At 39.4% G+C, this 132,500-nt stretch overlaps 4 protein-coding genes across 6 annotated transcripts in view; 1 reads left to right on the forward strand and 3 right to left on the reverse strand.

Moving 5' to 3' along the window:
• Positions 1 to 4,140, reverse strand: part of dele1 (DAP3 binding cell death enhancer 1) — a 29,367-nt gene extending 25,227 nt beyond the window's left edge. The window contains exons 1-2 of the mRNA XM_061930177.1: positions 3,973 to 4,140; positions 93 to 210 (exon numbers count right to left, since the gene is read on the reverse strand). Of these exons, the coding sequence (XP_061786161.1) occupies positions 93 to 210; positions 3,973 to 4,003 (149 nt within the window). The 5' untranslated portion in view covers positions 4,004 to 4,140. The remainder of the gene's footprint in view (positions 1 to 92; positions 211 to 3,972) is intronic.
• A 13,292-nt stretch (positions 4,141 to 17,432) lies between these two features.
• Positions 17,433 to 94,954, forward strand: bicc2 (bicaudal C homolog 2). Its single transcript, XM_061930230.1, has 19 exons — positions 17,433 to 17,722; positions 42,147 to 42,193; positions 42,457 to 42,526; positions 42,613 to 42,692; positions 48,945 to 49,106; positions 50,722 to 50,775; positions 51,015 to 51,230; positions 51,290 to 51,541; positions 58,225 to 58,356; positions 58,443 to 58,632; positions 62,409 to 62,542; positions 62,639 to 62,844; positions 67,071 to 67,176; positions 69,402 to 69,441; positions 82,966 to 83,123; positions 84,615 to 84,795; positions 84,875 to 85,041; positions 94,464 to 94,563; positions 94,665 to 94,954. The coding sequence occupies exons 1-19, from the start codon at positions 17,458 to 17,460 to the stop codon at positions 94,793 to 94,795; spliced, it is 2,691 nt and encodes an 896-aa protein (XP_061786214.1). The 5' UTR covers positions 17,433 to 17,457; the 3' UTR covers positions 94,796 to 94,954.
• Positions 25,237 to 26,753, reverse strand: LOC133577047 (uncharacterized). The gene is made up of 2 exons (XM_061930560.2): positions 26,433 to 26,753; positions 25,237 to 26,365 (listed from the first exon to the last, which is right to left on the reverse strand). Exons 1-2 carry the CDS (start codon positions 26,452 to 26,454, stop codon positions 25,719 to 25,721), a joined length of 669 nt encoding a protein of 222 aa, XP_061786544.1. The 5' UTR covers positions 26,455 to 26,753; the 3' UTR covers positions 25,237 to 25,718.
• A 26,713-nt stretch (positions 94,955 to 121,667) lies between the features above and the next one.
• The window catches only part of spock1 (SPARC (osteonectin), cwcv and kazal like domains proteoglycan 1), a 314,102-nt gene continuing 303,269 nt past the window's right edge, over positions 121,668 to 132,500 (reverse strand). For all 3 annotated transcript variants that reach the window (XM_072912464.1, XM_061930578.1, XM_061930579.2), the window contains one exon: positions 121,668 to 122,768. In XM_072912464.1, coding sequence (XP_072768565.1) covers positions 122,578 to 122,768 — 191 coding nt within the window. In that variant the 3' untranslated portion in view covers positions 121,668 to 122,577. The remainder of the gene's footprint in view (positions 122,769 to 132,500) is intronic.

A 132,500-nucleotide genomic window follows, 5' to 3' on the forward strand; every position in this document is an offset into this window, starting at 1 on the left:
CTGCTGATTTGGCCCAAGAGCGAAAGACAAACCATCATGGCGTCTCATTTGGCGTACGTGCTTTCTGCAAGATAACCGAAGTATGACGCTACCTGCTGTCTGAGGAGTTAAGAGACGTGGAGAGCACGGTGGAGGTGTTGATGACCTCATCTTCGAATTGGTGGTTCTGAGGCAGACGTAGTGGCGTGCTGGTGTGGTACCGATGCAGCACTGCAAGGGCGAAAACAATCAGAAAAAATACTCACAATTCTTTGCTAAGCAACATACAGGTTTTTTTTATTTATTCCAATACAATTACAGCTGCCTTCAGAAGGCCGAATGTAACTGCAAAACATGTATAATACAACCATTTACATGTAGACCAGAGCTATTCAACTGGTGGCACAAATAATACCAGTACCAGCTCCCTGAGTTCAGTTCAAAACTTGAAAGAATTATATTTTTGCAGCAAATTCCTAAAAACACTCCTGGTGGCCTGTGAGTAGGGATGATGTTCGAAACCGATTCTCCCGGTTGTTCGATAAGAAAAGAACCGATTCCATGGACTCGAATCCCTTTTTGAGAACCGGTTCCCGTTATCGAGGCCACTATAGTAAAGAAAAAGAGTTGGTTCTTTATTCGAATCCCTGGGAACGAATCCCAAATGGGCAATGTTATGCCCATTTGATTGTAGACTCTTACTGACACCTTGTGGCGATATGAAAATACTACGCGTCAATAGTTTGGGCACTTCCGGGTTGACGACGTCAGTTCAGTTCATGAGACAATTGAGAAGTAGACAAGTTGTGTTAGCTCTTACAAGCCTTGGAAAAGATACGTCTGTAAGTAAACTGTTTAACTTGTTTATGTAACTCAATATTAAGGTGGAAAGTGGTTAAATTTGATAGTAAGATGTTTACTGAAAAACAATTTTTGTGCACTGTTTCAATGGATGTTTTGAGGACTTAAAATGGCTTTCCACCATTGAAATAGTTTCAACATTCAGAAGTATTTGTTTGATGATAGTACTGTATATTTGTGTGAAGCTAATTTTTACATATTGTGTATTACATTTCAGTATGTTAATTGAATCACATAGCTTATACATTTGTCATTGTGTGTATTTCAGTTAAAAAAAATAAAAAATAACAGTCCAGTGCAAGACAAAAGTATAGATAGGAAAAGACAAAGCAAGATCAACAACAATAAAGAGCCTAAATGGATTAATCTGTTTTGGAACTTTATTAGACGTCTTGGATTGTTTGTTAGCTGTCTGCCTGTGTGTGTAGTTAGTATGTTCCAATAGCAGCAGAAGTGCACTTTTTGGAGAGCTGTATTATTTTCAGTTTTGTGCCCAAGGGACTGATTTTATTTAACACTATATTATTATTTATACACCTATAGTGATCACAGAGACAGGTTGTTTTTGTGTTACTGTATGTATTTATTTTTCTGAAAAATCCCACTTAATATACAACAGTCAATATTCATTTTTTTAATTTTTTTAGGGGGGTAACAGTCAATATGTATTTATTTATTTTATTTTAGTTTTTTCTTATAAAATAAAAGTGAGCTTTTGTTAAACCAAATATTGTGTGTTTTTTCCATATACAACAACCCAATAATATGTAGTGTATTGTACATAATATGTAGTGTATTGTAAATATGTAGTGTATTGTACATAATTTGTACTGTATTGTACATAATATGCAGTGTATTGTACATAATATGTACTGTATTGTACATAATGTAGTGTATTGTACATAATATGTAGTGTATAGTACATACTATGTACTGTATTGTACATAATATATAGTGTATTGTACCTAATATGTAGTGTATTGTACATAATATGTAGTGTATTGTACATAGGTACTTGTACATATGTAGTGTATTGTACATACTATGTATTGTATTGTACATAATATGTAGTGTATTGTACATATGTACTTTATTGTACATATTTACAATACACTACATATTATGTACAATGTACTTTATTGTACATAATATGTAGTGTATTGTACATAATATGTAGTGTATTGTACATATGTACTTTATTGTACATAATATGTACTGTATTGTACATAATATGTAGTGTATTGTACATAATATGTAGTGTATTGTACATAATTTGTAGTGTATTGTACATAATATGTACTGCATTGTACATATGTAGTGTATTGTACACAATATGTACTGTATTGTACATATGTAGCGTATTGTACATATGTACTTTATTGTACATAATATGTAGTGTATTGTACATAATATGTATTGTACATAATATGTACTGTATTGTACATATGTAGTGTATTGTACATAATATGTATTGTATATATGTAGTGTATTGTACATAATATGTATTGTATTGTACATAATATGTACTGTATTGTACATATGTAGTGTATTGTACATAATATGTATTGTATTGTACATATGTAGTGTATTGTACATGATATGTATTGTATTGTACATATGTAGTGTATTGTACATATGTACTTTATTGTACATATGTACAATACACTACATATTATGTACAATGTACTTAATTGTACATAATATGTAGTGTATTGTACATAATTTGTAGTGTATTGTACATAATATGTACTGCATTGTACATATGTAGTGTATTGTACACAATATGTACTGTATTGTACATATGTAGCGTATTGTACATATGTACTTTATTGTACATAATATGTAGTGTATTGTACATAATATGTATTGTACATAATATGTACTGTATTGTACATATGTAGTGTATTGTACATAATATGTATTGTATATATGTAGTGTATTGTACATAATATGTATTGTATTGTACATAATATGTACTGTATTGTACATATGTAGTGTATTGTACATAATATGTATTGTATTGTACATATGTAGTGTATTGTACATAATATGTATTGTATTGTACATATGTAGTGTATTGTACATATGTACTTTATTGTACATATGTACAATACACTACATATTATGTACAATGTACTTAATTGTACATAATATGTAGTGTATTGTACATATGTACTTTATTGTACATAATATGTAGTGTATTGTACATATGCACTTTATTGTACATAATATGTAGTGTATTGTACATAATATGTAGTGTATTGTACATATGTACTTTATTGTACATAATATGTACTGTATTGTACATAATATGTAGTGTATTGTACATAATTTGTAGTGTATTGTACATAATATGTACTGCATTGTACATAATATGTAGTGTATTGTACACAATATGTACTGTATTGTACATATGTAGCGTATTGTACATATGTACTTTATTGTACATAATATGTAGTGTATTGTACATAATATGTACTGTATTGTACATATGTAGTGTATTGTACATAATATGTATTGTATATATGTAGTGTATTGTACATACTATGTATTGTATTGTACATATGTACTGTATTGTACATAATATGTATTGTATTGTACATATGTACTGTATTGTACATAATATGTATTGTATTGTACATATGTAGTGTATTGTACATAATATGTATTGTATTGTACATATGTAGTGTATTGTACATATGTACTTTATTGTACATATGTACAATACACTACATATTATGTACAATGTACTTAATTGTACATAATATGTAGTGTATTGTACATAATATGTAGTGTATTGTACATAATATGTAGCGTATTGTACATAATATGTAGTGTATTGTACATAATATGTAGTGTATTGTACATAATGTGTACTGTATTGTACATAATATGTAGTGTATTGTACATAATATGTAGTGTATTGTACATAATATGTAGTGTATTGTACATAATGTGTACTGTATTGTACATAATATGTAGTGTATTGTACATAATGTGTACTGTATTGTACATAATATGTAGTGTATTGTACATAATATGTAGTGCATTGTACATAATATGTACTTTATTGTACATAATGAGAGGAGTTAGTTGTCGGTGTCAGTCAGCTCTGACTTTGTTCGCCCTTACCTCGCCACACGAGTCCTTTAGCTCTCCACATGCTTCTTGTCCTCCCTCACAGGACGAATTATGTCCACTTGGAAGACATTCTAGTAGACATTTGTAAGTTTCCACGGCGGTTATGAGGTATTAGTATTCATTCGTTATACACGCGAAGGAACGACTTGTCTTCAAAAGCGACAGCGACCCGGAAGTGATTCAGGAATTCACATGACTCAATCGCACTTTTTCTTCAAGCGGGGCAGCAGCGCCATCATGTGGCCAAAAAAAGTAACGGAAGAAGAAGTGACATATCAAGTACATCTGTGTTTTTCAACCTTTTTTTAAGCCAAGGCACTTTTTTTTTCATTGGAAAAAAAACCAGTGGCACACCACTAGCAGAAAATGTTAAAATCGAAACTCAATAGCCTAGATCAGTGTTTTTCAACCACTGTGCCGCGGCCGTGAGATACAGTCTGGTGTGCCGTAGGAGATTATCTAATTTCACCTATTTGGGTTAAAAATATTGTTTGCAAACCAGTAATTATAGTCTGCAAATGATGTGTTGTTGTTGAGTGTCGGTGCTGTCTCGAGCTCGGAAGACTAACCGTGTAATACTCTTCCATATCAGTAGGTGGCAGCCGGTAGCTAATTGCTTTGTAGATGTCGGAAACAGCGGGAGGCAGGGTGCAGGTAAACAGGTGTCTAATGCTTAAACCAAAAATAAACAAAAGGTGAGTATGTAGTGGAATTTCTGCCCTTTTCACCTTTTCTATTTTGTTCTTTGATTGATGCATAAGCTAGAAGAAGATTGCCAAGCATAGAGTTGAGCATATGGTCAACCCTGACATTGTACAAGATATCTCGATTGGTTGTTATGGCGAAGGGATCCAAGAATGTTGCAGACACAGCTGGCCCTTGACCCACCAGGGAAACATATAAATAACCAAGTTAGACCAAGTCTAGGAGCTTTTTCTTTTTCTCCGGAGAAACTGTCTGTATTTATGGCAATTCAATCCAACCTTGTACCATTTGATTATGGGCACATAAAACTATTGTGATAAATTCACTTTTGTTCCTGTTTAAGATTTGGACTTTCTACAAACCCCGTTTCCATATGAGTTGGGAAATTGTGTTAGATGTAAATATAAACGGAATACAATGATTTGCAAATTATTTTCAACCCATATTCAGTTGAATATGCTACAAAGACAACATATTTGATGTTCAAACTGATAAACATTTTTTTTTTTGCAAATAATCATTAACTTTAGAATTTGATGCCAGCAACACGTGACAAAGAAGTTGGGAAAGGTGGCAATAAATACTAATAAAGTTGAGGAATGCTCATCAAACACTTATTTGGAACATCCCACAGGTGAACAGGCAAATTGGGAACATGTGGGTGCCATGATTGGGTATAAAAGTAGATTCCATGAAATGCTCAGTCATTCACAAACAAGGATGGGGCGTATGTCACCACTTTGTCAACAAATGCGTGAGCAAATTGTTGAACAGTTTAAGAAAAACCTTTCTCAACCAGCTATTGCAAGGAATTTAGGGATTTCACCATCTACGGTCCGTAATATCATCAAAGGGTTCAGAGAATCTGGAGAAATCACTGCACGTAAGCAGCTAAGCCCGTGACCTTCGATCCCTCAGGCTGTACTGCATCAACAAGCGACATCAGTGTGTAAAGGATATCATCACATGGGCTCAGGAACACTTCAGAAACCCACTGTCAGTAACTACAGTTGGTCGCTACATCTGTAAGTGTAAGTTAAAACTCTCCTATGCAAGGCGAAAACCGTTTATCAACAACACCCAGAAACGCCGTCGGCTTCGCTGGGCCTGAGCTCATCTAAGATGGACTGATACAAAGTGGAAAAGTGTTCTGTGGTCTGACGAGTCCACATTTCAAATTGTTTTTGGAAACTTTGGACGTTGTGTCCTCCGGACCAAAGAGGAAAAGAACCATCCGGATTGTTATAGGCGCAAAGTTGAAAAGCCAGCATCTGTGATGGTATGGGGGTGTATTAGTGCCCAAGACATGGGTAACTTACACATCTGTGAAGGCGCCATTAATGCTGAAAGGTACATACAGGTTTTGGAGCAACATATGTTGCCATCCAAGCAACGTTACCATGGACGCCCCTGCTTATTTCAGCAAGACAATGCCAAGCCACGTGTTACATCAACGTGGCTTCATAGTAAAAGAGTGCGGGTACTAGACTGGCCTGCCTGTAGTCCAGACCTGTCTCCCATTGAAAATGTGTGGCGCATTATGAAGCCTAAAATACCACAACGGAGACCCCCGGACTGTTGAACAACTTAAGCTGTACATCAAGCAAGAATGGGAAATAATTCCACCTGAGAAGCTTAAAAAATGTGTCTCCTCAGTTCCCAAACGTTTACTGAGTGTTGTTAAAAGAAAAGGCCATGCAACACAGTGGTGAACATGCCCTTTCCCAACTACTTTGGCACGTGTTGCAGCCATGAAATTCTAAGTTAATTATTATTTGTAAAAAATAAATAAAGTTTATGAGTTTGAACATCAAATATCTTGTCTTTGTAGTGCATTCAATTGAATATGGGTTGAAAAGGATTTGCAAATCATTGTATTCCGTTTATATTTACATCTAACACAATTTCCCAACTCATATGGAAACGGGGTTTGCACTACAGTGCCCATAAGAAAAGGCATTGAAGCTTAGGGAAGGCTATGCGGAACGAAACTAAAACTGAACTGGCTACAAAGTAAACAAAAACAGAATGCTGGACGACAGCAAAGACTTACTGTGGAGCGAAGACGGCGTCCACAATGTACATCCGAACATGACATGACAATTAACAATGTCCCCGCAAAGAAGGATAAGAACAACTGAAATATTCTTGATTGCTAAAACAAAGTAAATGCGGGAAATATCGCTCAAAGGAAGACATGAAACTGCTACAGGAAAATACCAAAAAAAGTTGCAAGACAAGCAATAAAACAGTACACAGGAAAACAGCAAAAAAGTCCAAATAAGTCAGGGTGTGATGTGACAGGTCGGGACAGTACACCTACTTTGAGACAAGAGCTATAGTGATGCATGCTTGGTTATGCTTTAAAGTCAGATCCAACAATTGCGACAACGACTTTTTACTTTCAACTGATTTTTGCTTTTTAATGATTTCTGCTGGTGGTGGGCCTCAGCATTTTTTCAACGCAAAAAATGTGCCTTGGCTCAAAAAAGGTTGAAAAACACTGGCCTAGATCACAGTTGTCGAACTCAAAGCCCTCGAAAGCCTGGAAATAATATGTAAAAAAAAAACATTATTAACATTAACTGTCAGTCTTCTGCAGAAATCCTCTTGTATGGCTGCTAATCATTTTTTAGGTGTCAAACTCAAGGCCGGTGAGCCACTTTTGGCCCGCCACATCATTTTATGTGGCCCACAACACTTAGAAAAAAATTGTACTGCATGCAGCTCAAGTTATTCTTAACTGAATATTGTTTTGTTATTTAATGCAACATGCCATTCAAATGTTTTTGGTCATTGTAACACACAAACGTTTAACTCAAGGCCCGGGGGCCAGATGTGGCCCGCCACGTCATTTTATTTGGCCCTCGAAAGCCTGGAAATAATATATATAAATAAAGTATCATAACTTTTCTTACCAAATGTATTATTTTTTTCTATTTTGGAAGAAAAAAAAAAAAAGTACTCCATGTAATCGCAAATTATGTTTACTTAAATATTGTCTAATTATGGAAAAATATATGATCAAACATTTAAACCATTTTTTAAATATAAATAAATACTAATAGTAATGAATAAACTGTGGCGCCGTTTTGGCATGTACAGTAATACACCCAAAAATAAACAGTTGTTGATTTGCGGTAAAAAACAACAACAAACAAACAAACTGGCAGCTCAGGTGCCAAAATTTTACTGTAAAATTGCATTTCTTTTTATTCATAGTATAGCATTTTTTTTTTTTTACATTTTACAGACCGTAGATGGTGAAATCCCTAAATTTCTTGCAATAGCTGCTTGAGAAATGTTCGCCCCATCCTTGTTTGTGAATGACTGAGCATTTTCATGGCACCCACCTGTTCCCAATTAGCCTGTTCACCTGTGGGATGTTCCAAATACATGTTTGATGAGCATTCCTCAACTTTCTCAGTCTTTTTTGCCACTTGTGCCAGCTTTTTTGAAACACGTTGCAGGCATCAAATTCCAAATGAGCCAATATTTGCAAAAAATAACAACGTTTTCCAGAACACTTTTCCACTTTGCATGAGTCCATCTTAGACGAGCTCCGGCCCAGCGAAGCCGGCGGCGTTTCTGGGTGTTGTTGATAAATGGCTTTAGCTTTGCATAGTAGAGTTTTAACTTGCACTTACAGATGCAGCGACAAACTGTAGTTACTGACAGTGGTTTTCTGAAGTGTGTCTGAGCCCATGTGGTGATATCCTTTACACACTGATCAATCAATCAATCAATCAATCAACTTTATTTATAAAGCACATTTAAAATTTACCACAGGGGTAACCAAAGTGCTGTACAATGGGCAGGTTAAAAGATAATACGAGTACCGAGCAAACACAACACAACACAAACAGAACACGCTAAAAAAAATAAAAATAAAATAGAATAAATAAAAACATAAAAACATAAAAACAGGTGATGTCCCTTTTTGATGCAGTACCGCCTGAGGGATTGAAAGTCACGAGCATTGAATGTTGGTTTTCTCCAGATTCTCTGAACCTTTTCATGATATTACAAACCGGAGATGGTGAAATGCCTAAATTCCTTGCAATAGCTGGTTGAGAAATGTTGTTCTTAAACTGTTTGACATTTTGCTCGCCCCATCCTTGTTTGTGAATGACTGAGCATTTCATGGAAGCTGTTTTTATACCCAATCATGGCACCCACCTGTTCCCAATTAGCCTGTTCACCCGTGGGATGTTCCAAATACGTGTTTGATGAGCGTTCCTCAACTTTCTCAGTCTTTTTTGCCACTTGTGCCAGCTTTTTTGAAACATGTTGCAGGCATCAAATTCCAAATGAGCCAATATTTGCAAAAAAAATAACAACATTTTCCAGTTCGAACGTCAGACCACAGAACACTTTTCCACTTTGCATCAGTCCATCTTAGACGAGCTCGGGTCCAGCGAAGCCGGCGGCGTTTCTGGGTGTTGTTGATAAATGGCTTTGGCTTTGCATAGTAGAGTTTTAACTTGCACTTACAGATGTAGCGACGAACTGTAGTTACTGACAGTGGTTTTCTGAAGTGTGTCTGAGCCCATGTGGTGATATCCTTTACACACTGATGTCCCTTTTTGATGCAGTACCGCCTGAGGGATTGAAAGTCACGAGCATTCTATGTTGGTTTTTTCCAGATTCTCTGAACCTTTTCATGATATTACAAAATCCCTAAATTCCTTGCAATAGCTGGTTGAGAAATGTTGTTCTTAAACTGTTAGACATTTTGCTCGCCCCATCCTTGTTTGTGAATGACTGAGCATTTCATGGAAGCTGTTTTTATACCCAATCATGGCACCCACCTGTTCCCAATTAGCCTGTTCACCTGTGGGATGTTCCAAATACATGTTTGATGAGCATTCCTCAACTTTCTCAGTCTTTTTTGCCACTTGTGCCAGCTTTTTTGAAACACATTGCAGGCATCAAATTCCAAATGAGCCAACATTTGCCAAAAAATCACAACGTTTTCCAGTTCGAACGTCAGACCACAGAACACTTTTCCACTTTGCATCAGTCCATCTTAGACGAGCTCGGGCCCAGCAAAGTCGGCGGCGTTTCTGGGTGTTGTTGATAAATGGCTTTGGCTTTGCATATTAGAGTTTTAACTTGCACTTTACAGATGTAGCGACAAACTGTAGTTACTGACAGTGGTTTTCTGAAGTGTGTCTGAGACCATGTGGTGATATCCTTTACACACTGATGTCCCTTTTTGATGCAGTGCCGCCTGAGGGATTGAAAGTCACGAGCATTCAATGTTGGTTTTCTCCAGATTCTCTGAACCTTTTCATGATATTACAAAATGCCTAAATTCCTTGCAATAGCTGGTTGAGAAACGTTGTTCTTAAACTGTTTGACATTTTGCTCGCCCCATCCTTGTTTGTGAATGACTGAGCATTTCATGGAAGCTGTTTTTATACCCAATCATGGCACCTACCTGTTCCCAATTAGCCTGTTCACCTGTGGGATGTTCCAAATACGTGTTTGATGAGCATTCCTCAAATTTCTCAGTCTTTTTTGCCACTTGTGCCAGCTTTTTTGAAACACGTTGCAGGCATCAAATTCCAAATGAGCCAATATTTGCAAAAAAAATAACAATGTTTTCCAGTTCGAACGTCAGACCACAGAACACTTTTCCACTTTGCATGAATCCATCTTAGACGAGCTCGGGCCCAGCGAAGCCGGCGGCGTTTCTGGGTGTTGTTGATAAATGGCTTTGGCTTTGCATAGTAGAGTTTTAACTTGCACTTACAGACAGGCCCAGCCCTAACCAATCTGGCGCCCTAGGCAAGATTTTAGGTGGCGCCCCCCCACATCGGCAGTGAAGTGTATATACTCACAAGAACCCGAAGAGCTTTGTCTTTGACCTTTAATATATAAAGGGGTGGAAAAGTGACGATTACCTGCAGGGCAAACATTAGCTAACCAGAAGGCAATAACAATGTAAACAAAAAACACCTGCTTAAAAGATCTAATACAAACATTTATATGCACGTACAACACTTAGAACTTTTAGCATATCAGTATGTGGAATTAAATTATGGAATGGATTAAGTAAAGAAGTTAAAAATTGTACTGATATGATCCAGTTTAAGAGGTTGTTCAAAATAATAGTGCTTACAGAGTACAAAGAAGAAGAATTATGAGAAATACTTTCAACCTTATTGAAAATAAGATATTCTTCATCTCAGTATGTTAATAATGACTGAATTAATTAATTAATTACATATTACAAAACTGTTGTATACTAATTCATAGATGTTATTTTATTATATAAAAAGGTCAGTAAATGATTCTATGTATTTGTAAACGCTTTGAAGTGGGAAAGGGGTAGGATTAAATAAGCTTTGCTTCTTCCTACTCCTTTTCGGGCATGATGTCAAATGAAATGATATGAAATTGTGTGATGTATTATGATGTAAGTGTGTTCATGTTCCAAATAAACTAAAGAAAGAAAGAAATGTCCCTGAGGAATGTAAGGTGGGAGTACTGTAATTACCTAACGTTACATTATTATTTTCCATAACAACTTAGCCCCCTCCACAATATTAACCCGACGTTAAAACAGAACTAGCTATTTATTGATTAGCAATTGCCGAATCATGTAACATTAGCTTAATGCTAAAAAGCCAGGTTACTATCACATTCTGTAACAGACAAATAATTTCATGTAGGTTAACGTTACCTACCTGCTACCTCTGTCTTTTCTCGTTTCTCCTCTTCTTTTCTCTTTTTTCTTCCCTGGGCACCTGACAGTTCTGGCATCTTGTGTTGATTTTTTGATGTGGTGACGTCCAAAAAGAGTCATGATACGGGAAGGGAGGGGGCGCACCGTGCGGGGGGAGGAGGGGGGGGGGGGGGGCGTAATGTTGTAACAAATAATATTTCTATTAAATAGGCTTTACTTTGCATTTTAATTAACGTGGGATTATTTTTTGTATTTAGAAATAATAGTACCAACTTTTTTTTCTTTTTTTTTTTTCTCCAACATTTGTGGCACTGGCGTGGCGCCCCCTGATGGACGGCGCCCTTAGCATTTGCCTATACGGCCTATGCCACGGGCCGGCCCTGCTTACAGATGTAGCGACAAACTGTAGTTACTGACAGTGGTTTTCTGAAGTGGGTCTGAGCCCATGTGGTGATATCCTTTACACACTGATGTCCCTTTTTGATGCAGTACCGCCTGAGGGATTGAAAGTCACGAGCATTCAATGTTGGTTTTTTCCAGATTCTCTGAACCTTTTCATGATATTACAAAATCCCTAAATTCCTTGCAATAGCTGGTTGAGAAATGTTGTTCTTAAACTGTTTGACATTTTGCTCGCCCCATCCTTGTTTGTGAATGACTGAGCATTTCATGGAAGCTGTTTTTATACCCAATCATGGCACCCACCTGTTCCCAATTAGCCTGTTCACCCGTGGGATGTTCCAAATACGTGTTTGATGAGCGTTCCTCAACTTTCTCAGTCTTTTTTGCCACTTGTGCCAGCTTTTTTGAAACATGTTGCAGGCATCAAATTCCAAATGAGCCAATATTTGCAAAAAAAATAACAACGTTTTCCAGTTCGAACGTCAGACCACAGAACACTTTTCCACTTTGCATCAGTCCATCTTAGACGAGCTCGGGCCCAGCGAAGCCGGCGGCGTTTCAGGGTGTTGTTGATAAATGGCTTTGGCTTTGCATAGTAGAGTTTTAACTTGCACTTACAGATGTAGCGACAAACTGTAGTTACTGACAGTGGTTTTCTGAAGTGTGTCTGAGCCCATGTGGTGATATCCTTTACACACCGATGTTCCTTTTTGATGCAGTACCGCCTGAGGGATTGAAAGTCACGAGCATTGAATGTTGGTTTTCTCCAGATTCTCTGAACCTTTTCATGATATTACAAACCGCAGATGGTGAAATGCCTAAATTCCTTGCAATAGCTGGTTGATAAATGTTGTTCTTAAACTGTTTGACATTTTGCTCGCCCCATCCTTGTTTGTGAATGACTGAGCATTTCATGGAAGCTGTTTTTATACCCAATCATGGCACCCACCTGTTCCCAATTAGCCTGTTCACCTGTAGGATGTTCCAAATACACGTTTGATGAGCATTCCTCAACTTTCTCAGTCTTTTTTGCCGCTTGTGCCAGCTTTTTTGAAACATGTTGCGGGCATCAAATTCCAAATGAGCCAATATTTGCAAAAAAAATAACAAAGTTTTCCAGTTCGAACGTCAGACCACAGAACACTTTTCCTCTTTGCATCAGTCCATCTTAGACGAGCTCGGGCCCAGCGAAGCCGGCGGCGTTTCTGGGTGTTGTTGACAAATGGCTTTGGCTTTGCATAGTAGAGTTTTAACTTGCACTTACAGATGTAGCGACAAACTGTAGTCACTGACAGTGGTTTTCTGAAGCGTACTTGAGTCCATGTGGTGATATCCTTTACACACTGATGTCGCTTTTTAATGCGGTACCGCCTGAGGGATTGAAAGTCACGAGCATTCAATGTTGGTTTTCTCCAGATTCTCTGAATCTTTTCATGATATTACAAACCGGAGATGGTGAAATCCCTAAATTCCTTGCAATAGCTGGTTGAGAAATGTTGTTCTTAAACTGTTTGAGATTTTGCTCACCCCATCCTTGTTTGTGAATGACTGAGCATTTCATGGGAGCTGTTTTTATACCCAATCATGGCACCCACCTGTTCCCAATTAGCCTGTTCACCTGTGGGATGTTCCAAATATGTGTTTGATGAGCGTTCCTCAACTTTTTCAGTCTTTTTTGCCACTTGTGCCAGCTTTTTTGAAACATGTTGCGGGCATCAAATTCCAAATGAGCCAATATTTGCAAAAAAATAACAACGTTTTCCAGTTCGAACGTCAGACCACAGAACACTTTTCCACTTTGCATCAGTCCATCTTAGACGAGCTCGGGCCCAGCGAAGCCGGCGGCGTTTCTGGGTGTTGTTGATAAATGGCTTTGGCTTTGCATATTAGAGTTTTAACTTGCACTTTACAGATGTAGCGACGAACTGTAGTTACTGACAGTGGTTTTCTGAAGTGTGTCTGAGCCCATGTGGTGATATCCTTTACACACTGATGTCCCTTTTTGATGCAGTGCCGCCTGAGGGATTGAAAGTCACGAGCATTCAAAGTTGGTTTTCTCCAGATTCTCTGAACCTTTTCATGATATTACAAACCGGAGATGGTGAAATCCCTAAATTCCTTGCAATAGCTGGTTGAGAAATGTTGTTCTTAAACTGTTTGACATTTTGCTCGCCCCATCCTTGTTTGTGAATGACTGAGCATTTCATGGAAGCTGTGTTTTTATACCCAATCATGGCACCCACCTGTTCCCAATTAGCCTGTTCACCTGTGGAATGTTCCAAATGAGCGCTCCTCAACTTTCTCAGTCTTTTTTGCCACTTGTGCCAGCTTTTTTGAAACATGCTGCAGGCATCAAATTCCAAATGAGCTAATGTTTGCAAAAAATAACAACGTTTTCCAGTTCTAACGTTAAATATCTTGTCTTTGCAGTCTATTCAACTGAATATAAGTTGAAAAGGATTTGCAAATCATTGTATTCTGTTTTTATTTACCATTTCCACAACGTGCCAACTTCACTGGTTTTGGGTTTTTGTACATGAAAAATGTAGAATAAAATAGCCATTATTTATATTATTGTCTATTTTCTCAATTTCCTTTTTCTTTGTCTAATCTAAGTGTGATGTCGTTTGAACCTGGCACCCTGCAGGACAAGCACCACCTTTCTTTGCAGAGTCTGAGGGTCAAAGAAGTGACGCAGGCACTGACACTTTTAGTGGAAACAAACACTTTTCCAGTCAGGCGAATCTAAATTGGGGTGCAGGGCTCACTGTGTCTGTGGCTCTGAATTCAGAGTCAACTGTGAATAGTGGACTTCTCGAGCCGTTGCCATGGCGAGACACCATCATTGAGTCTATTCACCACTTTTTTTAGGCAAAAAGTAATTAATTCCGGCCTAAATAACACTTTTTAGACTTTGTTTGTGCTTCTGACCTGCAAATCCATAATAACAAAAATGCACAAACAAGTATAAGATGGGTGCTTTTTTTATTTTTATTTTACCAGTCCTATTTGATAACTAACAAATATGTCTATAAGGGTAATATAATTTAAAAAACAAAGTGTGTGATTAATGCAATGATTAACTACTTAAATGAGAAAATATACAAGTATTTGTTTTGATAAATGTATTGCTTTTTAATATGGGAAATAACACTGCTAACAAAAACATAAACAAAGAAAACGTGCTTATCGAAATAAATGAAAATGACATCTGGAAACTATTTGGAAAGCAAATCTTGAAAAAGATGAGTCAAAAAGAAAATAAAACTGATCTGACAAAATGGGAAAAGTTTGAGGAAAAAAATGGTGTCGCAAAAAAAGTATAGTAATAGTAGTATCAGTAGTTTTTTTTCCCAAATTTGTTGAAAACAAAAACAAAACAAAAGGAATAATAATAAAACAATAAATACTTATTTAAATAATACAGTTAAGTACATATATAGAAACAAATGCTGTACCATGATAAGGTTTTTCATATCCAAAAAGGAATGGAAGGAAGTGAAAAGTATTTACTCTCGCTCCTTATACATAAACGAACTACCTGGCTGTGATTAATTTACTGGTCTTATTCTAATACATCATCAATAATCTTTGTCTCACATACAAACAGTTTTTTTTTGGGACAAACATATAAAAGTGTACACATAGGCACATACATATTCAAGTACGAAGTGACGGTAACGCCAACAAATAATTAGTAAATAAATACCCAAATAATATAATAATAATAATAATAATAATAACGTAAAAACCTTGTGATTGTTAGAAACTTGCATTCTTGTATGTATTGAAAATTATGACAAAGTATCTTTTTTTTCTCAACTAAACAATATTAGGACATTCGTTTAATTGCACATACAAACAGTTACATACTTTGAATCCTTGTATAGAAACACAAAAGCTTCTTTGTGTCATGCGTGTATTCCAGATTTAAAAAAATACATAATAGTAATAACAATAATAATAATGATAATGATAGTAATACAAATAATAACAATAATACCAATAATAATAATAATGTTACTATATATATATGGATCCAACATAATAGTAAGAGTCCAGTCCATAGTGGGGTCAGCAGGAAACCAATCCCGAGCGGAGACGGGTCAGCGGCGCAGAGATGTTCCCAACCGATGCACAGGCGAGCGGTCCACCCTGGGTCCCGACTCTGGACAGCCAGCACTTCATCCATGGCCACCATGTATGTATATTTATATATATGTATATATATATGTATGTGTGGGGAAAAAAATCACAAGACTATTTCATCTCTTATGAAATAGTCTTGTGATTTTTTTTTTTCCCCACACATACATATATTGCGCTCTACTACGGTATCGAGCACTATTTTTTGGATAACCTTATTAAGACATGTGTATATATATATATATATATATATATATATATATATATATATATATATATATATATATATATATATATATATATATATATATATATATATATATATATATACATACATTTACATATATATATAAATATATATATATATATATATATATATATATATATATACATACTGTATATACATCTACATATATGTATATATACACACACATATATATATATATATATATATATATATATATACATATATATATATATATGTATATATAAATACATATATATACATATATATATCTATATATTTATATATATATATATATATATATATATATATATATATATATATACATACTGTATATACATCTACATATATGTATATATACACACATATATATATATATATATATATATATATACATATATATATATATATGTATATATAAATACATATATATACATATATATATCTATATATTTATATATATATATATATATATATATATATATATATATACATACACATATATAGCTTATACATGTGTGTGTATATATATATATATATATATATATATATATATATACACACACACACATGTATAAGCTATATATGTGTATGTGTATATATATATATAAATATATATATATATAGTTACTTTACATGTAGTCGGCTTTAGGCCCCTGGCCAATTTTTTTCCCCCAAATGCGGCCCCCAAGCCAAAATTTTGGACATCCTTGGTTTAATATCATAATTGAAAAAAATATTTTTCTTATTTTATGTGACTTAAGTGGCATGAATGTTTAAAAAAACAAAAAAACATTAAAACTGCACTGACTGTCACAACATTCCACTCAGTGTGAGGAGACCATGGGCAGATGTTGCGGAACCTCCACAGGACACCCCGATTATTTTGTTAGCTGTGAGCTCCGGCGTGGGGACGGTTTTGTGTGTGTGTGTGTGTGTGTGTGTGTGTGTGTGTGTGTGTGTGTGTGTGTGTTATGGCAGACTATTACTAAGGATTTGTTGTGGATTGTTGTTGAGCCCCTGGGCTGGAGAAGACGTGACCTGAGCTGAGTGACTGCCTCCTTTTAACACTGCTGAACTCACACTACTCAGGAGAAGAGAGAGGTTAGATCTTTGAACTAAATAACGGGAAAGGGGTGGAGGATCCAAAATGGGGGTGTTTCCAGCTCCCCCTCCGTCTCTTTTCACCCCTTGCTTGTCTCCTTGGTCACACACATCCTCTCACACACATACACACACACACACACACACACACACACACACTGACGAGGGCTTCAGTCCTGCTATGGCCAACACCACCAGCACCGAGGAGAGCTCTCCCGGCCCGGCCGCCGTAGCACTCCCGGAGCCTGACCCGGAAACTAGCATAGAACCCGGCTCAGCGGCGAAGCCTGAGCCCAGCGAGGCCCGTTTTGACAGAGAGGATGAGGAGGAGGAGGAAGACACAGCAGGGCAGAGGCAGGACGGCGAGGAAGGCCAGAGTTTGGACCCCGAGTGGGTGGAGGAGAGGTTCAGGATCAATAGGAAGAAGTTGGAGGCCATGTTGTACGGTGAGTCCACAACACACCATTGTCATGCCTGTTTGTGGTTGTTATTTAGGCTGATGTTTCCCTGTTACCATGGAGACTCATTGTGTAACGATATTGTCCCTGGGGGCCAAATCCGTAAAGATTTCAGAATTTTGGGGACAAATATAATTGAAGCCTATTCCTAAAACCATTAGAGTGCCCCTGATTTTTAACCTTTTTCTACCTCAAGGCCCAACTTTTCCACTACAGAGTTTGATTGATTGATTGATTGATTGAAACTTTTATTAGTTGATTGCACAGTACAGTACATCCATCCATCCATACATCTTCTTCCGCTTATCCGAGGTCGGGTCGCGGGGGCAGCAGCCTAAGCAGGGAAGCCCAGACTTCCCTCTCCCCAGCCACTTCGTCCAGCTCTTCCTGTGGGACCCCGAGGCAGTTCCCAGGCCAGCCGGGAGACATAGTCTTCCCAACGTGTCCTGGGTCTTCCCCGCGGCCTCCTACCGGTCGGACGTGCCCTAAACACCTCCCTAGGGAGGCGTTCGGGTGGCATCCTGACCAGATGCCCGAACCACCTCACAGCGGCTTTACTTTGAGCTCCCCCCGGATGGCAGAGCTTCTCACCCTATCTCTAAGGGAGAGCCCCGCCACCCGGCGGAGGAAACTCATTTCGGCCGCTTGTACCCGTGATCTTGTCCTTTCGGTCATAACCCAAAGCTCATGACCATAGGTGAGGATGGGAACGTAGATCGACCGGTAAATTGAGAGCTTTGCCTTCCGGCTCAGCTCCTTCTTCACCACAACGGATCGATACAACGTCCGCATTACTGAAGACACCGCACCGATCCGCCTGTCGATCTCACGATCCACTCTTCCCTCACTCGTGAACAAGACTCCGAGGTACTTGAACTCCTCCACTTGGGGCAAGATCTCCTCCCCAACCCGGAGATGGCACTCCACCCTTTTCCGGGCGAAAACCATGGACTCGGACTTGGAGGTGCTGATTCTCATCCCAGTCGTTTCACACTGGGCTGCGAACCGATCCAGTGAGAGCTGAAGATCCTGGCCAGATGAAGCCATCAGGACCACATCATCTGCAAAAAGCAGAGACCTAATCCTGCAGCCACCAAACCAGATACCCTCAACGCCTTGACTGCGCCTAGAAATTCTGTCCATAAAAGTTATGAACAGAATCGGTGACAAAGGGCAGCCTTGGCGGAGTCCAACCCTCACTGGAAACGTGTCCGACTTACTGCCGGCAATGCGGACCAAGCTCTGGCACTGAGCATACAGGGAGCGGACTGCCACAATCAGACAGTCCGATACCCCATACTCTCTGAGCATTCCCCACAGGACTTCCCGAGGGACACGGTCGAATGCCTTCTCCAAGTCCACAAAACACATGTAGACTGGTTGGGCAAACTCCCATGCACCCTCAAGGACCCTGCCGAGAGTATAGAGCTGGTCCACAGTTCCACGACCAGGACGAAAACCACACTGTTCCTCCTGAATCCGAGGTTCGACTATCCGGCGTAGCCTCCTCTCCAGTACACCTGAATAGACCTTACCGGGAAGGCTGAGGAGTGTGATCCTAGTACAGTACATATTCCGTACAATTGACCACTAAATGGTAACACCCGAATACGTTTTTCAACTTGTTTAAGTCGGGGTCCACGTAAATCAATTCATGGTAATAGAGGGGACCGGAACCCCACTCGGATATTAACACTGAATTAGTAATGTCATGTCTGTGTTGATCATGTTTTTGTTTGTTTGGTTTTGGACTCTTTTTAGTTCCTGCTTTTCACTCCCTTGTCTTGTTTCCATGGTTACCCATTAGTTTCACCTGTTCCACGTTTGGACTCATTGTGCACTCTTGTTTGTCACCATAGCAACCCATTAGTTTTCACCTGCCCTCACGACTCACGCACCTGTCTTTAATCATGTCACTATTATTTAAACCGATTGTTGCCAGGAAGTCTCCCTGGCGACATCATACCCCTGACACACTCTTTATCGTCACTCTGCATAATGCCATGTTCACAGTCCCATGCCAAGTAAGTTTTTGTTTCATTGTTCACAGTTTCTGCCTTTGTGCTATAGTCTTTTTGGTTTCATAGTTTGTTCTCCGCCACTGTGCGCGCTTTTCGTTTGTACTTTTTTGATAGTAATAAATCATGTATTTACATTCTCGTCTCGCCCGAGCCAACTTCCGTTGCCTTCCGGAAAAACCAACCCCAAGGACCAAGTCATGACAAGTAATCTTACTCTTGATTTTAATCGTAATAATTACAGTACAAGCCAAAAGTTTGAACACACCTTCTCATTCAATGTGTTTTCTTTATTTTCATGACTATTTACATTGTAGATTGTCACTGAAAGCATCAAAACTATGAATGAACACATGTGGAGTTATGTACTTAACAAGGTGAAATAACTGAAAACGTGTTTTATATTCTAGTTCCTTCAAAATAACCACCCTTTGCTCTGATTACGGCTTTGCACACTCTTGGCATTCTCTCCATGAGCTTCAAGCACACCTGTGAAGTGAAAACCATTTCAGGTGACTACCTCTTGAAGCTCATCAAGAGAATGCCAAGAGTGTGCAAAGCAGTAATCGAGGCAAAGGGTGGCTATTTTGAAGAAACTAGAATATAAAATATGTTTTCAGTTATTTCACCTTTTTTTTTGTTAAGTACATAACTCCACATGTGTTCATTCATAGTGTTGATGCCTTCAGTGACAATCTACAATGTAAATAGTCATGAAAATAAAGAAAACGCAGTGAAGGAGAAGGTGTGTCCAAACTTTTGGCCTGTACTGTATAGAATAGAATAGAATAGAATAGAATAGAATATACAGTACTTTATTGATCCCTGGGGGAAATTCAGCACCACAGTCCGCTCACAATAGACAATAAACACTTAGGTATTTTTTTTACCTGTGAATAATATAAATACAGTCTATTATACAGCATTATTCACATGTGAATAACATAAATACAGTCTATTATACAGCATTATTCACATGTGAATAATATAAATACAGTCTATTATACAGCATTATTCACATGTGAATAATATAAATACAGTCTATTATACAGCATTATTCACATGTGAATAACATAAATACAGTCTATTATACAGCATTATTCACATGTGAATAACATACATACAGTCTATTATACAGCATTATTCACATGTGAATAATATAAATACAGTCTATTATACAGCATTATTCACATGTGAATAATATAAATACAGTCTATTATACAGCATTATTCACATGTGAATAACATACATACAGTCTATTATACAGCATTATTCACATGTGAATAATATAAATACAGTCTATTATACAGCATTATTCACATGTGAATAATATAAATACAGTCTATTATACAGCATTATTCACATGTGAATAATATAAATACAGTCTATTATACAGCATTATTCACATGTGAATAATATAAATACAGTCTATTATACAGCATTATTCACATGTGAATAATATAAATACAGTCTATTATACAGCATTATTCACATGTGAATAATATAGTCTATTATACAGCATTATTCACATATGAATAATATAAATACAGTCTATTATACAGCATTATTCACATGTGAATAATATAAATACAGTCTATTATACAGTATTATTCACATGTGAATAATATAAATACAGTCTATTATACAGCATTATTCGCATGTGAATAATATAAATACACAATATTTAACCTACTTACAGTTGAACAGGATAAAACGTGTCACATGTTATAAAAACATGTGTCAATCAGAAAGATTATTATCAAAGACTAGGTCAGGCAAAAATAAATACGGTCAGCATTTCTACTGACAGTTTGGTTATGTTTGTGTTTTCATTCCTTCTAGTTTCTACTTCCTGTGTTTTTGAATCACTTCCTGTCCTGGTGCGCTTGTTTTGTCGGTATTTCCGGTTTGGTCTCTGTGTTTTGAAAAACCTTTGCTTACTGTTCCATGTCCAGCCAGCACACCTGATTCTCATTAATAAGTGTTATGTTGATCCACCTGAGTCCCTCCTTCTGTGCTGGATCATTCTACTTGTTAGTCGGCTTCCTGTTGCCAATAAATGTACTTCCGCCTGCTATTTCTCTGATTACTTTTTCGCACACTCTTGGCATTCTCTCGATGAGCTTCAAGAGGTAGTCACCTGAAAGGGTTTTCACTTCACATGTGTGCTTGAAGCTCATCGAGAGAATGCCAAGAGTGTGCAAAGTGTGCATTCATAGTTTTGATGCCTTCAGCGACAATCTACAATGTAAATACCGTAGTCATGAAAATAAAGAAAACACATTGAATGAGAAGGTGTGTCCAAACATTTGGCCTGTACTGTATATATATATATATATATATATATATATATATATATATATATATATATATATATATATGTGTGTGTGTGTGTATCTATATAACGGTTAACAGTATAATGATAAACCGCGGTAAAATTCCAGACGGTTAGTAATACAGTTAAAATTTGTATCTACCGAAAATGTATTAATGCATTTTAGGCAACACTGCTTACTTCCTGAAAACTGAAGCGCCTCAGCGCATGCGCACCGGAGCCGTTCGGCTCGGGGAAACACGGCGGCAACTACACGGACTTTGCTTTGAAAATGTTCCCTCCGAGTAAACAGGGCCGATCGCTTTGTTCCACCTCATTTCACTTGCTTCTACTTCTGTGGAGTCTCGGTGTGCGTTTAAGAGCGCAATGCTGTCGGAGGAGAAAAATATTTGATGTTCCAGTTTCATTTTGAACAGGCAACTCGCGTCCGTCCGTTACCTGCTGGAGCTGGCGATGTGTCGGGAACGTTGTTTATAAAGTCTTAAGTTTGTTTACTGGGATGCTCACTCATTCTTGAATTTAAGTGATAACTTTGTTATTGTTCAGTTATTTCACCTTTTTTTGTTAAGTACATAACTCCACATGTGTTCATTCATAGTTTTGATGCCTTCAGTGACAATCTACAATGTAAATAGTCATGAAAATAAAGAAAACGCATTGAATGATGAGAAGGTGTGTCCAAACTTTTGGCCTGTACTGTGTGATTCTTAAATAGACTGTCAATAAAATGAAAGTGCAAATGAAAATACCGCTTCACCGTTTTAGTTGTAATTTTTTTACGCTAATGAAACTTCTCGATGACTTTAGCGCCAGACTTCTTCTGTTTGTTTAAAATGTCATTACTGCCACAAGTGGTGGAAAAGGGTATTACAACCAATACGGCTGAAAAACAAATATAGTAAACAGTGTGAGGAAACACTGGTATAGAGGAACTTGGACCACTGTAAACACATTGGCAGATCCTTGCATTGACATTGTTAGCAAACATAGAATACTGGGGTCCAAACTTAAATAAACGAAGCGTTCCTCAGGGCACCCCTTTAAGTCCTCTCCTTCCTGGCAGTTACATATTGTTTCATAATGTGATTTATGCATACTTGCCAACCTTGAGACCTCCAATTTCGGGAGGTGGGGGGGTGGTGGGTGGGGGCGTGGTCAGGGGTGGGTGGGGCGTGGTTGGGGGCGTGGTTAAGAGGGGAGGAGTATATTGACAGCTAGAATTCACCAAGTCAAGTATTTTATACATATACAGGTAAAAGCCAGTAAATTAGAATATTTTGAAAAACTTGATTTATTTCAGTAATTGCATTCAAAAGGTGTAACTTGTACATTATATTTATTTATTGCACACAGACTGATGCATTCAAATGTTTATTTCATTTAATTTTGATGATTTGAAGTGGCAACAAATGAAAATCCAAAATTCCGTGTGTCACAAAATTAGAATATTACTTAAGGCTAATACAAAAAAGGGATTTTTAGAAATGTTGGCCAACTGAAAAGTATGAAAAAGAAAAATATGAGCATGTACAATACTCAATACTTGGTTGGAGCTCCTTTTGCCTCAATTACTGCGTTAATGCGGCGTGGCATGGAGTCGATGAGTTTCTGGCACTGCTCAGGTGTTATGAGAGCCCAGGTTGCTCTGATAGTGGCCTTAAACTCTTCTGCGTTTTTGGGTCTGGCATTCTGCATCTTCCTTTTCACAATACCCCACAGATTTTCTATGGGGCTAAGGTCAGGGGAGTTGGCGGGCCAATTTAGAACAGAAATACCATGGTCCGTAAACCAGGCACGGGTAGATTTTGCGCTGTGTGCAGGCGCCAAGTCCTGTTGGAACTTGAAATCTCCATCTCCATAGAGCAGGTCAGCAGCAGGAAGCATGAAGTGCTCTAAAACTTGCTGGTAGACGGCTGCGTTGACCCTGGATCTCAGGAAACAGAGTGGACCGACACCAGCAGATGACATGGCACCCCAAACCATCACCCAACCATGCAAATTTTGCATTTCCTTTGGAAATCGAGGTCCCAGAGTCTGGAGGAAGACAGGAGAGGCACAGGATCCACGTTGCCTGAAGTCTAGTGTAAAGTTTCCACCATCAGTGATGGTTTGGGGTGCCATGTCATCTGCTGGTGTCGGTCCACTCTGTTTCCTGAGATCCAGGGTCAACGCAGCCGTCTACCAGCAAGTTTTAGAGCACTTCATGCTTCCTGCTGCTGACCTGCTCTATGGAGATGGAGATTTCAAGTTCCAACAGGACTTGGCGCCTGCACACAGCGCAAAATCTACCCGTGCCTGGTTTACGGACCATGGTATTTCTGTTCTAAATTGGCCCGCCAACTCCCCTGACCTTAGCCCCATAGAAAATCTGTGGGGTATTGTGAAAAGGAAGATGCAGAATGCCAGACCCAAAAACGCAGAAGAGTTGAAGGCCACTATCAGAGCAACCTGGGCTCTCATAACACCTGAGCAGTGCCAGAAACTCATGGACTCCATGCCACGCCGCATTAACGCAGTAATTGAGGCAAAAGGAGCTCCAACCAAGTATTGAGTATTGTACATGCTCATATTTTTCATTTTCATACTTTTCAGTTGGCCAACATTTCTAAAAATCCCTTTTTTGTATGAGCCTTAAGTAATATTCTAATTTTGTGACACACGGAATTTTGGATTTTCATTTGTTGCCACTTCAAATCATCAAAATTAAATGAAATAAACATTTGAATGCATCAGTCTGTGTGCAATGAATAAATATAATGTACAAGTTACACCTTTTGAATGCAATTACTGAAATAAATCAAGTTTTTCAAAATATTCTAATTTACTGGCTTTTACCTGTATATATATATATATATATATATACATATATATATATATATATATGTTACGACTTGGCGAGAATGAGGACTCAGGTGCAGAAGGGGAACAATTGACACAGGCTTTATTTAAACAGTTTTCTTTGAAATCTCTTTGAACAGAGTGATTAAAACAAAGCGGCTACAGAACCTAGCTTTGATACATTAGAGAAACAAAAGACATATAGGCATAAGGCCATAAACAGAAAGTCACTCCATAGGGAGGAAAAAGGCAACAGCAAAATTACACACGAATCTAATAACAAAAAAAATCTATGATTAGCTACAAAAAGGTAAAAAAATCATGCAGAGGAGACTAGAAACTATAAACAGAAAGTACGCTACAAAGAGCTGATATAACTACAAACTAAAGCGCTCCAAGAGGAGGAAAAAAGGAAGGCAAGGCACTATGAAATAACACACAAAAAACTTGATCAAAAAACTTTAGCAAACGAAAATCACTCTTTCTCAGAGGAAACAAAGAAATCAATAAATAAGGCGAGGCAATACTTAACAACTTGGTTTGATGCTGTGGACAAAGGCTGGAGGTACGTGACGAGACGATATACTCTGGCACAAGACAAGAGGAGGAAGAGACATTTATACACATGAGGGAGGGTGACACAGGTGGGCACAATCAGGCAATCAGGAGAGACATCAGACCAGTGAAACGGGAGGAAGGGCAAGTGACCTGAAATGAGAGGGAGAGTTAACCTTTCAAAATAAAACAGGAAATGACAAGACAACATGAAACCAGACGAAACCCAGACAAGACTTCACCCAGGTGTGACAGAACCCCCCCCTCTAAGGCCGACTCCTGACGGCCCAGGAACCTCAGGGTGGAGTCTATAGAAGTCCCTGATGAGAGTGGGGTCGACAATGTGGCGGGACGGAACCCACTGTCTCTCTTCGGGTCCATATCCTTCCCAATCCACCAGGAATTGTCTGCCCCGGCCCCGGTTCCGTACTGCCAACAAGCGTTTAACCTTGTATACTGGTCCGCCTTCGATCATTTCGGGTGGTGGAGGGGACGTGGTGGCTGGGACCATGGTGCTTACTTTGGCTGGTTTGATCTGACTGACGTGGAAGGTGGGATGGACGCGGAGGGATCGGGGAAGACGAAGCCGCACTGCTGCAGGTCCGACGAGTTTATTGATTGGGAATGGGCCTACAAAACGTGGTGCCAGTTTCTTTGATGGAACCTTGAGGCGTAGGTCCTTGGCTGATAGCCAGACTTTCTGACCAGGCTGGTAGGCGGGCGCAGGCCGTCTCTTGCGGTCTGCCGCCCGCTTCATCCGATCTCCTTGTTTGTTCAATACCTGGCGGGCGGCTGCCCAAATACGGCGACAACGTTTGACCATGGCATGGGCGGAGGGGACCGACACTTCCAACTCATTCTCGGGAAAGAGAGGGGGCTGGTACCCTAAGGCACAATGAAAGGGAGAGAGGCCGGTGGCTGATGTAGGCAATGAATTGTGCGCATACTCTACCCAGACCAGGTGCTTGCTCCATGTGGAGGGGTTCTGGCAGACCAAGCACCGGAGGCCGGTTTCCAGCTGCTGGTTTAGTCGTTCGGTCTGGCCATTGGCTTCAGGATGATATCCAGATGTTAGGCTGGCCTTGGCTCCAATTAGTCGGCAGAACTCCCTCCAGAACCGTGATACAAATTGGGGCCCCCGGTCTGAAACAATGTCTTTGGGGAATCCATGAACTCTGAACACATTAGTCATCATAATCTCCGCCATCTCCTTGGCGGATGGTAATTTAGGCAAAGCGATGAATCTGACCATCTTGGAGAATCTGTCGACCACAGTGAGGACGGTGGTGTTTCCTTGTGAGACCGGGAGCCCTGTAACGAAGTCCATCGCGATGTCTGACCATGGTCTGGAGGGGATGGGGAGCGGGTGGAGAAGTCCCATGCGAGACCTGGAAGATGTCTTGTTCCTGGCACAGACCGAACACGCCTCTACGTACTCCCGGACCTCCGTCTCCATGGCTGGCCACCAGAACCGCCGGGAGATCACAAACATTGTTCTTTTAACTCCCGGATGACATGAAAGCAGCGAGGTGTGGGCCCAATGAATCACCCGGGGACGCAGCTCAATGGGGACAAACAATCGATTATCAGGACATCCCCTAGGTGGCGGGGCCACACCGTTAGCTTGCTTTACCTCAGTTTCTATTGGCCAAGTTACCGCTCCTACCACACAGTTCAGTGGAAGGATGGTCTCAGGTTGCTTGGCCTCAAGCTCGGGGTCGAATAGTCGTGACAGGGCGTCTGGCTTGACGTTGCGGGACCCCGGCCTGTAGGAGAGCGAAAAGGAAAAGCGATTAAAGAAAAGTGCCCACCTGGCCTGGCGAGAGTTAAGTCTCTTAGCCTTCTTGATGTATTCCAGATTCTTGTGATCAGTCCAGACGATGAATGGGTGTTCGGCCCCCTCAAGCCAATGCCTCCATTCCTCCAAGGCGAGCTTCACCGCCAGCAACTCACGATTGCCAACATCATAGTTTCTTTCAGCTTTGGACAGCCGCCGCGACAGAAAGGCACAGGGATGCATCTTGCTATCCTGTTGGGAACGTTGAGACAGGACCGCTCCTACTCCTTCATTAGAAGCGTCCACTTCCACGACGAACTGGCGCTGCGGGTCCGGAATGGTGAGGATGGGCGCTGAGGTGAAACGGTGTTTGAGTGTCTGGAAGGCCCTCTCTGCCTCTGGAGACCAGTGGAACCGCACCTGGGGAGAGGTAAGAGCATGGAGAGGAGCAGCTATTGCGCTGAAGCTTCTGACAAACCGCCTGTAAAAGTTAGCAAAACCCAAGAATTGCTGAACCTTCTTGCGGTTGTCAGGTGTAGGCCAATCGGCCACAGCGCTAACTTTAGCCGGATCCATCTGCACTCTTCCAGGAGCTACAATGAAGCCCAGGAAGGAGACAGTGTCGGCATGAAAAACACTCTTTTCAGCTTTAACATACAAGTCATTGTCCAAGAGTCTCTTTAAAACCTGAGTTACGTGGACTTGGTGAGTATCACTGTCAGGAGAATAAATCAATATATCGTCAAGGTAGACGTACACAAAATGGTCCAGGAAGTCTCTTAGAACATCATTGATCATTGCTTGGAACACGGCGGGAGCATTGGTGAGTCCGAAGGGCATGACCCTGTATTCATAGTGGCCGCTGGGTGTGTTGAATCCAGTCTTCCACTCGTCTCCCTCTCTAATTCGGACCAGATGGTAAGCGTTGCGTAGATCCAGTTTGGTGAATATTTTGGCCTGTTGGAGTTGGTCGAAGACAGAAGACATGAGGGGGAGAGGGTAACGGTTCTTGATGGTAATGTCATTGAGTGGGCTGTAATCAATGCAGGGTCTTAATGACCCGTCTTTCTTTTTCACAAAGAAGAACCCTGCTCCTGCTGGCGATGACGACGGGCGGATCAAGCCAGCTTTCAGTGATGCAGAGATGTAATCAGTCATGGCTGCCTTTTCTGGACCAGAGACAGAGTACAGGCGACCCTTGGGAATAGTGACCCCGGGCAGTAAATCAATGGTACAGTCGTAGGAACGGTGGGGTGGAAGTGACAGAGCCTTAGTCTTGCTGAAGACTTGTCGTAGGTGGTGATAACAGGAGGGAACAGAATTCAGGTCCGGAAATTCTGAGTCTGTGGCAGGATTGGCAGAAAAAAGATTAATTTCCTTGACATTTTTCTTTTGGACAGTAGAAAAACTACATTTCTGGGTACATTCCCTTCCCCATACACTGATCTTTCCCGTTCTCCAGTCAACACGAGGGTTATGCTGGTACAGCCACGGATACCCCAAGATTAGCGAATGAGAGGGTGAAATAATCAGGTATGGACAAATTTGTTCCTGATGACCGTCTATGTTCATTTGGAAAGGTTCACTGATGTGTGTGATGGTGAAAAGCTCCTTACCATTTAGAGACCTGGCCCTAATGGGTTTAGCTAGTGGTTCTGACTTGAGTCCTAGTCTCCTAGCTAAACCCCAGTCCATCAGACTCTCATCTGCCCCAGAGTCTATTAGCGCCTCTAGAATTGTGGTTGTGTGATGGGTTATCGTGATCTTGGTAAGAATACGGGGCATCTGAGGAACAGCCGGAACGTGACTCACCGCCTGGGATCCCTTGGTTGGACACGAAACGACAAGATGGCCGCCCTCTCCACAGTAAAAACATCTTCCCTCCATCAGCCGCTTGCGTCGTTCTTCTGGGGTCAGTCGGGCTCTTCCCAGCTGCATGGGTTCCTCCTCCCGATTTGTATGTAGGTGAGGAAGTAGCTCCGGAGGTGGACGCCGAGTTGTTGAGCAGCTCGGTGCAAAAGGACGGGTAGTTCTCACTGCAGCTTCCGATCCTCCACCTCGCTGTCGTTTGAGCTGGGCTAGTCGGTTGTCCGTCCTGATAGCGAGCGCGATGAGGGCATCTAGGTTATCGGGCAGGTCCAGGGGAATGAAGAGGTCCTGTATGGAAGCTCCAAGCCCCTTAAGGAAAACATCATAGAGCGCCATGTCGTTCCACCCACTTTCAGCTGCCAGCGTGCGGTAGCGGATGGCGTAGTCGCACACGGAACCGCTGCCCTGCTTTAAGCTGCTTAGCTCTTGTGCCTTTTCTCTGCTGGAGGACACCGGGTCAAAAGTTCTTGTTAGAGCAGCTTGAAAGTCTGTAAATGAGTGGCAGAGTGACGAGTTCCGCCCCCATTCAGCAGAAGCCCACGCCTTGGCTCTATCCGTAAGATGGGAAATCATGAAAGCAATCTTAGAGCGGTCAGTGGGAAATGCATGGGGCATCAGTTCATAGTGAATAGCACAGTCAATCAAAAAGGTTTTGCACAAACCGGGAACGCCAGCGTATGGCGCCGGAGGGGCCAGCTTGCATCCAGCTCCGGTAGGGGGTGACGACAGAGTGGGAGCGGCGGTTGGCGTGGGGGGCGGAGACGCTGGTTCTGGTCGAGTAAACTGCCCGAGTAGTCCTTGCAGCTGGGAGGAAAGGTGACCCATGTTCGCTGCCATCGCCGTCTGAAAATCCTCCTGTTGGGCGAGCCGTGATTCCTGGGCGCGCAGGATTTCCGTCAGTTGTTTAGCCTCTGCTGAGTCCATACTGGCCAGAGTATAATGTTACGACTTGGCGAGAATGAGGACTCAGGTGCAGAAGGGGAACAATTGACACAGGCTTTATTTAAACAGTTTTCTTTGAAATCTCTTTGAACAGAGTGATTAAAACAAAGCGGCTACAGAACCTAGCTTTGATACATTAGAGAAACAAAAGACATATAGGCATAAGGCCATAAACAGAAAGTCACTCCATAGGGAGGAAAAAGGCAACAGCAAAATTACACACGAATCTAATAACAAAAAAAATCTATGATTAGCTACAAAAAGGTAAAAAAATCATGCAGAGGAGACTAGAAACTATAAACAGAAAGTACGCTACAAAGAGCTGATATAACTACAAACTAAAGCGCTCCAAGAGGAGGAAAAAAGGAAGGCAAGGCACTATGAAATAACACACAAAAAACTTGATCAAAAAACTTTAGCAAACGAAAATCACTCTTTCTCAGAGGAAACAAAGAAATCAATAAATAAGGCGAGGCAATACTTAACAACTTGGTTTGATGCTGTGGACAAAGGCTGGAGGTACGTGACGAGACGATATACTCTGGCACAAGACAAGAGGAGGAAGAGACATTTATACACATGAGGGAGGGTGACACAGGTGGGCACAATCAGGCAATCAGGAGAGACATCAGACCAGTGAAACGGGAGGAAGGGCAAGTGACCTGAAATGAGAGGGAGAGTTAACCTTTCAAAATAAAACAGGAAATGACAAGACAACATGAAACCAGACGAAACCCAGACAAGACTTCACCCAGGTGTGACATATATATATATATATATATATATATATATATATATACATATATATATATATATATATATATATATATATACACACATATATTTATATATATATATATATATATATATATATATATATATATATATATATATATATATATATATATATATATATATATATATATATCCTGAAAATATGCAAACAAAACTGTGTTTAGATAATTGATACTTCAAACTAAAATATAATAAATATTAAGGAATATAACATAACTTGGCTTCGGAGAGCTTCAAAATGTAATGAATAAAATGCTAAAGTTGTTGATAAACAAGCAATTATTTTAATAATTAAATATGGTCATTTTTAATGAATTATTATGATAATTTAAAATTAATTATTTCAAATATGTTTATTTTAATGTATAATTCTATGGCTGGATGTAATAATAATAAAGATAATTCATTCATTCATTCATTCATTCATTCATTCATTCAATAAGGAGTCAGAAAAAATACAAATAAAAATACAATTAATTTTGATGTTTTTAGCAAATTATAGTAAACATTTATTTCGTTTTTTATTTTTTATTTAATACATTTATTTATTTTTAGGTAAGATAAACATAATAATACAATTTATCTCTAGTCTGGATGATTTACTTCTTGTCACCCTGTTGTCCCCCCGTCTTGAAAAAAGGCTGTCCTCACTCAGGTCCGCATGGAGCTGGAGGGGGCGTGGCCTCCAGCTCCGGCTGAAAATCAGGAGATTTTCGGGAGAATATTTGTCCCGGGAGGTTTTCGGGAGAGGTGCTGAATTTCGGGAGTCTCCCGGAAAATTTGGGAGGGTTGGCAAGTATGGATTTATGTAACTAAGGTGTTGTTTACCTCAGATAATGCTGCAGGTGATGTGTCGAGAACGTTGTCACAACTTGTTTATAAAGTCTTTACTTTGTTTACTGGGATTTGTTCACTCCTTTATTTAACTGCAAACTATCAGTAATAATAATAATAATAGTAATAATAATAATTTTAGATTTTATTTGTAAAAAAAGTACTTTACATTGAGTAAACAACCTCAAAGTGCTACAGTGTATTAAAAACAATTAAAATAAAAAGATAATAAAAATTAAAAATAAATAAAAACTAGAACAGCCAAATAGCTAAAACGAGTATCTAAAAAAAACTTAAAAAAAAAAAAAGCCTTTTTAAAAGCATCCACAGTCTGTGGTACCCCCAGGTGGTCAGGGAGAGCGTTCCACAGACTGGGAGCGGCGGAGCAGAAAGCCCGGTCTCCCATTGTTATAATAAATAAATGATAAATGGGTTACACTTGTATAGCGCTTTTCTACCTTCAAGGTACTCAAAGCGCTTTTGACAGTATTTCCATATTCACCCATTCACACACACATTCACACACTGATGGCGGGAGCTGCCATGCAAGGCGCTATCCAGCACCCATCAGGAGCAGGGGTGAAGTGTCTTGCCCAAGGACACAACGGACGTGACTAGGATGGTAGAGGGTGGGGATTGAACCCCAGTAACCAGCAACCCTCCGATTGCTGGCATGGCCACTCTACCAACTTCGCCACGTTTGTAGCTTTGTCCTCGGAGGTTGGAGGAGGTTAGCCTCTCTGGAGCGTAGGTGTCGTGTGGAGGATTTGGGGGTGAGTAGTTCTTTGAGGTAGAGGGGGGCATTTCCATGGAGGCACTGGCATCAGTGTTCAAATAACGTCAGTACTCGCTAAAATGTTTTGTCATCTCGTCGAATTTTAACACTGGCTGTGAAGATTGTGTATTCGATGTGCGAGGTGTCACCCCCGTTTTATTTTGTTGTTGGCCAAACTGTTGTACTGTTGGAGAAGATCACATCGTATTTATTAGACTTTACCTTCATTTGCCAAACTGCTTTGTGGTTTATTTTGATATCAAAAATTAAACGCCATGTGTTTTTTTTTTACATTACCGGTGTTTTTTTCATGTCACAAAGGTATTAATTTTGTTAACGTGTTATTGTGTATAGTTCATTCCAGTGACGTACGGTGAGGTTGATGACTGGTGAGGCACTGACTTCATCACAGTCAGATTTACAAACATATGAACCCTAAAGAGTATCTTATTCACCATTTGATTGGCAGCAGTTAACGGGTTATGTTTAAAAGCTCATACCAGCATTCTTCCCTGCTTGGCACTCAGCATCAAGGGTTGGAATTGGGGGTTAAATCACCAAAATTGATTCCCTAGCGCGGCGCCGCTGCTGCCCACTGCTCCCCTCACCTCCCAGGGGGTGAACAAGGGGATGGGTCAAATGCAGAGGACAAATTTCATTACACCTAGTGTGTGTGTGACAATCATTGGTACTTTAACTTAACTTTAACTTTACACATACAAACTGTAGCACACAAAAAAGCACATTTAATAAAAAAAACGTTATTATGGTCTTACCTTTACTTATAAATTAAGTCCATGCGCCGCAACTAAAGCCCTCACTTAAACTTTCCACGTTCAAGATTGAATCTATTTAAAAAAGTGTAACCGAGGGTTTATAAATGTCGCCTATACTGTATGAAACTACAAAATAACAAACACGGAGGCTCCAGTTTATTTACCTTCTTTTAAAAACTTCCGCTCCACCCCATGTCATCACTTCCTTCAAAATAAGAGCTCGAGGCATATACTGTATAACAGCGCATAACAGGAACTTAACATCACAAAGAGGAAAGCCCATGAAAATAGGTTACAAAAGTTATTTAATAAGAAGCCAAAAAGTGCAAAAACAATAATGTTCGTGTTGGAGGAGTTGTGAATTCGATACACCTGCAGTCTGCAGGTGTACCTAATGTTGTGGACCTGCAGTTATTCACAACTCCTCCAACACGAACATTATTGTTTTTGCACTTTTTGGCTTCTTATGAAATAACTTTTTTAAGTAGATTCAATCTTGCACGTGGAAAGTTTAATTGTGGGCTTTAGTTGATACAACAATTCTACGGCGGGGGTGCAGGAGGCGGGATTACTGGAGCCTCAGCCAGTGCGTCTTTTGCAGCCGTTTTATGATCGCACAGCACAAGAAATACGTTACACACATATAGTTGTTGACAAAATACACTGTACATTATATACCTCAGCTAACTAAACTATGGAAATGTATAATATAATTCATATAGCAATACAGTCTCACTGCACAGCAGGCCAGCAGTTAGCCGAGTCCGGAATCCATGTTGAGGCACTGAGTGACGTGCCTCAACTGGCTGCTGTTCACCGCACCGTCTCTTCTCAGTATTTGAACGGCAAATGTGAAAATTCAGCGATTTTGAATAAAAATAATCTAAAACTGGTGAAGTTAAATGGAAAATAACTTTATAGTATAATCACTGGATACATATAACAATTTAATTAATTTGTTTTCTTTTTACATTTTTTTTCTTTCCATGATGGCAGGTGAGGCCCCGCCTCACCTGCCTCTAGTGACTGCACGTCACTGGTTCATTCCTATACGACATATTTCTGCTCAAACTCTTAATGGATCTGTCCCGATACAGCATCTGCATGTACATATAAATGTACGTAACTTAAAATATGAGCCCTTCTTAAAGGCAACACTTGCTTTGACCTTAAAAAAGTTACAATTTGAGGTTAGGGGACAGCTGTTGCTCTTTTGTGGCCAGTAATGTAAAAGTGCTTCATTTGATTTGCATCAGAGCTTGCTTTTAAAATGTAAATATCGTCGAAAATCACCCTCATTTTTAATCGTAGCAGCTGTGATCGTGATTAAAACTTGGTTAGTCGAGCAGCCTTACTTTCTGCCGAGTACGGTACTTGCTGGTCGTGGTGCTGTACTTCCAAGTGAAGGCTAGAGAGACGTACATTTTAAGCATACCAGTGGCACACGGTTGCGTTCCAAGGGTTGTCTGAAGCTCAGCAGCACACGTCTTTAGTGGTGTTCCTCAAGGTTCCGTTTTAGGTCCTCTATTTTTCATCATTTGGACTATTCAACTGGTGGCCTGCGAGTTCAGTTCAAAATAAACTTTTGCAGCAAAAAAACAAAGAGTGATGTCCTAAGGTCCTTAAAAACTGACGATATAAATAGACCACGATCAAACGTCTACTGTAGAGGACGCTGGTTCTCCGAAATATACAAAACAAGACTAGTAGTGAAGGGTGAATCCCAGCCCCCCCCTTGTCCTTAGCTTTTTGGAAACGTGGCCCCTAAGATAGTTGAGTTGAATATCACTGCTGCAGGTAATACTTGCCAACCCTCCCGAATTTTCCGGGAGACTCCCGAATTTCAGTGCCTCTCCCGAAAATCTCCCGGGACAACCATTCTCCCGAATTTCTCCCGATTTACAGCCGGGTCCGTGCGGACCTGAGTGAGGACAGCCTGTCGTCACGTCCGCTTTTCCTTCATATGAACAGCGTGCCGGCCCAGTCACGTCATAACATCTACGGCTTTTGGAGAGTGCACCAACTGCACACACAACAAGAAGGAGACGAAGCAGAAGAACGAAGAAGAGACAGGCATGGCGACGACGAGTGACAAAGAATAGAACGAGGATGGACAATTCAACCCTAAACCCACTCCTTTCCTGCAAATTAAATTTCACAGATGCTGCCCATACCTATGCTTCTTCAGAGGCTGTGCTACTGGCTGCAAAGCATTGCACTGTCAAATACAACAATGAGTAGAGGAGTGTTATGTGTGTGTATATGTGTAAATAAATGAATACTAAAATATCTTATATATATATATATATATATGTATAATAAAATAAAATAAAAATATATATAGCTAGAATTCACTGAAAGTCAAGTATTTATTTTATATATATGTATATATATATATATATATATATATATATATATATATATAAACCCCGTTTCCATGTGAGTTGAGAAATTGTGCTAGATGTAAATATAAACGGAATACAATGATTTGCAAATCCTTTTCAACCCATATTCAATTGAATGCACTACAAAGACAAGATATTTGATGTTCAAACTCATAAACTTTATTTTTTTTTGCAAATAATAATCAACTTAGAATTTCATAGCTGCAACACGTGCCAAAGTAGTTGGGAAAGGGCATGTTCACCACTGTGTTACATCGCCTTTTCTTTTAACAACACTCAATAAACGATTGGGAACTGAGGAAACTAATTGTTGAAGCTTTGAAAGTGGAATTCTTTCCCATTCTTGTTTTATGTAGAGCTTCAGTCGTTCAACAGTCCGGGGTCTCCACTCTCGTATTTTAATGCGGCACACATTCTCGATGGGAGACAGGTCTGGACTGCAGGCGGACCAGGAAAGTACCCGCACTCTTTTTTTACAAAGCCACGCTGTTGTAACACGTGCTGAATGTGGCTTGGCATTGTCTTGCTGAAATAAGCAGGGGCGTCCATGAAAAAGACGGCGCTTATATGGCAGCATATGTTGTTCCAAAACCTGTATGTACCTTTCAGCATTAATGGTTCCTTCACAGATGTGTAAGTTACCCATGTCTTGGGCACTAATGCAACCCCATACCATTTGGTCCGGATGACACGATGTCGAATATTTCCAAAAACAATTTGAAATGTGAACTCGTCAGACCACAGAACACTTTTCCACTTTGCATGAGTCCATCTTAGATGATCTCGGGCCCAGAGAAGCCGGCGGCGTTTCTGGATGTTGTTGATAAATGGCTTTCGCTTTGCATAGTAGAGCTTTAACTTGCACTTACAGATGTAGCGACCAACTGTATTTAGTGACAGTGGTTTTCTGAAGTGTTCCTGAGCCCATGTGGTGATATCCTTTAGAGATTGATGTCGGTTTTTGATACCGTGCCGTCTGAGGGATCGAAGGTCACGGTTATTCAATGTTGGTTTCCGGCCATGCCACTTACGTGGAGTGATTTCTCCAGATTCTCTGAACCTTTTGATGATATTATGGACCGTAGATGTTGAAATCCCTAAATTTCTTGCAATTGCACTTTAAGAAAGGTTGTTCTTAAACTGTTTGACTATTTGCTCACGCAGTTGTGGACAAAGGGGTGTACCTCGCCCCATCCTTGCTTGTGAAAGACTGAGCATTTTTTTGGGAAGCTGTTTTTATACCCAATCATGGCACCCACCTGTTCCCAATCAGCCTGCACACCTGTGGGATGTTCCAAATAAGTGTTTGATGAGCATTCCTCAACTTTATCAGTATTTATTGCCACCTTTCCCAACTTCTTTGTCACGTGTTGCCGGCATCAAATTCTAAAGTTAATGATTATTTGCAAAAAAAAAAGAAAAGTTTATCAGTTTGAACATCAAATATGTTGTCTTTGAAACATATTCAACTGAATATGGGTTGAAAATGATTTGCAAATCATTGTATTCCGTTTATATTTACATCTAACACAATTTCCCAACTCATAAGAAATACTCAAATTCCAGTGAATTCTAGCTATAAATATACTCCTCCCCCCTTAACCGCCCCCCAATCTCCCGAATTCGGAGGTCTCAAGGTTGGCAAGTATGGCTGCAGGTAATAATCTTTATCTAACACTTTTCATTTAGCTGTCTTTGGCTAAGAAGTGTCTAGTTTTGCAGCTGTGGCCTACTTTTTCAGGGTCGAGTGGGAGGTCTCTGCGTCACTAAATGCCATCGACGTGATAAGCCGTCTCCGGACTAATTTGTGGCGGCCCCCACCTACACCACCTTCTCTCCCCACTCTATACTATTCTCTTGCCATTCCTCGGCCGGGGCCAGGGTTACCCGTAGTGATGAGCGGGGGTGAGGGCGGTCCACCCCCCCCCTCCTCCCCCCAGACTCTCAACCCTGTAAATGTCACACTGAAGCCGTGGCCTTTTAAAAATTGTTTATGTTCCGAGCAAATTCTCCTTTCCTTTTGTTCCGGTTGCTAAGCTAACGTCAACATTTTAAAAGCTGACATTGCAACGTCAACGTTGTTTCACGAGGATCTCTTTTGTCAAAGGCAAGATGTTTGAGTTCTATTTGTGGCCCCTAACAATATTTGTGGCCCCATTTTTGATATTTAATAGTAGTACTATGCATACTTGCCAACCCTCCCGGATTTTCCGGGAGACTCCCGAAATTCAGCGCCTCTCCTGAAAACCTCCCGGGACAAATTTTCTCCCGAAAATCTCCCGAAATTCAGGCGGAGCTGTAGGCCACGCCCCCTCCAGCTCCATGCGGACCTGAGTCCGCTTTCCCACAATATAAACAGCGTGCCCGCCCAATCACGTTATAACTGTAGAATGATCGAGGGCGAGTTCTTGGTTTCTTATGTGGGTTTATTGTTAGGCAGTTTCATTAACGTCCTCCCAGCGCGGCAACAACACACAACAACAGCAGTCACGTTTTCGTCTACCGTAAAGCAGTTCGTCTGCCGTAAACAGCAATGTTGTGACACTCTTAAACAGGACAATACTGCCATCTAGTGCATTTGATGAAAGCGCTTTTGTGCGTGCCACACAGCAATGTATCATCAGAGAGGGTGTTCAGCATGGTTAGAAAAATAGTGACAGAGAATAGAACAAGGATGGACAATTCAACCCTTAACTCAACAATGAGTAGATGAGTGTTATGTGTGTGTATATGTGTAAATACATGAAGACTGAAATTCAAGTATTTCTTATATATATATATATATAAAATAAAATAAATATATGTTTATAGCTAGAATTCACTGAAAGTCAAGTATTTATATATATATATATATATATATATATTTATATATATATATATATATATATATATATATATATATATATATATATATATATATATATATATATATATATATATGAAATACTTGACTTGGTGAATTCTAGCTGTAAATATACTCCTCCCCTCTTAACCACGCCCCCCGCTCCCACCCCCACCCCCCACCTCCCGAAATCGGAGGTCTCAAGGTTGGCAAGTATGACTTTCATAAGTTGCTACTACAATCGAATTTTCCAAAGATCCAAATTAGGGGTGTCACGATACAACCTTTTCACTCCCGATATTGGAGCCTTGAGTATAGGCCGATATCCATATTAACCCGATACGATACTTGTATTATTTTGTAAGGTGGAATGTTGCAAAAATGTCGGATCAAGTGAAATTACCCAGAGAACATTGGTAGGTATGAAAACACTAACATTACGACAGATTTTTGATGTTGAGTGACAGTTGGTGTTTTGGCGACACCCAGTGGTCACAATAATTCATTACATTAACTGCATCAGGCAGGAAATTCAATGATGCAGACGCATTTGTTACTGGACACTAATGCTCTTCCATCTTCCGATATGCAAATATAATTACTTGATACTTGTTTGTATTGGCACACTTTTAATAACATTCAGACTTTACTTAAATCAATAACAGAGCATCATCTTCTCACTAGTGCAACAACAGTTCCGACCGGAACTCTCTAATAAATAAAGTTCCTTGAGTGAATAATATAAACTCACTACACCAGTATGTTTTAGCGCTTTCATGGCAAGTTTACTGACAGATATAAGTAAGAACTTTAAACTACTTTATATTAGAAATGGCAACATTGCGGATGAATGTGTCCCATAACGAGAAGATAGAGGATGCATGCAAATTTTCAGGACTTATGCAGATCCCGAATACAGATCAGCAGGTACCAGAAGGTAAGAAAAGTTGCTTTTGCATAATATTGTGAAACAAAATGCCAGATAATATGTCTTACCTTATACACACACCATAATAATACTCTGTAAAGGTTGCCCTCGAGTGGGTTCTTCGGACCACCACACACTGCCAGGAGAGCCAGGAATTTCAGGGTATAACACGTTTTTTTTTTCATAAAAGATGCTTTTCAGCAAAGTGTCTTTTGTCTGCTGCGTCCGCTCAGCAGCACCTAAAACTCCAACTACTTCTTGATTAGATAACAAGGCCCACCTGGGCCATCTACGCACCTGTCGCTGTCTTCGAGGCCGGTCCTGACACACCCCGTTCCGCGGCAGACCCGCAGGCCACGCCCCCCTCCACATACTCGTATGTTGAAGCACAGTACAATCCATCATAGCTTCATAGCTTACCAAAGTCGTACAAAAACATTTTTGATAGATTTTTGAGCGCCGTGTGTAATGTTCTATATTTTCAATGGAACATATACAATGTTGGTGTTGTTTACTTAAGTCATATTGCAGTCTACACCTATCTCTTATGTGTGACTGCCATCACACTTATCATTACACCATGCACTGAATAAAATAGCTTCCAAGTCGGTAAACACAACCAAAATTATTCCGTACATTAGGCGCAGTTTTGAGAAAATTAAAGGATTTTAAGTGCGTCCGTTACTTCCTGTTTTTGTACATCCTTGTTTGTTTTAGTTTCCATGGCAACTGATATAGTTTCACCTGCCTCATGTGTTCGGGACACACACCTGCTCTAATCAAGAGACTATTATTTAAGCCTGTCTTTGCCTGTTAGTCGTCCTGGCGTCATTGCTCTTTTCATGCCACAGTTTCATCCTCTGTTCATGCCACAGTTTGTTTCTTGCTATGCCATAGCTTATGCTAGTTGATTACTTTCACTCCAAGTGCGATCAGCCGTGTTTTCCGTTTTTTGTACCTTTTTGAGAGAATATAATGAAATATGTTCCTACCTTCACGCTTTGTCCGGAATAGTCCGATTGCTTCCCGGGAGAACAAACCTCGCAGTAAGCTGCGACACCCCCCCCCCCGTTATGACAACAAGGGTTTTAATTAAAGTGTATATTTTATTGCATGCAATAATACGCTATATTACTGCGGCTAAAATACAAACCCCGTTTCCATATGAGTTGGGAAATTGTGTTAGATGTAAATATAAACGGAATACAATGATTTGCAAATCATTTTCAACCCATATTCAATTGAATGCACTACAAAGACAACATATTTGATGTTCAAACTCATAAACTTTTGCAAATAATAATTAACTTAGAATTTCATGGCTGCAACACGTGCCAAAGTAGTTGGGAAAGGGCATGTTCACCACTGTGTTACATGGCCTTTCCTTTTAACAACACTCAGTAAACGTTTGGGAACTGAGGAGACACATTTTTTAAGCTTCTCAGGTGAAATTCTTTCCCATTCTTGCTTGATGTACAGCTTAAGTTGTTCAACAGTCCGGGGGTCTCCGTTGTGCTATTTTAGGCTTCATAATGCGCCACACATTTTCAATGGGAGACGGGTCTGGACTACAGGCAGGCCAGTCTAGTACCCGCACTCTTTTACTATGAAGCCACGTTGATGTAACACGTGGCTTGGCTATGTCTTGCTGAAATAAGCATGGTAACGTTGCTTGGATGGCAACATATGTTGCTCCAAAACCTGTATGTATCTTTCAGCATTAATAGTGCCTTCACAGATGTGTAAGTTACCCATGTCTTGGGCACTAATACACCCCCATACCATCACACATACTGGCTTTTCAACTTTGCGCCTATAACAATCCGGATGGTTCTTTTCCTCTTTGGTCCGGAGGACACGACGTCCACAGTTTCCAAAAACAATTTGAAATGTGGACTCGTCAGACCACAGAACACTTTTCCACTTTGTATCAGTCCATCTTAGATGAGCTCAGGCCCAGCGGAGCCGACGGCGTTTCTGGGTGTTGTTGATAAACGGTTTTCGCCTTGCATAGGAGAGTTTTAACTTGCACTTACAGATGTAGCGACCAACTGTAGTTACTGACAGTGGGTTTCTGAAGTGTTCCATGTGGTGATATCCTTTACACACTGATGTCGCTTGTTGATGCAGTACAGCCTGAGGGATGGAAGGTCACGGGCTTAGCTGCTTACGTGCAGTGATTTCTCCAGATTCTCTGAACCCTTTGATGATATTACGGACCGTAGATGGGGAAATCCCTAAATTCCTTGCAATAGCTGGTTGAGAAAGGTTTTTCTTAAACTGTTCAACAATTTGCTCACGCATTTGTTGACACAGTGGTGACCCTCGCCCCATCCTTGTTTGTGAATGACTGAGCATTTCATGGAATCTACTTTTATACCCAATCATGGCACCCACCTGTTCCCAATTTGCCTGTTCACCTGTGGGATGTTCCAAATAAGTGTTTGATGAACATTCCTCAACTTTATCAGTATTTATTGCCATCTTTCCCAACTTCTTTGTCACGTGTGGCTGGCATCAAATTCTAAAGTTAATGATTATTTGCAAAAAAAAACCCCGTCTTTGTTGAAAAGGATTTGCAAATCATTGTATTCCATTTATATTTACATCTAACACAATTTCTCAACTCATATGGAAACGGGGTTTGTAGAGAGAGGGCTGCATTGATAAAAAAAAATAAAAATACAAATAAAAACATTCTCTATCTTATTTGTCTGTTGCAGCTCCAAAGACCGGCGATGGTGTGACAGGCGAGGAGTTTTTCGAGAAAGTAAGTCAAACGCCAAACATTTGTTTGCGAAAGTTTTCAGCTCAGTCGACGCCAATGTTCAGCCTCAGTGCACGAGAGCTCGCAGGTAATTAAGGCTGACGGATGAGAGCGCCGCGTCCTGTGATTACAGGTTTCACGGACACCATGATTACAGACTTTGAAATGCAAATGAGCCTTTGTGTTGTTACACTCGGCACGTGTCGCGTCCTCGCCACAGACAAAGACAGCTCTGTTTCACTCGCCATTGTTTTTGCCCGCCGCAGGTGATGAGAGAAACCGACACTCAGGTAAAATGGCCGTCCAAGTTGAAGATTGGAGCCAAGTCAAAGAAAGGTGAGGGATTGCAATAAACCTCTCACACGTGATGAGGATCCCGGTGTTGTGTTGCACCTTTTCAAAACTGAGCTGTTATCTTTCAGATCCACACGTGAAGGTGGAAGGCAAACGAGCCAACGTCTTGAAAGCCAAAAAGAAGATTCTAGAAGTTCTAGAAACCCGGGTGAGGCTTCTGAGCCGTTGTTTGTACATTCAGCACTGCACACGTTCTACACTTTCACTATAGCCAGTAAGTAAGTACCGTATTTTCCGGACCATAGGGCGCACCGGATTATAAGGCGCATTAATGGAGTCATATTATCATTATTTGTTTCTAAATATAAAATACTTCCTTGTGGTCTACATAACATGTAATGGTGGTTCTTTGGTCAAAATGTTGCATGGATTATAGAATAAAATAGAAAGCACTTTATTGATCCCTGGGAGATATTCAGCACCACAGTTCGCTCACAATAGACAATAAATACTTAGCTATTTTTACATATGAATAATATAAATACAGTCTATTATACAGCATTATTCACGTGTGAATAATATAAAAACAGTCTATTATACAGCATTATTCACGTGTGAATAATATAAAAACAGTCTATTATACAGCATTATTCACGTGTAAATAAAATAAATACAGTCTATTATACAGCATTATTCACGTGTGAAAAATATAAATACAGTCTATTATATAGCATTATTCACATGTGAATAATATAAATACAGTCTATTATACAGCATTACTCACATGTGAATAATATAAATACAGTCTATTGTAGCTGAGATAGGCTCCAGCGCCCCCCGCGACCCCAAAAGGGAATAAGCGGTAGAAAATGGATGGATGGATGTACAGCATTATTCACGTGTGAATAAAATAAATACAGTGTATTATACAGCATTATTCAAGTGTGAATAATATAAATACAGTCTATTATACAGCATTATTCACATGTGAAATATATAAATAGTCTATTATACGGCATTATTCACATATGAATAATATAAATACAGTCTATTATACAGCGTTATTCACATGTGAATAATATAAATACAGTCTATTGTACAGCATTATTCACATGTGAATAATATAAATACAGTCTATTATACAGCATTATTCACATGTGAATAATATAAATACAGTCTATTGTACAGCATTATTCACGTGTGAATAATATAAATACAGTGTATTATACAGCATTATTCACGTGTGAAAAATATAAATACAGTCTATTATACAGCATTATTCACATGTGAATAATATAAATACAGTTTATTGTACAGCATTATTCACGTGTGAATAATATAAATACAGTGTATTATACAGCATTATTCACGTGTGAAAAATATAAATACAGTCTATTATACAGCATTATTCACATGTGAATAATATAAATACAGTCTATTATACAGCATTATTCACATGTGAATAATATAAATACAGTCTATTGTACAGCATTATTCACGTTTGAATAATATAAATACAGTGTATTATACAGCATTATTCAAGTGTGAATAATATAAATACAGTCTATTATACAGCATTATTCACATGTGAATAATATAAATAGTCTATTATACGGCATTATTCACATGTGAATAATATAAATACAGTCTATTATACAGCATTATTCACATGTGAATAATATAAATACAGTCTATTGTACAGCATTATTCACGTGTGAATAATATAAATACAGTGTATTATACAGCATTATTCACGTGTGAAAAATATAAATACAGTCTATTATACAGCATTATTCACATGTGAATAATATAAATACAGTCTATTATACAGCATTATTCACATGTGAATAATATAAATACAGTCTATTGTACAGCATTATTCACGTGTGAATAATATAAATACAGTGTATTATACAGCATTATTCAAGTGTGAATAATATAAATAGTCTATTATACAGCATTATTCACATGTGAATAATATAAACAGTCTATCATACAGCATTATTCACATGTGAATAATATAAATATAGTCTATTATACAGCATTATTCACATGTGAATAATATAAATACAGTCTATTATACAGCATTATTCACATGTGAATAATATAAACACAGTCTATTATACAGCATTATTCACGTGTGAATAATACAAATACAGTTTATTATACGGCATTATTTACGTGTGAATAATATAAATACAGTCTATTATACAGCATTGTTCACGTGTGAATAATATAAATACAGTCTATTATACATCATTATTCACGTGTGAATAATATAAATACAGTCTATTATACAGCATTATTCACATGTGAATAATATAAATGCAGTCTATTATACAGCATTATTCACGTGTGAATAATATATATATACAGTCTATTATAAAGCATTATTCACATGTGAATAGTATAAATGCAGTCTATTATACAGCATTATTCACATGTGAATAATATAAATAAAGTCTATTATACAGCATTATTCACGTGTGAATAAGATAAATACAGTCTATTTTTTACAGCATTATTCACGCGTGAATAGTATAAATACAGTCTATTATACAGCATTATTAACGTGTAAATAATATAAATACTGTCTATTATACAGTTTATTCACATGTGAACAATATAAATACAGTCTATTATACAGCATTATTCACATGAGAATAATATAAATACAGTCTATTTTTTACAGCATTATTCACGCGTGAATAGTATAAATACAGTCTATTATACAGCATTATTCACATGTGAATAATATAAATACAGTCTATTATACAGCATTATTCACATGTGAACAATATAAATACAGTCTATTATACAGCATTATTCACATGAGAATAATATAAATACAGTCTATTATACAGCATTATTCACATGTGAATAATATAAATACAGTCTATTATACAGCATTATTCACATGTGAATAATATAAATACAGTCTATTAAACAGCATTATTCACATGTGAATAATATAAATATAGTCTATTATACAGCATTATTCACATGTGAATAATATAAATACAGCCTATTATACAGCATTATTCACGTGTGAATAATATAAATACAGTCTATTATACAACATTATTCACGTGTAAATAATATACATACAGTCTATTATACAGTATTATTCAGGTGTGAATAATATAAATACAGTCTATTATACAGCATTATTCACATGTGAATAATATAAATACAGTCTATTATACAGCATTATTCACATGTGAATAATATAAATACAGTCTATTATAAAGCATTATTCACATGTGAATAGTATAAATGCAGTCTATTATACAGCATTATTCACATGTGAATAATATAAATACAGTCTATTATACAGCATTATTCAGGTGTGAATAATATAAATACAGTCTATTATACAGCATTATTCACATGTGAATAATATAAATACAGTCTATTACACATCATTATTCACGTGTGAATAATATTAATACAATCTATTATACAGCATTATTCACATGTGAATAATATAAATACAGTCTATTATACAGCATTATTCACATGTGAATAATATAAATAGTCTATTATACAGCATTATTCACATGTGAAGAATATAAATACAGTTTATTATACAGCATTATTCACATGTGAATAATATAAATACAGTCTATGATACAGCATTATTTACGCGTGAATAATATAAATACAGTCTATTATACAGCATTATTCACATGTGAATAATATAGTCTATTATACAGCATTATTCACGTGTGAATAATATAAATACAGTCTTTTATACAGCATTATTCACGTGTGAATAATATAAATACAGTCTATTATACAGCATTATTCACGGGTGAATAATATAAATACAGTCTATTATACAGCATTATTCACATGTGAATAATATAAATACTGTCTATTATACAGCATTATTCACATGTGAATAATATAAATACAGTCTATTATACAGCATTATTCAGGTGTGAATAATATAAATACAGTCTATTATACAGCATTATTCAAGTGTGAATTATATAAATACAGTCTATTATACAGCATTATTCACATGTGAATAATATAAATACAGTCTATTATACAGCATTATTCACATGTGAATAATATAGATAGAGTCTATTATACAGCATTATTCACGTGTGAATAATATAAATACAGTCTATTATACAGCATTACTCACGTGTGAATAATATAAATACTGTCTATTATTCAGCATTATTCACATGTGAATAATATAAATGCAGTCTATTACAGAGCATTATTCACATGTGAATAATTCTAATACAATTTATTATACAGCATTATTCACATGTGAATAATATAAATACAGTCTATTATACAGCATTATTCACATGTGAATAATATAAATACAGTCTATTATACAGCATTATTCACGTGTGAATAAAATAAATACAGTCTATTATACAGCATTATTCACATGTGAATAATATAAATACAGTCTATTATACAGCATTATTCAGGTGTGAATAAAATAAATACAGTCTATTTTTTACAGCATTATTCACGTGTGAATAGTATAAATACAGTCTTTTATACAGCATTGTTTATATTATTCACGTGTGAATAATATAAATACAGTCTATTATACAGCATTATTCACGTGTGAATAATATAAATACAGTCTATTATACAGCATTATTCACATGTGAATAATATAAATGCAGTCTATTATACAGCATTATTCACGTGTGAATAATATAAATACAGTCTATTATACAGCAGTATTCACATGTGAATAATATAAATACAGTCTATTATACAGCATTATTCAGGTGTGAATAAAATAAATACAGTCTATTTTTTACAGCATTATTCACGTGTGAATAGTATAAATACAGTCTTATATACAGCATTGTTCATATTATTCACGTGTGAATAATATAAATACAGTCTATTATACAGCATTATTCACGTGTGAATAATATAAATACAGTCTATTATACAGCATTATACACATGTGAATAATATAAATGCAGTCTATTATACAGCATTATTCACGTGTGAATAATATAAATACAGTCTATTATACAGAAGTATTCACATGTGAATAATATAAATACAGTCTTTTATACATCATAATTCACGTGTGAGTTTCATTTTTTAATGATTTCTGTGCCTCCGCATTTTTTCAATGAAAAAACTGTGCCTTGGCTCAAAAAAGGTTGAAAAACACTGACATAAATGATGGTATTTTGAGAGGTAATCATTGAAGTCGGACATCACTGAAGGCCTAGGTGGGAAACCCTGTTTTTAGTTACGATTAACACAACGTGCCAACTTCACTGACCCTTCCTGTTTTGTTGGTGTTCTCCTGTAGCAGCGTCACGCCTTCCTTTGAGTTCTATTCCCCACACCTGCTTTGTTTTCGCAATCAAGACTATTTAAGTTGTGCGTACGCTATCCTTCTTTGTGTGGACATTGTTGATTGTCATGTCATGTACGGATGTACTTTGTGGACGCCGTCTCTGCTCCACACGCTGTAAGTTTTTGCTGTCGTCCAGCATTCTGTTTTTGTTTACTTTGTAGCCAGTTCAGTTTTACTTTTGTTTTGCATAGCTTTCCCTATGCTTCAGTGCATTTTCCTAGCGGGACTTGCCTTTTGTTAATTTTTTGGTTTAAGCGTTACATACCTTTTACATACCAAAAAAGGTTGAAAAACACTGCACTAGACCACGGCACATTATTATAATTATTGAGTTGCAAAAAATATTTTTTGGAGCAATTAGGTGAAGTTGCATGATTTCCCACGGCACACCAGACAATATCTGATCTAGATAACAACAGAACTTATTTTATTAGCACGCCGAGATGCGCTGCGGTGTTACGATGGTGTGCCTGGAATGATCCAGCCGCGAGAAAATGCATATCGCAAGACATTTTTTCATATAGGAGATTTATCAGAGTAACATGTTTCCTGTATTAAAAAAATAAAATAAAAATCAAACACCAATATACAGAGTCCCTAAAGGGACATGGGGGAAATGTTTTATTTTTATTTTTTTTATTTTTTTATTTATTTATTTTTAGACATGTATCTCGTGCACATGTCTAAAAAAAAAAAAAAAAAAATTATAATTTTAAAAACATTTTTCAAACACCAATATACAGAGCCCCTAAAGAGACATGGGGGAAATGTTTTTTTTATTTTATTTATTTTTTTTTAGACATGTATCTCGTGCACAAGAGATACATGTCTAAAAAAAAAAATATATATATATATATATATATATATATAATTTTAAAAACTTTTTTTTTTTATAACTTGTTAAAAAAAAAGTTGCTTGTGCGCACAGGATACATGTCTAAAAAAAAAAAAAAAAAAAAAAAAATATATTAAAAAAAATATTTCCCCCATGTCCCTTTAGGGGCTCCGTACAGGAGCGACTGGTTTTGGGTTATGTACAAACAAACATGCGTGACAATACCAAGAACGGGATCTGTGCTGTGTGCTGAATAACCCCAGGTAAACAAAGTCACCCTCAAGATGGACGTGGCCTACACGGAGCACTCCCACGTCATCGGCAAGGGCGGCGGCAACATCAAGAAGGTGATGGAGGTCACTTCCTGTCACATCCATTTCCCGGACTCCAACCGCCACAATGCTGCGGGGGAGAAAAGCAACCAGGTGTGCTTAATGACCAAAAAGGTTTATCCAGACAATAACAGGACCTTTAATACAAACCCCGTTTCCATAAGAGTTGGGAAATTGTGTTAGATGTAAATATAAACGGAATACAATGATTTGCAAATCATTTTCAACCCATATTCAGTTGAATATGCTACAAAGACAACATATTTGATGTTCAAACTGATAAACATTTTTTTTTTTTTTGCAAATAATCATTAACTTTAGAATTTGATGCCAGCAACACATGACAAAGAAGTTGGGAAAGGTGGCAATAAATACTGATAAAGTTGAGGAATGCTCATCAAACACTAATTTTGAACATCCCACAGGTGAACAGGCAAATTGGGAACAGGTGGGTGCCATGATTGGGTATAAAAGTAGATTCACAAACAAGGATGGGGCGAGGGTCACCACTTTGTCAACAAATGCGTGAGCAAATTGTTGAACAGTTTAAGAAAAACCTTTCTCAACCAGCTATTGCAAGGAATTTAGGGATTTCACCATCTACGGTCCGTAATATCATCAAAGGGTTCAGAGAATCTGGAGAAATCACTGCACGTAAGCAGCTAAGCCCGTGACCTTCGATCCCTCAGGCTGTACTGCATCAACAAGCGACATCAGTGTGTAAAGGATATAACCACATGGGCTCAGGAACACTTCAGAAACCTACTGTCAGTAACTACAGTTGGTTGCTACATCTGTAATTGCAAGTTAAAACTCTCCTATGCAAGGCGAAAACTGTTTATCAACAACACCCAGAAACGCCGTCGGCTTCGCTGGGCCTGAGCTCATCTAAGATGGACTGATACAAAGTGGAAAAGTGTTCTGTGGTCTGACGAGTCCACATTTCAAATTGTTTTTGGAAACTGTGGACGCCGTGTCCTCTGGACCAAAGAGGAAGAGAACCATCCGGATTGTTATAGGCGCAAAGTGTAAAAGCCAGCATCTGTGATGGTATGGGGGTGCATTAGTGCCCAAGGCATGGGTAACTTACACATCTGTGAAGGCGCCATTAATGCTGAAAGGTACATACAGGTTTTGGAACAACATATACTGCCATCTAATCTTTTTCATGGACGCCCCTGCTTATTTCAGCAAGACAATGACAAGCCACGTTCAGCACGTGTTACAACAGCGTGGCTTTATAAAAAAAGAGTGCGGTTACTTTCCTGGTCCGCCTGCAGTCCAGACCTGTCTCCCATCGAAAATGTGTGGCGCATTATGAAGCGTAAAATACGACAGTTGAACGACTGAAGCTCTACATAAAACAAGAATGGGAAAGAATTCCACTTTCAAAGCTTCAACAATTAGTTTCCTCAGTTCCCAATCGTTTATTGAGTGTTGTTAAAAGAAAAGGGGATGTAACAAAGTGGTGAACATGCCCATGAAATTCTAAGTTAATTATTATTTGCAAAGAAAAAATAAAGTTTATGAGTTTGAACATCAAATATGTTGTCTTTGTAGTGCATTCAGTTGAATATGGGTTGAAAATTATTTGCAAATCATTGTATTCCGTTTATATTTACATTTAACACAATTTCCCATTTCATATGGAAACGGGGTTTGTACATAAACAATAAGATGACGTTTTATTTGTTCTCACCATCACCAGGTGTCAATAGCTGGACCCATGGAGGGAGTGGAGGAGGCCAGGAGGAGGATCAGAGTGAGTGGTCTATTTATAATCTCAGCAGAGCCTACCTGGGGATTGATTTTTATTTGTCTCAAAACTCAATTTCTTCACACCAGTCTGGACTCAGAGATCAATAGAATGATCAATAGAGCATCTGACACCCAATCAGACAGGTATATTTGTCAAAAAGGTTTAGTGTGTCTTTGTCCGGCGTCGCCTCGTTCGCCCCGTTCCTCTCACTTTGCCTCCGTCTTTTGTACTTTATGTGGCAGGATCTGCAGCCCCTGGCGTTGACCTTTGACCTCCCCGTCAGCCTGGCCCCTCAGGCTCTGCCGGACGCCGGCTCCCCGCTCGTCCAGCAGGTCGTGCAGACCCTGGGGGTCAGCGTGAGCTTCAGGGCGGTGCCACCCCAGCCTCAGGCGCAGCCCGCCTTCTTCGGGAGCTGCTGCACCGTGTGGGGCCTGCAGGGCAACGCGACAGCGGTGAAGGTCAGCGTCCGCACGTCGACCGCGCTCGCAAACCGTAACCACCACCGTGTGACCGGCAGAAGGCGACCTGCGTCTTGATGGAGCTGCTCCTGGGGTCGGAGGTGACGGGCGGCGCCGTGACCAGCCAGCTGGACGTCACCTCGCAGCAGCACCTCTTCCTGGTGGGGCAGAACGGCGCTCAATTCCTGAGCGTCATGCACCACACGCAGACCCAGATCGTTCTGCCGGACCTCAGCGCGCCTCAGAACTCGCCCTCGCTGCTCATCCAGGGCAGCCCGGATGGAGTGTGCCTGGCCCGGCAGCAGCTCATGGTACCTTGTACAACACTCCACACGCTAAACTACAGTACAAAGATCCTAATAACGTGCTAAAAAGTGTGTGCAAACTATACAATTGCATCTACTGTTAGTGGGCGTGTTGTGGGTGATCTACTAAGGTTTGCTAAAGGTTTGCGTATACTAACCCTGATCAACACTCCCGATTTTCCCGGGAGACTCCCGAATTTCATTGCAATCTCCCGGGGTAACCATTCTCCCGAATTTCTCCTAACAATATCGGGGGCGTGCCTTAAAGGCACTGTCTTTAGCGTCCTCTACAACCTGTCGTCGCGTCCGCTTTTCCTCCATACAAACAGCGTGCCGGCCCAGTCACATAATATATACGGCTTTTACACACACACAAGTGAATGCAACTCACTTGGTCAAAAGCCATACAGGTCACACTGAGGGTGGGTGTATAAACAACTTTAACACTGTTACAAATATGTGCCACACTGTGAACCCACACCAAACAAGAATGACAAACACATTTCGGGAGAACATCCGCACCGTAACACAACACAATCACAACAGAACAAATAACCAGAATCCCTTGCAGCACTAACTCTTCCGGGACGCTACAATATACACCCCCCCCAACCCTGCCCACCTCAACCAGCAATGCATCAACGGAGAGGGTGCTCAGCATGGTTAGAAAGATAGTGACAGAGAATAGAACGAGGATGGACAATTCAACCCTAAACTCACTCCTTTCCTGCAAATTAAATTTCACAGATGCTGCCCATACCTATGCTCCTTTAAAGGCTGTGCTACTGGCTGCAAAGCATTGCACTTTCAAATACAACAATGAGTGGAGAAGAGTTATGTGTGTGTATAGTTGTAAATAAATGAACACTGAAATTCAAGTATTTTATATATATATATATATAATCAGAATCAGAATCAGAATCAGCTTTATTGTCATTACGCAAGGTAACGAGATTGAGGCCATTCCATACAGTGCGATGTGTGCATGCTAGAAAAACAATGTGCAAATACATAAAAATATAAAAAATGTAGAAGTGCAATGAATATGGTGTGAAATGAATATATACATGAAAAAAAACAAAAACAAAACAAAAACAGGGTGGTTGGTGGAATGGGTTATTGCACCGAAGAGAAGGCAGTTATGAGGGACAATGGGGCAGTCCGTTCAGGATGGTTATGGCCCTGGGGAAGAAGCTGTTCTTTAGCCTGTTTGTTTTGGTTTTAAAGCACCTGTAGCGCTTCCCAGAGGGCAGCAGGTGGAACAGGTCAGAGCCAGGGTGGGTGCTGTCCTTGATGATGGCACTGGCTCTGTTGAGGCAGCGGGAGGTGTAGATGTCCGTCAGAGAGGGGAGAGGGCGGCCGATGATCTTCTGAGCCGTCTTGACCACTCTTTGCAGCCTCTCCCTGTCTGCTGCAGTGCAGCTGCCGTACCATACCGTAATACAGTAGGTCAGCAGGCTCTCGATGGACGAGCGGTAGAAGGTCAGCAGCAGGTCAGGCTTCAGGTTGTACTTCCCGAGGACTCTAAGGAAGTGTAGCCGCTGCTGAGCCTTCTTGATGATTGATGTGGTGTTGACTGTCCAGGAGAAGTCATTAGAGATGTGGACTCCAAGGTACCTGAAGGTGTGGACCCTCTCTACACGCTCGCCGTTGATGTAGAGGGGGGCAGGGTCGGTGCTGCTCCTCCTGAAGTCGACGATGATCTCTCTGGTCTTGCTGGTGTTGAGAGCGAGGTTGTTCTCCGAAGACCAGGCCGTCAGCTTCAGGACCTCCTCTCTGTAGGCAGCCTCGTCACCCCTGGAGATGAGCCCGACCACTGTGGTATCGTCGGCGAACTTGACGGTAAGGTTGTCACTGTGGGCCGGACTGCAGTCATGGGTGTAAAGGCAGTAGAGGAGGGGGCTCAGCACACAGCCCTGTGGGGAGCCGATGCTCAGCGTGCGGGAGGATGAGAGGTGCGGGCCAAGTCTCACATTCTGGGGTCGGTCCATTAGGAAGTCCCTTATCCATGCGTTTGTGAGAGGGGGGAGGCCAAGAGTGTCCAGTTTATTGCAGAGTCTGTCCGGGATTATTGTATTGAAGGCAGAGCTATAGTCCACAGAGAGCATCCGGACGTAGCTCTGCTGCTGCTCCAGGTGGTTCAGAGCAGAGTGGAGAGCAACAGCAATGGCGTCCTCTGTGGACCTGTTCGCCCGGTATGCGAACTGGTGGGGGTCGAAGTCTGGAGGGATATGGTCCTTGATGTGCTGGAGAACAAGTCGCTCGAAGCACTTCATGATTACCGGAGTGAGGGCCACTGGTCGGTAATCATTCAGGCTGGTGATGGGAGACTTCTTCGGCACCGGGATTATTGTAGATGACTTCAGGCAGGATGGGATGACTGCCTGAGCCAGGGAGAGGTTGAAGATCCTGGTGAGGGGGGGAGCGAGCTGGTGGGCGCACGTCCTGAGCACCTTTCCAGGTACTCCGTCTGGTCCGGTAGCCTTCCTGGGGTTCACAGCCAGGAGCACTCGTCTGACACTGTGCTCCTGTACAGTGAGTGGAGTGGCGCCGGAGCCCGGTGGGGGCGGGGGCAGGGCTGGAGCAGATGAGTGTCGCTGGGGGGTTTCGAAACGGGCAAAGAAACAGTTAAGCTCCTCTGCCAGTGTCGCACTCTGATCCGCAGTTGTCATATTGCAGCCTCTGAAGTTCGTGATGTCATGAATGCCCCGCCACACCTCCCGTGAGTTTTTGCTGGACAGATGGGACTCTATGCACCTCCTGTGGTCCGCCTTTGCTTTTTTAATCCCTCTCTTCAGGTCGGCTCTAGCAACACTGTACAGTGCCCTGTCCCCTGACCTGAAGGCTGCGTCGCGGGCCCTGAGGAGTGTGCGGACCTGGCTGGTCATCCAGGGTTTCTTGTTGGGGTAAACCCGGATGGTTTTTTCCACAGTCACATTCCCGATGCAGAACTTTATGTAGTCCAGCACCGTTCCTGTGGCTGTCTCCAGCTCCTGTTGTTGGAAGAGGTCCCAGTCTGTGTGTTGGAAGCAGTCCTGAAGTTTAGGGAGTGCATCGTCAGGTCAGCTCATAACAGTCTTTGTGATAGGCCTGGCCTGGCGTCTGATGGGGGTGTAGGTAGGAGAGAGCAGGAGGGAAAGATGGTCTGACTGTCCAAGCTGGGGGAGGGGTGTAGCTCTGTACGCGTGCTTTATGTTGGTATATACGTGGTCCAGGGTGTTCTTGCCCCTTGTAGAACACTTCACGTGCTGGTAGAACTTAGGGAGTACAGTCTTCAGATTGGCCTTATTAAAATCCCCTGCTATGATATGAACACCGTCGGGGTGGGCCCGCTGCTGTTCGTTGACGGTGTTCAGCAGAAGAGAGAGCGCTGTGTTTACTTTGGCGTCCGGTGGAATATACACAGCCGTGATGATAACAACAGACAGCTCTCTCGGGAGAAAAAAAGGCCGACATCTAACAGACATGTACTCCACGTCCGGGCAACAGTGCTGTTCAGTGATTGTCCCGTTGTTGCACCAGTTCTCATGCACGTAGATACAGAGCCCCCCTCCTCTGCTCTTACCGGAGTCCTTAGTTCTGTCCCGGCGGAGCAGAGTGCGTCCGGCTAGCTGCATGCTAGCATCGGGTATTTCCGGGTGAAGCCAGGTTTCGGTGATAATCATAGCACAACAGTCCCGAACATAGCGGTTCCCAGCAAGTTGTAACTCCAGGTCGTCCATCTTCTGTACAAGGGATCTGGCATTAGAGAGGAACAGGCTCGGTAGAGGTGGCTTGTGGGGTTGTTTCCTAAGCCTGAGCAAGACGCCGGACCTGCGGCCACGCTTCTGCTTCCTCTCCCTCCTCCGTCTAGGCCGTCTCCCAGACCCGACAACAAACCACGGAGAGCCCTGTGCTCTCGCTATGTCATCTGGGATGTTGTGCTCGTGGTGAAAGTCGCTCGAAACAGATATCTGGTGCGAGTTACCGATATCCAAGAGTGACTGGCGGGTGTACCGGGTGTTTGCAGTACAGGTGGTGCACAAAAGGAAAAAAAACATGAAGAAAAGAAGGAAGAAAGAGCACTGAAATGGAGAGCCGTAAGCCGCTGCGTCTGTGCGCGCCGCCATCTTGGATTTTTTATATATATATATATATATAAAATAAAATAAATATATATATAGCTAGAATTCACTGAAAGTCAAGTATTTCTTTTATTTATAAATATAAATTTATATATATATATATATATATATATATATATATATATATAAAAAAGAAATACTTGAATGTCAGTGATTTCTAGCTATAAATATACTCCTTAACCCCGCCCCCCGGCCCCATCCACCCCGATACCGCCCACCTCAACCCGATGCGATGGTGTGCCTGGAATGATCCAGCCGCAAGAAATTGCACATCGCAAGACATTTTTTCATATAGGAGATTTATTAGAGTTTCTTATATTTAAAAAAAATGAAAAAACAAACACCAATAAAAAACGAAAGCCAACGGACATCAAAACTAATCAATCGAATTTGTTTTAATCAGCCCCTGAACTCACCCAGGAGCGACAAAATTATAAAATGATATTGCGGAATAGACGACATATTTTTATTTCTGACATTCTGACACAGACAGAATATTCTCTCTCAAATGTCTGTTTTTGCCGAGCATTCGCCTCCTTTTTCACAGCCATTTGTGCTTAACTGTGCCAGTTTGCATGCACAATTGAAACGATAGACGTATAGACATTCTGCGATGTTGCGATGGTGTGCCTGGAACGATCCAGCCGCAAGAAAATGCATATCACAAGACATTTTTTCATATAGTAGATTTATCAGTGTTTCCTATATTTAAAAAAATGAAAAAACAAACATAAATAAAAAACAAAAGCCAACAGATATCAAAACTAATCAATTAAATTTGTTTTAATGAGCCCCAGAACAAAATTATAAAATGATTTTGCTGAATAGGCAATATATTTTTGTTTCTGACATTCTGACAGACAGAATATTCTCTCTCAATCGTCTGTTTTTGCCGAGCTTTCACCTCCTTTTTTCACCGCCGTTTTTGCTTAGCTGTGCCAGTTTGCATGCACAATTAAAACGATAGACGTATAGACATTCTGCGGTGTTGCGATGGTGTGCCTGGAATGATCCAGCCGCAAGAAAATGCATATCACAAGACATTTTTTCATATAGGAGATTTATTAGAGTTTCCTATATTAAAAACAAAAAACAAAAACAACACCAAAAAAACCCGAAAGCCAATGGACATCAAAATTAATCAATCAAATTTGTTTTAATCAGCCCCTGAACTCACCCAGGAGTGACAAAATTATAAAATGATATTGCTGAATAGGCGATATATTTTTGTTTCTGACACTCTGACACAGACAGAATATTCTCCCTCAATCGTCTGTTTTTTGCCGAGCATTCGCCTCCTTTTTCAAAACCGTTTGTGCTTAACTGTGCCAGTTTGCATGCACAATTCAAACGATAGACGTATAGACATTCTGCGGTGTTGCGATGGTGTGCCTGGAATGATCCAGGCGCAAGAAAATGCACGTCGCAAGACATTTTTTCATAAAAGAGATTTATTAGAGTTTCTTATATTTACAAAAATGAAAAAACAAACACCAATAAAAACGAAAGCCAACGGACATCAAAACTAATCAATCAAATTTGTTTTAATCAGCCCCTGAACACAATTATAAAATGATATTGCTGAATAGGCGATATATTTTTGTTTCTGACATTCTGACACAGACAGAATATTCTCTCTCAATCGTCTGTTTTTGCCGAGCATTCGCCTCCTTTTTCACAGCCGTTTGTGCTTATCTGTGCCAGTTTGCATGCACAATTCAAACGATAGACGTATAGACATTCTGCGGTGTTGCGATGGTGTGCCTGGAATGATCCAGCCGCAAGAAAATGCATATCACAAGACATTTTTTCATATAGGAGATTTATCAGAGTTTCCTATATTTAAAAAAATTAAAAAACAAACACCAAAAAAAACCCGAAAGCCAACGGACATCAAAACTAATCAATCAAATTTGTTTTAATCAGCCCGTGAACAAAATTATAAAATGATATTGCTGAATAGGCGATATATTTTTGTTTCTGACATTCTGACACAGACAGAATATTCTCTCTCAATCGTCTGTTTTTGCCGAGCATTCGCCTCCTTTTTCACAGCCGTTTGTGCTTAACTGTGCCAGTTTGCATGCACAATAGAAACGATAGACGTATAGACATTCTGCGGTGTTGCGATGGTGTGCCTGGAATGATCCAGCCGCAAGAAAATGCGTATCGCAAGACATTTTTTCATATAGGAGATTTATTAGAGTTTCCTATATTAAAACAAATGAAAAAACAAACACCAATAAAAACAAAAAGACATCAAAACTAATCAATCAAATGTGTTTTGATCAGCCCCTGAACTCACCCAGGAGCGACAAAATTATAAAATGATATTGCTGAATAGGCGATATATTTTTGTTTCTGACATTCTGACACAGACAGAATATTCTCTCTCAATCGCCTGTTTTTGCAGAGCATTCAACTCCTTTTTCACAACCATTTGTGCTTAACTGTGCCAGTTTATAAGAAACAATCCTCTGCAACCAGCACCAACTGACATTTTGCCGCTGTAATAACAGAATTCTGCAGAGGTTTAATTAGATGTTTGTGTCTGTTTTGATCCAGGACTGTCTGCCTGTGTGTTTGATGTTTGACATGCGTGAAGACATGGAGGCAGACCCCTGCACGCTGGCTCAGATGATGCAAAACCTGGGAGTCTTCATTAGTGTCAAGCCCAAAGTGAAGCAGACCAACAAGGTAGCACGACGTGATCCGTGTCTTCTACGTCCACGGGTGACGAGTTTTTATCTGACCTACTTCCTCTGTGCATGTAAACGTGGCAGTCAGTGGTGGTGAAAGGTCTGGAGAGGAACATCCAGTGTCTTTACGAAGCTCGTCGTCTGTTGCTGGGCTTGGACTCCTGTGACTCCGCCAAGGTGACCAAGGTGACCCCTGACCCTGCTCTGGCCGGCAATGAGCTGACCAGCTACTGGCTGAACATGTTGCTGCAGCAGCTGCGCCTCGCCGAACACGGTGAGCTTGCACATACTGTAAATAGTATCTAAGCAGCACATACTGTACATAGTATCTAAGCAGCACATACTGTAAAAAGTATCTATTGCTCATACTATAAATAGTATCTATTGCACATACTGTAAATAGTATCTATTGCACATACTGTAAATAGTGTCTAAGCAGCACATACTGTAAATAGTATCTAAGCAGCACATACTGTACATTTTATCTATTGCACATACTGTAAATAGTATCTAAGCAGCACATACTGTACATAGTATCTAAGCAGCACATACTGTAAAAAGTATCTATTGCTCATACTATAAATAGTATCTATTGCACATACTGTAAATAGTATCTATTGCACATACTGTAAATAGTGTCTAAGCAGCACATACTGTAAATAGTATCTAAGCAGCACATACTGTACATTTTATCTATTGCACATACTGTAAATAGTATCTATTGCACATACTGTAAATGTTATCTATTGCACATACTGTAAATACTAGTATCTACTGCACATACTGTAAATAGCATCTAAGCAGCACATACTGTAAATAGTATCTATTGCACATACTGTAAATGGTATCTATTGCACATACTGTAAATAGTATCTATGCAGCACATACTGTAAATAGTATCTATTGCACATACTGTACATTTTATCTATTGCACATACTGTACATTTTATCTATTGCACATACTGTAAATACTAGTATCTATTGCACATACTGTACATAGTATATATTGCACATACTGTAAATAGTATCTAAGCAGCACATACTGTAAATAGTATCTATTGCACATACTGTAAATAGTATCTATTGCACATACTGTAAATAGTATCTATTGCACATACTGTAAATAGTGTCTAAGCAGCATATACTGTAAATAGTATCTATTGCACATACTGTAAATAGTATATATTGCACATGCAGTAAATAGCATCTATTGCACATACTGTAAATAGTATATATTGCACATACTGTAAATAGTATCTAATTTACATACTGTAAATAGTATCTAAGCAGCACATACTGTAAATAGTATATATTGCACATACTGTAAATAGTATCTATTGCACATACTGTAAATAGTATCTAAGCAGCACATACTGTAAATAGCATCTATTGCACATACTGTAAATAGTATCTATTGCACATACTGTAAATAGTATCTATTGCACATACTGTAAATAGTATATATTGCACATACTGTAAATAGTATCTAATTTACATACTGTAAATAGTATCTAAGCAGCACATACTGTAAATAGTATATATTGCACATACTGTAAATAGTATCTATTGCACATACTGTAAATAGTATCTAAGCAGCACATACTGTAAATAGCATCTATTGCACATACTGTAAATAGTATCTATTGCACATACTGTAAATAGTATCTAAGCAGCACATACTGTAAATAGCATCTATTGCACATACTGTGAATAGTATATTTTGCACATACTATAAATAGTATATATTGCACATACTGTAAATAGTATCTAAGCAGCACATACTGTAAATAGTATCTATTGCACATACTGTAAATAGTATCTAATTTACATACTGTAAATAGTATCTAAGCAGCACATACTGTAAATAGTATATATTGCACATACTGTAAATAGTATCTAAGCAGCACATACTGTAAATAGTACATATTGCACATACTTTAAATAGTATCTAAGCAGCACATACTGTAAATAGTACAGTATCTATTACACATATTGTAAATAGTATCTAAGCAGCACATACTGTAAATAGTATATATTGCACATACTGTAAGTATTATCTATTTCACATACTGTAAATAGTATCTATTGCACATACTGTAAATAGTATCTAAGCAGCACATACTGTAAATAGTATCTAAGCAGCACATACTGTAAGTAGCATCTATTGCAGATACTGTAAATAGTATCTATTGCACATACTGTAAATAGTATCTAAGCAGCACATACTGTAAATAGTATCTATTGCACACACTGTAAATAGTATCTATTGCACATACCGTAAATAGTATCCAAGCAGCACATACTGTAAATAGCATCCAAGCAGCACTTACTGTAAAAATAGTATCTATTGCACATACTGTAAATAGTATCTATTGCACATACTGTAAATAGTATCTAAGCAGCACATACTGTAAATAGTATCTAAGCAGCACATACTGTAAATAGTATCTATTGCACATACTGTAAATAGTATCTATTGCACATACTGTAAATAGTATCTATTGCACATACTGTAAATAGTATCTAAGCAGCACCTACAGCAAATAGTATCTATTGCACATACTGTAAATAGTATCTAAGCAGCACATACTGTGAATAGTATCTATTGCACATACTGTAAATAGTATCTATTGCACATACTGTAAATAGTATCTAAGCAGCACATACTGTAAATAGTATCTATTGCACATACTGTAAATAGTATCTAAGCAGCACATACTGTAAATAGTATCTATTGCACATACTGTAAATAGTGTCTAAGCAGCACATACTATAAATAGTATCCAAGCAGCACATACTGTAAATAGCATCCAAGCAGCACTTACTGTAAAAATAGTATCTATTGCACATACTGTAAATAGTATCTATTGCACATACTGTAAATAAGATATATATAGCACATACTGTAAATAGTATCTAAGCAGCACATACTGTAAATAGTATCTAAGCAGCACTTACTGTAAATAGTATCTATTGCACATACTGTAAATAGTATCTATTGCACATACTGTAAATAGTATCTATTGCACATACTGTAAATAGTATCTAAGCAGCACATACTGTAAATAGTATCTAGTGCACATACTGTAAATAGTATCTATTGCACATACTGTAAATAGTATCTATTGCACATAAATAGCTTTAGACAATAGACAAATTACTGGTCAATAATTGCATTACTTTCACATTAACATTGACTGTAATTTACTGTGAAATTTATCTTTACAGCAATTTACTGTAACTGCCGAGTTGTCTTTTTACGGTTAATTACAAAAATGTTAAAATCCTGTGACTTTGCAATTGTAATTTTATAATTACAGTAAAAACTCTCTCGGTTAACAGCCTACCGCTACTTACAGTACAGTACACGAGTGTGCAGCATAGTTTATCACCTATCAGTTTGAATTCACAGTAATTTGTTGTGCTGTCACACAGAACTACGGTTACAGCATTTTACTGTGAAATAACAGTGAAATATAAGGATATCATCATTTTTTACAGTCATATGATGTAATTTTACAGTCCATTTTTATTACAGTAAAAATGCTGTGTTTACAGTATAGCCATTGTCATGACCCGAGGTCCGGATCATGTTTTGTTTAGTTATGTTCTGCTAGTTTTGGACTCCCCTAGTTCCTGTTTTGTGCACTTCTGGGTTTGTTTTGGTTACCATGGGTACTAATTGGTTTCACCTGCCTCTGATTAGTGTTCGGCACTAATCAGAGAGCTATTTAATTTATTCACGTTGCTCGCCACAGTCGGTCTGGCTTCATGCAACAGTCACGCTTGTAGTTCTTGTCTCCGAGTTCATGCTTCCTGTGCTAAGAGGTAACCTTGGCTTCCCACGTTTTCCTTCTGCTTGTTTTTGTGTTTTTGGTACGTGTTTAATTTTGAAGATTAAACCATGTTCCTACCTGCAAGTCCTGTCCGGAGTGATCCGTTTGCATCCCGGGGGTACAAACCTTGTGGCATAATCTTGTGCCTGCAGTAGTTGACAGACATTCCGATTAAAGTTGCAATACTTCTGTGTGTTCTTGGTATGTTAAAAAGGCCCTCTATCAGGTCCCGCGCTCGAAGTTATGAGTGGTACAAAGCCCCGCCCGTCACCCCCACCCGGGCTCCCAGCCCCTACTGAGGAAGTCAGGGCCGGACTGAAGGGAACAGACTGCCGCCCCCTGGAGAAGGTATTGTGCTAACATAGACTTGCAGAAACTAAACGACTCTAGCTCACAGATGACACGTATAGAATACTCACAGTACATTTGCTCCTATTTTTGTAGATTCTAGAAAACGACGACCTGTCGGGACAATCTGAGGACGAGAGCCCTCAGGACAGGGTGATGTTGATGTCATCGGAGGATGCGTTGAACTTCCCCACCAGCAGGATGGCACTGATGGGCCGTAGGGGGAGTCTGCAAGGTCCGGAGTTGAGCAAGGTTTTCAGCCAGGCCAGGCGTCACTCCACTGGGCAGGCGTTAACATGCAGGTGAGGCCGGGTCACGTGCAAACACACATCCATACAGTGTTTGCCACACAAATAAAAGAACACTGAATAAAAGAAAGCTAAACAAAACCACTCGCCCTCTGAAGACCCCAGACAGATAGGCAATGGAGAAGGAACACAGAGGTGTGTGCAGAGTGCTTGTGGAACTTGTACTGGAAGTACTGTGTTTTTCTGGAGACTGGAGGAGATTCGGATCATACTTGCCAATCCTCCCGAATTTTCCGGGAGACTCCCGAATTTCAGTGCCTCTCCCGAAAATCTCCCGGGACAACCATTCTCCCGAATTTCTCCCGATTTCCAGCCGGACTCAAGGCACGCCCTCTCCAGGTCCGTGCGGACCTGAGTGAGGACAGCCTGTCAAACCCCACCCCTCACACACATCCCAATCTCCCGAATTTGGAGGTCTCAAGGTTGGCAAGTATGATTCGGATGGGAGACGAAAAAGCTTCACAGTGTCTTGGCTGAATGAGCAGGTATCGGGCACCTCGGTCTCCTTACACGTATCCTCGCTCATCCATGCAGACCGGACACTGGCCGAGAGTTAGTGGGCGGATGAGGGTGGAGTCGGCTCTCTTGGTTGCTTTGTTGAGTCTGCTCCTGTCTCTGGCCATGCTCCCCCCCACCCCCTCATCCCAATCTCCCGAATTTCGAGGTCTCAAGGTTGGCGAGTATGATTCGGATGGAGAGAAAGGGCTGCGGAGACAAAAAAGCTTCACAGTGTCTTGGCTGAATGAGCAGGTATCGGGCACCTCGGTCTCCTTACACGTATCCTCGCTCATCCATGCAGACCGGACACTGGCCGAGAGTTAGTGAGCGGATGAGGGTGGAGTCGGCTCTCTTGGTTGCTTTGTTGAGTCTGCTCCTGTCTCTGGCCATGCTCCCCCCACCCCCTCATCCCAATCTCCCGAATTTCGAGGTCTCAAGGTTGGCGAGTATGATTCGGATGGAGAGAAAGGGCTGCGGAGACAAAAAAGCCTCACAGTGTCTTGGCTGAATGAGCAGGTATCGGGTACTTCGGTCTCCTTACACGTATCCTCGCTCATCCATGCAGACCGGACACTGGCCGAGAGTTAGTGGGCGGCCGAGGGTGGAGTCGGCTCTCTTGGTTGCTTTGTTGGGTCTGCTCCTGTCTCTGGCCATGCTCCCCCAACCCCCCCATACCAATCTCCCGAATTTCGAGGTCTCAAGGTTGGCGAGTATGATTCGGATGGAGAGAAAGGGCTGCGGAGACGAAAAAGCCTCACAGTGTCTTGGCTGAATGAGCAGGTATCGGGTACTTCGGTCTCCTTACACGTATCCTCGCTCATCCATGCAGACCGGACACTGGCCGAGAGTTAGTGGGCGGCCGAGGGTGGAGTCGGCTCTCTTGGTTGCTTTGTTGGGTCTGCTCCTGTCTCTGGCCATGCTCCCCCCACCCCCCCATCCCAATCTCCCGAATTTCGAGGTCTCAAGGTTGGCGAGTACGATTCGGATGGAGAGAAAGGGCTGCGGAGACGAAAAAGCTTCACAGTGTCTTGGCTGAATGAGCAGGTATTGGGTACTTCGGTCTCCTTACACGTATCCTCGCTCATCCATGCAGACCGGACACTGGCCGAGAGTTAGTGGGCGGCCGAGGGTGGAGTCGGCTCTCTTGGTTGCTTTGTTGGGTCTACTCCTGTCTCTGGCCATGCTCCCCCAACCCCCCCATACCAATCTCCCGAATTTCGAGGTCTCAAGGTTGGCGAGTATGATTCGGATGGAGAGAAAGGGCTGCGGAGACGAAAAAGCCTCACAGTGTCTTGGCTGAATGAGCAGGTATCGGGTACTTCGGTCTCCTTACACGTATCCTCGCTCATCCATGCAGACCGGACACTGGCCGAGAGTTAGTGGGCGGCCGAGGGTGGAGTCGGCTCTCTTGGTTGCTTTGTTGGGTCTGCTCCTGTCTCTGGCCATGCTCCCCCCACCCCCCCATCCCAATCTCCCGAATTTCGAGGTCTCAAGGTTGGCGAGTACGATTCGGATGGAGAGAAAGGGCTGCGGGGACGAAAAAGCTTCACAGTGTCTTGGCTGAATGAGCAGGTATCGGGCACCTCGGTCTCCTTACACGTATCCTCGCTCATCCATGCAGACCGGACACTGGCCGAGAGTTAGTGGGCGGCCGAGGGTGGAGTCGGCTCTCTTGGTTGCTTTGTTGAGTCTGCTCCTGTCTCTGGCCATGCTCCCCCCAACCCTCCATCCCAATCTCCCGAATTTCGAGGTCTCAAGGTTGGCGAGTATGATTCGGATGGAGAGAAAGGGCTGCGGAGACGAAAAAGCTTCACAGTGTCTTGGCTGAATGGGTATATATCGGGCACCTCGGTCTCCTTACACGTATCCTCGCTCATCTATGCAGACCGGACACTGGCCGAGAGTTAGTGGGCGGCCGTGGGTGGAGTCAGCTCCTTTGGTTGCAATGTTGGGTCTAATCCTGTCTCTGGCCATGCTCCCCCCCACCCCTTCAGAGGCCACCACAGTGTGTGTGGGTGTTGAAATTATGTTTTTGATGAGAAAAAAACAGATATTCAGTCTAAGCCTGGGCCCCTGGAGAGTGGGTCAAGACTGAGGCCAAGGGAAAACAAAAATTCATAGCCATAGCACACATAAACGTGTGTAAGAGGGAAACAACAAAGGACAATAAAGACAATAAAAGGGCAGAGCTGATGCAACCATCCACTTCTACACACAGCCTCAAAAGTAAAACAACAACAAAAAACAAAAAAAAACAGAGACAGGAGCAGACCCAACAAAGCAACCAAGAGAGCCGACTCCACCCTCGGCCGCCCACTAACTCTCGGGCAGTGTCCAGTCCGCATGGATGAGCAAGGATTCAGCCAAGACACTGTGAAGCTTGTCCGTCCCGGCGCTCAGTGCCAGCTCCGCAGCCCTGTCTCTTCATACGCATCTCCTCCAGTCTCTCCAAACGGACTCTGGCGTGGCAGAGACCCAGCAGCTATTCTCCGTGGCCAAAAGGCTCCCAGGAGGCAGATCCAGAAGTTCACAAAAAAGCACCGCAGAAGCCACCCCTTGTCACACAGTCCCAAAGGGGTCCCGGACCAAAGGCAAAAAAAACCCACATGAGGGAAACATCAGGAACACAAAAGGATGACACAAGAGCACAGAGCTCCCGCCAACAGCAGCCACTACAGTCTCGTCATCTTGGGGGGAAAAAAGTGTGTGCTATGGCTATGAGGTTTTTTCTCTTCCTTGGCCTGTCATGATCCGTGGTCCGGTTCGGGATTTGTGTTTTCGGTTAGTTTTGGACTCCTTCAGTTCCTGTTTGTGCACCTCCTGAGTTTGTTACCATGGCTACTTATGATTTTCACCTGCCTCTGGTGTTTGGGACGCTCACCTGGTTCTAATCAAGAGACATTATTTAAGCCTGCCTTTGCCGGTAACTCGTCCTGGCTTCTTTGTTTGCTTCACGCTACTGTTACGAAAGTTTTGCTTGCCTCCTAGCTCATGCTGAGTCCAGCTTCAAGTGCTATCGGCACCTTGTTCCGTCGGTTGTTTTCTGTTTTGTACCTCTTCGATTCTTGTTTCAAGATTAAATCATGTTCCTACCTGCAAGTCCTGTCCGGAGTCGTCCGTTTGCATCCCGGGAGAACGAACCTCGCATAAAGATGCGACCCCAACGTAACATGGCCTCCGTCTGGACCCCCTTTCCAGGCCCCCAGGCTTAGACTGAATAGCGATCCTGTTCTGTCTCCCTGTAATGTTTGATCTTGTTCTGTCTCCATGTAATGTTTGTCTGATCTTGAATGGGATTGTGCTGAAAATCTTAATTTCCCCTCTGGGATTAATAAAGTACTTCTGACTCCGATTCTGATTCAAGAACCCTTCTGAGAGTACAGAGCTGTCCACAGTCCCACGGCCAGGACAAAACCACTCTACTCCTCCTGAATCCGAGGCTCAAATATCTGGCAAAGCCTTCTCTCCAGTACACATGAACAGACCTATCTAATCTTTTTCTTCTCCAATCGCTAGCCTGCCGACTGGTCCTTTCATTGTCTAACTTTTATCTTCTTCCTGTGTAAGAAACAGTTCACACCACACAGCTGTGTTCGACTGTTACGCAGCTCATAATTATACACAATATAAATGCTGGCTTTGCAGTCTTCCGGTTGCCGCGGTGTTTGTCTTTTAATTGCTACTTGTGTGTGTGTGTGTGTGTTATCTCTTCAATGCACAAGGATGCTGAATGCAGAAATTGAGCGTGGGAGGAGCGAGCAGAGGAACAGCCTGAGGAGAGATGCGATGCAGTCCCGGGATGTTTGCGTAAGCTCTTCGGAATCTGAGGTGAGGATGCAAAGAATAAAATAAAACACAGTCTTTATATTCGACACAGAGCACACAATTTTTCTAAATACACAAATACAACAGCCACCAAGCCGCACAAAATAAGACTTATCCTTTGTGCTGCTTCCGATCGATTTCTTTTGTCCTGGGGATCATACTTGCCAAACCTCTCGAATTTTCCGGGAGACTCCCGAATTTCAGTGCCTCTCCCGGAAATCTCCCGGGACAACCATTCTCCGGAATTTCTCCCGATTTCCAGCCGGACAACAAGGCACGCCCCCTCCTGGTCCGTGCGGACCTGAGTGAGGACAGCCTGTCGTCATGTCCGCTTTTCCTCCATACAAACAGCGTGCCGGCCCAGTCACGTTATAACATCTACGGCTTTTGGAGAGTGCACAACTGCACACACAACAAGAAGGAGACGAAGAAGAGACAGTCGTGGCGACGACGAGTAAGAAGAAGAAGTACGCTTGCAAGTCATCAGAGAGGGTGTTGAGCATGGTTAGAAAGATAGTGACAGAGAATAGAACGAGGATGCTCCTTCAAAGGCTGTGCTACTGGCTGCAAAGCATTGCACTTTCAAATACAACAATGAGTAGAGGAGTGTTATGTGTGTGTATATGTGTAATAAATATATATATATATATATATAGCTAGAATTCACTGAAAGCATACTTGCCAACCCTCACGAATTTTCCGGGAGACTCCCAAATTTCAGTGCCTCTCCCGAAAATCTCCCGGGACAACCATTCTCCCGAAAATCTCCCGATTTCCAGCCGGACAACTATATTGGGGGCGTGCCTTAAAGGCACTGCCTTTAACGTTGTCTCTCACCTGAAAAGGAGACTATTATATATGTCTCCATTATCCATAGGTTTATCTATAACCCATTAAGTAGGCAGGCACGGAACTATTTCTCAGCGTGTGTTTATTCCAGCCGGCACGTTCATACATCATACTTGCCAACCCTCCCGGATTTTCCGGAAGACTCCCGAAATTCAGCGCCTCTCCCGAAAACCTCCTGGGACAAATTTTCTCCCGAAAATCTCCCGAAATTCAGGCGGACCTGAGTCTGCTTTCCCACGATATAAACAGTGTGCCTGCCCAATCACATTATAACTGTAGAATGATCGAGGGCGAGTTCTTGGTTTCTTATGTGGGTTTATTGTTAGGCAGTTTCATTAACGTCCTCCCAGCGCGGTAACAACACACAACAACAGCAGCCACGTTTTTGTCTACCGTAAAGCAGTTCGTCTGCCGTAAACAGCAATGTTGTGACACTCTTAAACAGGACAATACTGCCATCTATAACATATACGGCTTTTAGAGAGTGCAGTGCACAACTGAATGGATATAGTCACTCATGAACGGTCAGAGAAGCACAAGGCTGGTCACAGCCCAGTATTATGGGCCACCTTGCAAGCAACATTCCGTTCTCATTTGCGGACGTTTCCAACAAATCCGTGAAGGATATGTTCCCACTCGCCAGTACTCAAATGGCAGAACAAAAGCTACTCAAATAGAGAAAGGTAAGTGTTTTTTTATTTTTTTATTTCAGTGAATTCTAGCTATAAATATACTCCTCCCCCAGCCAGCATCTGTGATGGTATGAGGGTGCATTAGTGCCCAAGGCATGGGTAACTTACACATCTGAAAGGTACGTACATACAGGTTTTGGAACAACATATGCTGCCATCTAAGCGCCGTCTTTTTCATGGACGCCCCTGCTTATTTCAGCAAGACAATGCCGAGCCACATTCAGCACGTGTTACAACAGCGTGGCTTCGTAAAAAAAAAAAAGAGTGCGGGTACTTTCCTGGCCCGCCTGCAGTCCAGACCTGTCTCCCATCGAAAATGTGTGGCGCATTATGAAGCGTAAAATACGACAGCGGAGACCCCGGACTGTTGAACGACTGAAGCTCTACATAATACAAGAATGGGAACGCTTCAACAATTAGTTTCCTCAGTTCCCAATCGTTTATTGAGTGTTGTTAAAAGAAAAGGTGATGTAACACAGTCTCATCCCTGGTGTTTCTCACGCTTACACAAAGGTGCACAAAGTATTAACAGGCTTACCGCCATCCGTAAGTGCTGTCTCATGCGCGAGTGTTGCTGTAAACGAGCCGTAAAAGACCCCCCCCCCCCCCCCGCCCCCCTGCCTGTTCCAAGGTGTCACAAAGTCGTGCATTATTTAACTACTTTGTTTGCTGTTTGTGCTTTTGTAGGTTTATGACTATGAGAAGAAGAAACTGCTGGCAACCAGAGGTTTGTGCTTCTAAATGTTTAATAGGGCTCCTTGTCTTGTACTGTGCCGAGCAGAGAGCGGCGCTAATGTAATATTCACAGGCCTGTAGCATATGGACAAAAGTCTGAATCAATTCATTAACCCAAGGGTTTGCAGTCAGCCTCTCCTCAGAGAATATAATATGTCTCCTTCCAAAAGGCCTACTCCTTTAAAAAGAATTCTGCAGCATATGTTGTGGATACTCGCTTTACTTTCTTCAATTGGAACTGAAATCTTTTGTGGAGTTTTGCCTATTGTTCACAATCATTATGAGAGACAAGAAGACGGATGTATTTTTTTAATGCATTCTAAACCGTGAATAAACATATATGAAAGTCTGCTTACAACGGAGCCAATGATAGGTCCTCTATTCCGCCCGTAAATCCCTTTAAGGAAATAAATATACATTTTGTGTCTTAAATAATAACCAAATGTTAGTGATATTGTTATTACGAGCGCTGACGCAGACAAACTATTTATAGCAGCGTCATGATCAGAGGGCGCTAACTAACTAGCTGGTGTGGCTATGATGACATCATCGGCTGGTGAGCTGCTTCCTCGCCTTAGAGCTTGTGAAAGTAGGATGAGGAAGGAAAAGGATGATGAAGAAGAAGAAGGACGATGAAGAAGAAGAAGGATGATGAAGAAGAAAACTAAGGATGATGGTGATGATGATCATGATGATGATGATGAAGAAGAATAAGGATGATGAAGAAGAAGAAGAAGAAGGATGAAGAAAAAGAAGATGGACGATGATGAAGAAGAAGGATGATGATAAAGAAAAAGGATGATGATGATGAAGGAGAATGAAGAAAAAGAAGAAGGACGATGAAGAAGGATGATGAAGAATAAGAATATGATGAAGAAGAAAAAGAAGGATGATGATGATGATGAAGAAGAAGGATGACGAAGAGGAAAAAGAAGGATTATGATGATGACGAAGAAGAAGGATGATGAAGAAGAAGGTTGATGAAGATGAAGAAGAAGGATGATGAAGAAGAATGATGATGAAGAAGAAGGATGATGAAGATGAAGAAGAAGGATGATGAAGAAGAATGATGATGAAGAAGAAGGATGATGAAGAAGAATGATGATGAAGAAGAAGGATGATGAAGAAGAAGGATGATGAAGAAGAAGGATGATGAAGAAGAAAAAGAGAGATGATGATGATGAAGAAGGATGATGAAGAAGAATGATGATGAAGAAAAAGAATGATGATGATGAAGGATGATGAAGAAGGATGATGAAGATGATGATGAAGAAGGATGATGACGAAGAAGAAAAGGAAGGATGATGATGATGATGAAGAAGAAGGATGATGCAGAAGAAAAAGAGGGATGATGATGATGAAGGATGATAAAGAAGAATGATGATGAAGAAAAAGGATGATGATGATGAAGAAGGATGATGAAGAATAAGGATGATGAAGAAGGATGATGAAAATGATGATGATGAAGAAGAAGGATGATGAAGAAGAAAAGGAAGAATGATGATGATGATGATGAAGAAGAAGGATGATGACGAAGAAGGATGATGAAGAAGGATGATGAAGAACAAAAAGAAGGATGATGATGAAGAAGGATGATGAAGATAATGATGAAGAAGAAGGATGATGAAGAAGAAAAGGAAGGATGATGATGATGATGAAGAAGTAGGATGATGAAGAAGAAGGATGATGAAGAAGAAAAAGATGGATGATGATGATGAAGAAGGATAATGAAGAAGAATGATGATGAAGAAAAAAGGATGATGATGATGAAGAAGGATGATAAAGAAGAAGGATGATGAAGATGATGATGAAGAAGAAGGATGATGAAGAAGGATGATGAAGAAGAAAAGGAAGAATGATGATGATGATGATGAAGAAGAAGGATGATGAAGAAGAAGGATGATGAAAAACAAAAAGAAGGATGATGATGAAGAAGGATGATGAAGAACAAAAAGAATGATGAGGATGAAGAAAAAGGACGATGAAGAAGAAAAGGGAGGATGATGATGATGAAGAAGAAGGATGATGAAGAAGAAGGATGATGAAGAAGAAAAAGAAGGATGATGATGATGAAGAAGAATGATGATGAAGAAAAAGGATGATGATGATGAAGAAGGATGATGAAGAAGAAGGATGATGAAGAAAAAAAGGAAGAATGATGATGATGATGAAGAAGGATGATGACGAAGAAGGATGATGAAGAACAAAAAGAAGGATGATGATGAAGAAGAAGGACGATGAAGAAGAAAAAGAAGGATGATGATAATGAAGAAGGATGATAAAGAAAAAAGAAGGATGATGATGATGAAGAAGGATGACGAAGAAGAAGGTTGATGATGAAGAATAAGGATGATGAAGAAGGATGATGATGAAGAAGAAGGATGATGAAGAAGAATGATGAAGAAGAAGGATGATGATGAAGAAGGATGATGAAGAAGAATTATGAAGAAGAAGGGTAAAGAAGAAGAAGGATGATGATAAAGAAGGATGATGAAGAACAAAAAGAAGGATGATGATGAAGAAGGACGATGAAGAAGAAAAAGAAGGATGATGATGATGAAGAAGGATGATGAAGAAAAAAAGAAGGATGATGATGATGAAGAAGGATGATGAAGAAGAATGATGATGAAGAAGAAGGATGATGAAGAAGAAGGATGATGAAGAAGAATGATAAAGAAGAAGGATGATGATGAAGAAGAAGGATGATGAAGAAGGATGATGAAGAAGAATGATGAAGAAGACGGGTAAAGAAGAAGAAGGATGATGATAAAGAAGGATGATGAAGAAGAAAAAGAAGGATGATGGTGATGATGATGATGATGAAGAAGAAGGACGATGAAGAATAAGGATGACGAAGAAGAAGAAGATGGGCGATGAAGAAGAAGAAGAAGGATGATGAAGAAGAAGAAGGATGAAGAAGAAGAAGAAGGATGATGAAGAAGAAGAAGGATGATGAAGAAGAAAAATGGCCAGAAGGACACAAAAAGATGCTTGGTTCCCTTCACCCCGTTTCTTTCTGAGGATTATGAGACATTCTTCATCTAAATAGGAATATATGAATATCTTAATGACAGCAGACATTGTACAGTAAGGGCTGCTTTATTATGCTTGTTGGCGCTCATGAAGTCTACAGTGACAAAGATAAAAATGAAAAAAATACACAAATATTAACGTGGCCGTTACTACATTACATATATACTCACATCATGGGATAGGCTCCAGCACCCCCGTGACCCAGTAAGGGACAAGCGGTAGAAAATGCGTACGTCCAATGGAACATTTAAAGTTTTGGTGTTGTTTACTGGCGTCATACTGCAGTCTACACGTATCTCCTATGTGTGACCGCCATCATATTGCAGTCGACACGTATCTCTTATGTCTGACTACCATCTACTGGTCACACTTATAGATGCAGTCTGCATCTTAATGACAGCAGACATTGTACAGTAAGGGATGCTTTAGTATGTTTGTTGGCGCTCATGAAGTCTACAGTGATAAGGATAAAAATGACCAAAATACACAAATATTAACGTGGCCGTTACTACATTACATATACACTCACATCATGGGATAGGCTCCAGCACCCGCCCCGCGACCCAGTAAGGGACAAGCGGTAGAAAATGCGTACGTCCAATGGAACATTTAAAGTTTTGGTGTTGTTTACTGGCGTCATATTGCAGTCTACGCGTATCTCCTATGTGTGACCGCCATCATATTGCAGTCGACACGTATCTCTTATGTCTGACTACCACCTACTGGTCACACTTATAGATGCAGTCTGCATCTTAATGACAGCAGACATTGTACAGTAAGGGATGCTTTAGTATGTTTGTTGGCGCTCATGAAGTCTACAGTGATAAAGATAAAAATGACCAAAATACACAAATATTAACATGGCCGTTACTACATTACATATACACTCACATCATGGGATAGGCTCCAGCACCCGCCCCGCGACCCAGTAAGGGACAAGCGGTAGAAAATGTGTCCATCCAATGGAACATTTAAAGTTTTGGTGTTGTTTACTGGCATCATATTGCAGTCTACACGTATCTCCTATGTGTGACCGCCATCATATTGCAGTCGACACATATCTCTTATGTCTGACTACCATCTACTGGTCACACTTATAGATGCAGTCGGCATCTTAATGACAGCAGACATTGTACAGTAAGGGCTGCTTCATTATGTTTGTTGGCGCTCATGAAGTCTACAGTGATAAAGATAAAAATGACCAAAATACACAAATATTAACGTGGCCGTTACTACATTACATATACACTCACATCATGGGATAGGCTCCAGCACCCCCCACCCCCACCCCCACCCCCCCGCGACCCAATAAGGGACAAGCGGTAAAAAATGGATGGATGGATGCATATAAAACCTTAATTCTAATGGGCTCCATTGTAAGTAAACCTTTAATCGCAATTATTTAAAAAAAAAAAAAAATCAGAATCACTTTTAAAAATGTTTTTATTAATCAATTTTAATAAAAAAAATTTTTTTTTTAATTAATTAATTTAATTAATTAAAATTAATAATTATTAATTAATAATATAATTTATTATTAATAAAGCATAACAATTAGCTCTTCTCTCACAACACTCTTAAGTTGGGGTACCACTTTATGTCCAAATACTTTTGTCCACATTGTGTATTGTAAAAGTACTTATTTGTGCAAGTGTCGTTATTATCAAGTTGTCCCCCGCCGCTATACATTTGTTTTTTTCTGCAAAAGTGTTATCGCCGCAGAAGCAGTATGCCTATTTACAATTCATTTAAATGGAGGCCGCGCATTGATAACATGAGATTGGAAACACTATCGTGCATGTTTATTGGCGACACGGCGCCCGTCTTCACAATAAAACAATACTATAAGTCTCATTCAAAGCACACGCAGAAAGACACATGAAACTGTGTCCCCGTGATGGGACTAAGATATTTGGCCCCCACCTAAACACAAAGTTAATGCTACCTCGTCCATCATTCAGAAAGAGATATGGAGAAAATCCACCGCCAAACGGTCCCAAATTGCCTTAGTGTTCCTTTATGATGGGATTATGAACTCGGAGTGTGAATGGGCCATCTGCTCCGTAAGTCATTTAAAGTCACATATCGCAGGAGATGGATGCTGCATTGACTCACAGAACCAGGCTCCCAGACTGAGTTAGACCATGGCGTGACACTATCAACTCTGGAGGGACACATAGGAAATAAATAGATAAATACATAATTATTTAATTAATGTGTCATTTATTAATTATACTTGGAATTAGAGATGTGCGATAATATCGGGCTGCCGATATTATCGGCCGGCCGATAAATGCTTTAAAATGTAATATCGGAAATCGGTTCGGAAGTTAGCGGTATCGGTTTCAAAAAGTAAAATGTATGACTTTTTAAAACGCCGCTAAACCTTAAAGGCACTGCCTTTGCGTGCCGGCCCAGTCACATAATATCTACGGCTTTTCACACACACAAGCGAATGCACAAATATTTGGTCAACAGCCATACAGGTCACACTGAGGGTGGCCGTTTAAACAACTTTAACACTGTTACAAATATGCGCCACACTGTGAACCCACACCAAACAAGAATGACAATGAACATCCGCACCGTAACACAACATAAACACAACAGAACAAATACCCAGAAGCCCTTGCAGCACTAACTCTTCCGGGACGCTACAATATACACCCCCCGCCCACCTCAACCTCCTCATCCTCTCTCAGGGAGAGCATGTCCCAAATTCCAAGCTGCTGTTTTGAGGCATGTTAAAAAAAAATAATGCAGTTTGTGACTTCAATAATAAATACGGCAATGCCATGTTGGCATTTTTTTTTTTCCATAACTTGAGTTGATTTATTTTGGAAAACCTTGTTACATTGTTTAATGCATCCAGCGGGGCATCACAACAAAATTAGGCATAATAATGTGTTAAATTCCACGACTGTATATATCGGTATCGGTTGATATCGGCCGATAAATGCTTTAAAATGTAGTATCGGAAATTATCGGTATCGGTTCGGAAATTAGCGGTATCCGTTTCAAAAAGTAAAATGTATGACTTTTTAAAACGCCGCTAAACCTTAAAGGCACTGCCTTTGCGTGCCGGCCCAGTCACATAATATCTACGGCTTTTCACACACACAAGCAAATGCACGAATATTTGGTCAACAGCCATACAGGTCACACTGAGGGTGGCCGTATAAACAACCTTAACACTGTTACAAATATGCGCCACACTGTGAACCCACACCAAACAAGAATGACAATGAACATCCGCACCGTAACACAACATAAACACAACAGAACAAATACCCAGAAGCCCTTGCAGCACTAACTCTTCCGGGACGCTACAATATACACCCCCCGCCCACCTCAACCTCCTCATCCTCTCTCAGGGAGAGCATGTCCCAAATTCCAAGCTGCTGTTTTAAAGGCATGTTAAAAAAAATCAATGCACTTTGTGACTTCAATAATAAATATGGCAGTGCCATGTTGGCATTTTTTTTTTCCATAACTTGAGTTGATTTATTTTGGAAAACCTTGTTACATTGTTTAATGCATCCAGCGGGGCATCACAACAAAATTAGGCATAATAATGTGTTAAATTCCACGACTGTATATATCGGTATCGGTTGATATCGGCCAATAAATGCTTTATAATGTAATATCGGAAATTATCGGTATCGGTTCGGAAATTAGCGGAATCGGTTTCAAAAAGTAAAATGTATGACTTTTAAAAACGCCGCTAAACCTTAAAGGCACTGCCTTTGCGTGCCGGCCGAGTCACATAATATCTACGGCTTTTCACACACACAAGCGAATGCACGAATACTTGGTCAACAGCCATACAGGTCACACTGAGGGTGGCCGTATAAACAACCTTAACACTGTTACAAATATGCGCCACACTGTGAACCCACACCAAACAAGAATGACAATGAACATCCGCACCGTAACACAACATAAACACAACAAAACAAATACCCAGAAGCCCTTGCAGCACTAACTCTTCCGGGACGCTACAATATACACCCCCCGCCCACCTCAACCTCCTCACCCTCTCTCAGGGAGAGCATGTCCCAAATTCCAAGCTGCTGTTTTGAGGCATGTTAAAAAAAAATAATGCAGTTTGTGACTTCAATAATAAATACGGCAATGCCATGTTGGCATTTTTTTTCCCATAACTTGAGTTGATTTATTTTGGAAAACCTTGTTACATTGTTTAATGCATCCAGCGGGGCATCACAACTAAATTAGGCATAATAATGTGTTAAATTCCACGACTGTATATATCGGTATCGGTTGATATCGGCCGATAAATGCTTTAAAATGTAGTATCGGAAATTATCGGTATCGGTTCGGAAATTAGCGGTATCCGTTTCAAAAAGTAAAATGTATGACTTTTTAAAACGCCGCTAAACCTTAAAGGCACTGCCTTTGCGTGCCGGCCCAGTCACATAATATCTACGGCTTTTCACACACACAAGCAAATGCACGAATATTTGGTCAACAGCCATACAGGTCACACTGAGGGTGGCCGTATAAACAACCTTAACACTGTTACAAATATGCGCCACACTGTGAACCCACACCAAACAAGAATGACAATGAACATCCGCACCGTAACACAACATAAACACAACAGAACAAATACCCAGAAGCCCTTGCAGCACTAACTCTTCCGGGACGCTACAATATACACCCCCCGCCCACCTCAACCTCCTCATGCTCTCTCAGGGAGAGCATGTCCCAAATTCCAAGCTGCTGTTTTGAGGCATGTTAAAAAAAAATCAATGCACTTTGTGACTTCAATAATAAATATGGCAGTGCCATGTTGGCATTTTTTTTTTCCATAACTTGAGTTGATTTATTTTGGAAAACCTTGTTACATTGTTTAATGCATCCAGCGGGGCATCACAACAAAATTAGGCATAATAATGTGTTAAATTCCACGACTGTATATATCGGTATCGGTTGATATCGGAATCGGTAATTAAGAGTTGGACAATATCGGAATATCGGCAAAAAAAGCCATTATCGGACATCTCTAGTTGTAATTAAATACACACATGTTTTAAATGTCATTATTAATTAAATGTATTTAATAATCCATCCATCCATTTTCGACCGCTTGTCCCTTTTGGGGTCGCGGGGGGTGCTGGAGCCTATCTCAGCTGCATTCGGGCGACAAGTGGCCAACACACCATGGTAATACTTGTATCTCTGACTACGGTAGCCGTAATGGGCCAACAATCCATCAAGCGGTGCGGCTTCAAAGTCATACTAAAACATTTTGGCAGATTTTTGAGCGCCGTGTGTAATGTTCGTTATTTCCAATGGCACATTTAAAGTTTTGGTGTTGTTTACTGGCGTCATATTGCAGTCTAAAACTAGAGATGGCCGATAAATGCTTTAAAATGTAATATCGGAAATCGTTTTTTTATTATCAATATCGTTTTTTTTATTTTTTATTTTTTTTATTTTTATTAAATCAACATAAAAAACACAAGATACACTTACAATTAGTGCACCAACCCAAAAAACTCCCTCCTCCATTTACACTCATTCACACAAAAGGGTTGTTTCTTTCTGTTATTAATATTCTGGTTCCTACATTATATATCAATATACATTCTACTCATTTTCATTAATTACTAGTTTCTATGTAACTGTTTTTATATTGTTTTACTTTCTTTTTTATTCAAGAAAATGTTTTTAATTTATTTATCTCATTTTATTTTATAATTTTTTTTTTTAAAAAGGACCTTATCTTCACCATACCTGGTTGTCCAAATTAGGCATAATAATGTGTTAATTCCACGACTGTATATATCGGTATCTGTTGATATCGGTATCGGTTATTAAGAGTAGGACAATATCGGAATATCGGCAAAAAAGCCATTATCGGACATACCTAGTCTACACGTATCTCGTATGTATGACTGCCATCATATTACAGTCTACACGTATCTCCTATGTGTACGTACTGTATCTATTATGTCTGACTGCCATCTGCTGGCCACACTTATAATTTCCCCGCGTACCAAATAAAATTGCTTCGAGGTCGGTAAGCCATACTTGCCAACCCTCCCGGATTTTCCGGGAGACTCCCGAAATTCAGCGCCTCTCCCGAAAACCTCCCGGGACACATTTTCTCCCGAAAATCTCCCGAAATTCAGGCGGACCTGGAGGCCACGCCCCCTCAATGTTGTTGTAATATATTGAGTTGGAGGCAATAAACAGGCGAAGGGATGAAGTACGTCTCTTTACTGTAGACTTCAGAACAGACTCACACACTTGACGTCAGGTGCGCAACACCACGTAAATCGTTGGCCAACCAAAAAGTAACCCCAGTACGCTATAGCCAACATTCACCAGGAGATGGCAACAGACAAACAAAGGTCACTCTATTACATTCCAGTCTCTCCATGTTTTCTCACCATGGTAACATGTGATCCACATGCACTGTGCGCTGTCTCTGTCCCTCTTGATAGATTATATATATATATATATATATATATATATATATATATATATATATATATATATATATATATATATATATATATATATAAATATATAATAATATATATATAAGAAAATACTTCACTTTCAGTGAATTCTAGCTATATATATATATATATATATATATATTTATTTATTTTATCACATATATATACATATATATATATATATATATATATATATATATATATATATATATATATATATATATATATATATATATGTTCCTTGCTCGTGCAATATGTTACACAAAAATTACCACATCCTTGCTTCTTTTTGTGTGGGTGTGTCTCGCTCTTAACAGCGTGAGCCTTATTAAGTATGCCACTTGCTGGCATCAAGAAGCACTGATCTGGATGCATTATTCAACACCTGAACCAAGCATGTCCGTCTATATATATATTGGAGTGGAACTGCAGTGATGGACAGACCGCATTGATCCGCTTTGTCAATGTGAAACTGCAAAGTCTCCCCCAGCTCTTTAGAGCTGTCCATCATATGTTGCATTATTGTTTGGCCTTTCAACAACTTTATATTGAGTCAGACATATAACACTCTTTCTGAGACTCACTAGAAACTAATATAGCATGTTTGATACCTACTGTATGTGACAGGCATACTGTGAAGTATTTGGATGTACGTTTACTAGGAAACTGAAACGGTTGTAAGTAAAGACGAGGATGTCGTTGTGGCTTATGCAGCCCTTTGAGACACTTGTGATTAAGGGCTATATAAGTACACTTTGATTGATTGATTGATTGGAAAACTATTACCGTATTTTTCGGAGTATAAGTCGCTCCGGAGTATAAGTCGCACCGGCCGAAAATGCATAATAAAGAAGGAAAAATCATATATAAGTCGCACTGGAGTATAAGTCGCATTTTTTGGGGAAATGTATTTGATAAAAGCCAACACCAAGAATAGACATTTGAAAGGCAATTTAAAATAAATAAAGAATAGTGAACAACAGGCTGAATAAGTGTACGTTATATGAGGCATAAATAACCAACTGAGAACAAGTTGAAAAACTTATTGGGGTGTTACCATTGAGTGGTCAATTGTACGGAATATGTACTGTACTGTGCAATCTACTAATAAAAGTTTCAGTCAATCGATCAAAAGCAACAACAATTAGGTGAACTGTCCTCATTTGTACCCGCCCCACTGTCACTAGCCCAGTGGTGCACTCAGTTTAAAATATTAAAACTCCTTTACTTTAACAGAGGTTAAAAGAAAACTGAATTAAAAAAATTCAATTAAACATATCTCAAAAGGGTGATGGGAAGAAGTATCAAACTTTTTGAATTCCCCCCTTTTTTACATAACGTATTTTTCGGACTATAAGTCGCTCCTGAGTATAAGTCGCACCCCCGGCCAAACTATGAAAAAAACTGCGACTTATAGTCCGAAAAATACGGTTTTAACTAAAGATTGAAAAATGTTCAGATCCTGGGATCAGAGCTGTGTTCCAGTCTCCGCAAAAAATAAACGTTTTTTTTTTCCAAGTACATTATCACTGGAGGTCGAATGGAAAAGGAATAGCTAAGCATGCTACAAACACACGTCGAGCAGGATGCTAGCTGCTAAAGCTTCGATGCAAAGTAGGAGTGACCGATCCAGATGTTGATACTATCGATACCTAGTGGAATATCAGTATATTAGCAAAACTAAAGTTATTAGATGGATATTTTTCGTTTGTTTGTTTTTTTTGTTATTGTTTACAAAGTCTGGGAGAAAGTCTCTGGATACAAGAAGGCTTTGAGGACAAAACCCAAATAATTTCAATGGGAGCCAATAGTAGATTTAGATTTAGTTTAGCTATCATGCACTGGCAACTTTATTTGGGTTTTAAAAATCGTATGTAGCATTCAGGACCGCACCAAAGACTATAAATTACCTAACCCATTACCTAAAGTTAAAGTTAAAGTACCAATGATTGTCACACACACACTAGGTGTGGCGAAATTATTCTCTGCATTTGACCCATCACCCTTGATCACCCCCTGGGAGGTGAGGGGAGCAGTGAGCAGCAGGAACCATTTTTGGTGATTTAACCCCCAATTCCAACCCTTGATGCTGAGTGCCAAGCAGGGAGGTAATGGGTCCCATTTTTATAGTCTTTGGTATGACTCAGCCGGGGTTTGAACTCACAACCTACCGATATCAGGGCGGACACTCTAACCACTAGGCCACTGAGTAGGTCATAACCTACCTGGAAAACCGGTGGTCACTGAAGCTTCTTGAACATTTCAAAACACACAGCAGATCTAACATAATATTATGAGAGTCCAGTCCATAGTGGATCAAACATAATAGTGAGAGTCCAGTCCATAGTGGATCTAACATAATAGTGTGAGAGTCCAGTCCATAGTGGATCTAACATAATATTGTGAGAGTCCAGTCCATAGTGGATCTAACATAATAGTGAGAGTCCAGTCCATAGTGGATCTAACATAATAGTGTGAGAGTCCAGTCCATAGTGGATCTAACATAATATTGTGAGAGTCCAGTCCATTGTGGATCTAACATAATAGTGAGAGTCCAGTCCATAGTGGATCTAACATAATATTGTGAGAGTCCAGCCCATAGTGGATCTAACATAATAGTGTGAGAGTCCAGTCCATAGTGGATCTAACATAATATTGTGAGAGTCCAGTCCATAGTGGATCTAACATAATAGTGAGAGTCCAGTCCATAGTGGATCTAACATAATATTGTGAGAGTCCAGTCCATAGTGGATCTAACATAATAGTGAGAGTCCAGTCCATAGTGGATCTAGCATTGTCCGCTGATTTCTTTGGACTCATATAGGGCTAGCAAGCCATTGTGTAGTTACCCTGAATTGATTAACGTGGACCCCGACTTAAACAAGTTGAAAAACTTATTGGGGTGTTACCATTGAGTGGTCAATTGTACGGAATATGTACTGTACTGTGCAATCTACTAATACAAGTTTCAGTCAATCAATCAAAAGCAACAACAATTAGGTGAACTGTCCTCATTTGTAACCCGCCCCACTGTCACTAGCCCAGTGGTGCACTCAGTTTAAAATATTAAATCTCCTTAACTTTAACAGAGGTTAAAAGAAAACTGAATTAAAAAAATTCAATTAAACATATCTCAAAAGGGTGATGGGAAGAAGTATCAACTTTTTGAATTACCCCCTTTTTTACATAACGTATTTTTCAGACTATAAGTCGCTCCTGAGTATAAGTCGCATCAAACTATGAAAAAAAGTGCGACTTATAGTCCGAAAAATACGATTTTAACTAAAGATTGAAAAATGTTCAGATCCTGGGATCAGAGCTGTGTTCCAGTCTCCGCAAAAAATAAACCGTTTTTTTCCCCAAGTACATTATCACTGGAGGTCGAATGGAAAAGGAATAGCTAAGCATGCTACGAACACACGTCGAGCAGGACGACACAAGATGCTAACTGCTAACTTTTTGAATCCCCCCCCCCCCTTTTTTTACATAGTTACTTGAACTAATATCCAGTTTTCCCCGAACCACATTTCATCACATTCATCTGGATCAGTGGTTCTTAACCTTGTTGGAGGTACCGAACCCCACCAGTTTCATCGAACCCTTCAGATTCAAGACAGTTATATGTTTTTTTTTTACTGGTGCACAAAATGAACCATGCATGAACATCACCTTGTTCAAAGAACAAAACCAACACAACTCACAAGAAATGACACACCTGCAAATCAGATGGAAAATTAGAGGGAACATTGTTTGGAGTTATCCGTAATACGCCGATCGGGAGAAGTTTGTATTTACATGATGAGTCGGTGTGTCTTGACCTCCGCCGAACCCCTGAGACCGACTCACCGAACCCCTAGGGTTCGATCGAACCCAGGTTAAGAACCACTGATCTAGATCCACATTACTCCATTTACCCAGAACAAGGTATTTGGATTTGACTAAACTGTCCAGTTCTTCGCAGTCATGCTTCTTCCTTTGGGGCTTCTACGCAGCCATGCAGAGAAAACCGGTGGTCACTGAAGTCCGCACACCCACGGACACATGGAGTGGTCTGGGATTCTCCAAATCCATGCCGGCGGAGGCCGTGAAGGAACTGCGGAACATCAGCCGTCGCAGCTACAAGCCCTACCTGAGCGCCTGTACCAGCCAGGTACAAATCCACCTCGACTAAACCGGCAGCTACTTTCTTTTCTAAGCTCTCCTCGAGCTATTCCGAGTCACCGGTCTCATTTGTCAAATCACTTCAAAGAGTTCTCCCGCTGTGTGGCCGACGACGGCAATTTGGATACTCAATTAGTCTCGGGCTGATAGCATCGCTTTGGTCAGCACAGACGCTCACGTCGCCCTGCTTCCCTGAGTGCGTCTACCTCGTTAAAAGAAACCTTCAAACGGGCTGACGAGCCGAATCAATGTGGAGTAATGAGACTTTATGGACATTCTTACGTTCACCCCAAAGTAGTGGCGCTTGGGGGAAAGATGGTCTTTCTCCACCGCGTGGCGTTTTATATTTGATACAGAGCCGTGATTCATGTGCGTGAATCAACATAGTGTTCCCCATCACCAACCACATCACTTTGATACATAGTGGATCTAACATAATAGTGAGAGTCTAGTCCATAGTGGATCTAACATAATAGTGAGAGTCCAGTCTATAGTGGATCTAACATAATAGTGTGAGAGTCCAGTCCATAGTGGATCTAGCATAATATTGTGAGAGTCCAGTCCATAGTGGATCTAACATAATAGTGAGAGTCCAGTCCATAGTGGATCTAACATAATAGTGTGAGAGTCCAGTCCATAGTGGATCTAACATAATAGTGAGAGTCCAGTCCATAGTGGATCTAACATAATAGTGTGAGAGTCCAGTCCATAGTGGATCTAACATAATAGTAAGAGTCCAGTCCATAGTGGATCTAACATAATAGTGAGAGTCCAGTCCATAGTGGATCAAACATAATAGTGAGAGTCCAGTCCATAGTGGATCTAACATAATAGTGTTAGACTCCAGTCCATAGTAGATCTAACATAATAGTGAGAGTCCAGTCCATAGTGGATCTAACATAATATTATGAGAGTCCAGTCCATAGTGGATCGATTTCCACACTTCTATTAGCCCCGGGTCCAGTGGACCCGGACATCTTATATGTAATAGAAATGTGTAGGGGGGGGGGTGTATGGTGTGTGGTCATTAAATATGTATTCTGATATATGTTCTTCACAGAAAATGAGCCAAAGTCAGCGAGTCTCAGTTTGAAAAATTAATTAATTGTATCATTTTTCTTTTAATAAAACATTAAAACGGGTCCCACAGACCCGAACACCACACAAGGGTTAACAGAGCGACAGGTGATCAGACAAACACTCACAGCCGTGTCATCTACGCACCTGCCGCTGATTTTGAAGCCGGTCCTGGCACACCCTGTTTCGCCGCAGGCCCGCAGGCCACGCCCCCCCACACATAATGTTTCTTTCAATGTTTTTACAATGCAAGCACTGGACTTTATTTTTTTTTCCGAAAAAGACAAAATGCTGCCCAGTAAGCTTTGACAACAGCTGGCCCACCACTACGAGTCTGGCATATCTAATGAGCCGGACGTGACGTCAGGTTGCAAATTGTGATGATGTCACGGTGTGATTGCAGCCGTGGGCCAATCAGAACGGGACGGCGTCCTCCAACGGGAGCAACTCAGACAACTGGCGGGACAGACGAGGGTCCCACCCGGCCTCCTCTTCCTCTTCCTCCTCTTCTTCTCCCTCCTCCCCGCCCCCCGCCTCCCACTTTCCTGCATTTCCGCCGAACAGAAACAGAAACGACAAGCTCCGTGAGTCACCTTCCGTGTCGTCACCATGGCCGTTGCCGACCTCCGTCCTGAACTTTGACCTCTCCGTTTGCCTCCGTAGCGGAGGGCTTCGCGGGTTGCGGCGGCTTCTTCGAAGAGGTGTGCTCGTCGAGGAGGGCGTCCACCTGCAGCCAGCGCAGCCCCTCTCCCCAAATGATGGACGACCTGCCAGAGCTTCTGGGCCAGCTGGGCTTGATCAAGTACATCGAAGTGTTTGAGCAGCAAGAGGTAAAAATAAAAAAATAAAAAATAAAAAATAAAAAATAAAAAATAAAAAATAAAATAAAGGTTTTATGTAACTTTAGGAGTGGTTTTTAATCCGTTCTAAAAGGTTCCACAAAGACCGGAACGTACGCAAAATAATACATTCGTCTTCCTATAGAGCAGGGGTGTCAAACTCAAATACAGAGTGGGCCAAAATGTAAAATTGAACAAAGCCGCGGGCCAAAGTTGAACAAATTAACCTTTTAATAGGGACCCAAACAAGTTTTGCATTGGATATTGAACAAGCAAGGCTTATATAACTTTATAGAGACATGCAAAATCAAGTTTCAAATAATAATAATAATAAAACAATATCAATGGCATATCAAATACAATTTAAATAAAAATTGAATGCCTCTTTTCTATTTGCAGCCTTCTGAGGTAAATATCAACATTAACTTTTTCCACAGGCTAATAAATGTGAAAATAAAGTAACAATGAATAAAACAACCATTCAGGAATTAACTGCTCAATTTGCAACACACTGATCTAATCTGATGTGCCCAAGCCAGATACCTGCCATCTTTTCTTGGATGCTAGTTCATTAATGTCGGGGCTCAGGCTTTGAGCTGAGGCAACCTTCATTATCCAACGAAGGTGTTCATCAGTCATTATATCTCGTATTCCACCCGGACCACAGTCTTGGGGGCATGCCTTAAAGGCACTGCCTTTAACGTCCTCTACGAGCTGTCGTCACGTCCGCTTTTCATCCAATCTAACAACGTGCCGGCCCAGTCACAAGATATGTGCGGCTTCTGTACACACACACGTGAATGCAATTCATACTTGATCAACAGCCATACAGGTTACACTGAGGGTGGCCGTATAAACAACTTTAACACTGTTACAAATATACGCCACACTGTGAACCCACACCAAACAAGAATGACAACCCCATTTCGGGAGAACATCCGCACCGTAACACAACATAAATACAACAGAACAAATACCCAGAAACCTTTGCAGCACTAAATCTTCCGGGCGGGCCAGCTCTAGTGTTAATTTGATATTGCCTCAAGGGCCAAATTATATTACACCAATTTACACCAATTTTGGCCCGCGGGCCAGAGTTTGACACCCATGCTATAGACCAGTGGTTCTCAAACTTTTTTCAGTGATGTACCCCCTGTGAATTTTTTTTCAATTCAAGTACCCCCTAATCAGAGCAAAGCATTTTTGGTTGGAAAAAAAGAGATAAAGAAGTAAAATACAGCACTATGTCATCAGTTTCTGATTTATTAAATTGTATAACAGTGCCAAATATTGCTCATTTGTAGTGGTCTTTCTTGAACTATTTGGAAAAAAAGATAGGTTTTTATTTATATTAATAAAGGATTTTTGAATTGTTGCTATTTTTAGAATATTAAAAAAAAAATCTCACGTACCCCTTGGCATACCTTCAAGTACCCCCAGGGGTACGCGTACCCCCATTTGAGAACCACTGCTATAGACTATAAAAATGGGAGCCATTACCTCCCTGCTTGGCACTCAGCATCAAGGGTTGGAATAGGGGGTTAAATCACCAAAAAAATATTCCCGGGCAAGGCCACCGCTGCTGCTCACTGCTCCCCTCACCTCCCAGGGGGTGATCAAGGGTGATGGGTCAAATGCAGAGAATGATTTCGCCACACCTAGTGTGTACTTTAACTTTAACTATAGAAAATAATGTGATGCACAAGAATGTGAACCCACTTTGTATAAAGAGTAATCATGGCCGTCCTTAACTAAATAGAGCAGAATTTTTACTTTATTTAAAAAAATATCCAACTTGATTGTATTCTTCAATTGTGTATTACTCAAACAAATTAATGGGAAATAAATTGTTCAATAGAAAAAATAAATTGTGTAAAATAACACATTTAAAATATAAATCTACACATATTCCTGACACTTGACCATTTAGGATTCAAACCTGGTACACTATTTTGCCAAAAGTATTTGGCCACCTGCCTTGACTCACACATGAACTTGAAGTGCCATCCCATGGAATTGTCCAAAAATGTTTTGGGATCCTGGAGCATTCAACGTTCCTTTCACTGGAACTAAGGGGCCAAGCCCAACTCCTGAAAAACCGACCCCACACCATAATTCCTCCCCCACCAAATTTCACACTTGGCACAATGCAGTCCGAAATGTAGCGTTCTCCTGGCAACCTCCAAACCCAGACTCGTCCATCAGATTGCCAGATGGAAAAGCTGTTACGGTTTGGTTGCAGCTTACTAAAATACAAACCCCGTTTCCATATTGTCAGAGTATGTTGGTGACGAACCCAAAGATGCAGAGATGGCAGGCTTTGTCCAGGAAAACTTGATTTAATTTAACACTATAGCAAAAAAACAAACAAAAGGGTACAAACAAAAGGCGCGCACAAGGCGGAGAACAAACTTGGCTATGAACTAAAACAGCTCAAAGGCTAACTGTCGACAAGAAACAAAAACACTTACTGTGACACGAAGGAACTATGACATGAGCAGAGTGAACAAAAATAGACAGAGCTACAACGACAAGTATTATGACAGGTAGTAGTGACAATAATCCAGCACTGACTGGAGAGGACGGCATGTTCAAACAGCAGCTGGCTGATTGACACCAGGTGTGGCCAGGTGCCAATCAGCCACTGCTGAGGGGACAAAGCACTCAGGGAGATAATCAGGAAATAACCAAAATAAGAGCGCTGACAGGAAACAAAGACAGGAAAAACCAAAACCTAACTGAACTGTCAGTGACAAACCTGACACATATGAGTTGGGAAATTGTGTTAGATGTAAATATAAACGGAGTACAATGATTTGCAAATCATTTTCAACCCATATTCAGTTGAATATGCTACAAAGACAACATATTTGATGTTCAAACTGATACATTTTTTTTTTTTTTGCAAATAATAATTAACTTCGAATTTCATGGCTGCAACACGTGCCAAAGTAGTTGGGAAAGGGCATGTTCACCACTGTGTTACATGGCCTTTCCTTTTAACATCACTCAGTAAAAGTTTGGGAACTGAGGAGACACATTTTTAAGCTTCTCAGGTGGAATTCTTTCCCATTCTTGCTTGATGTACAGCTTAAGTTGTTCAACAGTCCGGGGGTCTCCGTTGTGGTGTTTTAGGCTTCATAATGCGCCACACATTTTCAATGGGAGACAGGTCTGGACTACAGGCAGGCCAGTCTAGTACCCGCACTCTTTTACTATGAAGCCACGTTGATGTAACACGTGGCTTGGCATTGTCTTGCTGAAATAAGCAGGGGCGTCCATGGTAACGTTGCTTGGATGGCAACATATGTTGCTCCAAAACATTTATGTACCTTTCAGCATTAATGGCGCCTTCACAGATGTGTAAGTTACCCATGTCTTGGGCACTAATACACCACCATACCATCACACATGCTGGCTTTTCAACTTTGCGCCTATAACAATCCGGATGGTTCTTTTCCTCTTTGGTCCGGAGGTCACGACGTCCACAGTTTCCAAAAACAATTTGAAATGTGGACTCGTCAGACCACAGAACACTTTTCCACTTTGTATCAGTCCATCTTAGATGAGCTCAGGCCCGGCGAAGCCGACGGCGTTTCTGGGTGTTGTTGATAAACGGTTTTCGCCTTGCTTAGGAGAGTTTTAACTTGCACTTACAGATGTAGCGACTAACTGTAGTTACTGACAGTGGGTTTCTGAAGTGTTCCTGAGCCCATGTGGTGATATCCTTTACACACTGATGTCGCTTGTTGATGCTCAAATATGTTGTCTTTGTAGCATATTCAACTGAATATGGGTTGAAAAGGATTTGCAAATCATTGTATTCCGTTTATATTTACATCTAACACAATTTCCCAACTCATATGGAAACGGGGTTTGTAGTTTGTTCTCCCGGGATGCAAACGGACGACTCCGGACAGGACTTGCAGGACAAAGGCAGGCTTAAATAATGTCTCTTGATTAAAACCAGGTGAGCGTCCCGAACACCAGAGGCAGGTGAAAATCATAAGTAGCCATGGTAACGAACTCAGGAGGTGCACAAATAGGAACTTAAGGAGTCCAAAACTAACCGAAAACACCAAACCTGATCCGGACCACGGATCATGACAAAAGCGTGACTCATCAGTCCAGAGAAGGCTTTACACCACTGCATCCCACGCTTTGCATTGGACTTGGAGATGTATGGCTTAGATTCAGCTGCTCGGCCATGGAAACCCACTCCATGAAGCTCTCTGCGTACTGTACGTGGGCTAATTGGAAATTCACATGATGTTTGGAGCTCTGTAGCAACTGACTGTGCAGAAAGTCTTTGCACTATGCTGACCTCTCTGTCAGTTTATGTGGCCTACCACTTGGTGGCTGAGTTGCTGTTGTTCCCAAACTCTTCACTTTTCTTATAATAAAGTTGGAATATTTGGGAACGAGGAAATTTCACGACTGGATTTGTTGCACAGGTGGCATCCTGTGACGGTTCCACGCTGGAAATCACTGAGAGCGGCCCGTTCTTTCACAAACGTTTGTAGAAACAGTCTCCATGCCTAAGTGCTTGATTTGATACACCTGTGGCCCGGGCCAAGTGATTAGGATCATTTGGATGGGTGGCCAAATACTTTTGGCAATATAGTGTGTTTTCTGCTTCCAAGCCCAGCGCTAACACAACGCCAGGATTTAGTGAATATCTGGGGACTTATATATTCTTATCAGTGACACAGTAGGAAGCGAGCTAAGAATACATTAGTTTGTGGTTACTTTTCATCTGAAGAATAATTATCACAAATACCGAATTTTTCGGACTACAAGGCGCACTTAAAATCCTTTAATTTTCTCAAAACTCGACAGTGCGCCTTATAACCCGGTGCGCCTAATGTACGGAATAATTTTGGTTATACTTACCGACCTCAAAGCTATTTTATTTGGTACATGGTGACACGATAAGTGTGACCAGTAGATGGCAGTCACACATAAGAGATACGCGTCGACTGCAATATGACTCAAGTAAACAACACAAAAATGTTATATGTCCATCCATCCATCCATTTTCTACCACTTGTCCCTTCTTTGGGGTCTCAGCTGCATTCGGGCGGAAGGCGGGGTACACCCTGGACAAGTCGCCACCTCATCGCAGGGGCCAACGCAGATAGACAGACAACATTCACACACTAGGGACCGATTTAGTGTCGCCAATCAACCTATCCCCAGGTGCATGTCTTTGGACCAGTCAATAAAATTCGACCAAACAATTATGTCCATGTTCCATTGGCAGCAAAACAGGCCCAGAGCATAATACTACCACCACCATGCTTGGCGGTAGGTATGGTGTTTTATACTAGACCCACTATGAACTGGACTCTCACTATTATGTTAGATCCACTATGGACTGGACTCTCACTATTATGTTAGATCCACTATGGACTGGACTCTCACTATTATGTTAGATCCACTATGGACTGGACTCTCACTATTATGTTGGATCCACTATGGACTGGAGTCTCACACTATTATGTTAGATCCACTATGGACTGGACTCTCACAATATTATGTTAGATCCACTATGGACTGAACTCTCACTATTATGTTAGACCCACTATGGACTGGACTTTCACAATATTGTACTAGACCCACTATGGACTGGACTCTCACTATTATGTTAGATCCACTATGGACTGGACTTTCACAATATTATACTAGACCCACTATGGACTGGACTCTCACTATTATGTTAAAACCACTATGGACTGGACTCTCACTATTATGTTAGATCCACTATGGACTGGACTCTCACTATTATGTTAGATCCACTATGGACTGGACTCTCACTATTATGTTAGATCCACTATGGACTGGACTCTCACTATTATGTTAGATCCACTATGGACTGGACTTTCACAATATTATACTAGACCCACTATGGACTGGACTCTCACTATTATGTTAGATCCACTATGGACTGGACTCTCACTATTATGTTAGATCCACTATGGACTGGACTATCACTATTATGTTGGATCCACTTTGGACTGGACTCTCACTCTTATGTTAGATCCACTATGGACTGGACTCTCACTATTATGTTAGATCCACTATGGACTGGACTCTCACTATCATGTTAGATCCACTATGGACTGGATTCTCACTATTATGTTAGATCCACTATGGACTGGACTCTCACACTATTATGTTAGATCCACTATGGACTGGACTCTCACTATTATGTTAGATCCACTATGGACTGGACTCTCACACTATTATGTTAGATCCACTATGGACTAGACTCTCACTATTATGTTAGATCCACTATGGACTGGACTTTCACACTATTATGTTAGATCCACTATGGACTGGACTCTCACTATTATGTTAGATCCACTATGGATACTGGACTCTCACTATTATGTTAGATCCACTATGGACTAGACTCTCACTATTATGTTAGATCCACTATGGACTGGACTCTCACTATTATGTTAGATCCACTATGGACTAGACTCTCACTATTATGTTAGATAATAATAATAATAACTGGGATTTATATAGCGCTTTTCTAAGTACCCAAAGTCGCTTTTACATGTAGAACCCATCATTCATTCACACCTGATGGTGGTAAGCTACTTTCATAGCCACAGCTTCCCTGGGGTAGACTGACGGAGATCCACTATGGACTGGACTCTCACTATTATGTTAGATCCACTATGGACTGGACTCTCACACTATTATGTTAGATCCACTATGGACTGGACTCTCACAATATTATGTTAGATCCACTATGGACTGGACTCTCACTATTATGTTAGATCCACTATGGACTAGACTCTCACTATTATGTTAGATCCACTATGGACTGGACTCTCACTATTATGTTAGATCCACTATGGACTAGACTCTCACTATTATGTTAGATAATAATAATAATAACTGGGATTTATATAGCGCTTTTCTAAGTACCCAAAGTCGCTTTTACATGTAGAACCCATCATTCATTCACACCTGATGGTGGTAAGCTACTTTCATAGCCACAGCTTCCCTGGGGTAGACTGACGGAGATCCACTATGGACTGGACTCTCACTATTATGTTAGATCCACTATGGACTGGACTCTCACACTATTATGTTAGATCCACTATGGACTGGACTCTCACAATATTATGTTAGATCCACTATGGACTGGACTCTCACTATTATGTTAGAGCCACTATGGACTGGACTCTCACTATTATGTTAGATCCACTATGGACTGCACTCTCACTATTATGTTGGATCCACTATGGACTGGACTCTCACTATTATGTTAGATCCACTATGGACTGGACTCTCTCACTATTATGTTAGATCCACTATGGACTAGACTCTCACTATTATGTTAGATCCACTATGGACTGGACTCTCACAATATTATGTTAGATCCACTATGGACTGGACTTTCACAATATTGTACAAGACCCACTATGGACTGGACTCTCACTATTATGTTAGATCCACTATGGACTGGACTCTCACTATTATGTTAGATCCACTATGGATACTGGACTCTCACTATTATGTTAGATCCACTCTGGACTGGACTTTCACAATATTATACTAGACCCACTACGGACTGGACTCTCACTATTATGTTAGATCCACTATGGACTGGACTCTCACAATATTATACTAAACCCACTACGGACTGGACTCTCACTATTATGTTAGATCCACTATGGACTGGACTCTCACTATTATGTTAGATCCACTATGGACTGGACTTTCACAATATTATACTAGACCCACTATGGACTGGACTCTCACTATTATGTTAGATCCACTATGGACTGGACTCACACTATTATGTTAGATCCACTATGGACTGGACTCTCACTATTATGTTGGATCCACTATGGACTGGACTTTCACAATATTATACTGGGATTAAAGGCCTCACCGTTTCTCCTCCAAACATATTCTTGGGTATTGTGGCCAAACAGCTCCATTTTTGTTTCATCTGACCACAGAACTTTCTTATCTTTGTCCATGTGATGTCAGAAACAAGTCCATGTCAGAAAACCAACAAATTTAGCTGAACTGCACCAATTTTGTGGCCAACAATTCAAGCAGAAGCTTGTGGATGGCTACCAAAAGCGCCTTATTGCAGTGAAACTTGCCAAGGGACATGTAAGCAAATATTAACATTGCTGTATGTATACTTTTGACCCTCACATTTTCAGTAGACCCATAATAAATTCATAAAAGAACCAAACTTCATGAATTTTTTTTTGTATGTGCTCCAATCACTCTATCACAAAAAAAATAAGAGTTGTAGAAATTATTGGAAACTCAAGACAGCCATGACATGATGCGCACCCTGAACTCCATTGTAAAAATGCGTGTTTCTACATTTGTTGTGTTTGTTCTATTTTATTTTATGCTTAAATCATACTTGCCAACCCTCCCGAATTTTCCGGCCGACTCCCGAAATTCAGCGCCTCTCCCGAAAACCTCCCGGGACAAATATTCTCCCAAAAATCTCCCAATTTTCAGCCGGAGCTGGAGGCCACGCCCCCTCCAGCTCCATGCGGACCTGAGTGAGGACAGCCTTTTTTCATGACGGGAGGACAACAGGGTGACAAGAACTAAATCATCCAGACTAGAGATAAATTGCATTATTATGTTTATCTTACCTAAAAATAAATATATTTATTAATTAAAAAAAAAGAAAAACTAAATACATTTTTACTGTATTTTGCTAAAAACATCAAAATTAATTGTATTTTTATTTGTATTTTTTCTGACTCCTTATTACATCCAGGCATTAGAATTATACATTAAAAAAAACATATTTGAAATAATTAAATTTAAATTATCATAATAATTCATTTAAATTGACCATATTTAATTATTAAAATAATTGCTTGTTTATCAACAACTTTAGCATTTTATTCATTACATTTTGAAGCTCTCAGAAGCCAAGTTATGTTATATTCCTTAAGATTTATTTATGCAAGTTTGAAGTATCAATTATCTAAACACAGTTTTGTTTGCATATTTTCAGGATATATATATATATATATATATATATATATATATATATATATATATATATATATATATATATATATATATGTATGAAATACTTGACTTGGTGAATTCTAGCTGTCAATATACTCCTCCCCTCTTAACCACGCCCCCAACCACACCCTGCCCCACCCCCGACCACTCCCCCACCCCCCACCTCCCGAAATCGGAGGTCGCAAGGTTGGCAAATATGGCTTAAATCTACCATGTTGAGTTAAGTTAAGTGTGTAGTATAATATAATGTGATTAATGATTAATCCAAATTCAAAAGGGGATTAATCTGATTACACAAATGAATCCAATGGCAGGACTATAAAATAACAACAATTTAGCATATTAGCAGTGAAACCCCATGTCTGCTCATGCAGATCGACTACCAGACTTTCCTCACGCTGTCTGACGATGACCTGAAGGAAGTGGGCGTGTGCACGTTCGGCGCCAGACGTAAGATGCTCCTCGCCATCTCAGGTGAGGCCCCACCTGCTGTAGCCTCATAGTCTAGACCTCCATCTCGTAGTCCAAGTCTGTGATGAAACTATTAAAAAAAACACTTTCCTTGTCTGGTCCAGATCTGAACAAGAGCAAGAGGAGGCCTTCGGACACGTCCAGCGTGAAGTCCGGGTACCTGGAAGGCGGAGCCAGCGGCAGACTGCCTCGCATTGTGGACATGGAGGTGGCGACCTTGAGTAACCGCTGGTGAAGAGAAGATCTTGTATTAACCCGTGTCCAAAACAACACACCAGCATGTAATCATGTGTCTGGCGTCAGCAGCCAAATTCCAAAGCTTCTTCTTCTAAATCAAGACAAGGAGGTCTTCTCTTTATCAACGTCCTTTCAATTTGTTCACATTAACCACTAAGTTTTATGCAAATGTCAATAAAATTCGAGCAAACAATTATTGTCCAAGTTCCACTAGAGGGCACTGTTGTCACTCTTGCGTTTACCAGAATGTAGAATGAATGAAAGAATAGTTTGAATGCTGAAGAGTTTGAATTTCCAGGAAAACCGGAATTTGGTTTGGAACTTGGGATAGTGTTAGTTTGGATGTCCAGGATGAGTGGAATGTGTTGATGTTGGAATGGTTTGAATAGGTTGAAAAATGTCCCATTGATTTCAATGGGAACTTCCTGGAATTTCGGGAAAACCGGGAATTTTTCCAGCTCAAAAAACAACTTGGTTTTTGGTCCTGATTAAGAGGAATGTTTTGATGGTAGAACGGTTGGAGTGGGTTGAAAAATGTGGAAAGAGGGTGAAAATAGGGTTAGGAAAACCGAGAATTCTGGAAAATCCTGGAATTTTTTTTAACTTAGGAAAATGATAGTTTGAATGTCCAAGATGGTGGAATGTGTAATGGTTTGAATCGGTTGGAAATGGTGGAAGTTTGAAAAATGGCCAATACATTTTGAATGAGGAAAATGTCCCTGAAAATTGGGAATTCTTAGAAATTCGCAAATGTTTTTTCAGGAAAAGCAGGAATTTTTTGAAATGGTTGGTGTTGGAATTTTTCAAATCGGTCGAGAAATGTTGAAGTAGTAACATTTTCAATTGAGAAATGATATTCCAGGAATTTTGGGAAAACAGGGACATTTTCCAGTTAAAAGTTTGGACAGTAGAACGGTTAAATTGGGTTGAAAAATGTGGAAGGAGTAGTCGCCAGAAAAAAGGGTCAAAAAAGGGTTTGAAAAAAAAAGGAAATTCTGGGAATTCCTGAAATTTTTTTGAACTTGGAAAAATGATAGTTTGAATGTGCAGGATGAGTGGAATATGTTGAAGGTAGAATGGTTTAAATCGGTTGAGGAATGTGGAAATGGTGGAAGTTTGAAAAATAGCCAATACATTTTGAATGAGGAAAATGTCCCTGAAAATTGGGAATTCTTAGAAATCCGCAAATGTTTTTAAATTATTGAAAAAGTGCACTCAATTTTGAACAGGCTGAATATTTTGGAGTTGGAACAGTTTGAATCGGATGAAAAATGTGGCAATTGTAGAACTTTGAAAAATGTCCCATTCTTTTCAATGGGAATTTCATGGAAATTTGGGAATTTCAAGATTTTTGGAAAATGTAAAAAAAACTTGAATGGTCTAAAGGAGTTGAAATGGTTGGTGTTGGAATTTTTCAAATCGGTCGAGAAATGTTGAAGTAGTAACATTTTTAATTGAGAAATGGTATTCCAGGAATTTGGGGAAAACAGGGAATTCTTCCAGTTCAAAAAACAATTTGTTTTTTGTCCTGATTAAGAGGAATGTTTTGACAGTGGAACGGTTGAAGTGGGTCGAAAAATGTGGAAGGAGTGGTCGCCAGAAAAAAGGGTGAAAATAGGGTTGGGAAAACCGAGAATTCTGGAAAATCCTGGAATTTTTTTTGAACTTGGGAAAATGATAGTTTGCATGTCCAGGATGGTGGAATGTGTTGAAGGAGGAATGGTTTGAATCGGTTGAAAAATGTGGAAGTTTGAAAAATGACCAATACATTTTGAATGGGAAAAATGTCCCAGAAAACCTGGAATTATGGGAAATTTGGGAATTTTTTGAAATTTTTCAAGGTAAAGCCCCCGATTCCTGAATAGGCTGAACAGTTTGAAGTTGTAACGGTCTGAATCGGGTGAAAAATGTGGAAGGTAGAACGCGAATGTGGAGAATAATAATAATAAGTTGAATAATAATAAATATATTAATTTTGGTGTAGAAAAGCATATGTGTGAATGCTCCAATGCTGAAGTTGAAGTGAAATGCTGACAGAATGTAGTATGAATGTAAGAATAGTTTGGATGCTGAAGAGTTTGAATTTCCAGGAAAACCAGAATTTGGTTTGGAACTTGGAAAAGTGTTAGTTTGAATGTCCAGGATGAGTGGAATGTGTTGATGTTGAAATGGTTTGAATAGGTTGAAAAATGTCCCATTGATTTCACTGGGAACTTCCTGGAATTTTGGGAAAAGCGGGGATTTAAAAAAAAAAAATGATTAGGAGCATGAATGTCCCGAATGAGCTGAATTGGTTGGTGTTGGAATTGTTTAAATCAGGCAAGAAATGTTGAAGTAGTGACAGTTTTTTAATTGAGGAATGGTATTACGGAATTTTCGGGAAAACTGGGAATTTTTCCAAATGAGTTTTTTGTCCTGATTAAGAGGAATGTTTTGACGGTGGAACGGTTGAAGTGGGTCGAAAAATGTGGAAGGAGTGGTCGCCAGAAAAAAGGGTGAAAATAGGGTTGGGAAAACCGAGAATTCTGGAAAATCCTGGAATTTGTTTTTAACTTGGGAAAATGATAGTTTGCATGTCCAGGATGGTGGAATGTGTTGAAGGAGGAATGGTTTGAATCGGTTGAAAAATGTGGGAATGGTGGAAGTTTGAAAAATAGCCAATACATTTTGAATGAGGAAAATGTCCCTGAAAATTGGGAATTCTTAGAAATCCGCAAATGTTTTTAAATTGTTGAAAAAGTGCACTCAATTTTGAACAGGCTGAATATTTTTGGAGTTGGAACAGTTGGAATCGGATGAAAAATGTGGCAATTGTAGAACTTTGAAAAATGTCCCATTCTTTTCAATAGGAATTTCATGGAAATTTGGGAATTTCAAGATTTTTGAAAAATGAAAAAAGACTTGAATGGTCTAAAGGAGTTGAAATGGTTGGTGTTGGAATTTTTCAAATCGGTCGAGAAATGTTGAAGTAGTAACATTTTTAATTGAGAAATGGTATTCCAGGAATTTGGGGAAAACAGGGAATTTTTCCGGTTCAAAAAACAACTTCGTTTGTTGTCCTGATTAAGAGGAATGTTTTGACGGTGGAACGGTTGAAGTGGGTCGAAAAATGTGGAAGGAGTGGTCGCCAGAAAAAAGGGTGAAAATAGGGTTGGGAAAACCAAGAATTCTGGAAAATCCTGGAATTTTTTTTGAACTTGGGAAAATGATAGTTTGAATGTCCAGGATGGTGGAATGTGTTGAAGGAGGAATGGTTTGAATCGGTTGAAAAATGTGGGAATGGTGGAAGTTTGAAAAATAGCCAATACATTTTGAATGAGGAAAATGCCCCAGAAAATTGGGAATTCTTAGAAATCCACAAATGTTTTTAAATTGTTGAAAAAGAGCACTCAATTTTGAACAGGCTGAATATTTTGGAGTTGGAACGGTTTGAATTGAATGAAAAACGTGGCTTTGAAAAAAATGTCCCATTCTTTTCAATGGGAATTTCACCGAAATTTGGGAATTTCGGAAAAAGCGGGATTTCTTTGGAAAATGTTAGAATACTTGAATGTTCTGAATTAGTTAAAATGGTTGGTGTTGGAATTTTCAAATCGCTCAAGAAATGTTGAAGTAGTAACATTTTTAATTGAGAAATGGTATTCCAGGAATTTGGGGAAAACAGGGAATTTTTCTAGTTCAAAAAAGAACTTCATTTTTTGTCCTGATTAAGAGGAATGTTTGGACGGTGGAACGGTTGAAGTGGGTTGAAAAATGTGGAAAGAGTACTCGCCAGAAAAAAGGGATAAAATAGGGTTTGGAAAACCGGGAATTCTGGAATATCCTGGAATTTTATTTAAACTTGGGAAAATTATTGTTTTAATGACCAGGATGGTGGAATGTGTTGAAGGTGGAATGGTTTGAATAAGTTGAAAAATGTCCCATTGAAATCAATGGGACTTTTCGGAAATGGTGGAAGTTTGAAAAATAGCCAATACATTTTGAATGGGAAAAATGTCCCGGAAAATTGGGAATTCTTAGAAATCCGCAAATGATTTTAAATTGTTGAAAAAGAGCCCTACATTTTGAACAGGCTGAATATTTTGGATTTGGAACCGTTTGAATCGGATGAAAAATGTGGCAATTGTAGAACTTTGAAAAATGTCCCATTCTTTTCAATGGGAATTTCATGGAAATTCGGGAATTTTTTAGAAAATTTAAAAAAAACTTGAATGGTCTGAATGACTTGAAATGGTTGGTGTTGGAATTTTTCAAATCGGTCGACAAATGTTGAAGTAGTAACGTTTTTAATTGAGAAATGGTATTCCAGGAATTTTGGAAAAACAGGGAAATTTTCCAGTTAAAAAAAAACTTATTTTTTTGGTACTTTTTTGGTCCTGATTAAGAGGAATGTTTGGACGGTAGAACGGTTGAAGTGGGTTGAAAAATGTGGAAGGAGTAGTTGCCAGAAAAAAGGGTCAAAAAAGGGTTTGAAAAAAAAAATGAAATTCTGAGAATTCCTGGAATCTTTTTAACTTGGGAAAATGATAGTTTAAATGTCCAGTATGATGGAATGTGTTGAAGGTGGAATGGTTTGAATCGGTTGAAAAATGTGGAAATGGTAGAAGTTTGAAAAATGGCCAATACATTTTGAATGAGGAAAATGTCCCGGAAAACCTGGAATTCTGGGAAACCTGGGAATTTTTGGAATTTGTCAAGGGAAAGCCCACGATTCCTGAATAGACTGAACCATTTGAAGTTGGAACGATTTGAATCGGGTGAAAAATGTAGAAGGTAGAATAATAATAAATTGAATAATAATAAATAGATTAATTCTGGTGTAGAAAAGCATATGTGTGAACGCTCCAATGCTGAAGTTGAAGTGAAATGCTGACAGAATGTAGAATGAATGCAAGAATAGTTTGAATGTTGAAGAGTTTCAATTTCCAGGAAAACCAGAATTTGGTTTGGAACTTGGAAAAGTGTTAGTTTCAATGTCCAGGATGAGTGGAATGTGTTGATGTTGCAATGGTTTGAATAGGTTGAAAAATGTCCCATTGGGCTATATAAATAAACATTGATTGATTGATTGATTGATTGATCTCAATGGGAACTTCCTGGAATTTTGGGAAAAGCGGGAATTAAAAAAAAAAATGATTAGGAGCATGAATGAGCTGAATTGGTTGGTGTTGGAATTGTTTAAATCAGGTAAGAAATGTTGAAGAAGTGGCAGTTTTTTAATTGAGAAATGGTATTCCAGGAATTTTCGGAAAACAGGGAATTTTTCCAGTTCAAAAAACAACTTAATTTTTTGTCCTGATTAAGAGGAATGTTTTGACGGTGGAACGGTTGAAGTGGGTTGAAAAATGTGGAAGGAGTAGTCGCCAGAAAAAAGGGTGAAAATAGGGTTGGGAAAACCGAGAATTCTGGAAAATCCTGAAATTGAAAATTTGGGAAAATTATAGTTTGAATGTGCAGGATAAGTGGAATGTGTTGAAGGTGGAATGGTTTGAATCGGTTGAAGAATGTGGAAATGGTGGAAGTTTGAAAAATAGCCAATTCATTTTGAATGGGAAAAATGTCCCGGAAAACCTAGAATTATGGGAAAACTCGGAATTTTTGAAATTTGTCAAGGGAAAGCCCGCAATTCCTGAATAGGCTGAACGGTTTGAAGTTAGAACTGTTTGAATCGGGTGAAAAATATGGGAGGTAGAGTGCGCCAAAATCTGGAGAAAAATAATAATAAATTGAATGATAATAATAGATTAATTTTGGTGTAGAAAACCGTATGTGTGAATGCTCCAATGCTGAAGTTAAAGTGAAATGCTGATAGAATTTAGTATGAATGTAAGAATAGTTTGAACGTTGAGATAGTTTGAATGTTGAAGAGTTTGAATTTCCAGGAAAACCGGAATTTGGTTTGGAACTAGGAAAAGTGTTAGTTTGAATGTCCAGGATGAGTGGAATGTGTTGATGTTGGAATGGTTTGAATAGGTTGAAAAATGTCCCATTGATTTCAATGGGAACTTCCTGGAATTTCAGGAAAACCGGGAATTTTTCCAGCTCAAAAAACAACTTGGTTTTTGGCCCTGATTAAGAGGAATGTTTTGATGGTGGAACGGTTGAAGTGGCTTGAAAAATGTGGAAAGAGTAGTCGCCAGAAAAAAGGGTGAAAATAGGGTTTGGAAAACCGAGAATTCTGGAAAATCCTGGAATGTTTTTTTAACTAGGGAAAATTATAGTTTGAATGTCCAGGATGGTGGAATGTGTTGAAGGTGCAATGGTTTGAATTAATTGAAAAATGTGGAAATGGTGGAAGTTTGAAAAATAGCCAATACATTTTGAATGAGGAAAATGTCCCTGAAAATTGGGAATTCTTAGAAATCCGCAAATGTTTTTAAATTATTGAAAAAGTGCACTCAATTTTGAACAGGCTGAATATTTTGGAGTTGGAACAGTTTGAATCGGATGAAAAATGTGGCAATTGTAGAACTTTGAAAAATGTCCCATTCTTTTCAATGGGAATTTCATGGAAATTTGGGAATTTCAAGATTTTTGGAAAATGTAAAAAAACTTGAATGGTCTAAAGGAGTTGAAATGGTTGGTGTTGGAATTTTTCAAATCGGTTGAGAAATGTTGAAGTAGTAACATTTTTAATTGAGAAATGGTATTCCAGGAATTTGGGGAAAACAGGGAATTTTTCCGGTTCAAAAAACAACTTCGTTTGTTGTCCTGATTAAGAGGAATGTTTTGACGGTGGAACGGTTGAAGTGGGTCGAAAAATGTTGAAGGAGTGGTCGCCAGAAAAAAGGGTGAAAATAGGGTTGGGAAAACCGAGAATTCTGGAAAATCCTGGAATTTTTTTTGAACTTGGGAAAATGATAGTTTGAATGTCCAGGATGGTGGAATGTGTTGAAGATGGAATGGTTTGAATCGGTTGAAAAATGTGGAAGTTTGAAAAATGGCCAATACATTTTGAATGGGGAAAATGTCCCGGAAAACCTGGAATTATGGGAAATTTGGGAACTTTTTTGAAATTTTTCAAGGGAAAGTCCGCAATTCCTGAATAAGCTGAACAGTTTGAAGTTGTAACGGTCTGAATCGGGTGAAAAATGTGGAAGGTAGAACGCGCCAAAATGTGGAGAATAATAATAATAAGTTGAATAATAATAAATAGATTAATTTTGGTGTAGAAAACCATATGTGTGAATGCTCCAATGCTGAAGTTGAAGTGAAATGCTGACAGAATGTAGTATGAATGAAAGAATAGTTTGGATGCTGAAGAGTTTGAATTACCAGGAAAACCGGAATTTGGTTTGGAACTTGGGAAAGTGTTAGTTTCAATGTCCAGGATGAGTGGAATGTGTTGATGTTGGAATGGTTTGAATAGGTTGAAAAATGTCCCATTGATTTCAATGGGAACTTCCTGGAATTTTGGGAAAAGCGGGAATTAAAAAAAATAAATGATTAGGAGCATGAATGTCCCGAATGAGCTGAATTGGTTGGTGTTGGAATTGTTTAAATCAGGCAAGAAATGTTGAAGTAGTGACAGTTTTTTAATTGAGAAATGGTATTACGGAATTTTCGGGAAAACCGGGAATTTTTCCAAATGAGTTTTTTGTCCTGATTAAGAGGAATGTTTTGACGGTGGAACGGTTGAAGTGGGTCGAAAAATGTGGAAGGAGTAGTCGCCAGTAAAAAGGGTGAAAATAGGGTTGGGAAAATCAAGAATTCTGGAAAATCATGGAATTTTTTTTGAACTTGGGAAAATGATAGTTTGAATGTCCAGGATGGTGGAATGTGTTGATGGTGGAATGGTTTGAATCAGTTGAAAAATGTGGAAATGGTGGAAGTTTGAAAAATAGCCAATACATTTTGAATGAGGAAAATGTCCCTGAAAATTGGGAATTCTTAGAAATCTGCAAATGTTTTTAAATTGTTGAAAAAAGCTGAATATTTTGGAGCTGGAACAGTTTAAATCGGATTAAAAATGTGGCAATTGTAGAACTTTGAAAAAAATGTACCATTCTTTTCAATGGGAATTTCATAGAAATTTGGGAATTTCGGGAAAAGCGGGTATTTTTTGGAAAATGTTAAAATGGTCTGAATGAGTTGAAATGGTTGGTGTTGTAATTTTTCAAATCGGTCGAGAAATGTTAAAGTAGTAACATTTTTAATTGAGAAATGGTATTCCAGGAATTTCGGGAAAACAGGGAATTTTTCCAGTTAAAAAAACAACTTTGTGTTTTGTCCTGATTAATAGAAATGTTTGGTCGGTGGAACAGTTGAAGTAGGTTAAAAATTTGGGAGGAGTAGTCGACAGAAAAACGGGTGAAAATAGCGTTCGTAAAACCGAGAATTCTGGAAAATCCTGGATTTTTTTTTTTTAACTTGGGAAAATAATAGTTTGAATGTGCAGGATAAGTGGAATACTTTGAAGGAGGAATGGTTTGAATTGGTTGAAAAATGTGGAAACGGGGGAAGTTTGAAAAATGGCCAATACATTTTGAATGGGAAAAATGTCCCGGAAAACCTGGATTTCTGGGAAATTTGGGAATTTTTTGCAATTTTTCAAAGGAAAGCCCGCAATTCCTGAATAGCCTGAACCGTTTGAAGTTGGAACAGTTTGAATCGGGTGAAAAATGTGGACGGTAGAACGCGCCAAAATGTGGAGAATCATAATAATAAATTGACTAATAATAAATAGATGAGTTGTGGTGTAGAAAAGCATGTGAGTGAATGTTTTGCAGCATTCACACAATCACAGTCGAGGCTCTTGTCACAAACATGCTGGAAACCAAAGAGATTTGATTAGACTGAGAGAAAATACATTTAAAGGTGCGTTTAATTCGCTTTGCCCGGTCGACAACTGCTGGGGAGTTGTCGAAGCGGTTCTGCTCCCACAGCCGCTAAATTGAAAGCACTTTCCAAATGTGCACGTGGAGAATTGATGCTTTGCTCACCACTCGGATGCAAATGACACTAAAGCCTCCAGTGGGTCGTCCCTGAGGGTCCTCAAGCTCTGGGCGTGAAAGAAAGCACCAGTGGAAGTGTTGAGCCGTGACAGATTAGGGCGGGGATGATCCCTGCTTATTATGGCCTGTTTGCTCGTTACATTTCAGCAAAACTCCAGTCTGGAGCGCCCGCGGGTCTCCAGTCTGCCAGGTAGCTAATTGCCCTAAACCCTCGCCCTTTGATGACACAGCTAGCGTGGGAGGGAAGTGGAACAAAGTGCCGCACAGTCGGGACGTTTCCCCGCGGGGGAAAGTGGCCGTTTTGTGTCACGGCCAAGCCGCGTTTCAATGTGTCGTTATGAAGAAAACTTTGGTGCCGTTTCAGCTTTACCACCCAATAGATACTGGGGGAAAAGTCAGGATTCTTACCTGGTCACTTCCGGTGAACAAAGTACCAATCAATCAATCAATCAATGTTTACTTACATAGCCCAAAATCAGGAGTGTCTCAAAGGGCTGCACAAGCCACAACGACATTCTCGGTTCAGATCTCACATCAGGGCAAGGAAAAACTCAACCCAATGGGACAATGAGAAACCTTGGAGTCCATAGTGCATCTAACATAAAAGTCAGAGTCCAGTCCATAGTGGATCTAACATAAAAGTGAGAGTCCAGTCCATAGTGGGTGTAACATAATAGTAAGAGTCCAGTCCATAGTGGATCTAACATAATAGTGTGAGAGTCCAGTCCAAAGTGGATCTAGCATAATACTGTGAAATTCCAGTCCATAGTGGATCTAACATAATAGTGAGAGTCCAGTCCATAGTGGATCTAACATAATAGTGAGAGTCCAGTCCATAGTGGATCTAACATAATAGAGAGAGTCCAGTCCATAGTGGATCTAACAAAATAGTGAGAGTCGAGTCCATAGTGAATCTAACATAATAGTGAGAGTCCAGTCCATAGTGGATCCAGCATAATATTGTGAGAGTCCAGTCCATAGTGGATCTAACATAATAGTGAGAGTCCAGTCCATAGTGGATCCAGCATAATATTGTGAGAGTCCAGTCCATAGTGGATCTAACATAATAGTGAGAGTCCAGTCCATAGTGGGTCTAACATAATAGTGAGAGTCCAGTCCATAGTGGATCTAACATAATAGTGAAAGTCCAGTCCATAGTGGATCTAACATAATAGTGAGAGTCCAGTCCATAGTGGATGTAACATAATTGTGTGAGAGTCCAGTCCATAGTGGATTTAACATAATATTGTGAGAGTCCAGTCCATATAGGATCTAACATAATAGTGAGAGTCCAGTCCATAGTGGATCTAACAAAATAGTGAGAGTCGTGTCCATAGTGAATCCAACATAATATTGAGAGTCCAGTCCATAATGGGTCTAACATAATAGTGAGAGTCCAGTCCATAGTGGATCTAACATAATAGTGAGAGTCCAGTCCATAGCGGATCTAACATAATAGTGAGAGTCCAGTCCATAGTGGATCTAACATAATAGTGTGAGAGTCCAGTCCATAGTGGATCTAACATAATAGTGTGAGAGTCCAGTCCATAGTGGATGTAACATAATAGTGAGAGTCCAGTCCATAGTGGATCTAACATAATAGTGTGAGAGTCCAGTCCATAGTGGATCTAACATAATAGTGTGAGAGTCCAGTCCATAGTGGATGTAACATAATAGTGAGAGTCCAGTCCATAGTGGATCTAACATAATAGTGAGAGTCCAGTCCATAGTGGATCTAACATAATAGTGACAGTCCAGTCCATAGTGGATCTAACATAATATTGTGAAAGTCCAGTCCATAGTGGATCCAACATAATAGTGAGAGTCCAGTCCATAGTGGATCTAACATAATAGTGAGAGTCCAGTCCATAGTGGATCTAACATAATAGTGTGAGAGTCCAGTCCATAGTGGATGTAACATAATAGTGAGAGTCCAGTCCATAGTGGATCTAACATAATATTGTGAAAGTCCAGTCCATAGTGGATCCAACATAATAGTGAGAGTCCAGTCCATAGTGGATCTAACATAATAGTGAGAGTCCAGTCCATAGTGGATCTAACATAATAGTGTGAGAGTCCAGTCCATAGTGGATGTAACATAATAGTGAGAGTCCAGTCCATAGTGGATCTAACATAATATTGTGAAAGTCCAGTCCATAGCGGATCTAACATAATAGTGAGAGTCCAGTCCATAGTGGATCTAACATAATAGTGTGAGAGTCCAGTCCATAGTGGATCTAACATAATAGTGTGAGAGTCCAGTCCATAGTGGATCTAACATAATAGTGTGAGAGTCCAGTCCATAGTGGATCTAACATAATAGTGAGAGTCCAGTCCATAGTGGATCTAACATAATAGTGAGAGTCCAGTCCATAGTGGATCTAACATAATATTGTGAAAGTCCAGTCCATAGTGGATCCAACATAATAGTGAGAGTCCAGTCCATAGTGGATCTAACATAATAGTGAGAGTCCAGTCCATAGTGGATCTAACATAATAGTGAGAGAGTCCAGTCCATAGTGAATCAAACATAATAGTGAGAGTCCAGTCCAGAGTGGATCTAACATAATAGTGAGAGTCAAGTCCATAGTGGATCTAACATAATAGTGAGAGTCCAGTCCATAATGGGTCTAACATAATAGTGAGAGTCCAGTCCATAGTGGATCTAATATAATAGTGAGAGTCCAGTCCATAGTGGATCCAACAAAATAGTGAGAGTCCAGTCCATAGTGGATCTAACATAATAGTGAGAGTCCAGTCCATAGTGGGGCCGGCAGGAGGTCATCTTGAGTGGAGACAGGTCAGCAGCGTAAAGATGTCCCCAACCGATTCACAGACCAGTGGTCCACCCCGGGTCCCGACTCTGGACAGTCAGCACTTCATCCATGGCCACCGAACCTGAGCAGAAAAGAAACGGCAGATCAACTGGTCTAAAAGGGTGTCTATTTAAAGGCCAGAGTATACAAATGAGTTTTAAGATGGGACTTAAATGCTTCTACTGAGGTAGCATCTCTAACTGTTACCGGGAGGGCATTCCATAGTACTGGAGCCCCAATAGAAAACGCTCTATAGCCCGCAGACTTTTTTTGGACTCTGGGAATCACTTATAAGCCGGAGTTCTTTGAAGGCAGATTCCTTGCCGGGACATATGGTACAATACAATCAGCAAGACAGGATAGAGCTAGATCAGTTTGCTCAATATAAAAATGAGCTGTATTTTTTGTCAAAATAAACTGCTGTTCTAAATGCGTCCACTGGATGTCACCATAGCAATTGAGCCCAACCCCACAGTGCATAAAAGGTGACGTGTCAGCTGACTTTAAGCGCCCTCTGGATTGGCTGCCGCTACTCCAATGAGCGCAGGTGGAAGCAATTAAGCTGCTCCTGTTGTGGCTGGCAGCAGCACAATACTTTCCTTCATTGTAAATGATCCACTCAACGGATAAAACAACGAAACTGTAAAATGCAAAAACTTAAGTCAACTCGACCATCAGATTTTTAGCGAGAGTTCCACGCAGGGCTTGCTATTGATGGAATGCACGATGCGCACCCTGAACTCCATTGTAAAAATGTGTGTTTCTACATTTGTTGTGTTTGTTCTATTTTATTTTATGCTTAAATCTACCATGTTGAGTTAAGTTAAGTGTGTAGTTATGTTACCTTGATTTCATCTATGGTGTCCATCCATCCATCCATTTTGTACCGCTTGTCCCTTTTGGGGTGGCGGGGAGGGTGCTGGAGCCTATCTGAGCTGCATTTGGGCGGGAGGCGGGGTACACCCTGGACAAGTCGCCACCTCATCGCAGGGCCAACACAGATAGACAGACAACATACAAACTCACATTCACACACTAGGGCCAATTTAGTGTTGCCAATCAACCTATCCCCAGGTGCATGTCTTTGGAGGTGGGAGGAGCCTATATCCCAGGTGCATGTCTTTGGAGGTGGGAGGAAGCCGGAGTACCCGGAGGGAACCCACGCAGTCACGGGGAGAACATGCAAACTCCACACAGAAAGATTCCGAGCCCAGGATCGAACCCAGGACCTTCGTATGCGTTCCACCGTGCTGCCCCCTAATATATATATATATATATATATATATATATATATATATATATATATATATATATATATATATATATATATATATATATATGTATGTGTGGGAAAAAAAATCACAAGACTATTTCATCTCTACAGGCCTGTTTCATGAGGGGGGGTACCCTCAATCATCAGGAGATTTTAATGGGAGCATTCGCATACCATGGTTTATATAGGGCACAGAGTGGGTGGGTACAGGCTGGCGTAGGGGCGTGGTGATTGGCTCATGTGTTACCTAGGAGGTGTTTCCGTCTATGGCGGCATGCTGTTACAATTTCGCTGCGCTTGTTGAGGGATGACAGGTCTGGACGGTAAATAATAAACAGTTTCTCTTTCAAGCATAGGTTGCATCTTTTATTACCACTATTGTAAGGTGTGCTGGATGCAAGAATTTGCCATATTATTGAATATTCAACATTATTGTCTTTGAGGTCCCAAATGTGTTTGCTGAGTTCTGTGGTATTTCGCAGGTTTTTGTTCCTGAAAGAAGCCTTGTGATTGTTCCATCTGGTTTTGAATTCTCCCTCGGTTAATCCTACATATGTGTCGGATGTGTTAATGTCCTTGCGTATTACCTTATATTGGTAGACAACTGATGTTTGTAAGCACCCCCCGTTGAGAGGGCAATCAGGTTTCTTTCGACAGTTACAGCCTTTGTTGGTTTTGGAGTCGCTCTGTCTGGGGGCCGACGGCTCATTTGCAATTGTTTTGTTGTGGTTTGAGATGATTTGTCGTATATTGTTCATGCAGCTGTAGCTCAATTTAATGTTGTTCTTGTTGAATACTTTTCTTAGGGTGTTGTCTTTGGGAAAGTGTTTGTCAATCAGATTGAGGAATTTGTGTCCAATGTTAGTTGAGACGTTTTTGCTGTATGGGGGGTTGTACCAGATGATGTCGTTTCGTTTTCTGTTCTTTTTTGGCTGGTTTCCTGGCGTGGGTTCATAGGTGAGGGTGAAATTGTATCCGCTTTCATCAAGGGCTTTTTGGTACGGGGGGGTTGCTTGGTCAAATTCAGCTTTGCTAGATGACAGCATCGACAGTCTTTTATTAATTCCGGTAGGTATTCTTTTCGTGGTGGTGGGTGGGTGGTTGCTGTCATGGTGCACGTATTGGAGTGTTGTGTTGGGTTTCGTGAATGGTTGGTAGCTTTTATTTCTCAGGTTGAAAGTGACGTCAAGGAAGTTGACGGTTTGCTTGTTGGCTTCAATCGTGATCCGTAGGCCGTTCTCTTTGAAAATTTGGCATATGCGCTTCTTGGTATTCTCGCTGCTCCTTGGCGAGGCGCGACACACTGCCAGTCCGTCATCACGGTAAATACCAAGGTTCAGATTGAGGCTAGCGAGCTGGGAGAGGAGGAAACTCCCGAGTTCACACGTTTCTGCTCCGTCAAAACTTCCCATAGTGACGTCAAATGTTGCATTGTTCTTTTTTTGCCATGGTGTACTGTTGTGGATGAGAATGGAGTTTTTTGCGTGGATGATGATGTTTCTTTCGTTGCCTGTGATTGAGTCGTAGTCTGAGGCGAAGTCTAGTGCTTGAGTCAGTAGGTCTTGCGTGATGGAAGGGTAAAATTCTTCGATATCAAAGGAGATAAAGTTGTGCTGTTGTTTGTCTTGGATGTTGTTGAACCATTTGATTACTGCTGCTGTATTTCTCCATTGGTTGAGTGGTGTTTTGTCCTTGATCAACAACAACCTCATCATAGCTGCCGATAAAATCACAAACTTCTACAGAATGGACATACCAGAACATCACACCTTACTGGACAGAAGCATCACCAAATCATACAAAAAAGCGCAACTCAACACCTTACAGAACATCCACCTGGAAAATAAAAGGATCGCGGCTGAACTGGACATTGAGGACAGGGTGGACGCCACAGCCAACAAGGAAGCCTTCATCACATTGAAGGACCACAAACCCAACTTCGCAAATAACCCAACATGCCGAATAATAAACCCAACTAAATCTGAAATAGGAAAAATCAGCAAAATAATCCTGGACAGAGTCAACACAAAAATCAAGGACAAAACACCACTCAACCAATGGAGAAATACAGCAGCAGTAATCAAATGGTTCAACAACATCCAAGACAAACAACAGCACAACTTTATCTCCTTTGATATCGAAGAATTTTACCCTTCCATCACGCAAGACCTACTGACTCAAGCACTAGACTTCGCCTCAGACTACGACTCAATCACAGGCAACGAAAGAAACATCATCATCCACGCAAAAAACTCCATTCTCATCCACAACAGTACACCATGGCAAAAAAAGAACAATGCAACATTTGACGTCACTATGGGAAGTTTTGACGGAGCAGAAACGTGTGAACTCGTTGGGAGTTTCCTCCTCTCCCAGCTCGCTAGCCTCAATCTGAACCTTGGTATTTACCGTGATGACGGACTGGCAGTGTGTCGCGCCTCGCCAAGGAGCAGCGAGAATACCAAGAAGCGCATATGCCAAATTTTCAAAGAGAACGGCCTACGGATCACGATTGAAGCCAACAAGCAAACCGTCAACTTCCTTGACGTCACTTTCAACCTGAGAAATAACAGCTACCAACCATTCACGAAACCCAACACAACACTCCAATACGTGCACCATGACAGCAACCACCCACCCACCACCACGAAAAGAATACCTACCGGAATTAATAAAAGACTATCGATGCTGTCATCTAGCAAAGCTGAATTTGACCAAGCAACCCCCCCGTACCAAAAAGCCCTTGATGAAAGCGGATACAATTTCACCCTCACCTATGAACCCACGCCAGGAAACCAGCCAAAAAAGAACAGAAAACGAAACGACATCATCTGGTACAACCCCCCATACAGCAAAAACGTCTCAACTAACATTGGACACAAATTCCTCAATCTGATTGACAAACACTTTCCCAAAGACAACACCCTAAGAAAAGTATTCAACAAGAACAACATTAAATTGAGCTACAGCTGCATGAACAATATACGACAAATCATCTCAAACCACAACAAAACAATTGCAAATGAGCCGTCGGCCCCCGGACAGAGCGACTCCAAAACCAACAAAGGCTGTAACTGTCGAAAGAAACCTGATTGCCCTCTCAACGGGGGGTGCTTACAAACATCAGTTGTCTACCAATCTAAGGTAATACGCAAGGACATTAACACATCCGACACATATGTAGGATTAACCGAGGGAGAATTCAAAACCAGATGGAACAACCACAAGGCTTCTTTCAGGAACCAAAACCTGCGAAATACCACAGAACTCAGCAAACACATTTGGGACCTCAAAGACAATAATGTTGAATATTCAATAACATGGCAAATTCTTGCATCCAGCACACCTTACAATAGTGGTAATAAAAGATGCAACCTATGCTTGAAAGAGAAACTGTTTATTATTTACCGTCCAGACCTGTCATCCCTCAACAAGCGCAGCGAAATTGTAACAGCATGCCGCCACAGACGGAAACACCTCCTAGGTAACACATGAGCCAATCACCACGCCCCTACGCCAGCCTGTACCCACCCACTCTGTGCCCTATATAAACCATGGTATGTGAATGCTCCCATTAAAATCTCCTGATGATTGAGGGTAGTACCCCCCCTCATGAAACAGGCCTGTAGAGATGAAATAGTCTTGTGATTTTTTCCCCACACATACATATATTGCGCTCTACTACGGTATCGAGCACTATTTTTTGGATAACCTTATTAAGACATATATATAATATACATATATATATAAAATATCCATATATATATATATATATATAATATATATATATACACATACATAAATATATATATATATACATACATATATACCCATATACATATATATACATATATAATATACATATATAATATACATATATAATATACATGTATATATACACATATATAATATCCATGTATACATACACATATATAATATACATGTATACATACACATATATACATACATATATATACACACACATATATATATATATATATATATATATATATATATATAAATATATATATACACATATACATATATATATATATATACATATACATATATATACATATATATACATATATATATACATATGTATATATATATACATATATATATACATATATATATATATATATACATATATATATATATATATATATATATATATATATATATATATATATATATATATATATATATATATACACACACACACACACACACACACACACACACACACACACACACACACACACACACACATAGCTATATTAAATATTAAGGCAGTATTGTGTGTGTGGACCCATCTTCAGAGCATCTACACTGCTCCACAAGCTGTACACTGACTACTCTAAGGCATATCTACGTCTCCTTCCGATAGTATCGTCCCTGAAGGAGATATAATGCATTGTTTCACTCCATAGCAGCTTTGACGTCTGCAGACGGATGTTTCAAAACAATGCGATCGCCAAGTTGTCTCACATCCTTTATCTGGACACAATGATGGAGAAGTTGCCTTTTCTGCCATCAATATCTGCCTCTGAAGGCGATGGCTGCAGCCGCCAGGGTAGACCAAGGTCAGAGTTGATCGTTTCCTGACGAGATAGGCGCCGTTTCCTAAATAATGCGACGTCAGGGACGAAATTGGGTTTTTAGAAGTGCAGGGGACACAAATGGCTTGCAGACGTAGGGGGAAGGATATGATGTTCAATAATGTCTTGTTTTTTAAATAACAAAATGAACAGAATGAAATGGATGTATTTAGTTTTTCCAAGATTGCATAATGATTTTGTTTAATGTTTATTTCTAATGCACTAACACAGGGGTGTCAAAGTCCAGGCCTACGGGCCAGATCTATCTAAAATATTGTTTTTCATGAACTCTGTACTTGTATTGTTTGTCTGGGTGGAGGTCCTGCTTTGGAAATAATTTGTACCCCTTTCAGACATTGCATTTAGTTCCCATTAAAACATTCACATGTTGCACAATGAGATGTAAGCAGGGGATCATGTGTACATTCCTGCAACTTAACTGTTTGTAAAAAAATATATTTTTATTAGTATTTATTTAATATACTAACAGCATTTCATGATTAATATTTATAAATTAAGATTCTTAATAAATGACACGAGAATAAGCACACATTTGATTGGTAAATCATAGTGTAACGACCTGGAATGACACTTTATGTGTGGTGTTGGAGTTGTCCGACTTTTTGTGTGGCTGTAAACGCATCACTGGCTAAGTGCCATATGTGCATGTGTTGGCGCAACTGAGAAAGAGCGAGCGGCTGCTGTTGATACAACAAAGTTGCTTTTGGTCTGGTTTGTACTGCAGAAAATGACCAGTTTTGCTCGATATCATTTTTTTTTACTAATGTTTTGGTGATGTGTTTAGTAAAGTGATGGATGGAATTCATGTCCTCAAAGCGTCTAGACAGACGTTACAATATTTGAACAATGATGACGAAAACTGTTTTCTCTGTCGTGTCCGTGTGTCGAAAATTGTTATGCGCTTATTTTTTTATTTGATTTTTGTGCGTGGCATAGATTTGCCGTGCGCAGAGGACGCTCGAGCAGTGCGCAATTGCACAGGCGCACACCTTAGAGGGAACGTTGGTGTTGGCGCTAGGGAATTTTCAAAATGGGGTCCCGGGGACCCCATCAAGTCGGAAAAATGGGGTCCCACAGTACATTTTTGGGGTCCCACTTTTTTGTAAGCGTTTTGAAAACAAAATGATAAATGTACGCATTATCCTGTTATATCTCACATTCTATATTGTGTTTTGGAAACAAGGTTGTCATAAACGTTACTTAAATAATTTTAAAAAATAATACAAAAGAAAACAAATTGTTATGCATATGTAAATGTATTCAGTTGTAAACATTCATTCACTTTCTTCTTTCCTTCATGGATCTAAAAGGTACTTTTTCTTCTATATTTTTATTGTAATATGTTCAGAATGTGTTTGTTCTATTTTTGGCCAAAGTAAGACGAAGAAAACGATCTGAAGTTGTCTTAATTTTTTAGTTTTAATGCCATGATTTTAATAGTTACCCCGCCTACCGCCCGAATGCAGCTGAGATAGGCTCCAGCGACCCCAAAAATGGACAAGCGGTAGAAAATGGATGAATGGATGGATTTTAATAGTGTGCACAGATTTTCCTCCATGAGCTAACATGACTTTGACACTCCTGCATTATCAGGAATAACTCAAAAATCCATTTGCTGTTTCCATTCTTATTCCCTGAGTTCAGGTTTTAGTCAACCTTTGAGTGGAGCACTAAACTCCTTTTGTTTTTTTGTTTTTTGTTATTTATCTTACTTGATCGTGACTCATATTACCAACTCCCTCTTATCTCACCTGACTGCCCATCGGTCAATCATTGTCACTGTAAGTGGGAATCTTTGGGCACCTCAAGATTCCAATCAAAATAGATTCTACACACTAAAAAATGCTGGGTTATTTTTGATAACCCAATATATGAGTTGCTCATGTTGGGTTAAATTTTGGAGTTATTTTTATGAAGAGCAATCCATTTTTTGGGTTATAAGTAGAGATGTCCGATAATGGCTTTTTTTGCCGATATCCGATATTGTCCAACTCTTAATTACCGATTCCGATATCAACCGATACCGATATATACAGTCGTGGAATGAACACATTATTGTGCCTAATTTTGTTGTGCTGCATTAAACAATGTAACAAGGTTTTCCAAAATAAATCGGGGGGTGTATATTGTAGCGTCCCGGAAGAGTTAGTGCTGCAAAGGATTCTGGGTATTTGTTCTGTTGTGTTTATGTTGTGTTATGGTAAATAATAAATGATAAATGGGTTATACTTGTATAGCGCTTTTCTACCTTCAAGATACTCAAAGCGCTTTGACACTATTTCCACATTCACCCATTCACACACACATTCACACACTGATGGCGGGAGCTGCCATGCAAGGCGCTAACCAGCAGCCATCAGGAGCAAGGGGTGAAGTGTCTTGCCCAAGGACACAACGGACGTGACTAGGATGGTAGAAGGTGGGGATTGAACCCCAGTAACCAGCAACTCTCCGATTGCTGGCACGGCCACTCTACCAACTTCGCCACGCCGTCCGCGGATGTTCTCCCGAAATGTGTTTGTCATTCTTGTTTGGTGTGGGTTCACAGTGTGGCGCATATTTGTAACAGTGTTAAAGTTGTTTATACGGCCACCCTCCGTGTGACCTGTATGGCTGTTGACCAATTATGCATTGCATTCACTTGTGAGTGTGTCAAAAGCCGTAGATATTATGTGATTGGGCAGTGCCTTCAAGGTTTATTGGCACTCTGTGCTTCTTCCCACGTCCGTGTACACAGCGGGGTTTTAAAAAGTCATACATTTTACTTTTTGAAACCGATACCGATAATTTCCGATATTACATTTTAAAGCATTTATCAGCCGATAATATCGGCAGTCCGATATTATCGGACATCCATGTAGTGCTACGGTGCGGATGTTCTCCCGAAATGTGTTTGTCATTCTTGTTTGGTGTGGGTTCACAAATAAATAAATCAAGACAGCTCCTACCAGGTGACCGCTTTCAGGCTGACGGCCTCGCAGCTCACCCTCCAGGTCTTCAAACCCAGGAACGTAACGAGTCCTTCAACGCAGTCTCTCATTGTGGTCTTGGAACCTGGACTGCATGAACAGGACCAAACAATGACAAGTAAGTTACATCAATTTACTCATTTAAATAGGCATTAAATACGATATTTATTTATTGAACTTGATTGAAAAATTCAACAAGATCCATTGAGATGATGCAAGAAGAGTCTTAACGCATCCAATGTATGTGTAAATACCTTACGATGTTCAATGAAATCCATCAACAAGCAACCACTAAAGTGTAACATATCGGCTGTCTACTTAATCAAAACTTATCACTTAAGTTAAACATACATTAATATAATTAAGTTGACAACACACAGCATTGCAAGGGTTAACCTCATATTGATAGAGACGTGAATGACAGAAGATGCAACTGGAAAACTCACCCGTTCCCTTGTTCCGTACAGCCCACACATGCAGACGTCTTGTTTCCAGAAGTATCCGTGTTTGCTTCAGTTGTAGACATAACAGGCGGAGATGTGCGGCACCTAGCCTCGCGACAGCTGGCCCTCTGAAATACACCGCTACGAAGTCTCGCCATACTTTGTAATGCTGCTCACACGGTCAATAAGGTGGCCACTATGTTTGACACATCAACTTAATGTGTGTTATATTTATCCATGAGAGCATTTTTGTTGTAAATTGTGAGGTGTGTCTGTTAAAATCATGGTTGTCTTTACAAATGATGACAGATTGTATTGTCTTTCTGTGATGATGTAAATGAGGTGTGGTTCTATAGTACCGTATTTTCCGCACCATAAGGCGCCCTGGGTTATAAGCCGCGCCTTCAATGAACGGCATATTTCAAAACTTTGTCCACCTATAAGCCGCCCCGTGTTGTAAGCCGCATCTAACTGCGCTAAAGGAATGTCAAAAAAACAGTCAAATAGGTCAGTCAAACTTTAATAATATATTAAAACCAGCGTGATGTGGGCGCGCATGGAATCGTATATCAACATGGACGGAGCTGCGTGAAAAAAGCCACCCGGCCTCTTCGCGTAAACTTAAACTTACCTTAACCACTCGCTCATCTTTTCTTCATCCATCCCTTCGAGTTAGCTTTTATGATGACGCCGGCTGGAAAGGTCTCTTTTGGCAAGGTCTTCCTTTTGAATATCACCATGGGTGGAAGTTAGCATGGCAAGCTAGAACCACAGTGAAGGATGACTTCTCATTCCCTGTGGTGCGAATATTCACCGTACGTGCTCCCGTTGTATCCACAGTGCGGTTCACAGGAATATCAAAAGTCAGTGGAACCTCGTCCATGTTGATAATGTTCTCTGGCCGGATCTTTTTTTCAGCTATCTTGTTTTTACAATATGCACGGAAAGTAGCCAGCTTTTCTTGAAAGTCTTTAGGCAGTTGCTGTGAAATAGTAATCCGTGTGCGGATGGAGAGATTGCGTCTTTTCATGAACCGGATCCCTGTCGCTTAGTAGGAGCCATTTTGTGGTCTTTACAGATGTAAACACACAAAGGAAATGAAACGTACGGTAATATCCGCGCGCTTTTTCTTCTTCTACGCGGGCGGGTGGTTGCTTACAGTAGAAGAAGAAGCGCTTCCTGTTCTATGGGGGCGGGTGCTTACCTTGGCGGTTGCTTGCGTAGAAGAAGAAGCACTTCCTCTTCTACGGGGAAAAAAGATGGCGGCTGTTTACCGTAGTTGCAAGACCGAAACTTTATGAAAATGAATCTTAATATTATTCCATATATAAAACGCACCGGGTTAAAAGCCGCACTGTCAGCTTTTGAGTAAATTTGTGGTTTTTAGGTGCGGCTAATAGTGCGGAAAATACGGTATATTAAGTATGTCAATGAAAGGGCATTTTATGACTTTTCTCAAATTTGATTACATGCTATAGTATGATTTTATTGTCATGATTTTATTGCATGATTTTTTGTATCCCTTTAATTTAGGTAGCCAGGGACTGCAGATGGAAATGAGCTATTTAGCTATAATCTGGTACAGAACATTTCTGTCTTTGAGCTTAATGTTTCTGTGCATTGTCCCTTCAAATAAAGACTAAACTAAACTAAGTTTGTAATACGACATTACATTTTTACCGTATTTTCTGGACCATAGGGCGCAACGGATTGTAAGGCGCACTGCCGATGAGCGGGTCGAGTCAGGTTTATTTTCATACAAAAGGCGCACCGCATTATGATTTTTTTCTGAATGTAAAAAGCTTTTCAACACATTTTTTGGTGAAAATGAACAACATTTCAACATAAAAGAATCGTAGACTAATTTTTCGGGATTTCACAGCATTTAACAGTATTTTTTTTAAATTTTGTACTGCATTGACATGTATTTAAGACATCCCTCAATAGTTGTAAATAAATACAAAAAAAACTGCTTATCAACACGTTTTTTGGGGGAATTTTTTCTTTTTTTAACATAAAAAAATCAAAGACACATTTTTCGGGATTTCACAGCATTTAACAATATTTTTTGTTTTTGTGTAATCAAAATGTACTGTAACATTACAAATAATGACTGCAAAAACATAAAATAACTCTATTTCAGAGCAATTACCGTATTTTTTTGGACCATAGGGCGCACCGGATTATAAGGCGCACTGCCGATGAGCGGGTCTATTTTCATCTAAAAGGCGCACCGGATTATGAGGCGCATTAAAGGGGTCATGTTATTAAGATTTTTTTTCCGAATGTAAAAAGCTTTTCGTCACATTTTTTGGGGAAAAAAACAACAACATTTCAACATAAAAATCGTACTCATTTTTCGGGATTTCACAGCATTTAACAGTATTTTTTTTTAAATTTTGTACTGCATTGAAATGTATTCAAGACATCCTTCAATAGTTGTAAACAAATAAAAAAAAACTGCTTTTCAACACGTTCCTTGGGTGAATAATTTAAGCTCACTACACCGGTATGTTTTAGCGCTTTCATGGCGAGTTTACTGACAGATATAAGTAAGAACTTTACACTACTTTATATTAGAAATGGCAACAGTGGAGGATGAATGTCACATAACAAGAAGATAGAGAAAAAGAAGAAGCTTATTGACTACGGCGTCGGCACAGACTACAAAGGCGGCCGCTCGCAAATTTTCAGGACTTATGCAGATCCCAAATACAGATCAGCAGGTTGAGGTATATTGTAGCGTCCCGGAAGAGTAAGTGCTGCAAGGGGTTCTGGGTATTTGTTCTGTTGTGTTTATGTTGTGTTACGGTGCGGATGTTCTCCCGAAATGTGTTTGTCAATCTTGTTTGGTGTGGGTTCACAGTGTGGCGCATATTTGTAACAGTGTTAAAGTTGTTTATACGGCCACCCTCAGTGTGACCTATATCGCTGTTGACCAAGTATGACTTGCATTCATTTGTGTGTGTGTAAAAGCCTGCATACATTATGTGACTGGGCCGGCACGCTATTTGTTTGGAGAAAAAGCGGGCGTGACGTCAGGTTGTGGAGGACGGTAAAGGCAGTGTCATTAAGGCACGCCCCCCAATATTGGTCTCCGGGTGGAAATCGGGAGAAATTCGGGAGAATGGGTGCCCCGGGAGATTTTCGAGAGAGGCACTGAAATTCGGGAGTCTCTCGGGAAAATCGGGAGGGTTGGCAAGTATGACTTACAGCCTTCCCCGAATTGTCACGTCGGCAAGACCGCAGCCCCAGAAATCCAATCAATGAGCTTCTACACGCCTAAGCAGCAGTTTTCCGCCCAGCACTAATGTTTGACTTGTCTTTATTGAATACCGTAATATTATTTTTCACAACTACGCGTGTTTTCCCTGTCTTTATCAAAATATTACTATAGATGACAACATTGTGTATTTGTAGTTTGTACTACGATATAAAATTATTACATAAAAATACCGGGCTTACACTCTTCCCCGAATAGTCACGTCGGCAAGACCGCAGCCCCAGAAATCCAATCAATGAGCTTGTACACGCCTGAGCACTAATGTTTGACTTGTCTTCATTGAATAACGTAACGTTATTTTTCACAAGTACGTGTGTTTTCCCCGTCTTTATCAAAATATTACTATAGATGTCAACATTGTGTATTTGTAGTTTGTACTACGACATAAAATGATTACCTAAAAATACCGGGCTTACACCCTTCCCCTAATTGTCACTAAAAGCCAATCAATGAGCTTGTGGGCGATTTAAAGGGACACACCTGAGCAGCAGTTTTCCGCCTGGCACTAATGTTTGACTTGTCTTCATTGAATACCGCAACATTATTTTTCACAAGTACGCATGTTTTCCCCGTCTTTATCAAAATAGAACTATGGATGTCAACATTGTGTATTTGTAGTTTGTACTACGACATAAAATGATTACATAAAAATACCGGGCTTACACTCTTCCCCGAATTGTCACGTCGGCAAAACCGCAGCCCCAGAAATCCAATCAATGTCTTGTACACGCCTAAGCAGCAGTTTTCCGCCTGGCACTAATGTTTGATTTGTCTTCATTGAATGCCGCAACATTATTTTTCACAAGTACGCATGTTTTCCCTGTCTTTATCAAAATATTACTATAGATGTCAACATTGTGTATTTGTAGTTTGTACTACGACATAAAATGATTACCTAAAAATACCGGGCTTACACCCTTCCCCTAATTGTCACTAAAAGCCAATCAATGAGCTTGTGGGCGATTTAAAGGGACACACCTGAGCAGCAGTTTTCCGCCTGGCACTAATGTTTGACTTGTCTTCATTGAATACCGCAACATTATTTTTCACAAGTACGCATGTTTTCCCCGTCTTTATCAAAATAGAACTATGGATGTCAACATTGTGTATTTGTAGTTTGTACTACGACATAAAATGATTACATAAAAATACCGGGCTTACACTCTTCCCCGAATTGTCACGTCGGCAAAACCGCAGCCCCAGAAATCCAATCAATGTCTTGTACACGCCTAAGCAGCAGTTTTCCGCCTGGCACTAATGTTTGATTTGTCTTCATTGAATGCCGCAACATTATTTTTCACAAGTACGCATGTTTTCCCTGTCTTTATCAAAATATTACTATAGATGTCAACATTGTGTATTTGTAGTTTGTACTACGACATCAAATTATTAAATGAAAATACCGGGCTTACACTCTTCCTCGAATTGTCACGTCGGCAAGACCGCAGCCCCAGAAATCCAATCAATGAGCTTGTACACGCCTGAGCAGCAGTTTTCCGCCTGGCACTAATGTTTTACTTGTCTTCATTGAATACCATAACATTATTTTTCACAACTACGCATGATTTCCCTGTTTTTATCAAAATATTACTATGGATGTCAACATTGTGTATTTGTAATTTGTACTACGACATAAAATTATTACATAAAAATATCGGGCTTACACCCTTCCCCTAATTGTCACGTCGGCAAGACCACAGCCCCAGAAATTCAATCAAGGAGCTTGTACACACCTGAGCAGCAGTTTTCCGGCTGGCACTAATGTTTAAAAATATAACAATAGATGTCAACGTTGTGTATTTGTAATTTGTACTACGACATACAATTATTACATAAAAATACCGGGCTTACACCCTTCCCCTAATTGTCACGTCGGCAAGACAGCAGCCAGAGATCCAATCAATGAGCTTGTATACGACTGAGCAGCAGTTTTACGCCTGTCACTAATGTTTGACTTGTCTTTATTGAATACTGTAATGTTATTTTTCACAAGTACGCATGTTTTCCCCGTCTTTATCAAAATATTACTATAGATGTCAACATTGTGTATTTGTAGTTTGTACTACGACATAAAATTATTACATAAAAAAACAGGCTTTCACCCTTGAATTGTCACAATGGCAAGACCGCAGCCCCAGAAATCCAATCAATGAGCTTGTACACGCCTAAGCAGCAGTTTTCCGCCTGGCACTAATGTTTGACTTGTCTTTATTGAATACTGTAACATTATTTTTCACAAGTACGCATGTTTTCCCCGTCTTTATCAAAATATTACTATAGATGTCAACATTGTGTATTTGTAGTTTGTACTACGACATAAAAATACCAGTCTTACCCCCGTCCCCTTATTGTCACGTCACCCCAGAAAGCCAACCAATAGGCTTGTGGGCGGTTCAGCAGTTTTCCGTCCGGCGCTAATGTTTGACTTGTCTTTATTGAATATCGTAACATTATTTTTGGATCAGCGGACCAATGACGCCCACGCAGGAAGCGACACAGACTCAGGTTCCCAAGGTTCAAAAGACACCCAACGTGTCACTTTACTTAAATTGTCAAACTCACAAAGAAAAGTTCACTTGGTTGACACGGCGTTAGGAGGCAGAACACAAGAGCCTCTCCTCTGCTCCCACATAAGTCCTCCCAGCTCAGGAGCAGCACCTTCTTTAGTGTCCATGCACAGTCAAACAGTCTCAGCAGCCAAAGAACTAACTCGACTTTGCACTTTTTCAGCTTCCTACCTCCTGAGATTGGGAGAAGAACCAAACAAACAAAAAACAAACAAAAAAAGACACTAGACAGCATCAACAAAGCAAACGAAAAATCTTGTAGCAGCCGCTTGGGCGTCACGTTCTGTTAGAGATGCATAGAGCTTGACCCGAGCCAGGTAATTCTCTCTTTTACAGGAACACGGTGAGAAACATGCAACAACGACGACGACACATCATTAAATCTCATTGCTACCTGCTCGTTCGGGGACAATCAACAGTTAAATAATTTACAATCTTCCATGAAGCAAGTGAGAGAGAGAGAGAGAGCGAGAACCTCAGAGTTGACCAAGACTGGGAGGCGGCGTCCGGACGGGATGAAAAAAGGATGCCGTGGTCTACAGCGGTCCATATTTACATCCGATGCGGTGGGTCATGGATTTGGGCAAACAGACAAGGTTAGGAAGGTTAAAGATGGCAGAATGCTTGTTCTTGAGGCGAAAAGAATAACATTAATTTTACCGGCTCCGTTTCCTCTTTGAGTGAAAAATGTAGAAGAAAAAAAACAGTACCAATGAGAGAGATCACAGGCCAGTGAAAGAGAGGCTGGAATGGCTTCAAAATCCGTGCTGGACGTTTTCCTGGTCGGCTGATGACAGTGTTAGAACTAAGGTTGGGGGAGGGCGGAGGGGGGGAAGGAGAGTGAGGGGCGGAGCTACCAAACGTAGCCCATCTCGTCATCCTTGTCGTCTTCCTCGTCGTCGTCGTCTTCGGTGGTTTCCCGGGGGTGGATCCGACCCCGTCTTTTCTTCTGCCGACCCTGCGAGGCCTCCTCCTCCTCCTGGTCGCCCAGGAGGATGACGGCGCCGCCGCTGCCGAAATCCCCCGACGTCTCCTGATCCTCGACTAGAGGGGAAGACAGGCAGAGTGTTCACGCTTCCTGCGTGAGGTGAGGCGTATGAGATGGAATTTTATACAGTGCAGGCCAAACGTTTGGACACTTTATTTCCATGACTATTTACATTGTAAATTGTCACTGATGCGCACCCTGAACTCCATTGTAAAAATGAGTAATTCTACATTTGTTGTGTTTGCTTTATTTTATTCTATGCTGAAATCAATCATGTTCACATTGGTTAAGTTTGTAGTTATGTTACCTTGATTTCATTATTTTATAATTGAAATATTTGAATGATGATAAATGAATGTGTCGTGGCAGTTGTGGATTTCACCAATGCGGTGGTTTGAGGAGACACTCAATTGTTTTTCCAGACATTTTTAATGGTGAACTGACAACATGACAGGAAGTGCTTAAAGTTTAATGGCTTTGTAGAAACACTGAGCCCAAGTTTATTGTGTTCTTCGTGGTGTTTTTGAAACCGCACCAATTTTTTCCCCTGAAAATTTTCAACTAACTTGAAGTGTTTTGCCAAGAATATATACAGTACAGGCCATAAGTTTGGACACACCTTCTCCTCATTCAATGCGTTTTTCTTTATTTCTATGACTATTTACATTGTAGATTGTCACTGATGCACACCCTGAACTCCATTGTAAAAATGGGTAATTCTACATTTGTTGTGTTTGCTTTATTTTATTCTATGCTTAAATCTACCATGTTCACATTGGTTAAGTTTGCAGTTATGTTACCTTGATTACCTTGTTTTGATGGTTTTATAATTGAAATATTTGAATGATGATACATGAATGTGTCGTGGCAGTTACGGATTTCACCAATGCGGCGGTTTGAGGAGACACTCAATTGTTTTTCCAGACATTTTTAATGATGAACTGACAACATGACAGGAAGTGCTTAAAGTTTAATGGCTTTGTAGAAACACTGAGCCCAAGTTTATTGTGTTCTCCGTGGTGTTTTTGAAACTGCACCAATTTTTTTCCCTGAAAATTTTCAACTAACTTGTGTCACAGCCCTGACGCGCACCAGTGCGCGTTCATCTGGGAGCCGCGCTGAGCACACCTGCGCTCGCGCGCGCGTCACTCAAACTGCTGCAGGCAGCTGCGTTTCTTCAATCAACACACCGGCAACTGATGAGAGGGACGACTACTTAAACAACCGCCACCAGAGATCCTTTGCCAGAACGTAGCAATCTGTACATCGTACCGTAAGCTCGTCTCCAGCTTCCTAGTGCCTTTTTGATCCTGATCTCTGTGCTTTTTTCCCTGCGTTAATTGTCGTGTCTTCCTCATCCCGCAGCTTCCTGTGTGCGTCCCCGAGTCACGCTGTGTGTCGTGTGCTCCTGGATCTTCCCTGTCATCCTCTTGCTTCCTGGTTCTGGACTCATCGCTCCCCCCCCCCCCGGACTACGACGACCCACTCCTGCCTCTCGACCAACGCTTCCGCCCCTGGACAAACCCTGTCTGACAGCACCGCTCCTCTCAACACGCACCTCCAACACTTACGGTAAAACCCTCCAGTTAAATTCCACACATAGTCTGACACCCATTTCCTGTTTGGTTACATACACATCTAATATATATATATATATATATATATATATATATATATATATTGATATATATAATATAATATAATATAATATAATATATAATATCATATAATATATTGGATAATATATTGTATGAATTATACATATATATTATTATTATTATTATTATTATTGTTATATAGATATATATTTATATAGAGATATATATATAATTCCCTTTTGAATAAATACGCCCCAGGCTAAACGCTCTCCCTGTCTCAGTGCCGTCTCCTTCTACCCGGTACCATCACAACTTGAAGTGTTTTGCCAAGAATATATACAGTACAGGCCATAAGTTTGGACACACCTTCTCCTCATTCAATGCATTTTTTATTTTATTTCCATGACTATTTACATTGTAGATTGTCACTGATGTGCACCCTGAACTCCATTGTAAAAATGGGTAATTATTTGTTGTGTTTGCTTTATTTTATTCTATGCTTAAACCAATCACGTTCACATTGGTTAAGTTTGTAGTTATGTTACCTTGATTTGATTATTTTATAATTGAAATATTTGAATGATGATAAATGAATGTGTCGTGGCAGTTGCGGATTTCACCAATGCAACGGCTTGAGGAGACACTCAATTGTTTTTCCAGACATTTTTAATGTCTGGAACATGAGAATCCTAAACAGGAAGTGCTTAAAGTTTAATGGCTTTGTAGAAACACTGAGCCCAAGTTTATTGTGTTCTTCATGGTGTTTTTGAAACTGCACCAATTTTTTTTCTCAGAATTTTCAACTAACTTGAAGTGTTTTGCCAAGAATATATACAGTACAGGCCATACGTTTGGACACACCTTCTCCTCATTCAATGCGTTTTCTTTATTTCCATGACTATTTACATTGTAGATTGTCACTGAAGATGCGCACCCTGAACTCCATTGTAAAAATGGGTTATTCTACATTTGCTGTGTTTGCTCTATTTTATTCTATGCTTAAATCTATGCAACTAACTTGAAGTGTTTTGCCAAGAGGATTATTCATAATATATACAGTACAGGCCATAAGTTTGGACACACCTTCTCCTCATTCAATGTGTTTTCTTCATTTCCATGACTATTTACATTGTAGATTGTCACTGAAGGCATCAAAACTATGAATGAACACATGTGGAGTTATGTACTTAACAAAAAAAAAGGTGAAATAACTGAAAACATGTTTTATATTCTAGTTTCTTCAAAATAGCCACCCTTTTGCTCTGATTACTGCTTTGCATTCTCTCGATGAGCTTCAAGCATGTTCTATCTACACTACTGTTAAAATGTAATAATCACTTATTCTTCTGTTGTTTGATACTTTACATTAGTTTTGGATGATACCACAAATTTAGGTATTGATCCGATACCAAGTAGTTACAGGATCATACATTGGTCATATTCAAAGTCCTCATGTGTCCAGGGACATATTTCCTGGGTTTAAAAACATAATATGAATTTTTTTTAAAGGAAAAAAGATTTTGTGACGATAAAAAATATCGATGTAATCATAGTAGTATCGACTAGATACGCTATTGTACTTGATATCATTACAGTGGATGTCAGGTGTAGATCCACCCATGGCATTTGTTTACATTCAAGCTTTAGCTTTTTGGTTGGCGCGGGGGGGGGGGGGGTTTGGATAGATGACTTCTGTTTTGTTTGGTCAGCCGTTTTACTGCCGTGTTACAGACACCGTTTGGAAACAATTAAGGTATGTAAATTTACATGAACAAAATGTTATTTTGCAATGTATATATCTGCGGCTCATAGTCTGGTGCGGCTAATATATGGAACATATTTTTTTCTACTAAAATTTTGTGGATGTGGCTTGTATATATTCGGGACCAGTTACTATGGTAATCTAATTAGTTGCTATGGTAATCTAAGTCACGCAGCTCAGACGAGGCACCAAGCAGTGTGGGTGGGGAGCGTTTCCACAGAGTGTTTCTAGAGCCTGAAATGTGGATGTCAGGGACAGACGTGGAAGGAGATTTTTACAACAAAGTTCTAAAGCTTATACTCACAAGTATAAAACTACTTTTTTTAAAGTAATCATTTCTTATCTCAAGCATGAAAAAAAAAATCATGACTTTGACACAATTATGTCTCATAATTAAAACAGATGACGTTTTATAACTGTTTTATTTTCAATGAAACAATAGAAAATACGTACTCATATAGTAGTACAGTTGTTATTAGTGAGAATATACTTATTTTAAAGGTATTTTTTTGTTCATTGAGATTAGCTATTTTGTTAGAATAATACCACCCTCAATAGTTGTAAAAACATTTAAAAAGCTGCTTTTCAACACGTTTTTTTGGGGGGGAAAACATTTCAACATAAAAATCGAAGACACACTTTTCGGGATTTTACAGCATTTAACAGTATTTTTTATTTTTATTTTTATTGCATTGGCATGTATATAAGACAACCCTCAATAGTTGTAAAAACATTTTAAAAACTGCTTTTCAACACGTTTTTTGGGGGGGAAAAACATTTCAACATAAAAATCGAAGACACATTTTTCAGGATTTTACAGCATTTAACAGTATTTTTTCATTTCATTTTTTTTTTGTGCATTGACATGTATTTAAGACAACCCTCGATAGCTGCAAAAACATTTAAAAAACTGCTTCTCAACACGTTTTTTGGGGGAAAAAAACCTAAAAACCTAAAAATCGAAGACACATTTTGGGGGATTTTACAGCATTTAACAGTATTTTTTCATTTAATTTTTTTTAGTGCATTGACATGTATTTAAGACAACCCTCGATAGCTGCAAAAACATTTAAAAAAACTGCTTCTCAACACGTTTTTTGGGGGAAAAAAACCTAAAAACCTAAAAATCGAAGACACATTTTTGGGGATTTTACGGCAATTAACAGTATTTTTTCATTTAATTTTTTTAGTGCATTGACATGTATTTAAGACAACCCTCAATAGTTGTAAAAAAAATTAAAAACAACTTTTTTTCAACAGGTTTTTTGGGGGAAAATTATTTCAACATAAAAATCGAGGACAAAGTTTTCGGGATTTTCAGCATTTAACAGTTTTTTTTAGTTTTTTTTTAGTGCATGACATGTAAAATCATTTTAAAAACTGCTTTTCAACACGTTTTTTTGGGGGGAAAAAATATTTCAACATAAAAATCGAAGACAAATTTTTCGGGATTTTACAGCACTTAATTTTTTAATTTTTTTTTTTAGTGCATTGACATGTATTTAAGACAACCATCAATAGCTGTAAAACATCTAAAAAACTGCTTTTCAACACGTTTTTTGGGGAAAAAAAACCTTTCAACATAAAAATCGAAGACACATTTTTCAGGATTTTTCAGCATTTAACAGTATTTATTAATTTAATTTTTTTTTTAGTGCATTGACAAGTATTTAAGACAACCCTCAATAGTTGTAAAGAATTTAAAAAACTGCTTTTCAACACAATTTTTGGGGAAAAAAACCATTTCAACATAAAAATCGAAGACACATTTTTCAGGATTTTACAGCATTTAACAGTATTTTTTTTTATTTTTTTTTAGTGCATTGACATTTATTTAAGACAACCCTCAATAGTTATAAAAACATTCAAAAACAGTTTTTCAACACGTTTTTTTTTGGGGAAAAAACATTTCAACATAAAAATCGAAGACACATTTTTGGGGATTTTACAGCATTTTTTTTTTCCTGCATTGACATGTATTTAAGACAACCCTCAATAGTTGTAAAAACATTTAAAAAACTGCTTTTCAACAATTTTTTTTTGGGGAAAAAAAACATTTCAACATAAAAATCGAAGACACATTTTTGGGGATTTTACAGCATTAAACAGTAATTTTTATTTTTTTTATTTTTATTTTTTAGTGCATTGACATGTATTCAAGACAACCCTCAATAGTTATAAAAACATTCAAAAACTGCTTTTCAACACGTTTTTTTGGGGAAAAAAACATTTCAACATAAAAATCGAAGACACATTTTTCGGGATTTTACAGCATTTAACAGTATTTTTTATTTTTTTATTTGTATTTTTTATTGCATTTACATGTATTTAACACAACCCTTAATAGTTGTAAAACACGTTTTTTGGGGAAGAAAATATTTCAACATAATTTTTCGAGATTTCACAGCATTTAACAGTATTTTTTCATTTAATTTCTTTTTTTAGTGCATTGACATGTATTTAAGATAACCCTCAATATTTGTAAAAACATTTTAAAAACTGCTTTTCAACAGTTTTTTTTAGGGGAAATAAAAACATTTCAACATAAAAATCGAAGACAAATCTTTTGACATTTTACAGCATTTAACAGTATTTTTATTTTTTTTTGGTACATTGACATGTATTTAAGACCACCCTCAATAGTTGTAAAAACATTTAAAAACATGCTTTTCAACACGTTTTTTTGGGGAAAAAAACATTTCAACATAAAAATCGAAGACAAATTTTTCAAGATTTTACAGCATTTAACAGTATTTATTCATTTAATTTTTTTTTTTAGTGCATTGACAAGTATTTAAGACAACCCTCAATAGTTGTAAAGAATTTAAAAAACTGCTTTTCAACACGATTTTTGGGGATAAAAACATTTCAACATAAAAATCTAAGACACATTTTTCAGGATTTTACAGCATTTAACAGTATTTATTTTTTATTTTTTTTAGTGCATTGACATGTATTTAAGACAACCCTCAATAGTAATAAAAACATTCAAAAACAGTTTTTCAACACGTTTTTTGGGGGGAAAAAAACATTTCAACATAAAAATCGAAGACACATTTTTGGGGATTTTACAGCATTTTTTTTTCCTGCATTGACATGTATTTAAGACAACCCTCAATAGTTGTAAAAACATTTAAAAAACTGCTTTTCAACAATTTTTTTTGGGGAAAAAAAACCATTTCAACATAAAAATCGAAGACACATTTTTGGGGATTTTACAGCATTAAACAGTAATTTTTTTATTTTTTTATTTTTTATTTTTTATTGCATTGACATGTATTTAAGACAACCCTTAATAATTGTAAAAACATTTAAAAAAATGCTTTTCAACACGTTTTTTTGGGGGAAAAAAACATTTCAACATAAAAATCGAAGACACATTTTTCGGGATTTTACAGCATTTAACAGTATTTTTTATTTTTTTATTTGTATTTTTTATTGCATTGACATGTATTTAACACAACCCTTAATAGTTGTAAAACACGTTTTTTGGGGAAGAAAATATTTCAACATAATTTTTCGAGATTTCACAGCATTTAACAGTATTTTTTCATTTAATTTCTTTTTTTAGTGCATTGACATGTATTTAAGATAACCCTCAATATTTGTAAAAACATTTTAAAAACTGCTTTTCAACAGTTTTTTTTTAGGGGAAATAAAAACATTTCAACATAAAAATCGAAGACAAATTTTTTGACATTTTACAGCATTTAACAGTATTTTTATTTTTTTTTGGTACATTGACATGTATTTAAGACCACCCTCAATAGTTGTAAAAACATTTAAAAACATGCTTTTCAACACGTTTTTTTGGGGAAAAAAACATTTCAACATAAAAATCGAAGACAAATTTTTCAAGATTTTACAGCATTTAACAGTATTTATTCATTTAATTTTTTTTTTAGTGCATTGACAAGTATTTAAGACAACCCTCAATAGTTGTAAAGAATTTAAAAAACTGCTTTTCAACACGATTTTTGGGGAAAAAAACATTTCAACATAAAAATCTAAGACACATTTTTCAGGATTTTACAGCATTTAACAGTATTTATTTTTTATTTTTTTTAGTGCATTGACATGTATTTAAGACAACCCTCAATAGTAATAAAAACATTCAAAAACAGTTTTTCAACACGTTTTTTGGGGGGAAAAAAACATTTCAACATAAAAATCGAAGACACATTTTTGGGGATTTTACAGCATTTTTTTTCCCTGCATTGACATGTATTTAAGACAACCCTCAATAGTTGTAAAAACATTTAAAAAACTGCTTTTCAACCATTTTTTTTGGGGGAAAAAAACCATTTCAACATAAAAATCGAAGACACATTTTTGGGGATTTTACAGCATTAAACAGTAATTTTAATTTTTTTAATTTTTATTTTTTAGTGCATTGACATGTATTCAAGACAACTCTCAATAGTTATAAAAACATTCAAAAACTGCTTTTCAACACGTTTTTTTGGGGAAAAAAACATTTCAACATAAAAATCGAAGACACATTTTTCGGGATTTTACAGCATTTAACAGTATTTTTTATTTTTTTATTTGTATTTTTTATTGCATTGACATGTATTTAACACAACCCTTAATAGTTGTAAAACACGTTTTTTGGGGAAGAAAATATTTCAACATAATTTTTCGGGATTTCACAGCATTTAACAGTATTTTTTCATTTAATTTTTTTTTTTAGTGCATTGACATGTATTTAAGATAACCCTCAATATTTGTAAAAACATTTTAAAAACTGCTTTTCAACAGTTTTTTTTAGGGGAAATAAAAACATTTCAACATAAAAATCGAAGACAAATTTTTTTTACATTTTACAGCATTTAACAGTATTTTATTTTTTTTTTGGTACATTGACATGTATTTAAGACCACCCTCAATAGTTGTAAAAACATTTAAAAACATGCTTTTCAACACGTTGTTTTTGGGGAAAAAAACATTTCAACATAAAAATCGAAGACAAATTTTTCAAGATTTTACAGCATTTAACAGTATTTATTCATTTAATTTTTTTTTAGTGCATTGACAAGTATTTAAGACAACCCTCAATAGTTGTAAAGAATTTAAAAAACTGCTTTTCAACACGATTTTTGGGGAAAAAAACATTTCAACATAAAAATCTAAGACACATTTTTCAGGATTTTACAGCATTTAACAGTATTTATTTTTTTATTTTTTTTAGTGCATTGACATGTATTTAAGACAACCCTCAATAGTAATAAAAACATTCAAAAACAGTTTTTCAACACGTTTTTTTGGGGGAAAAAAACATTTCAACATAAAAATCGAAGACACATTTTTGGGGATTTTACAGCATTTTCTTTTCCTGCATTGACATGTATTTAAGACAACCCTCAATAGTTGTAAAAACATTTAAAAAACTGCTTTTCAACAATTTTTTTTGGGGGAAAAAAACCATTTCAACATAAAAATCGAAGACACATTTTTGGGGATTTTACAGCATTAAACAGTAATTTTTATTTATTTTTATTTTTATTTTTTATTGCATTGACATGTATTTAAGACAACCCTTAATAATTGTAAAAACATTTTAAAAAATGCTTTTCAACACGTTTTTTTGGGGGAAAAAAACATTTCAACATAAAAATCGAAGACAAATCTTTCGGGATTTCACAGCATTTAACAGTATTTTTTTTAAATTTCATTTTGTTTTAGTGCATTGACATGTACTTAAGACAACCCTCAATATATATTTTTTTAAATGCTAAAAGGCGCACTGTCGATTTTTGAAAAAATTAAAGGATTTTAAGTGCGCCTTTTAGTCCAAAAAATACGGTAATAGCAATGAATTCACAGTAAATGACTGTAAATGTTACTGTGAAAGTAATGTAATTATTAGCTGTGAATCAGCAATGACATTCTTTACAATGTCTGCATCACATTTCTTATCTGTTTGACGGTTGATGACTTTGCTTTCTTAAAGTTAGCATGAGAACTTTTCCAAGTCTCTGAGTCACGGCTCTGTCACTTCAGATCACTGGTGTGTGTGTGTGTGTGTGTGTGTGTGTGTGTGTGTGTGTGTGTGTGTGTATGTGTGTGTGTGTGTGTGTGTCTAGGTGTGAGTGACAGGAAGGAGTCACCACCTGTGGTTTTCTGGAGAAAAATACAGTATCTTGTATATTTTTTTGTCAATGTGGTAATTTTCACATACATTAAACCCTCAACCACAGCACATATCAACATATGCTTGTCGGGGTTATTTACAGAAGGTCACAGCAACCAACTGGTCATGCATGTACAAAACCCCAAAACCAGTGAAGTCGGCATGTTGTGTAAATGGTAAATAATATTTGCAAATCCTTTTCAACGTATATTCAATTGAATAGACTGCAAAGACAAGATATTTAATGTTCCAACTGAGAAACTTAATTTTTTTTTTGCTTTAGTCCATCTTAGAT

Source organism: Nerophis lumbriciformis, linkage group LG36 (genome assembly GCF_033978685.3).
Source record: "Nerophis lumbriciformis linkage group LG36, RoL_Nlum_v2.1, whole genome shotgun sequence".
NCBI classification, from domain to species: Eukaryota; Metazoa; Chordata; class Actinopteri; order Syngnathiformes; family Syngnathidae; genus Nerophis; species Nerophis lumbriciformis.

Coding starts and splice junctions, on each gene's coding strand:
- bicc2 (XM_061930230.1), top strand. CDS start 17,458: ATGGCCAACACCACCAGCACCGAGGAGAGCTCTCCCGGCCCGGCCGCC. Junction 42,693..48,944: donor TAGAAGTTCTAGAAACCCGG/GTGAGGCTTCTG, acceptor GAATAACCCCAG/GTAAACAAAGTCACCCTCAA. Junction 58,633..62,408: donor GCTGCGCCTCGCCGAACACG/GTGAGCTTGCAC, acceptor TATGTTAAAAAG/GCCCTCTATCAGGTCCCGCG.
- LOC133577047 (XM_061930560.2), bottom strand. CDS start 26,454: ATGGAGCAAGCACCTGGTCTGG. Junction 26,366..26,432: donor GGAGCAAGCACCTGGTCTGG/GTAGAGTATGCG, acceptor ATTGTGCCTTAG/GGTACCAGCCCCCTCTCTTT.